At 44.4% G+C, this 116,458-nt stretch overlaps 8 protein-coding genes, 1 long non-coding RNA gene and 1 pseudogene across 21 annotated transcripts; 5 read left to right on the top strand and 5 right to left on the bottom strand.

Annotated features, from left to right (window-relative positions):
* Window positions 1-6,236: 6,236 nt before the first annotated feature.
* On the bottom strand, window positions 6,237-10,870 carry LOC100836525 (organic cation/carnitine transporter 7). 2 transcript variants are annotated; one of them, XM_003562030.4, is made up of 6 exons: window positions 10,710-10,870; window positions 9,148-9,446; window positions 8,650-8,887; window positions 8,030-8,567; window positions 7,744-7,946; window positions 6,237-6,756 (listed from the first exon to the last, which is right to left on the bottom strand). In XM_003562030.4, exons 1-6 carry the CDS (start codon window positions 10,743-10,745, stop codon window positions 6,547-6,549), a joined length of 1,524 nt encoding a protein of 507 aa, XP_003562078.1. In that variant the 5' UTR covers window positions 10,746-10,870; the 3' UTR covers window positions 6,237-6,546. The 2 variants fall into 2 exon arrangements, with proteins under 2 accessions (XP_003562078.1, XP_024318816.1); XM_024463048.1 differs by lacking the exon at window positions 10,710-10,870 and having other exon boundaries at window positions 8,650-8,780; window positions 9,148-9,292.
* Window positions 10,871-19,801: 8,931 nt separating this feature from the next.
* LOC100839578 (leucine-rich repeat extensin-like protein 6) lies at window positions 19,802-21,497 on the top strand. 2 transcript variants are annotated; one of them, XM_010234009.3, is made up of 2 exons: window positions 19,802-21,058; window positions 21,158-21,497. In XM_010234009.3, exon 1 carries the CDS (start codon window positions 19,891-19,893, stop codon window positions 21,046-21,048), a length of 1,158 nt encoding a protein of 385 aa, XP_010232311.1. In that variant the 5' UTR covers window positions 19,802-19,890; the 3' UTR covers window positions 21,049-21,058; window positions 21,158-21,497. The 2 variants fall into 2 exon arrangements, with proteins under 2 accessions (XP_010232311.1, XP_003562088.1); XM_003562040.4 differs by having other exon boundaries at window positions 19,803-21,064.
* Window positions 21,498-25,843: 4,346 nt separating this feature from the next.
* LOC100829437 (receptor-like serine/threonine-protein kinase SD1-8) lies at window positions 25,844-30,218 on the bottom strand. Its single transcript, XM_003559603.4, has 6 exons — window positions 28,814-30,218; window positions 27,433-27,794; window positions 27,123-27,333; window positions 26,803-27,040; window positions 26,539-26,689; window positions 25,844-26,441 (listed from the first exon to the last, which is right to left on the bottom strand). The coding sequence occupies exons 1-6, from the start codon at window positions 30,162-30,164 to the stop codon at window positions 26,133-26,135; spliced, it is 2,622 nt and encodes an 873-aa protein (XP_003559651.3). The 5' UTR covers window positions 30,165-30,218; the 3' UTR covers window positions 25,844-26,132.
* Window positions 30,219-40,818: 10,600 nt separating this feature from the next.
* LOC100846273 (serine/threonine-protein kinase Nek1) lies at window positions 40,819-46,322 on the top strand. 9 transcript variants are annotated; one of them, XM_014896667.2, is made up of 15 exons: window positions 40,819-41,100; window positions 41,890-42,009; window positions 42,126-42,192; window positions 42,489-42,554; window positions 42,794-42,840; window positions 42,936-42,981; window positions 43,067-43,147; window positions 43,234-43,276; window positions 43,364-43,413; window positions 43,489-43,570; window positions 43,659-43,708; window positions 44,013-44,086; window positions 44,166-44,235; window positions 44,368-44,805; window positions 45,208-46,322. In XM_014896667.2, exons 2-15 carry the CDS (start codon window positions 41,924-41,926, stop codon window positions 45,757-45,759), a joined length of 1,752 nt encoding a protein of 583 aa, XP_014752153.1. In that variant the 5' UTR covers window positions 40,819-41,100; window positions 41,890-41,923; the 3' UTR covers window positions 45,760-46,322. The 9 variants fall into 9 exon arrangements, with proteins under 9 accessions (XP_014752153.1, XP_014752154.1, XP_014752149.1 ...); XM_014896668.2 differs by having other exon boundaries at window positions 41,901-42,009; XM_014896663.2 differs by having other exon boundaries at window positions 40,820-41,100; window positions 41,189-42,009.
* A 703-nt stretch (window positions 46,323-47,025) lies between these two features.
* LOC100830058 (serine carboxypeptidase-like 40) lies at window positions 47,026-51,859 on the top strand. Of its 2 annotated transcripts, XM_003559604.2 has the most exons (8): window positions 47,028-47,548; window positions 47,688-47,795; window positions 47,933-48,207; window positions 50,220-50,486; window positions 50,588-50,694; window positions 50,785-50,871; window positions 50,955-51,060; window positions 51,143-51,859. In XM_003559604.2, exons 1-8 carry the CDS (start codon window positions 47,140-47,142, stop codon window positions 51,299-51,301), a joined length of 1,518 nt encoding a protein of 505 aa, XP_003559652.1. In that variant the 5' UTR covers window positions 47,028-47,139; the 3' UTR covers window positions 51,302-51,859. The 2 variants fall into 2 exon arrangements, with proteins under 2 accessions (XP_024318843.1, XP_003559652.1); XM_024463075.1 differs by lacking the exon at window positions 50,220-50,486 and having other exon boundaries at window positions 47,026-47,548.
* Window positions 51,860-53,549: 1,690 nt separating this feature from the next.
* Window positions 53,550-55,815, bottom strand: LOC100825074 (protein IQ-DOMAIN 14). Its single transcript, XM_003562075.4, has 3 exons — window positions 55,108-55,815; window positions 54,768-55,007; window positions 53,550-54,674 (listed from the first exon to the last, which is right to left on the bottom strand). The coding sequence occupies exons 1-3, from the start codon at window positions 55,537-55,539 to the stop codon at window positions 53,955-53,957; spliced, it is 1,392 nt and encodes a 463-aa protein (XP_003562123.1). The 5' UTR covers window positions 55,540-55,815; the 3' UTR covers window positions 53,550-53,954.
* Window positions 55,816-60,762: 4,947 nt separating this feature from the next.
* LOC112272405 lies at window positions 60,763-62,573 on the bottom strand. The gene is made up of 2 exons (XR_002966168.1): window positions 61,343-62,573; window positions 60,763-61,233 (listed from the first exon to the last, which is right to left on the bottom strand). It is a non-coding gene; the product is annotated as an uncharacterized LOC112272405 (long non-coding RNA).
* An 18,638-nt stretch (window positions 62,574-81,211) lies between these two features.
* On the top strand, window positions 81,212-87,499 carry LOC100828163 (VAN3-binding protein). Of its 2 annotated transcripts, XM_014896671.2 has the most exons (8): window positions 81,212-81,704; window positions 82,565-82,675; window positions 85,659-85,810; window positions 85,844-86,052; window positions 86,130-86,390; window positions 86,475-86,524; window positions 86,606-86,663; window positions 86,743-87,499. In XM_014896671.2, the coding sequence occupies exons 1-8, from the start codon at window positions 81,414-81,416 to the stop codon at window positions 86,949-86,951; spliced, it is 1,341 nt and encodes a 446-aa protein (XP_014752157.1). In that variant the 5' UTR covers window positions 81,212-81,413; the 3' UTR covers window positions 86,952-87,499. The 2 variants fall into 2 exon arrangements, with proteins under 2 accessions (XP_014752157.1, XP_003562131.1); XM_003562083.4 differs by having other exon boundaries at window positions 85,659-86,052.
* A 15,625-nt stretch (window positions 87,500-103,124) lies between these two features.
* On the top strand, window positions 103,125-105,793 carry LOC112272406 (annotated as a pseudogene).
* Window positions 105,794-106,609: 816 nt separating this feature from the next.
* LOC100830365 (cytosolic endo-beta-N-acetylglucosaminidase 1) lies at window positions 106,610-111,324 on the bottom strand. The gene is made up of 11 exons (XM_003559605.4): window positions 110,812-111,324; window positions 110,562-110,699; window positions 110,243-110,352; window positions 110,041-110,152; window positions 109,852-109,959; window positions 109,327-109,439; window positions 109,179-109,260; window positions 108,580-108,660; window positions 108,081-108,136; window positions 107,688-107,823; window positions 106,610-107,458 (listed from the first exon to the last, which is right to left on the bottom strand). Exons 1-11 carry the CDS (start codon window positions 111,268-111,270, stop codon window positions 106,730-106,732), a joined length of 2,124 nt encoding a protein of 707 aa, XP_003559653.1. The 5' UTR covers window positions 111,271-111,324; the 3' UTR covers window positions 106,610-106,729.
* Between the last annotated feature and the right edge of the window lie 5,134 nt (window positions 111,325-116,458).

Consider the following 116,458-nt stretch of genomic DNA (forward strand, 5'->3'; position numbering starts at 1 on the left):
CAGGTTCAACTTCAGGAAAGCAAGCCGTGTGGTCGACGTAACATGGAGGCAGACGCCAGGTCGCCGTCGACTGGAGGCACCGCCGCGCAGGGGCATCACCATGGCCGTCCGGCCGCCAATGCATGGGGCCCGCGCCGCCGGGACACCGTTCTATGCAGGCACTGCCTTGGCTGACGCGTCTTCCTCCAACGATGGCCACTTTCCCCTCCGGCCTCCTATGCTGCAACAGGTAGCGGCGACGGCAAGGAAGGTGGTGCGGGAGGAGGCCAGCAGGCGGCGGCAGCCGAGGCACACGGTGCGGAGGCGGATGGGGATGCGGCTGAGGAGGATTTAGGTGGACGGATCGGGGCAGGACTGCAGGAGGCAGCGGCGACCTAGAGGAAGACGGAGGGAGAAAACGCGACGGGGAGGCCTAGGGATTGGGGCCAGCGGGTCTGGCGGACGAAAAAAAGGGTGGAAACACGTTGGGCGAGGGAGTTTGACAGGCGACGAAAACACGTGGTGAAAGAAACGGTTCGTATTTTTTAGATAGGTATAGATATGGGGAAGCTGACCTTTGCTCCGGTCAATCGGTCGTGGACTAGGGCCACGGCCGGCCTGCAGATAAACGGGCTCAGCACGGCTTGGGCCCAGGTACATTTATAAATGGGCTGTGCTGTGCTGACATGCTTTGCTGGATGTTCAGGCAATGCACAAGCCAATTTCTTATAATAATACCTTAAAATTTTCAGAAAATTCTAAAAAAACGAAAAATGCACCAAGTGCTTTATGGGAATTAATTTAGTGGTTTTAATTTAGCGAAACGGTCGCGGTGCACTGGTCCCAGGCGCTGTGCGTGCTGGGCAGCCTGGGCTGCTGTGGCGGACGAGGAGATGGGCCACGGGAGAGGGAAGGCTCAAGGGAAAAGAAAAGAAAGAGAGGAGGGGAAGGCCCATGGGAAAAGAGAAGATGGGCTGGGAGAATAGATATACTGCAAAAAAAGAAAAGTGATAAACATGCCGTACCGTGCCGGCCCGCGGGCTTAATGTCAAGGGCTCGAGGCCCAGGCACGGCCCAGACAGGTTGCGGGCTGGCACCGCCCGGTCCATCACGCATCAAGCCGGCCGTGCCGGCAGGCGTTTTTAAGTGCACGGCCCAAGTGGCCAGTTATAGACGTGGTCGTGCCAAATAATAGTGCTGCAACATATTTAGATGCCGTCGTGCTCCTAACGGATGGTGGCGTTCCAAAAAAGTTTTCAATTTTTTTGAGATAAATTGAGTGACTTCGCAAGATATGTATCCACAATGCCATAAAAGTTCAAATCTACATTCATTATACACACGGATAAACAAAAAGGACAAATATAAACATGAATAGTGTAAGAATTTTGTCTTTTGTGTTTTATCTTTTTCGATCCATTGACATCTGGATTTGTCTTTTTTTCTCTCTCCGCACATAATGAATTTGGATTTTAAACTTTGTGGGACTGTAAACACATATCTTATGAATTCACCCGATTTTTCTTAAAAAATTAAAAACTTTTCAGCGGTGCTGCCATGTGTTAGTAGTGAGGTAGCACCTAAAGGGGTGGGGGTGGTAGTACATGATATTTTGTTGTCGTGGTGCGTCTCTTTTCTTCTAGTATTTGTTGGCGTATGTCATTCAAATAAAATGATTATGGATTGTATGAACTAAAATAATACTATATACATTCTTAAATATAAGATTTTAGTTTATCGTAAGTCAAATTTCTTAAAATGTGATGAATTTTATAGAAATATATTAATATCTATAATATCAAATATCTATTTTAAAGTATCATGATCGTTTAATAAAATTAATTTAGAGTTATAAATGTTGTCAAACTTTAATAAGTTTGACTTCCTAAGTTACTTCCTAACTTCCGAAATTCTCAAACTTTAACAAAGATATTGTCGTAGCACGGGGCCTTGACACCGGGGATGCGCGGGCACCCCCTTTTTGGTTCGGCAGTGGGCGATAGGGATCGCTCCGGCGATCGCCGGCGGGGCCGATGCGAAGCGCGTCAACGCACGATGAACACGAACGCGCGTTTTACCCAGGTTCGGGCCACCCGGAGGTGTAAAACCCTACGTCCTGCTTGTCTGAGCTTTTATTGACAGAAGAATAAGTGCTTACAGGTTGCGGGGGAGCCTCCGGGGCTCTCTTTTTGGCTAATTGCCCTTTGCTATTTTGGGCTATCGCTAATAGTGGACTGCGTGCTGGTCCAACCTCCAAACCCCCTTTGACCGTTGGCGGGGGTCCTCCTTTTATAGCCAAGGGGATACCACAGGTGTCACGGTGCATGGTTTACAAGTGGCGGGCAGTGAGCTCGGGCAGCTCTTCCTCGGTGTGCTGGCATACATGCAAGAACACTAGCCCTGTAGCTAGGGGTCTAAAGGCCTAAAAACTACTCTTGAGCGGTCACTGTTTGCTTGGCTTGATGGGAAATCCCCTTTCTGTCGGTTCATTAAATGCACCGTGCGCCTCACTCCTTGTCCTGACGGACCCTGCGCACAGGGTGCCTGCCGCGTGCCCACGTGGCGTCGCTATTCTGCTTGCTCAGTCCCGCTCTCGCAACGGAAACCTGCGCCCGGGAACGCCCCTCCCAGCAAGTAGCTTCCCGGGAGGCGCCCAGGCGGAAATTCTCCCCCGAAGCCCCGCTAGCCTTGCCGGGCCGGTAGCTTGCCGGGCAGCTCGTACACTGCCGCCCGGGGTGTGATCCTCCCGGGGAGCAAGCGAGGCGACCCACGCGTCGTGCAGCGGTGGTACCTCGGGTGCCACTGGTGCGACAAATATATTTCCTTTAAATAACATTTTTTAGTCCATAGTAACACAATGGGTATTATGCTAGTTTATTACACATATTGTGTTCTCTATTGAATTTTGTCGTATGGGAACGTATGAGGCGAAAGCTCCTATTTAGAGAAAACTTGAGAACTTTGAATCCTACCCACCAAATGTTACATAAACGGATGAGATGAGACGTGGAACATCTAATCAATTAAATGTATTTTGGAAAAAAAAACTTAGACCTATAATCTCTGGTTTTCTCTCATAAAATGTGTTGAAATATTGAAAGTTTTCACTGGACGGAGGTTTTCACCTAATACATCGCCTTATTTTTTTTATGAAATATATTTTGGTAGAGTTTCCTCTTTATCGAACATTTTGGTAGGTTACAACCAAGGTTTGAAGAATAGTTATTTGTTTACTGTAAATTGTCGATGCAGAATCACAATCATATTAGAGCAAGAGAGCTTCCATTTTTTTTAAGTACTCCCCCGTTCCTAAATATAAGATGTGATAAGTTTTATCGTAATTCATAATTCAAATATTTTAAAGATTGATATGTTTATAAAAAAATGAACTAACATCTATAACTATAAATTAGTTTAATTAAATTCCATCATAATCTCTAGTATACTACTCCCTCCATTTCACAAAGGTTGGCATATTTTGTTTCCTTAAGACAAGGCTTTGACCAAGAATTACACTCTTAATATGTAACATATATGATAAAAAATCATGATTATTAGAAAGAACTTTTAAAGACGAATCTATTGATATAAATTTCATGTATATAAAAACACATATTAATAGAGTTATCATTTGTCAAAGCCTTGTCTTAACGAAACAAAATACGTCAATCTTTGTGAAATGGGGGGAGTATGAAGATACAGATCATGCCAGATTTAATAAAATTAATTTGGAATTCTTTTGTATAAATATGGCCAAAATTTGAAAGAAATTTGATTTAGGATAAAATTGAAACATTTTATACATGAAAACGGAGATAGAAATTTGATTGGGCTTTAGCGGCATGGCAGCGGTCAAATCTAACTCTTCTTCTATATCCCCATTGTTGGAGCATGGTCTATCAAACTTATCTTCTTAGCCCAAACCCACTTATCGTCATCCTGTCTTCTTTTGTCTCCTTGCCACGAGATTTCGTAGCACAGGATCGAATTTGTGTTCCACTGGTATAAACGAGTACGTAAGCCTCTTTCTTGGGTTTCACCGTTTCAGTGGCTTGAGTTAATCACCTCGATTCGATGCTGAGCAAGCGAGTAGCAGCGTCCATAGGCGGAGCCAGCGATTTGGCAGAGCCTGGGCACGACAAAAGCTAAACCAAAATTTCATAGTTTATCAGTCCCAAATAACAGTTCATAGTACGAAAATATAAGCGGTAATGTTGACATTTTGACAAAAAAAATTCCACGACAATGCCAATTAGATCATATTAATAGTCATAAACGCAAAATGAGATAACAAACAAGCCGCTAGCTAACAATCCGTCATAAACTTCCAAGTCGACAACAAAAGTCCAAAATCAACCGCACATCAACGAGGCCATGAGAGAATCTAGAGAGAAAAAAAGGATAAGTAAATCATAGTATCCAAATATGAAGTATTAAATACATTGGAATTGATAAAATAAAACTTACCCATGAGATGCTAATTAGGCCTTGGCAAAAGTCCTCTACGAAACCTCATGGCTTGAAACCGCTTAACGATAAGGTTATCATCTAGTTGTTTAAAAATTTCTCGCTCGGTGTAACATATCATCAAATCATTGAACCACTCATTAGCCATCTTGTTGCACAACTTAGACTTGATAATCTACATAGCCGAGAAAGCCCTTTCAACCGATGACGTTGACACCGGCAATAATAAAGCCAACTCAATCAGTTTGTAGACCAATGGGAAAACCAAATGCTTCTCAGTTTCTACCATCTTTATAACCAAACTTTCGAGATCAGTCAATGAAGAGAATGCAGCATGCCTTCTTACATGAAGAATTTAAGTCTCAAGTTGATCTCTAATAGTTGCACGATCATCATTAGAGAAATCAACACGGTAAATTTCAGCTAGGCTAGCAAGCTTGTCAACATCAAATATAGAGAAGAAATTCTTTGGAGTAAGCCATGAGAAGCTCACTATTATCTCCGAAGATTCTTCATTAAAGCGATGATTCGTCTCCATGCATATCTTATCAATGGCAACATAGAAGATCTCAATTCGATAAAAATGAAGATTAGTGTAAGTCATCCCATAAGCCTCGAACGACCCCGAACCGGTATTCTTTCTTTCATATTGGGAACCGGAATACCTTTGGCTCGACAAAAGTGTTGAACTTCATAAAAAAAAAGCCCTCCCAACCACCTTCTCTCATAGAGGCCAACCGGACTTTGACATCATGAACTAGTTCTATGGCATTAACAATATTGATATTTTTTCTTTGTAGCACTTGTGAAAGCTCATTTGTGATAGCTAACCACTTTATCATAAGATGCAAGACGAAAGTAAATTTGAAGCTCTCCATTAGTTCTATCAAACCTGCAGCTTGAGATGGTCCGTGCCCTTCATCATTGACCTCACGTAGGACGAATATTACTGATTTCCACATTTGACTCAACCGAAACAAAGTTGTATAATGTGGACCCCATCTGATATCCCAGGATTTAACTAGATTTGTTTGTTGATTCAAACCCCTTCTACTAAATATCTCACCTTTTTCGAACTCATCTAAAATATTTTGACGAGTTTGCTCTGTCAATATATCCCTCCTCTTGGAGGTGAGAAACTGAGGATCGTCGAGGCAGGGTTACACAGCAACCGCACGCCTCGTGCCATCAACCCCAGCTAGCATCATCGCTCGTATCGACAGATGCAATTACTTGCACAAACACGCTAGCACGCATAATTCCATCTTGGGCACATCACTGCATACATAAGCTGCTCGTGTTGCCAACAGCCCTCTGACGTAACTTCCATTACTATAGTACAACGGAGGTAATTGACGGACAAGACAGGATATGCCACCAGAGTCAAAATATGCTGGAGATGGGCAAGATGTGGCCCGGTGGCCCCACTGAAAACGATTGCGTATCCAAATTTTCGTCTCATGCCGCTATGTAAGAGATATTTTGGGTTTTATTAATACCAGTTGCGGCTGAAAACTGATTGCCAAACTATTTCAGATAAGACATGTGCAGAAATACTTTCTTATGTCCCATGTCATGTTCGATCTGTTTTATACAGATGTACGGAGTATCATATTGAAAGAAAGAAATATCTTTTTTTGAAGGGTAAGAAAGAAATAGTATCAGGTTTGATCTTTCGCTGATGCTGAACAGTACGTCCTTCGTCTTTACGTAGAAAACAAGAGATAGTACGTTTTCAGAGGGGAAAGGAGAACTTCACTAAGTAGATTTTCCATGAAAGCCCGTTGGCATATCTCAAGGTGGAATATATTTATTAATGAGAGCAACATTTCCAAGTCCCAATTTAACTTTGAAGAAGGTATTGGTGAACCGCAAGGTGTTGATACTTTGATACATAATCCCTTTCGAAGAATCAATATACTTTACAGTCTACCAGGAGTGAGGAATTTAAAAACAGTGTCCAATAACTTCCGAAACCCCAAAATAAATCTCGAGGAATCTTCATCTTCATATCCACTAAAATGCTAGTACATCCATAACGATGTGCACATAACATTCAAGTGTACCCGCATGATAAATTTTGCGAGTGCACCATGGCCGTTAGTTCATTTCACGGCCCTTGGTCTCTACAGGGAAGAGCATGCAAGCAACTGCAGCAAGGCATAACACCACCTCAAACACGATGATGGCTTCCACTTGATGGCAGCTTCTCAGCATCCCAACGGCTACAAGGGGGCAGACAATCCCGCCGATTCTACCAATGGCAGTAGCAATTCCAACACCAGTCGAGCGTACTGAAGTTGGATATACCTAAAAATATAGGAAAATGAATTAGTTCACAGAAAATACTCTGCCCCGACTAAATATCTTCCAAAACTTCAAATTGCTTCAATTTGCATCTCTGTCATAACATTCAAGCATCCTCACGTAAGAAAATCAATTGACCAAGCATAGTTAAGACCCTAAGATGGGCAGAGCACATCATATAACTAAGATGGCTTATCGTCAGCAGGATGGCGGTTTTGTTCACATGAGTGTATCATGAAGATACTAATGTGCTTGAAGATTCCAACTGGTCATTAGTTAATATACATCATTTAGGATACAAATAGGACATTGGAAGAAAAATGCCACAGTGATGCAAGGGGAAAGCTTAACCGGCATTGATGGATTTTGAAGACCCTTCATGGTTTCATACTAGTACGATGACTACAGTTAGGATTTTTTATTTCTGTTCTCAAGACATCAATGGAAACCAATCTGATGCTAGTGTTCTCAAATTTCGGTCAAAGTTCTGGGGTAAACACATTGTAAAGTGAATAATAAACTCAAAATTTGTGAATGCAATTTAATGAAACTGAGAAGTGGATGATACTTGTGTGCCCGTGCTTATTTTATTAGTTCGCAAGCCTTCCATAGGTCAGAAGGACTCTTCTCTGATGTAACTCGATACAAAGAGAATCACAATTGATCACGGTATCACAGGGTAAGAACAAAACATCATACTGCATTATGTCTAAAAAGAAGGAAGCAGTGTGCTTTATCTGTATTAAGTTCTTGGACAACAGATTACACCTACCATCATTATGAACTGTGATGCAGACCTCTAAAAGTCACTGAATACTGAAGAAGCAAAACTACTATTTGGATAAGCTGGCCACATGGATGGATATAATATCAGAATAGCAACTCATAGGCATACCAGATGGTATTTTCAAACATATTAAATTCAGCATGTGATGATAAACAAGATACTGAAAACACTTTTACTGTGTGCCATGAAAAGTTGATACAAACCTCTGGGGCATATAAGCATAGAACTGTGAAGCTACCCATGGCACAAGCACGGGCACCGAATAAAAAGACAGTTGTCAATAGCTCATTCTGATGAAGCACAAGTGGTCCAAGGAAACAGCAGCAGATGAACATCAAGCACCACATTGTCGCTTTTCGGCCAACCCATTCAACAAGAACAGCAGACACAATTAGACCAGGAACCTCTGATAGAGCATAAGAGCAATGTGTTAGTGACAAATTCCATAACCAGTTACATTGGGTAAAGAAACAGACAACTGTATGCTACCTGCAAAACTAGTAATAAATGTATCTTTGTAAAGGTTGGCATCATTTTCACTCTTCACATGTCTCATCCCAGATGCACAGCTTCTATTTGCATCGCTCAGTTGTGAGGTCAGCAAGACTAGACCATAATAAGCAAAGGAATTTGCATAGAAAACAAACCAAAGAAGAAGAGTTGATCTGCGCAATTTTCGTGACAATAGACTGCGTAATGCAGCAACACTACCAGATTTGGAGCTCATGGCATCATCATCATCTGTGCATTCCTTCTCTCTGACTGGAAGAAGATGATCTGTCTCAGAGGAAGCAGCATGATGATCAACTTTGGTTTCTTCTCGCTGGTATGTGAGAATTCCAGGAGGAAGAGCTGATTGGTTTGCCTTAGCCATTCTCTCCAGTACAAGCGTTGCATCAGACATTCTATTTTGTACACAAAGATAGCGTGGAGACTCGGGTGTAATTCCAAAGAAAGGAAGCAAGAGAAAGCATGGAAGGGCGGTCAATGCTAGCAACCACCTCCAACTCAGTGCAGTTACGACAACCTGCAATAGGAAATACTTCTTATTTTGTAAAAACAGTAAACATAAATCAGATTAGAAAATTGCAAATGTATCAGTCTGATACCCATGCAAGTGAAGCCTCCAATACTGTGCCAATTGTCCAAAAAAAGGAAAAAACCATCATCCAAGTGCCACGATTTTGTGCAGGGACAAACTCCAAAAACCAAGATGAAAACACATGCCCACCACCCACTCCTACGCCAACGAGAAATCGAAGAGCCATCAAGCATAAATAGTTAGGAGACAAAGCACTCAGGAAACCCATTCCAGTAGTAAACAGAGTTGAAAACAGTAAACCAGTCCTGAAACAACAAAAATACAAGGCTTGTTCAGGGGTTAATTTGGTATACTGTTACAATTATAAACCCTTGTGTCAGATCATATGAATGTTATCTTACAAATCCAAAACAGCACCAAAATGGCATAATTGTATGTCAAGAGTATGAATATCAAATTTACGTAACAAAGTCAGCATGGTTATAGTGATAACATTCTCAAGAACAGAAAAAAGGTTGTACCCGAAAACTGCAACATCAAAGTGCTTGAAAGAACAAATCCTTACCTTCGCCCATATTTGTCGGAAACAAAACCCCAACCACATGCTCCTATCAACATGCCAAAAAACACTACACTTGATAGTAGGCTCTCATCCTGGGCAGAGATTTTCCATTCCTCCCGCACCAGTGGTCCAACAAATGACAATAGCATGACCTCCATGGCTTCTGCAACCCAACCCATGCCTGCATAAACAAGAACAAGTGCTTGGAATTTCCCAAATCCCATGGCTGAAAGAGCGTCATCCGTGGTGTATGTTTCCATGCTAGCAGCGTTGTCCATTGATGTAGCAATGCACAGGCCAGTCTGTAACAAACTTTCTGTTAGGTAAGTTTTGCTTGTCTCAAACTCTAGCTGGAAATAGAGCAAAAGTAATAGGTACATACTTAGAGATGCTAAAATCATAAGTGTGATTTACTTCTTATATGTAGATGAATCTGAAAGTAAGTTTTCCCCTAGAGCTCATTTTTGCACTTTAAAACATACATAAATGGATCCAGGCAAGGACAACAGCACAGTTCAGGTGCTACCATGATAAGAGGAATTGCATGCTGGAACTAGTCATTTTCTGTCACCCTACTCGCGTTTAGTTCTGCAAGCAATGGCATGTTGGACTAGCCTAGACACACTGGATGTTATATCAATGACAAGCACAGACGACAGATGAATAACTAGGTGTAAAAGGCATTCAATAGTTCCAATATGATGATCCTGTGTTGCATTTTAATGAAGGGGATCGGCTGGGACAAATAAACAATGGGGCCAGACCTATTGTCTTAAGTCAGGACTCAAGGAGCAGGTGAGAAGTTAAACTGTCTGGAAAAGATTACGAGATTTTGACAAGACCTAACTGTCTAAATCTGCGTAGGGACTGTTTACTTGTTTAGTACTTCAGTTTCCTACTTTGATACTTTGTTTGGTGTTTCTTCTTATCTTGGTTCTCTTCGCATCTTTTGGAGTAGATCTTGACTCTTTCCTGCTTTAATCTACATACCAGTACACAAGAAGCAAAGAAAATATCTAAAGATAATGATCAACCCATTCTTTCGACAGCCTCTCAACATCCTGTAGACCTTTCTCTTGGATTGAAGCGTTCTTTCTCAAAAAACACGGCTTTGAACAAATCCAAAAATATTACAGTACAGTAGTATCAGATAAGAAACTTTGCCCTGGATCTGTTTACTTTTTTTTTTAAGATAATGTGGATCTGTTTACTCTAGGCAACAGATTATTACCAAACCACCGTCCAGGACCTTATTGACATAACACCTGAAATGGATCACAACGAACTCGCCGCAGGTTGTTCAACCACAGGACCTGATACCCGGAAGGCCAGAACTTAATCTGGAGCCTGGAGAAAAATAATGCCTTCTCCAAGTATGAACCCTACATCTCGATGGCTCCAAGCACAGTACTGCAGGATGGTTGCTACCGGACACCAAAGAGATGACGCGCAAACCACACACCACGAGAAGAAAAGCGCGCACCCTCAGATTAAGAGGCAAAGCTTCGACGATCCAGGGCGAGAACGTAAAGCAGAGGGGGAAAAAAAGGTAAAGAGGAGCGAACCGTGGGGGGTGGATTATCCTCGGAGGAAAGCAGCATCAGCAACCAAGGGGAGAAGAACCAACCAGGAGCCCAGGAGGACGGGGAAGGGAAGGAACATGCGGATTAGGTTTATTTATTGAGAGGGGAAGAAAGAACTGATTGGCGACTAAAATGGCGAAAGGGAGAGGAGAAGGAACAAGCAATGGCCCAAGAGCCATGACGGCGACATTATGCGACGCGTGGCAACGGGGCAATTTGGTTGGATCTTCCAAGTGGGCGCCAGGGATTTTGGATCATTTTCGGTCATGATTTATGATGCCAACTGGTGGGGAATTTGCGGGGACCCGTCGGCCCGAACGACCGAGCCACTGCCACCTGGGCGTGCGACGCGTGTGTTAAGCCAACAGCGACCAATTTGCCAATATCCTCGTGATTTCTGTTTCCGAAAATAAGCAGCCACGTGATTTCTGCCGGCAGACAAGGGAAGTTGAGGTTGTCAATTCCGCTTCCAATTCGAAAGAAACAACCTGTATGGTTTATGGTTGTCTGATTTGTAAAACTGTTATCGTTGAGATTGTTTAGAGCAACGACAGTAACAATAGCCAGATGATGGTTATAATCCTCTTATAGTCAATTTTAACCGCTAGCATGTATAATAGTTAATTATAAAGAATATATAATAGTTAATTATAAAGATGTAAATAGAATTTTATTAAAACCTGACACGCATTTCTTTCCTACGAATAGCCTAGCAACTCGTGCAGCAGCCGGCTATTATCTTACAGCCTGCCTGCTCTTCTCTCTCCTCCAACTAAGTGCAAATATAATATTTAAATTCTTGTAACCAACTTATAACCCACTATTGTTCTTGCTCCTAAAGGTACATTTCCTCCCGTTATGGAGCAACTAGGAGAGACCAATCACAAATTTTTGTAGTTGACGAATACGTCAGTCCAACTGAAAGAACATCGTCAAGTAATTTCAGGCAAATGCGAGCACTCATTCCAAATTTAGAACTTAAATTTGGACGGATTGGTTACGACAAAAAAAACCAAACCTCCTCCTGAGTCTTGGAATGATTTTGTTTCATGTTTTACTATTATGCATTTAAATAATCTCTGATGCCAATTTGATCATGCATGATTCAAACCGGCAAAATACTGCGGTAGTAATTATTGGGTGGGCGGTGCTCCTCCAGTTGTGAGGAAAGCTTAACCCAGTTATGAGAAAAGCTCAACGAACTCTGCTCGATCAAAGTTGACGGATCAGCCAAAAACCTATATTGGAAGACTTCGACACGCTGTGTGTTTTTTTAGAGGAAATTTGACACGCGGTTGAGCGGCAGATCGAGAAGCAAGTAGCAGGAGCAGCGAGCAGGGACGGTCCAGGCTGGGGGATGCAGCGGCTGCCAGATCTGCTGGCACTGCTGCTAGGTTTTTTTTTTTTTTTTTTTGAGAGGACAGCACTGCTGCTAGGTGAGAAAGTGGCTGGCTTAACTGGGGATGCTTAGCCCAGGCGGCGCTATCAGCGGCCTATTAACTTGGCCCCAAGGCGCTGGAAAGACTAGGCGGGCTTCTGGATTTTGCAAAGGCGCGAGCCGTGCGCTGATGCGGCCCAGGCGGGAATTTCTAACATATCCTTAAAAAAACACCCTCAGGAAATATATTTCCCAGGAAACAAACTAAGAAAAAGAACGAAGTTGCCGCCGGACATCGAGGGATGAGCTAGGGCATTTAAAATGGTTGGTTGACAAGACTGCCTTATCTAACATGTTTCACGTCATTTAAAAAAACAATAAAACAGGGGCGGAGGGAGAGGGGGGCCAGCAGGGGCCAAGGCCCGGGCCATGAAAAAGAAATTTAGTATGATCTGGGATTACTTTTACCTAAATTTGTGCATTTTATAGTTATGGCCCCCATCAATATTCACACACAAAAACAATAACCATAGGAAAATCTGCTCTTTGACGAACTGACTTCTAACTTCTCATATTCTATGCCAAAAGCTAGCCGAAAAGCATACGAGAGGAGGCAGCCTACACTCGTCCCTGGAACCGGCCGGTCCCCAACCATTCCTCCCCCAACTATCTACATGCGCCTGGGCTTCTCGACTTCTTCTCTAAATTTCCTTCCAATTTTGTCCTTTTAGTCGGCCCTCCCTATCAAAATTTCCTGCCTCCGCCCCTGCAACAAAACATGTTGTACAATGAGTTATCTCTTAGTGTTATATCCTAGATTAATGCTTAGATGAATAAAATTAACTAAATGTCAAGAAAAGGTGATACCTAGTACAATAAGAAATTTACTTTATCTTTGTTTTATCATTGTCATTAAGAGATCATCTCTTAATCAAGAGAAGGCTTGTGCCTTTTTTTCATTCCTCTCTCTTACATGTCAGATTTTATCCTATGTGGCATCACTAAGAAAAGGTTGACGTCACCCCATTGTACACGCCCTTAGAGTTTAGGCACGAGGTCTGGCCACCGCAATGAATCTCGGATGCCTCATGGACGTAGAAGATTTTACTAATATGATTTATGTGTTTCTTATGTTGGAGGCTGCGGCGTTGTTGGCAATAAAGTTATTATAGTTTTTCATCTTCTATGGCGGCCAATGAAAATTTCTTTCCGCTGGTCCGATGTATCCGATCTTTCGAATTTTAGATTCGTATCTTCGCAGAATCTTTCATATGATTATGATGAGTTTTTATTAGTGTGTCATGTTGCTTTTATTGGCATGATCTTTTGTGTATTTGGAGACCTTCTCTGGTGTTGTAATGAAGATCTTGTGATTACGCTGCACGTACCTTTAGGGGATTATTCCTGGCCCTGTTCAACGTTGATGGATTTCCATCTTTTAGAATGAGCGACTCGTTGTGCTTTCTGAAACACTCAAAGGGACTCAAGTTCGTGCATTTCTTAGCGACGGTTTTGCTGTTCCAGTCGGATTACAATCTCTTTACTAAAACCTTGGTGGTACTTCATATTTCAAAGATTGCCACCACAAATTTTTTTTTTTGGAAAAACTTCAATGTAATCCATAGTTATAGGATTTACTTTGTAGTTTTTTGGATCTAGGATCGAAAACACTATACGTTAATACATGTATGCATTTCTTAGAAACAATGGATTCACATCGTCCGGACAAGCCACACGTTACCTTGGTGTGACAATTTAGAAGAAAGAAGCAATTCGCGAGTCAATTTTCAAAATGCTTTTATGAAATCTAGTATACTCTCTCTGTGTTTGATAAATGTTGGCACACTTTTGAACTATAAAGCGGAGAGAGTATGTCCGGACAAGCCAGGTCGTCGTTCGAACAGACTAGATTTTCTCCGGAAAATAAAAAACATCTAGTCATTTATTTGATGAACCCCATTAGAGCATTATACTTATATCTAAAAAATCACGACATTTATATCTGTATATTGTCACTATAACTAAATGAAGCGAAGTCACTGAAAAACTAAGACACACTGGACTACGGCTTAATGGGATTGATAGAATACTCATATCAACAAGATATTTTTTTTTCGGTAGCCCATCTGAAAGGAACCTCAAAGTTAAGTGTGTTTGGCTGAGAGCAATTTGAGGATGGGTGACCGACCGGGAAGTTTCTCCCGGTAGCGCATGAGTGAGGACAAAGTGCGCTGGAAAAACATGTGCTGGTCTGTGGGACCAGTCTTTAAGCTTAGAGAGCTGCCAGGAGTGACGTTGGGGCATTACAGATTGGTATCAGAGCCGACCCTAGCGGTTACCGACATGTGCGGGTCAGGTGGCACGGGACGCATACGCATATGGGTGTGTGCCATGAGGGGACGATCTGACTTGGGCATGTGACTGACGAGGATGTTAGGTCCTTTGAGGAGGCGTGTGTGTGACACACTGGCCTACGACTTAATAGGATTGATATAATACTCATATCAATAAGGTATACATTCTTTTCCAGTAGCCCATATTTGAAAGGAACCTCAAAGTTAAGCGTGCTTGGCTGAGAACAATTTAATAATGGGTGACCGACCGAAAAGTTTCTCACGGAAGTAGGGGTAAGCAAAGAAGTTTTAGAGAGAGAGGCAAGAAAATGAAGGAAAGCTAGGTAGTCCCGGGCAATTGGTCAGAGAATCTAACGTTTAATAGAGTAATGTCATGTAACTATGTGAGAAGTTTTTAAAGATGATTAAAGACTTTCCCATGAAACTGTATGTCGTTGAAAATCCGAAGTTGTTTGGGGAGGATAGGCTATACAGACACATGCTTCAAAGCTCCCGGGAGTAATGTACGTTTGACCTGATGAAGTCGATCAATCACAACTGTGTGCTGAACTGTCCGTGGTTAGCTCCATGGGGCTTGTGTTTTGGAAGTCGTCCATTTTCGAAAACAGTCTCTCTCTAGAGTCTAGAGAGATTGCCACTATCAAAATTACGCGCTGCTCTCTTACATGCGTGTCATATATGTCCCTTCAGCTACAGTTAACAAGGACTCGTCGCTTGTGAATCTACCTATCCTAATCCAGTATGTATCCTGGACCACACCAATGGAGTATTTGATGGATCCACGCAGCTGTTGAATCCTGACGTTTGGTTTCCATTGAGGCATTGGCCATTGGCTGTTGCTCCGACGGTTATATACTATCTGCTTGACCAGATTAAGGGCGCCATTCCAGTTGCATGTGGCGATCTTTCGATCTTATCCTGGTCAGATCGATCTCTGATCCTGGTCAATTCCTCATGGCAAATCAAGCCAGTCACTTGCTCCGATCTCTAAGATATGTCCTGAAACGATCAGATTTCTGACCTTTCCAGCATGAATATATGTTATCAAAAGATCTTATGCATTGGTGACCTTTCTTGTCTGCACGATGCTAGATCGATGAATTAATGGATGGGATCGTCTTCCAGAATAGAATAAGAAGATCGATGGATGGATGCCATTGGATATCCACCGTCTACCAAACGGATTGAGCGCGGCAAAATTTCTCCACTGGGTTTCTTTGTCTGCAATTAAGACGAGAACATGAAAGCTCAGTACAATCAACTACAGTCCTGCTAGCTACCTAGCTAGCCGGCCTTGTTGTGTTGAAAGCTTCAATATTTGTTACCAAGTGGAATCTAATCCAACAAAAGAGCCCGACAAGTTTTTAATGACAAATAACTATCGTTGTGTCTCGAAAAAAAGTGTACAAGCTGTGTCGTCGACAAGTGTGAATATTAACCTTCTTACGTTAATCAGTAATAACCGATCGAGGGGCGCAAAAGGAGCCAGTAAAGATTCACCTAAAACCGCATTTGCAGTGAGAAGACCTGGCAATGCAAATCCAATCCCACCTGCTGCTGCATTTTCCCTCACCTACCAGATTGAAGGAAATGGCTGAGAGTGGAATCCGGTCATGTGGCATGTTCTCCCTCTCATGTTCCTTGTTCTCCAAGAATAAATTTCACTTTGTATCCCAAAATTACTCAGCGAATTACACCTCGTACGTACGGTGAACTTTCTTTATTTTCTTTACTGTTGACTACCACGCAGTGTGAGAAGTAAAAGCCCACCAGACGAGTGAGTGCGCGAGACAAGAGACCCTACCACGCGCGCTCTGGGTACCGCGTTCTGAAGCTTAAGCCTGACCTCACCGTGATCTTTTTAATTGGGATGTCGAGACGACGACAGGGGATGGAGACCGGAGCCGTGACCTCTCACCCTACAAAAGCCACCCCTTTCTTTTGTGTAGTGCTGCTAGAATATATCAGCTGTCTTAGTTCGCCTTACAAACTGCCTTACTGCTAGGGATCAGATTAATTGTCCTAGTGTACATGCACTTATTCATGCGTCGATCCAAAAGCTTGTACTCCTTAGTTTAAGTAGCGGAGCGAGCACTAGCTGCCTGTACCATAGACTGAGTTATGATGAACATGATTACTACAATTTTTTTTAGGAAAATGATTACTACATTTTGAGGTAGTTACAACTAACGGCCCATAACCCATCTCAGGTACTCACTCCGATCCATAATAAGTATCGAGGATTTAGTATAAAATTATACTAACTTTGTATCAGATCCACGACATTTATTATGGATCGGAGGGAGTAGTAATCAACGTCGTATGGTTTGCAAGTGCTTCACATTAGTATGTGAGTGTCCGAGCCTGCACATTTTCACTTGGAATGGTCTGCACGATGATACATCCCGATGCTGCATACGTTTCACTAAGAATTCTCATTTCATTCAATAAATGCTTGATAATTAATCAAGAGCAAGGTACACTCAGTTGAGTAGATTATGCCATTATTTGTTCATCTCATAAGAGAGCGATCGACACTTTAAATGTCAACTTTAGATCTTAGCATGGGAAAGTTGTGATACTCTACAACACTAGATAGTCACGATAATATATAATAAAAAAGACGACTGGTTTTTAGGTGCGGGGCGAAGCTGAATCCAAGCTCAATCGCCCGTCCTAATGACTAATTGTTTTCGTATTAGGAATGACGACTTCATTATGATAACTAGCGGGGCGACTCGCACAGATTGCGCGGCTAGATTTCTATTCTGCAATAATGCTTTTATAGTTTTTTTAATAGTTTTGATCTGTATATGCAAAGATGTATTGTATTTGGAATACTTCAATTTTTTTTTTGGAATATCCTGTTTGTTATTTTTTTAATCTAAAAATATATATACAGATCATCTGATGATAAGACCGAATATTTTGAATGCTTAGATTAGTTTGAATTCATAACTATGCGTATATTATAGATAAGATATACATTGCATGTTTTAGCATTAGAATTTTGTTATTAACATTGTGTGCATACCAAAGAGTTATCTTGTACGTGTAACATGTGTTTTTGCTGCATTTAATTATCTTTTTTGCATACGAAAGAGTTATCTGGAATTCTTTTATTTTGTTTGAGAAACATGGTACAGACGCTTCACATTAGTGTTATATTATACATTACGTAGTTATGACATGTTTTACCGAGGGATTAGGTCACGTACCAGCATCCAATACGGTCAGCCCGGCTACGAGTGACACGTATTTTGCATGTATCCCTCGATATATTTTATATATTTGTAGAAAGTATTTAATTTTCCTATAGGACTGATAGAGTTTTCCGATTCATTCTTCACCCAGCATTGACGCATCTGTCTCCGCCTCTTTGATTCTCATCGTCATTCGGCGGCTCCAGCCTCCTGGCCTTCCTTTGTTGACGATTGATGCCTTTCATCTATCAGCCGCAGCTCGCCTGTTGCATTCTAAACAAAATTTAGGCATCAATAATAGCACGGAATTTCGTATTTTAAAAGAATAATTCACCAAGGGGACTTATCGATTCTTCTCATCCATCACCTACCTAGTGTTGCACGGGACTGGTCTATTATCCTCATTACTCACCTGCCGCTTTCGCCTCTGCAATTCCGTCGCCGCCACTCGCCGACCGTCTGACAGCATTGTCGTCGTCTCTTGGCTTCCCCTAGTTGTCTCCTGTCAGCCTTCGGTCGCCTCGTCTTCTCCTCCGTTTCTCCACTCTCCGACTGCCGAGGCCACCCGGCATCTCCAGGCTCCGCACCCTTGCACGTTCGGGAGCAGCTTATCGGCCTGCCCATGCCTCGTCTTCTCCTCCATTCCTCCACTCACCGACTGCAGAGGCCACCCGGCATCTCTTCTCCTCCATTACTCCTCTCACCGACTGCGGAGGCCGCCCGGCATCTCCCGGCTCCGCACCCATGCACATTCAGGAGCAGCTTATCGACCTGCCCAAGGAGGGCTAGCTCGGAGTAGCGTTGTGCCATGTGACACGTGGTGATCATTGAGTTTGACTGTACGCACCATGCATCGCGTGCGCGTGAATTGGCTAGCTAGCTAGCTAGATCTAGCTAGTTTTTTTATCGATGCATACAACTCTTTATCAAAATTGCACTCGGATTGGATTGAAGCATGACCTATCGCTCCTGATGCTCACAGCTGACGGAGATAGGCTCGGCGGCTGCGCCACGTCGCTCCACCTGACTGTCTCCTCCAGTCAGCGCTTAGATCAGTAGTTGCAGGCCCTGATCTGCATGCCGTCCTCCCGCGCGTTGTCTCTGGCGGGCGCGGTGCAAAGTTGTCCGTGCAGAGGGCGCAGAACACGCGGCCGATGTGGTGGCAGTTTTGGGTCGTACAATTGGCTAGTCTGGCCTTTTTATTTTGGATCGTGATGCTCTTTGCCTACGCTGGTTCAGTTTGGATTCCAATTTCCTCTTATCCAATTGATTTATCTAGACCCAATTTCCTCTTAGGCTTCGTTTGGACGTAGATATTCGATGATTTGGCATTGAATTCGGCTGAATACCAAATTACCAATTCATGGACATGTATATATCTTCATGATTAATTATCACTTCAAAATAATTAGTACTAATAAAAATATTCCTGATTGTCAATTTGTCATGCATAATGTTCAAAGCAACATAAAACTTAACAACACCTGCAAATTGAACCATTGGTTGGATTAGAAACCACATAGAACTGACAGAAGAATGGTGGTGCTGCTGCCGTATAGAGGGAGAGGTGCAGGGAGGAGAAGATGTGGTGCCTGGCATCAACGTGGTCCAAAGAAAAGGGAATGGAGGGGCTGCCGTGGGGAAGGAGATGGGGATGGAGGTGGGCAGCATCGCAGGTCGGGATGGAGGTGGCCGGCGGTTGGTGGCGGGATGGAGGCGCTGTGGATGGAGGACGGCGGCGGCGCGGGTTAGAGGCGGAGGGGATGGAGGAAGGGATGCAGTGGGGATGTAGATGAGTAGCAGGCATCTGGATCGAGATGGGCGGTGGCTCTCGTCGGAGGGACGGAGGAGGGCAGTGGCAATCGCGCTAGCGAGAAAACTCCTGTTAAATTGGTGTCTCCGTGTTGGATACCTATGCGGATCCCAGGCTTTTCGTATCCATACAGATCAAATCTCATGATCGTTTTATTTTCATATCTTAGATCTAATAAATTTTGACCATGCGATAATTCGCAAAATTTAGTCCGTAGAATTTCTGCTATTTTAATTAGATATTAGATTAAGTCAACATCCATGATGGCCAAGCATTATGATCATCTCCCTCCAACCCCCACTCAGGAACCAGTATATATAACCACCTACAAATCCAGGACTATACCAAAGAAGTACACACATTCGATCCATCTGCCAAGATCCTAACTAAGAGCAGTACTGTACCCCAAAAACCCATGGCAAAAATGTCACCCCTCTCGCAGCCAAGACCGTCTCTCCAACTCGTCCTGATCCTGCTGTCCCTCGTCGTCCTTCCATGCCTCCCCCAACCCCTCCCGTCCCCTTCGCCCTCCCCGGCGCCACCGTCGCTGCCGCTCTCGCCGTTCAACGAGCGTCTGGAAGCGGCGTACGTGGCGTTCCAGGCGTGGAAGCACGCCATCGTGGAGGACCCCAAGAACCTGACGGTCGACTGGTGCGGCCCCTTCGTGTGCAACTACACGGGCGTCTTCTGCGCGCCGGCTCCCGACGACCCCTGCATCCTGACCGTGGCCGGCGTGGACCTCAACCACGGCCGCCTGGCCGGCTCCCTGACCGACCACCTGGGCCTCCTGGCCGACGTGGCCGTGCTCCACCTCAACTCCAACCGCTTCCACGGCACGCTGCCGGCGTCCATGCAGCACATGCGGCTCCTCTACGAGCTGGACGTCAGCAACAACCTCCTGTCCGGCGCCTTCCCGTCCTTCCTCACCTCGCTCCCTTCCCTCAAGTACCTCGACCTACGGTTCAACGACTTCGACGGCCAGCTCCCAGACGCCGTCTTCGGCAGGGAGCTCAGCCTCGACGCGCTCTTCGCCAACGACAACCGCTTCAACGTGTCGCTGGTCTCCGGGAGCCTCACCAACTCCACGGCGTCCGTCATCGTGCTCGCCAACACGAAGCTCGCTGGTTGCCTGCCGCCAAGCATCGGCGACATGGCCGACACGCTCGTGGAGCTCATCCTGCTCAACACCAGCATCAGCTCCTGCATCCCGCCGGAGATCGGCAAGCTCAAGAAGCTCAAGGTGCTGGACCTTAGCCGCAACGACCTCGCCGGGGAGCTGCCGGAGAGCATCGGCGACATGGAGAGCCTGGAGGTGATCAACGTCGGGTATAACTTGCTGTCGGGTCAGGTGCCGGAGAGCATCTGCTTGCTGCCAAGGCTCAAGAACCTGACACTCGTGGGGAACTACTTCTGCGAGGAGCCCGTATCCTGCCTCCACATCCCACGGCGGGACGACCGGATGAACTGCATCCCCGACTGGCCGCACCAGCGCCCGCACGAGGAATGTATCGCCTTCGAGCATCGCCCGCCCGTGCACTGCGCCGCCGACGGCTGCATTCTGCCGACGTTGTGAATTGAAAGCGGTATACGTACGTGCGACTACTATTTTTTTTTACCAACGTACGTGCGATCGACTACTTTGGTTGTACATGACAAAAGTACTTCTTTTATGCTGCATGCAGGCAGGGTCTAGGAGGAATGGACGACGATTGGTAGCCATTGCATCATCGAATATTGGTTGCTAAAACACAAAGTTAATTAGTTTCGATTATTGACTTGTGTCGTCGGTGCGTGTGCGTGTGTTTGGTGACTAAAAGTGTGATAAGAATGTTCCAAGAAGTGTCCTTTTTTAGGTTTGGCTTTATTCTTTTTCATAGTCTTTTCTCGCAGGAAACTTTTTCCGAGTCTTTTGTTATCTGCACGCGGATCGAGACGCAACAGCTAATGTGCCAACATAATTTTCACATGTAATTGTGGCTAGAACAAAGAATTCAATAAGAGCTAGCGGTGCTACACTTCTTACTTAAAAGTAAAAAAAGCAGACCCTACTTTATGTGCTGACTTGGATGGCACAACCAACATGCACGGAGTCACTACTACTTCCTCCGATCCTAAATTGTTGTCGAAATATTACATGTATCTAGACGCTTTTAAGAATAGATACATTTATATTTGGACAAATGTGAGTCAAGAATTTAGAATCAGAGAAAGTAAGTACAGAGTCTAGAAGCCAGATGGTTTTTTCTCAGTAGCAAAGCTTGCACAAGAGATATCGTTCGTCGACACAATTCTTCCTAAGCTCCACATTCGTCATTATTTTATATGTATCTCATTAGTCATTACCGTATCAAGTGATAGAACTTAACATACTCCCTCCGTCCTAAAATAAGTGACGTGGAATTGTATAGATTCTTGTACGTACAAATCCACGTCACTTATTTTGGAACGGAGAGAGGATTATGAACCCGGCCTCCACGTATAAGCCGTATACAATACAATCACAACTCACAAACAGTACGTGCAAAATTATTACATGGATGAAGCAATAAAAACTTTAAGGATGCATGTCCTAATTGAAGACTAGACCACCACCTATGTTGGGTAAATAACTATTTGAATTTGACCACTTGCTCCAACAGCCTGCACTGAGTGAGAGGGGTGGTGCACATTTTTTTTCTACTAGGCCCTCCTCTTTTTTTTAGCGAATTTCCGCAGTTGGATCATCATTCAGTTTTCAAACAGGAAAAAACTTCTAAAGCGGTGGTGGCTATAATTATAGGCGACAATGTACATAATACTATAGTTGCATAACTAATGGATAAGACGCTTCTATAACACATACTCCTACTTCAATTTGTGGATTACTCCTACTTAAATTTGTGGATATAGTACATTGTAACAAGATCTTCATGTCGAAGAGATCATTAATTTCTTGAAAAGCTCCAAGATTAATGCCACTTTAACTAAGGGCTAGCTCCTAGCTTTGTCTTTAGATGACTAAAATCGATCGGTTGGGGCAGAGATACTGAAAATGAATTAAAAATCGTGCAGTGTATATATTAACACATACTCAAAAGGGCTTCACAAATTATATCTTTGGAACATAATAAAATATTCAATCTTCTAGTGAAGGAAGATGAGCTATAGCTGATATTTTTTTAGCACTTCATGGTACATCCTAAGGAAGATGAGCCATACTTCAAGGCGCCTTATCTAAATGTACGTAGCCAGATGCATGCATCTCTTTTATGTTGACAGGGGACTGCAATCTCTCTCTCTCTCTCTCTCTCAACCAATTTTTTTTTCCCAGTTTGATGCCTATGGCTCAACTAGAAAAGTTAAAAAGAAGTAAAGAATGGAAGAGGCTAGGCATACAAGTGCACGCATCCATCAACCGAAGATCCCAGCTAGCCGGAAAAACAGAAGTGGTGGCATATCGATTCACACTGAGAATATGAATAACCCACTCAATTGCTAAACTAGAACCTTGACACTAATGGTTATTCAAAAACTAACATATCAATGATATGCTAGGCGAAAGAAATGCTAAAGGGCCAATATTTTTAAAGCAAATTTTGCATGGTCGTTGGTGATAGCGGCGGCGAGGCCTCCTCCAACCTAGGTGGTTCTTGTTGTGGGAGATGGCACACGGTGGCCTTTGATGAGCGGTGCTCCAACAGCGGGAGGTGGCATGGCCGCGTGCTCCTGAAATCACCAAGGTGGTGGCTAGGAGCACAAGTGCTTGGCTCCGTTGGGGCTGAGCAGATGGCCCTCCTCAGAGGCGGCTGGCCCAACAATGGCTGGGTCAGGCTGCCTTCATCTGTGTCCCTTTCTCTTCTTGAAGCGGGAATCACCTGTGGTGTAGTAACAATTGATTGTTGTGTGGACAATGGCATAATCCTAACTTAATCTTGACATTTTCTCCCATAACACGATTAGGCTTGGAGCCTTCTCAGCGTCTGGAGCCGCCTAGCATGAGTGTAGGGTGGGCCAGTAGAAAGGGTTTTGATGAACAAATATGCGCTTTCTCTAGGTGAAAACCCATGATCTCGCCTCTCTAGCTATAATTAAGTTAATTAGGTGCAAATGAATATGAATGGAAATACGTGGATCATGGGCTTCAATTCTAATGTAAAAAAATAGGAATAATTAATATGGCTGAGAAGATATAAATTCAGGGGTTGTTTATATGTCCTGTTCGATCAATTGTTGGTGATCAATTAGCAAAAAAATTATTAAGAAGAATATCAATTAAGAAATTCTAAAGTAACGCTGTAATATTAGGATATCGATTGTGCGAGTGATTGTAGGTCACAAAACAGTTAATATATCTATAGATATCCCGAGCGACCATCTCCAGTCGGTTGCATCCAGTACCAAAAGGCTCCCGGATATGCACAGGAAGCAGGAAAGCCCGCAGTCCAATCCAATGAGTAGCTCTGAAGACGACCTGCAAAAAATGTGGAACTCTGGTTCTATTAAAAACAACATCATTTCTCCAGTTCCAAAAAATGTAGCACTAGCAGGTGGTAGTTATATCTATATTTATACTTTTAGTTTATCCAAACAGAAGAGTTAGATTTTCTCCTAGCAATTAAGTTATGCATGCATATACATTAATGACGTGGGAGAGAAGATAATAAATTAACTCAAAATGATTTGAGATTTGGCCTCATATTTTTAGATGAGGGAATATAAACTAATCTATTAAGAGATCTTTTACGGTGCGGACAAACTTTGTTAAACTTTGGTGAGTAATTAAGAATTCCTTGAGAATTATCATGTGTTTTTTTATTTTATGATGTGATGTAAGATCTACTCTTAAAGATCAATATCTAGTCTACTTGGATTATGAGAAAAAAAAATAAGCGGACACATACGGAGCAAACGTTCACTCACTAGTCATTTGGCACGATGCGTGAAGTTGTCACCCTCGCAGAACTAAAGTTAACAATCCTCACAAATTAAAGTTGCCATCTTCACGTAACTAAAGTTGCCATTTGCACACAGGGGAAGTTGTCATAGAACACATGACGCGATCGCAGCCACGCTCTTCCGGATTGGACGATCAGCAGAGCATTCGGTCTAGGAGAAGAAAGAGCGAATGTTTGCTCTTATAAATTCCGAAAACTTACCAGATCTATCTCACCAGCATTTCATACAACAACCAAGATATGTCTAAATTAAATGAGAACGTATACTAAAAGGGGATATGTGTATAAGATAAATGGGGAACATGTATCCTAACAGGATGTGTCTAAATTAAATTGGAACGTATCCTAGCCAGGTACTACATCTATCATTGTTTTTAACAAATGTGGAAAATAAATGAGACCATATCCTAGTTAGGACTACTTTCATCATTTTCAATAAATGCACCGATGAGCCCATGAGACTTCAGACGCTGGCCATAGATAATCTCCAAGGTCGCACACCGCCTATATATAGCATCTGATTGACTCAGAAGTCCTGCACAATCATAGATGTATCAGAAACACACAAACCTAGCATCAGCAACATCTTTCACAAGAAGATGGCTAGTGCAAGTAAGATAGTAGCGGTGTTCTGCCTCCTAGTCCTCGTGGCTCTCTCTTCTTGCTCTCAGCATGCACGAGCAGATGATGAAGCCACTAAGGAAAAGAACGAGGTGATGGAATACTGCAAAAGGTACATTAGGAAAAACTTGAGTGACCCTCACCCGGGCTATCACAGGAAATGCTGCCAAGTACTGAGAGAATAAAGGAATGTTCATGCCATCTGTGAGAAATTTACGGCCGCAGATTTGCAAGAGATCAGTCTAGCCAAGTTTGCTACTGTCACGCATGAGTGCGGCCACGGACTGACGCCGGGGACTACCTGTGCAGGTTTGTTGATGCTATTGTGTTTTTCACTTGTACTCAGCATTTTATTACTGCCATTAATTGCTTTTTTTTTGGTGTGGCTATTTCTAAGTCGCTTGATATTTAAGAAATGAGTCTTAATATCAATCGACGTTTTCGAACTGTTGGATTAAGATCTGAGGGTCATCCACATTTTCTCATCTCTCACTTGCTATCGTTGGATTACAATCCAGTGGCTAACATGTCGATTGATCTCTAACTAAAAAATAGGCGACCGCTCGCTAGCAAAACCGTTTTTTTTTAACCTTGATGACCCAAATATTTTAACGGAAACTTTGTATCAATTGCAGGTTACACTGTTCCACCTCCACATCACGAGCACCCGCCACCACCTCCATCTGGACACTCGGTGTAAGATCCGGTCTGATGGAGAAAAAAGCGAATAAAGGAAGCAGTGCTGCAATATGAATGTTCCCTTATTAATTATGTCATCTGTGTAATTTACCTTTACTTGCCTGATGCAAGCAATAAAACAAAGAACATTTTCCCGTTCCACTCGGTTATATATGCAGATATAGTACTGCCAGTAACCACCTCGAAAGATCTAGCTAAGAAAGAAATAAAACGATGTGGCTAGCTCCACTAGAATGCTCTGTGCAAACTGCAAAACGGCTTATCTCAGACCAGCACAAGACCTCATCTCTCTGATGACACAAGGCATATAATTTTGGTCCTAACTTCTAATTCCTAAGTCAAAAATAAAAAATAAAAATGGGTGCAGTTCTAACGACAGCTACGGCACAAAAAATGTCAACCGCTATCGACCCTCCACAATAGTTACAGTAAAACTGCTTGCGCTGTTTGACCGGCTGACCTCCATCTCCATGTCCTCGCTGCCGTGGTTCCTCCCCGTGCTGAACGCCGGTTCACATGGCTCTGGCAGCTCCGCGTTCTCGCTGCCTAGCATCATGGTCACCGCCGACATGGCCGGTCTATGCCTCGGCTGCTCCTGCACGCACAGCAGACCGATCTGTATGCATCTCACCACTTCCGTCACGTTCGACGTCTCAGCGATCGACTGATCCAGGAACTCCAAGTTCCGACCTTCCTTCCACAACCTCCATGCCTGAAACAACCATAGATCAAGCATGCATGCTCGTTACTAATAAGCCTATGTGGAAGATGCATGATGCGATTGTAGAAGCACTATTCATCATGCTTACATATCTCAGGAGGTTGAGGTCCAGCTCGCTGTGGTAGAACCCTCTGTTTTTCTTGCCACTGACGATCTCTAGTACTAGGACACCGAAGCTGAAGACATCCGACTTGGTGGAGAAGACTCCATCCATTGCATATTCAGGAGACATGTATCCACTGCAATCACCACGAGATGTAAGTAAAGATCATAATGCCTGGAATATATATATATTGATGTGTAAAGATCATATAAAACATGTGGAATGAATGGTAAGAAACTGTGAACTCACTATGTTCCAACTATTTTCTTGGTGTGTGCAGCAGTCTGGTCAGTTCCGAATATTCTCGCGACACCGAAATCAGATATTTTGGGGTTCATGTCTTTGTCGAGCAGGATGTTGCTTGCCTTAAGATCCCTGTGGATGATCCTTAGGACCGAATCTTGGTGAAGGTACAGTATTCCCCGCGCAATCCCGTTGACGATACTGAACCTCTTTTCCCAGTTTAACAGCGATTGCTTCTCTTCATCTGAACAATGAGGATTAGATGTCAACACTAGCAACGGAAAAATTATGTCTGACAGTGTGTCGTTAAAATGGTAACGACTTACTGAAAAGGAAGTTGTTGAGGCTACTGTTGTGCATGTACTCGTACACTAGCATCCTTTCTGAACCATCGATGCAGCAACCAAGAAGCCTGACAAGATTTCTATGCTGAAGCCTTGCTATCAATTTTACTTCGTTCTTGAACTCTCGAAGCCCTTGCATCGATCTACGCGAAAGCCTCTTCACAGCAATGTCTTTCCCCGAATCAAGCTTCCCCTGCAAAGTATTACCGTCGATACAAAAATACTCATCAGATAAAAATTCACATTTTCAAAATTCAGAATCCTCAAACTACTAAACATCATGTGTTATTACCATGTAAACAGGACCAAATCCTCCTTGGCCAATCTTGTTAGCGTCGGAGAAACTGTCGGTGGCAGCTTGGATCGTATCTACATCGAACGATGGTAGATCTAAATCCTGGTGATTTCCCTGACCAGGGGGATGCAAGGAGGTGTCCTGACCATCATCAGTAGATGCAGCAATCTGGTTTCTTCGTCTGAACGGAGTACTCTGCCCGTTGTTCAATGGTATCTGGATCGCCTTGCTCTGCTTCTTCACTTTGACGACACAGATGAAAATTCCAGCTAGGAGTAACAACATGGCGACAGCCGATGGAACAATGATCTTGACGAACTTCGTCGTCTGCGATTGCTCCGAGACAGCGATGTTGGCGGCTGCAAAATCCAGATGAAAATTCTTATGTGAGCTTGCCAATCCATTACCTAACTTAATGAAAGCGCAAGTAATTTACAGTGTTAATGGAAAGGCCAAGGTCAACTTTGGATCCAATTGTTTGACCAAAATATGAACAGGAGGAAAGTAGGATGACATTCGGTGGTAATGTCGTACTTTCCTTCTGCATAACTGTGCAATTGTCAGCACCTAATTAATTTCAAACGTTATCAAGTTGCGTAAAAAAAGTTGCGTTTCTTTATTTCTTCATGATCTTGCTGTTATCTTGCATATTAGTATTGCATATATGATGTTTTCCACTTAGGATAATGGAGTCCATCTGTGTTGCATGTCAAATAGAGAAAATGATTGCAGTTATGTTAAGTAGAGTACTGAGAAATTGCCTTAATTTGTTTCCACAGTGAGCACCCATGTCGTCCTTCGACCTACCACTAGCTTATTTAGTTTTTTTTTTGGAAAAGAAGGCAAAGCCTCCTGATCTCTGTATTCCCGGATGCACACACCATGTTTTTATTAAAAAGGATACCACATATGATCTGACACTAGCTGTGATTTAACAAATAGGTTTGGTGTTTTGGCTTTTGACTTTCGGATTCAGCTAGTGAGAAAGCAGTCAAAGCACCGGGAGAAAACTTTGAACGTGCATTGCTCAAACATTTGGACTTGATGTCTATCTATATGTACGCACTTGGCTTGACGTCTTCCACGGGAACTTTAGTTCCATCATGTCCATGTGATTGTGACGCAAACAGAAACAAAGCATTTACAGAGATAGCAAAGTTTTAACTGAATGTAAAATGCAGCAGCAGCAAATGATCAGTTCTTTTGTAGAAAAAAAAAGATTCTGTTCTGAACATGTACCATGTAAGAACAGAATGAAAGAGGAAAGAAATGCTAATATTTCAAAAAGCGATTGAAATTTCATCAAACGGCTCATCATCCTAAATAAACATCTGCAAAAAAATTGACAATACCAAAGCTAGACAGCAAGAAAGCTTACGCAGATCCGACGCAGCAAGGCGGACGAAGAGATCCTGCCCTCCATTCTCAAACTGCCGCATATCAAGCAGATCGCCGGTCCACATGAAGCACCCCTTGCCCCCCGGCGTGCTGACATTGGCGTTGGCGTAAGCCCGGCACGCGCAGTCGCCGAGGCACCTTTCCCGGCACTCCTCGAGGCTCAGCGTCCTGTCCACCGTCGCGTTCGCCGACTCCGGCAGCTTCATGTTGCTCAACGCCTCGAACCCATCGCCGCCGGCGCCGGCGCCGGAACTGCAGTTGATCTCCGTTTGCCTGGCGCAGCCGCCGGACCCGTCCCTGAGCGCCCACTCCTTGGGGAACCTGGGCCGGAATCCTGCGGTGCATCCGCACATGGGCGGCGAGTGGGCCACGCTGCAGACCCCGTACGGCCCGCAGGCCCGGTAACCGTCGCACTCGTCCATGGGGTAGGACCAGAAGACGCTCCAGGAGCGGGTCATGTCGATCCACATGAGCCGCTGGATCTGCCCCGAGCAGTTCATCACGAACCGGGTCAGCACCTTGCTGCGGCCGTCCACCTCGTACATGTAGTACGCCTCTTCCCCCGGCGCCGACACGAAGCGGAAGCTGAGGAGGCCGTTGGACTTGAGGTTGGGCACGCCCGTGAACTGGTACCCGTTCCAGGGCCCGCTGCCGTAGGTCCGGGCGGACCACCGGTAGAGGAAGAGCTCGGGCGAGCCCCGCGGGTCGAGCCGGAACGTGTACTCCCCGGGGGACGACGGGTCCTCGGCGCCGCGCCACGAGCTCATGCGCCGGTCCAGCCCCGTCCGGAAGTCGATGCCGAGCTTCATCCCCGGGAGCAGCGTGTCCGTCGGGTAGTCGAAGCTCTGCCACGCCACGGCGCCTGAACCGGCGAAGCTTAGAACCAGGTTGCCGGTGTCGAGGAGCTGGGCCGTGGGGCTGCGCGGGACGACGTCCGATGAGAGCACGGCGGGCGAGACCCACACGATCCTGCTGCTGCCATGTTGCGAGTCGACGATGACTAGGCTAGTCCCGTTGCCGTCGATCTTGAGCGTGGCGGAGTCCGGCGGGCCGAGCACCGGGTTCTCACGGTTGGCCACCCACACCACGGTGTGCGCCGGGATGTTGTTGTACCATATGCCCAGGTACGTCCTTCCCGTGCCGGCAGGGTCTGGAGTGAAGAACCCGAGCGCAAACGTGCCACCGGATGACACAAGCGTGTGGTTGCCCGCGAGCGGCGGCGTCGCCGGCGTGATCGTGTCGCCGCTGGAGATGGCGGCGGCCTGCGACGATGGGAGTAGCACAAGGAGGATGGCCAAAGGCACATCAAGACGGCAAGGTCGTCGCATCATACCGTATTGTTTGTGGCGAATTTTTGGAACTGACCGCGAGGAGGGGTGCGACTCTGGTTTTGATGGAACGCGCGCGCGCCCCTTTTTTCAGTTCAACGAGTCCGTGTTTCTTTTCTGGTACGCTGCGCGGTTCAGGTTCTAAAACGGTGACTGACTTCTTGCTCCTGGCCTGGCTGGGTCGCACTTGCAAGCACTTTTTGGCCCAGTGGACCGTTTGTTGGATCAGATTGTGTGTTTGTTGTCCACCGTCTCCAGGGATTTGGTTCCCATCCCACCGCGTGTTCGATTTTCTAAACAAGGATAGGCAATGTGCCAATGGGGCATTCCGCAATCGCTTGCGTCAGTCATGTGTTCCTCGTGCTAAATTATGCCACTGCAACGTATCAGTGCGTCATGAGTCACCACTTAATTTATATTCCATCCGTCCCAAAATAACTAATGTGGATTTACTCAGTGGATAATTTATACCCATATTAAGTAATGAAATATTACATCTATCTAGACGTTTTTTGGTATATATCATCCATATTTGGACAAATTTGAGTCATTTAATATGTGATTGAGGAAGTATAAGAAGCCGTAACTTTATCCTAACTAAAAAATTTAAAGTTTGACAAAATTTATTAAAAAGTTGCAAAAATTAGTGTCATTTTAACAACTTTGTACTAAATCTTCAACACTTATTATGAATCGGAGTGAGTAGTAAACAGAGACATGACATGTAATAAGAAGAATGTCAGCTTTATGTTATTTTCATTTGGCATTTAATTTGTATACTTTTTGTAGTCCTTCAACGCAGATGACAGGAGAGCTAAAAAATAAAACATTCTTCGACGTGTGATAAGTGTTTCAGTTATATGACAATATCAAAACAGGAGTTGGATTGACCCAAACAAATAGCTAACATAAGAGACATGTATCTCTTCTTTTCTCATTAATTATATGCCATCTGGACAGAACGTTGACCGTGGACTTTTGAACCACGGCTCCATGTAGAGCATTTTCAGCAAGGCCTCTAAATAGGGCATTTATTCCGTTTTTAGGGGTTGAGGCTAAAAAAACGTCTTCAACAAGGTCTCTAATTGGGCCCCTAGAATACCCCCTCAAGCCCTCATTCCCAGGGGCTCCCAAGGGAGGCCCCTATCTCGTGCCACGTCAGCCCAGCGCCTCTTTTCTCTTTCAATCTCTGTCCCACATCCTTGCTGGCCGCTGCCTCCTCCCGTGCGCCCGGCCCACAACAACGGCGCCACCTACCTCCACCGGCGCCGTCTCCCGCGCGCCTCCATGCGTGCAGCCGATTTTCCCCGCCCATCTCCTTCTCCCGCCGCACCGCCCCCATCTCTCTTCCCGTCGCTGGCCTCGCCCCCGCCGCCGCCCCCATCTCCTCTTCCCATCGTGCTCCTATCTCCTTTCGCAGCGTAGCCCATGTCCTCCCCTCGCCGAGCCGCGTGCCCATCTCCGCCGCCCCTGGCCGCTTCCGCCGATGCCACTTGCCGCGCTATCTCTGCCTCCCAAGGCCGTGCCCGCTGCATCCCCGCCTCCGCGTCCCCGCCGTCCTGTGACCGTGCACCGCGCAGTCCTGCCGCCACCGCCCAGCGACTTCGCCACTGGCCTGTCCGGCCGCTGCTCCACAGACTCATGAGGAAGAAAGGGTCGGAGAAGGAAGGGAAAAAAAAGAAAAAAAATACATTAAAACACAAGTCAGTGACATGTAGGTCCCATATGTCATAAAGCATACAGGGGCCGTGGAATAAGGGCCACTGCTAAAGATCTTTGTTTTTTTCTGGACCCTAAAATTTGAGGGAAGCCCCTAAAGGCTGTTTAGGAGCCTTATTCTAGGGGCTTCCGTTGAAGATGCTCTAAGGGTGGATTCTTAGCTCCATGAAGCTAAATCCTCACTCAAATGCTATTTAGACATTCCTTTCCTATTTTTGTTTCGCACAACCTAAGTTGTCATTTTTTGGGGCCCAAATTTGTATGTTCACACATCATCCTATAAGGATCCTCTACTGTTTGTTTTCAGATTTTTTTTACAACCTTCAAACACACATTTGATATTTCAAAATAAAAGGGTACATGCACCTCGGCACCAGAGAACCAAAAATCCCTCCTTTTTAAAAAGAAAACCAAAAAAATTGGCATCAGAGATGCCCAAATGCTCGTACATTGGATTCCATTGGACTGTTCCCTCCATGTGAGACCTGCCTAATTATATCCCTGTCTGAGATATTGAGACCCTTCGATCAGTACTGCATCCAACCCTGTCTACCATATGAACCAACATTTGTACGCATAAGAATACCGATTGCCTTTTGTAGTGATCATCAAGTGCGTTTCCATCGATCGTTATGGCCATGCTGCCAAAGTCCGGTCTCGAGGTCATCTTTTTTCGACCATGAGTTTTTTTTAGATCAAAAGGGCTCACCCCTGTTTCATTCATCATTATGACAAACGAAACACAAATGTTCATCTGCCTCAGCAGCAAGTGTTCAGTAATTAGGTAATTTCGATGAATATTTAATAAAAAACAATGTGTAAAACACGTAACATATTATATCATGCAAACTAGACAAATTAAATAGCAACGCACAGCAATAAAACTCATCTAATTTCACGGCATGAATAATAGAACTACTAATCAAAATAAAAAAGAAAGAGCAAATTACGTACGGTGTTGTACTCCTTTTTTGTGTTTGTTAGTTGAGGTCGGTGACGAGTCCGGCGGCGTCGATGTTCACGCCGGCAGCAACAGCAGCCTTGACTACCTCCTGGGCAGCGGCAACGCCTGTGCAGCAGCAGTTGCGTGGGCTTGGAATTGGGTAGCTTGCTGCTGCTGAGCTAGAGCGGCAGCCTGAGCCGCGGGATCTCCGAGGTCGTCGGCCATTGGTGATGAAGATGCCGACGAAACAGGGACGTGAAGAAGCGAGTAGTCGCGTGAGAACGCTCCCCAAAAACCTTATCGACCGTGTCCCAGGCAGGATCTCGAAGGTCGGGGTTCCGGAGGCCTACTCTCCCGGCGATCTGTGCACGCGGTCGACGGGATGGAGTAGCAGTTGGCGGCGAGCAGCGAGATTGGATCTTGGGCGTGACGGCTAGGGTAGTGGCGTGGTACGTCCGGAGGCCGCGGTCGTCTTATTATATAGGCACGCAGGCGGACTTCGGTTCGGTTTAGGAAACCAAAACCGACTCCGCAATTATCGGGATTTGTTACGCGTCCGCAACGGATTCCGGCTGCCAAAAAGATAAGCACGACCCTGCCCCGCACCGACCCAGCACGGCTCGAACTCGAACTCGATCCACGAAACGAGGCGCGCGCACGCGTCGTGAGGAGGAGGAGGAGCGCGCGTGGGGATTTCCCTTGCTCACTTGCTCAAGAGGTGAGAACCAACATACCTTATATATTGGTCCAACTCCCCTTAAACTAGCAACGTGGGACTATTCCCACTTTCTCATCCCACTTCATGAATGGGCTTTTGAGATTTTCCAGGAATTAATTTCAGATTGGGCCTTGGGCCTAACTCAAAATTCCAACAATCCCCCACAATAGCTCATAAACACATAAAATTGCCATTGATCCAAAACTCTGTTTTTGATATACCAGCGTTTTAGTGGAGACCGGTTAAGGTTGAACATTCACCTAAACAAATAGCTTCACTCATGCACAACTGAACAATGGACAAATCTTGAATTGTCAGTTTTATGTGTTAGAGCTTCACTAAATTGTTGTGTGGTACTGGGCTGCCGAATGCTACCCCGCGGTGTGGAGCATATAAGTCATTATCCAGGCCTTTTCATGAGCTTACTAGAGACCACCCAAATCTTATAGATTGCGACCAACAGTCAGGCTCATATAGGTGTGTTCTTTAGAGACTACTCTGTAGGACAGTATTTTCCTTGCAAATTAATGCAACGCGTTAGAACACATTAAGTTAAACAACCTGCCATACAGTACACGAGAGTAATGCATCGTCAACGGAGTGAGATAAAGAATGTACACTCTCCTCAATTATCCAATGACTTATTTCCCAGGTCCTAATTCACGGGATCTCCGATCACATATGTTGGTTTACCGCCATGGTAATTTATGTGGGTCGCAACCCCATCTCTCTTAATGCAGATTTTATCATATTCCTTGATAAACCCTTTGTAAAGGGATCTGCCAGATTTTTAGCCGTTGGGATATATCCCAATGCTATTATTCAGGAATTTCTCATTGCTCTGACAGATTTCAGACGTCTCCTGACGTGTCTTGATGATTTCATGTTATCTTTAAAACTGTTCACTTTGACTATCACAGTTTGATTGTCACGGTTCAAAAGAATCGTGGGTATTGGTTTTTCAACAATCGGCAAGTCCATCAAGAGCTCACGAAGCCAGTCGGCTTCAACCGTGGATGTATCTAATGCTGAAAGTTCTGCTTCTATTGTTGATCTGGTTAAGATCGTTTGCTTGCAAGACTTTCATGAAATAGCGCCCCCTCCGAGTGTGAACATATCCACTCGTGGCCTTTAGCTCATCAACATCAGATATCCAGTTTGAATCACTATAACCCTCAAGTACCTTGGGGTACCCAGTATAGTATATACCATAGCTCATTGTGCATTTTAGATAGCGCATGACCCTCTCGAGTGCACTCCAATGATCATCTCCCGGATTCTTATTGAACCGACTTAGTTTGCTCACAGCAAAAGAGATGTCAGGTCTAGTTGCGCTAGCCAAATACATGAGCGAACCAATAATCTGAGAATATCTCCGTTGGTCTCTTCCAATTCTGTGATTCTTTCAAAGCAGAACGCTTGGATCATAAAGAGTTGGAGAAGGTTTATAATCAGCATAGCCGAAACGACTCAAGATCTTTTCCACATAGTGAGATTGTAACAAAGTGATCTCACCATTGTCGCCTCTCACGAGCTTGATGTTCAGAATAACATCAGCTACACCAAGGTCTTTCATGTCAAAGCACTTCGACAAGAAAGTCTTAACCTTTTCAATCACTTTGAGGTTAGTCCCAAATATTAGTATGTCATCGACATACAAACAAAGTATAACTTCCTAACCCCCACCATGGCGGTAGTATACACATTTGTCAGCTTCGTTTACAACAAAACCGACAGATGTTAAAGTTTTGTCAAACTTCTCGATACCATTGCTTAGGAGCTTATTTCAGGCCATATAGAGACTTTAATAACTTACACATTTTGCTTTCATGGCCTTTTATTACAAATCCATCTGGCTGGTTCATGTAAATTTCCTCGTCCAACTCTCCGTTAAGGAAAGCTGTCTTAACGTCCATTTGATGGACGATCAGACCATATGAGGCAGCCAGTGATAGTAATATTCTGATTGTGGTCAATCGAGATATAGGTGAGTAAGTATCAAAGAAATCTTCACCTTCATTCTGGGTAAAACCTTTGGCCACAAGCCGCGCCTTGTACTTCTCAATAGTAACATCGGGCCTAAGCTTTTTCTTGAATATCCACTTGCATCCTACAGGTTTGCACCCGTACGGACGGTCAATGACCTCCCAAGTACCATTAGCCATGATAGAATCCATCTTACTACGAATGGTTCTTTCCAATAGTCTGCATCCGGAGATGCAAAGGCCTCATTAATGGTTTTAGGGGTGTCATCCACAAGGTACACAATGAAATCATCACCAAAGGATTTAGCAATCCTTTGTCGCTTACCCCTAATAGGGGCTTCATTGTCATACTCCTCAAGAATCTCATCAAGTGTTTGTTCAAGAATTTCCACTGGGATGGCGGGTTCAGGAGCTACACTATGATCCTGATGTTCCTTTGAACTGACGGGTTCAACAGCTACATCATGATACTCTCTAGATGTGCTATGCATATCTCTCATGGAAAATATGTCCTCAAAGAATGTAGCATCGCTGGACTCCATAATTGTACCGACGCTCATGTCAGCTACTCCAGGATTTACAACCAAAAATTTATAGCCAACACAACGAAGTGCGTAGCCAAGAAAGACACAATCAACAATTTTTGGTCCAAACTTACGTTTCTTGGTAATTGGCACATTGATTTTCACCAAACAACTCCAAGTCCGTAAGTAAGAAAGTGTGAGTCTCTTCTTTTCCCATATCTCGTATGGGGTGACTTCTTTATCTTTTGTGGGAACACGATTTAGGACATGACACGAAGTCAATAGCGCCTCCCCCCACCATATCTTGGATAAACCAGCAGTGTCTAACATGGCGTTGACCAAGTCAGTCAGCGTGCGGTTTTTTCTCTCAGCAACCCCGTTTGACTGGGCGAATAGGGAGGCATCCTCTCATGGACTATGCCATATTCCTCACAAAATGAATTAAACTCACTGGAGAAATATTCTCCACCGCGGTCAGACCGCAAACGTTTAATTTTCTTCTCAAGTTGATTCTCGACTTTAGCTTTATAGATCTTAAAATAATGCAATGCTTCATCATTTGATTTTAATAAATACACATAACAGAATCTAGTCGCATCATCAATGAAAGTCATAAAGTAACATTTTCCACATTTGGTTAATACACCGTTCATCTCACAAAGATCAGAATGTATGAGCTCTAACGGTGCTAGGTTCCTCTTCTCAGCAGCCTTGTGAGGCTTGTGAGGCTGCTCCGCTTGCACGCAAACTTGGTACTTCGAACCTTTAGCCACAGTGATTTTAGGGATTAAACTCAGATTTGCTAATCGCGTCATGCAACCAAAATTAATGTGACAAAGTCGTGAATGCCAAACATTAGACTCATTATTAATAGAATTGACGCTGTTCACGATCTTATTACAAAAATCCGAAAGGGATAAGCGGAACAAGCCTCCGCACTCATAACCTTTACCAATAAATCGTCCATACTTAGACACAATAACTTTATTGGATTCAAACACTAACTTAAATCCGTCCTTGCAAAGGAGGGATCCACTAACAAGATTCTTCTGAATGGAGGGCACATGCTGCACGTTTCTCAGCTGCACGATCTTTCCCGAAGTAAACTTCAGATCCACCATGCCAACACCATGAACAGAAGCATGGGCGCCGTTCCCCATCGTCACTAAGGAGCTGATGGCCTGATATGAAGAAAACAAGAAAATATCAGCACATACATGAATAGTTGCACATGTATCGACCCACCAATCGGTGGACTGACATACAGAAAATACAGTAAATAAAGTACCATACCCGCCTGCATCTTCATTGTTGCCAATGGTCAAATTAGCAAACTTTTGCCGAATCTGTCCTTTTTTGCGCTCCTTGCAGTTACTCGCCCAGTGGCCGAGTCCTCCGCACACAAAGCAAGGATCCTTGTCCTTGTTGCCTCCTTTCTTCTTCTTCTTGAAAGTGGTAGTGTTGTTTGGACCAGCATTGTTGAATGCATTTTCCTTTCCCTTATTGTTACTATTGTTGTGGTTGTTCCTCTGAACCATGTTGGCAGTGGACGTACCCTCTTGTGTGTTGCCTTTGGAGCCAGCATCTTTTGCTCTCGCCTTCTTCTCAACATCAAGAGTCCCAATCAGGTTCTCCACAGAGATTTCTTATCTCTTGTATTTTAGTGAAGTAGCAAAGTTTCTCCACGAGGGAGGAAGCTTGGCGATGATGCCCGCGACGACAAACTTGTCGGGTAGTGGACACTTGAATTGCTCAAGTTCCTTAGTCATAGTCAGTAACTCATGAGTTTGTTCCACTACAGATCGGTTTGCAACCATTTTATAGTCAAAGAACTGCTCCATGACATACAGCTCACTGCCAGCGTCAGATGCGCCAAACTTAGCATCGGGCGCATCCCACAACTCTTTGGCATCCTGATAGTGCAGATAAGCACCAACGAGCTTATCTCCCAGCACACTACAGATTGCACCAACGACTATAACACAAGCCTCAACATACAACTGCTGAGGCGCAATCGTTTGATTCTTCCCGTGTTGTACCGCCCACCATGCGCCCATAGCCACGAGCCACATATGACATTTATACTGCCACCTCTTAACGTACAGTCCAGTAAACACAGGTGGTTTCAATGCGACAACAAATTGAGACATCGAAAATTGCCTACACGAATAAGGTTTTTGGATTGTTGAGTAATTAGGTAATTTCGATGAATATTTAATCCAGAAAAACAATGTGTAAAACATGTAGCATATTATATCATGCAAACTAGACAAATTAAATAGCAACGCACAGCAATAAAACTCATCTAATTTCACGGCATGAATAATAGAACTACTAATCAAAATCAACAAGAAAGAGCAGATTACGTACGGTGCTGTACTCTTTTCTTGTGTTTGTTTGTTGAGGTCGGTGACGAGTCCGGCGGCGTCGATGTTGACGCTGGCAGCAGCAGCAGCCTTGACTAACTCCTGGGCAGCGGGCAGCGCTTGCGCTTGCACCTGTGCAGCAGCAGTTGCGTGGGCTTGGAGTTGGGCAGCCTGCTGCTGCTGAGCTAGAGTGGCAGCCTGAGCCGCGGGATCTCCGAGGTCGTCGGCCATTGGTGATGAAGATGCCGACGAAACAGGGACGTGAAGAAGCGAGCAGTCGCGTGAGAACGCTCCCCAAAAACCTTATCAACCGTCTCCCGGGCAGGATCTCGAAGGTCGGGGTTCTGGAGACCTGCTCTCCCGGTGATCTGTGCACGCAGTCGACGGGATGGAGTAGCAGTTGGCGGGGAACAGTGAGATTGGATCGTGGGCGTGACGGCTAGGGTTGTGGCGTGGTACGTCCGGAGGCCACGGTCGTCTTATTATATAGGCATGCAGGCGGATTTCTGTTCGGTTTAGAAAATCAAAACCGACTCCGCAATTATCGGAATTTGTTACGCGTCCGCAACGGATTCTGACTGCCAAAAAGATAAGCACGACCCCGCCCAGACCCGGCACGGCTCGAACTCGATCCACGAAACGCGGCGCGCGTCGAGGCGAGCGGAGGAGGAGGAGGGGCGCGCGTGGGGATTTTCTTTACTCACTTGCTCAAGAGGTGAGAACTAATATACCTTATATATTGGTCAAACTCTTTCTAAACTAGCAAGGTGGGGCTATTCCCACTTCCTCATCCCCTCCATGAATGGATTTTGAGATTTTTTAAGAATTAATTTCAGATTGGGCATTGGGCCTAACCCAAAATTCTAACGGGAAGCGCAGGTTTCGACCATGAGTTGTTTGACAGCAGAGACAGGAGGCATGACCCGACACCAACCTCACCCCAAATTTTCAACGTATCTTGGCTGGCAAATTAGCCAGAGTCTCGTCACAATAATATTGCACGGGCCAATTCAACCGACGGGCAACATAATATTGCACGGGCCATGCAACCGACGGGCAACGAAATATTGCACGGACCTGGCAACCGACGGGCAACAGTCTCATCTGCTCTATCTGCACAGTGCTTTAGTTGTTTTACCGTAGAAGCGAAGTTCAAGTGCAGAAGTCCGGAAGCAAAGTTTAACGTGTGGTCCGACGAGCGAAGCTTATTAGGGCCTGTATTGGGGCGCCTCTCACAACAAATGAACCAGCTCAAAGCCTCAAAGTAAATAAATAGTAGTACTACAAGTATTTCCCTCTCTCTTTCTGGGGTTCTTTCCACAGCATGATGATGACATTCTTTCGGTACGTGCATTGCGAAGTACCGTAAATTCGGTGAATTCTTAAACTCCTTCCGATTCATATTAATTGTCTCAAATTTATCCAAATATGGATGTATTTATGCCTAAAAAGCGTCTGGATACATGTAATGTTCTGACAATTAATATGGATCGGAGGGAGTAAAAAAAATACGTTGTTTCTCTTATAGGTCTACAATGATAACAATATTGCTATATTTAAGTTGCCTGATTTTTAGTTAGGGATAAGTTAATTCCCCAGCCATTATATATGATTTGTGCTTCAAGATTTAAAATCGTTGATGAAAAAAAGGGTCAAATGAGATCTACTCACTCCGATCATAAATTGTTGTCGTTATTTTAGTTCAATTTATGATCGGAGGAGTACTATCTAATCCAACATCTCTGATTCGTCAATTTAGATTTAAACCTTTTCCTTAAAAATCAGACAATTTAGATATATGCACACACCCTAATGATAAAGTATCTACAATTTTCCATGCAGCAACCAAAGATTTGCAATGATACATTTTCACTATTGTTATGTTTTCGAAATCCCACGAAGTGCTCTTATGCCCCATATGAAACAAGAAAAGGTGAAAAAAAAATTATGGTTCGAACCATAAAAAAAGACAATGTGCAAATTTCAACTTCCAGGTAGGCCATACCAGTTATTAGACTGAAAAAAATAGATAATGAAAGTTTTCTAGGTGAACAGCGCCTTTTTGTTTCTGAATATTTGTTTGATTCTTTTTGTGATGGATGGTATGTAATATACTTTTGCTTTTAATCCAGATATCAGTGGCAATTCATGTTTGTTTTGAAAAATAAAAGTTTTTATTGATTCTACACCGAAATACATACAACCACCAAACAAAATAAAAGAGAAATAAATATCTCTAAGCAGCCCCAAACCGTAGAGCTACCACGGTGGCTAAAAATATCGGTTACTAAGATCCTAATAATTAAAAAAAATCAGGAATCAAGAAAAAACATGTTCTATTCATCCCCGCGTTTCCCTCGATCCAAACACGCTGATTTGACCTTGCTGTCAAAAAGAAACACACGCTGATTTGACCTCACCGTCAGCGCTCATGCTCTCCCATCGCTATCGTCTTCACTCCTGCGGTGTCTTTCTCTCCCCAGAATTCCTTCCCCCCTGGCATCCACCGTTTCTCCTTGGCTCTATTCGTTCGAGGGCTCAAAAGTACGTCATCGGCAAGTTTGAACCGCCCCCTTTCTCTCTCTGTTTAACCCTCGCCCCCTTCTTTGTCTCGCTATCAAACTCCCCCCTCCTCCACCTCCATAACTGATCAAATGCGGCAAGATCTGCAACTGTGAGTTCAGGTAATCTCGCCCCCTACATCCCCGTTGCTTGCACCCTCGATTCTTTATTCTCTTCTGGTAATCTCGTCTCCTCCCTCCCCATTGCTAGCATTGGTTCGGGTCGGGAAGCTGTTTTGATCTCCGAGGAGGCTCCCCAAACGGTTTTTACGAGATCAGAGTTGGCATTTGGAGTTTCCAAGCTTGAACCTTATCCGATTGGATTTATTTATTTTTTAGTCTGTATTTTCATTTTCCTTTCATGATCGATAGTTTAGGTTTCTTATGGATTTCCTGTAGTGTTCTTGGTTTGCTCTTCGTACTAGACTATTATTAGGTGCTCGTATTGGATTTTTGCAGAATTGTCTCTGCTCTTAGCGGATGAACATATGAGTTGTGACGAGTTTTCTGGGTAGGCATTAGGCGTTTCTTCTTTCAAATAAGCGATCAAGTTTTTTGGGCTTTGAGTTGGCTGCTTTGGATTTGGAGCACCAGGAAGCTTTGTCTTACCAGTGTATTTTGTTTTACACGCATAATTTGTTTACACGTTTTGGTGTGTTTTTTGGGTTGGCATTTGGGTTCAGACTCCGGAGCTCCATTTTTGTTTCTCTTTTTTTTTGGAGAAAAAAGGCAGTGTCAGCCTTGCCTGCTAGTTTATCGCAAAGCGCATTGCATTCCCGTCACATGTTACTATTTTCTTTGTTTTGTTCTGCTAGTCATTTGCTGCTGTCCGCAATTATGACGCAACGCCATCTACAGCGAAGATGTGTCGGCACTGGAACAACGAGAGTTAAATCTGTTGATGTCTTATAGTTTCTCTTCAGAAAAACTGCCAAGTACCAGAGCCATGGATCGATATGAGGTATTGGAACAGATCGGCAAAGGAGCATTTGGTTCTGCTCTGCTTGTCAGACACAAAGTGGAGAAGAAGAAGTGAGACTAGCACTACATCTTATATCCATTTTCTTGGAAACAAAGGCAGCAGATTCACTTTTTGATATCAGTATCTTTCACCTATTTTGATCATTTGAGGTATCTGAACCGTGCAGGTATGTGTTGAAAAAGATCCGGCTTGCCAGGCAAACAGACCGCACTCGCCGGTCTGCCCACCAGGAGGTACGCAACTTTTGCAGGTCTGCTTTGCAATGATACTTTCGTATCAATTTGTGCCAAGTTGTATGATTCCACGCACAGTGTCTCATTCACCAAGAATGTCTTGTGCAAGTCTACTCTTCATACACATTTATTAGATTTACCAGGGTTTGGTTTCTCAAATAACCAGTGTCTTTGTCATCATGATGTTGCTTAGTGTCTTTTTTCTCCTGGAGATGTGAACTGGTCTGAACTAAATTAGATATCTTATATTCTGTATGATTATGATGTTACTTATGTACATTGAAACATGATCACAGATGCAGCTCATTGCAAAAGTGAGGAATCCATTCATTGTGGAGTACAAGGATTCATGGGTGGAGAAGGTTAGTTGGAGTAAACAGCAAAAGATCTAATGTAAGACGTAGATGACGCCACACTGTTTGCTATGATCACTAATTTTCTGTGGCATTATGCGGAATGATATTAGAATCTTGAAATTTTCAACTAGGAGTTTGAAAACTGGCATAATAATTTCCTCAGCCTATTAGCAAAATTATGGCCCTAGTTAATTAACAGTATAAAACATGAGTTAAGTTAACATTAATTTTGTATCTAATTTCAGGGCTGTCACATTTGCATCGTTATTGGGTACTGTGAGGAAGGAGACATGTATGTATCTCCCTGAGGTGAAATTTGATGTTTGTTGTCCCCTTGTTGAACTTGTCAAAATATTTTTATCACCAACATGATCTTTGTTTGTTCAGGGCTGAAGCTATTAAAAGAGCTAATGGCACCCATTTCTCTGAAGAGGTCTGATCCTGGCTTTATTTTCTTGAGCATTTATCTTTTTTCTTGGTACCAAGACATGCACAGCAACTTTTCTCTCATTTCGCAGAAGGTTTGCAAGTGGCTCGTGCAGCTTCTGATCGCCCTTGACTATTTGCATGCAAATCACATTCTTCACCGTGATGTGAAGGTCAGTAATATTAGTATGTTTTAATAGCACATCTACAACATGGAAATATGTTTGCTGATGCTGCTCTTTTATCTGAAATGTTTCAGTGCTCCAATATTTTTCTTACAAGGAATCAAAGTATAAGACTTGGTATGTCACTTCACTTATAAGTACATGCTTCCTAGCAAGTTAGATAATTTTTTGATGGAGTGTAATTTCCATATTGAACTCATGCAGGTGACTTTGGGCTTGCAAAAATATTGACTGCTGGTGATCTGGCATCCTCTGTTAGTTCTCGAACATTTCATCTGTCCTGTACACATCCATTATATCGGTAATGACAACTTATGCTCCTGATGCAGGTGGTAGGGACACCAAGTTATATGTGCCCAGAACTTCTTGCTGATATACCTTATGGTGCAAAATCTGATATTTGGTCACTAGGTAATTCACCATTCAAACTTAACAAATCTTGTGAACACACTAACAGATCTATGCGTCAGATTGTAATGTTTACATCACTATGTTTCAGGATGTAGTATATATGAAATGACTGCTCTCAGAGCTGCATTTAGAGCTTTTGTAAGTTCTGATATAGCTTTTATTAACTGCTTATTTAATCAGGTTACGAATTTGAGCAGGTTGAGTTGTGAACTAATAAATTACTTCTTACATGCTTTGAATTTTCTGGTTGTCCTCTGTTTTAGTTCGCTAGCTTAGTAGCTTCTCCCCTGCAGCTGTTTCTACTTGTCATGTATTTTTTTATTAGCCAATTGACCCATTTAAGTGCAGTTTACTCTCAGCAAAATTTAAAAGATATATTTAAACTGCTTATGGAACCCTTAAGCTAATTTGACCACATATGATGTCATCATTTTTATGGTAGGATATGCAAGCTCTTATCAATAAGATCACCAAGTCAAATGTATCACCATTGCCAACAATATATTCCAGTCCATTGTGAGTTTCTAGAGTCACACTTTGACTTCCGTTGTTTCTTAATTTCACTCTTGACTTCAGTGGAGCACGTTTCTCATAGGTTTATTCCCTCATGCAGTAGGGGGCTTGTTAAGAGCATGCTACGAAAAAGTCCAGATCACAGGCCAAGTGTAATTTCTCAATAGCCCTCTTGTATGCATGTTATAATTACTTATTAAGTACTCCCTCCGATCCATAATAAGTGTCTTGGATTTAGTACAAAGTTCCTCAAGTAAGGATCTTTGCATCATTGTTTTGTGCAGGCAGCTGAGTTACTCAAGCATCCGTATCTCCAACCTTATGTGCTTCAAATCCATTTGAAATCTTCTCCTGCTCGCAATATATTCCCACCAAACCACTTTCGAAGTTATGAGGTTAAGAAAATGACTATTCCCACTGAGTCTGTGTGGAGAAGCAATGGCAGGAGGAACTCTTTGGGCAATGAGAGGATTGTCACCATCAGCAAACCTTGTCCTGTCAGGAATTCTATCAGCTCCTTTCGCAGTGTCAAGAGTTACACAACTACCCAGAGTGTCAAGGAGTTATCTGTTGATGACAGTCATGTTGAGGAGATGAGTAGTAAAAACTTAACCACGAAGACCTCAAGTATCATGAAGACTCCCCAGAGTACTACAGTCAAGACAATAACAACTCAGCTGGAACCTCCAAAAGGATCTTACAACAGAACTGAATCGAGAGAGGTATTGTACATTAACCATGTCCTAATTTCTAAATGTTGTTCACTATTAGAAGCACTGGAGAAAATCGCATTTAAATTTGAAACCTTAAAGCATGTGCTGAATGCTGTTACACAACTTGCGTAGTGCTTATAATTTACCACTGAGGTCTTATAATTTACTGTTCGTGACCACCTTCTGGCTGAACCTGGATGGTCAGAATAATGGTTCAATAAACTGCTAGATGTATTATTTAACCCATTTGAATGTATCATGTTACTATCTCATGTTAAACTCCCTGTATGCTTTCAATACTAATTTACTTGGTCATAACTCATAACTATTTCTAAGGGAGACAGTTGCAGATTTATTATATTTTTTTTTAGAAACAAGATTTATTATTATTTTTATTTTTCCTTTTTGCAGTTCCTTTCAAGAAAACCGGTCAGCAGAAGTTCTCGTCGGGCCGGCAGGGTATCCCTTCCATTGCCAATGTACGAAACACCCGGCCACAACACTAGGATGCTGAATCGACTAAATTCCCCTGACGTCTCAGTGAATTCACCTCGAATTGACAGAATGGCTGAATTCCCACTGGCTTCATCTGATGAGCCATTGTTCAAAATCTGCAAACCGTCTTCTGCTCTTGGCTCGCCCCCTGCCACACCACAGTTCGTCAACCAGTCAGTTACCGAGAAGTGCACTGTAGGAGACAGCCGGAGCGACTCTTCACACCATGGTGCCACCACTACCTCAAGCAGGGGCTCCTCGGAGTCCAGGGAGCGGCAGTTTGACATGTCGTCGTACCAGCAGCGTGCCGAGGCCCTGGTGGGCGTACTTGAGTTTAGCGCACAGCTGTTGCAGCAGGAGAGATACGAGGAGCTGGGGATCTTGCTGAAGCCTTTTGGCCCAGAGAATGTGTCCCCCAGGGAGACAGCCATCTGGCTCGCCAAGAGCTTCAAGGAGACAGGGTTGTAGTAGCTTCCTCGTTTATGCAGAGGCCGGGGCTTCCATCCCTTTTCGAAAAAAAAGTAGCTTTCTCAGTTACTCACCTTGCATAGTTAGATATGACGGAAATCAGTTTTGCGACTTGGTAACTGCAATGTTGTTGAGGTTGCTGTTGGGATTGAACACCATCTTAGTGTTAACCCAGCTTTAGAATTAAAGGTACGTTACCTTCAGTTTCTCTCTAGACCCCCAATATCAACTAGCAGTAGATTTGTAAGCCTGAGCCGGAAAGTATAACTAGTAAAATCTTAAGCAATGTGACCATCTAATGCTTCAGAGGTAATTTGGCCTTCTAGACCAGAGAAGTTTTCTTTAACCTTTCTCATGTTATAGCACTGGTCATTTGGCCTTCTAGACGAGAGATTTTGTAGCATCCTATATTTTCTCTGGTTAATCCATCATGTATGTTTAGTAATTCCTCCGTCCCAAAATAACTGACTTTGTTTTGGGATTGAACACCATCTTATACAAATCCACGTCACTTATTTTGGGACGGAGAGAGTATATAATATTAATGTGTTGCCATATACCTATAAGATACTGTATTAGTCAGTAGATCAATGTTTTGTTTCATCTGAGCTAATGAATGTGTATACATGAAAATCACCACATGATCTGCATGAGTCGCCTAGACTTCCATTTGGCAGTCGCATATACGTGCATTCAAATGAAAATTTCCTCGCTGACGTATATCTCGCCAACGCAAAAACGTTGGGGCACACAGTACACGCCACAAGTTGCCATGGGTTACCTCCCAAACCATTTGTTGCCATATACCTATAAGATACTGTATTAGTCAGTAGATCAATGTTTTGTTTCATCTGAGCTAATGAATGTGTATACATGAAAATCATCACATGATCTGCATGAGTCGCCCAGACTTCCATTTGGCAGTCGCATATACGTGCATTCAAATAAAAATTTCCTCGCTGACGTATATCTCGCCAACGCAAAAACGTTGGGGCACACAGTACACGCCACAAGTTGCCATGGGTTACCTCCCAAACCATTTGTTGTATACAAGAGTAGTGCGCATAAAGAACTGGTAAGAAAACACTGCACTACAAGCAGAAGTAACTGCTTAATCATGCGTTCGCTCTCAATAGCCGGCTGCATGTAAATTCAACCAGATCATTGGGCCTATTTCATCAATCAAAACAGCAGCAAAAACAAGCTGTGGTCCTCCCAAGCTAGGTTCGAGTATATACTCCTTCAAACATACAATCATTGTACAGCTGCAAAGCCAGCAAAACATGCAGGGAAAAACCCAAACTTCCTTGACTCAAAGTGCGCCTATATAAACTCTGTTCAGTGATATCCGACCTCAGACAAGAAACCGTCTCATCAAAGATGAAGAACTTTTCTCTCTACTCTCAGCTGCTTCTCGTGTGTGTGGCGGCCGCAGCACTGCGCGCCAATGCCTCCCACTCCCACTCCTACTCCCAGGAGGCTCGCCTGAAAGAGTTCATCTCGTCGAGAAGGACCAGCAATAGTAGCAGCGACGCGTTTAGAGTCCGTAATATAGCCGACAGGGTTGCCGTCAGTCTGAGCGCAGAGAGCTCTGCCTCGGAGTACCAGAGTTCCATGAAGGCGGCCGACAAGATCACGGCATTGCTCGGGCAGCCGGAAGGCGTCGACTTCAACCAGTACAGTGGGTATGTGACCGTCGACGAGGTGAACGGCCGCGCGCTCTTCTACTACCTCACCGAATCGCCTTCAGGTGCCTCCGAGAAGCCACTCGTCTTGTGGCTCAACGGAGGTAAGAATGAGTAATCTCTTGTATCAATTTCAGTACATCATGGGTAGTAATGCGTAGAGTTAATTGCATGTTTTGCAAGTTACTTTTATTTCACGAGTTGTTGATCGTGCTATTTATGCATGTACGAATCTATCCACAGGTCCAGGATGCTCATCGCTCGCCTTCGGAGCAATGCAAGAGCTCGGCCCGTTCCGCATAACCCAGGACAACAAAACGCTAACCAGAAACATGAACGCCTGGAACAACGGTAGACCTAGCTATGACTTGTAGTACCCATTAATCTTCCCTTTTTAGGCCTACCTTAATTAGCACATTTGATGGGTTAGTGGATATATGTGGCACCAACAGTAAACTAATTTGATTTACTTGTGAAAATAATGGCAGTGGCTAATGTGATCTTCCTCGACTCACCCGCCGGTGTGGGATTCTCCTACTCGAACACGTCCTCAGACTATGATCTTAACGGAGACGAAAGAACCGCGGACGACACGTTTGTCTTCCTCGTCAACTGGCTCGAGAGGTTCCCGGAGTATAAAGACCGCGCCTTCTACATCTCCGGGGAGAGCTATGCCGGGCACTACGTGCCAGAGCTCGCAGCCACCATCCTATTCCACAACACATACCACAACAGAACCATCATAAGCCTCAAGGGCATCCTGGTACGTCGGACTAGAAACTACTACCTCTGTTCCGAAACATAATATGTTCTAGCTTTGTTCTAAGAAAATATTTTAAAGTTTAACCAAATTTGTATGAAAATTTAGTACGAACATCTACATCATGGACTAATTATATTAGGACACTAATACGGCGCGACGGTTGCGCGTTAGTGGTCGGACGCGTACGCCTGGCAAAAGCAACATGCAGCAACATGGGTGCATGCATGCATGCAGTACTACGGCACATACGGGAGCTGGCAATAGCAATCGATGCAGTGTGCACATAGTGTGCATGCGCACGGATGATAAAAGTAGCATGCAAGATAAATACGCAAAAGATCGTAACATTCAAAATGTTTTAACTCTTAAACCATGAACTCGATTTACGATCTGTCTTCACGGTTAATTTTTTTCTCGACGAGATCTTCGAAATTATATCCCATGTTGGTATGTTCAGAAAACTTTTTTTTGTCTTAAAAGTTGCCGTCTAATAATACATGAAGTTGCCACCCTATTATTAACAAATTACCATGTGACAACTTTATACAAAATATTGTGACGACTTGTGAATCAAAGGTACCGTCCGATAATATGTAAAGTCAACATTTGATAATATATGAACTTGCCATCCTATTGGTAATATATTACCGTATGGCAACTTGTGTATCAAAGGTACCGTTCGATAATGTGTAAAGTCACCGCCTGATAATATATGAACTTGCCACCTTATTAGAAACATATTACCCTATGGTGACTTATGTATCAAAATTACCATCCGATAATGTGTAAAGTCACCACTTGTTGCCGTCTAATAATACATGAAGTTGCCACCTTATTATGAACAAATTACCACGTGACAATTTTATACAAAATACTGTGGTGATTTGTGAATCAAAGGTACCGTCCGATAATATGTAAAGTCACCACTTGATATGAACTTGTCATCCTATTGGTAACATATTACCGTGTGGCAACTTGTGTATCAAAGGTACTGTCTGATAATGTGTAAAGTCACCACATGATAATATATGAATTTACCACCTATTAGTAACATATTACCCTGTGACTTGTATATCAAAGTTATCATACGATAATGTGTAAAGTCAGCGCCTGATAATATATGAACTTGCCACCCTTTTAGTAACATATTACCGTGTGGCAATTTTATATAAAATACGGTGACAATTTGTTTACCAAAGGTACCATCCGATAATATGTAAAAAAACCACCCAATAATATATGAAGTTGCCACCCTATTAATAATAAATTGCCATGTCATAACATCATATAAAATAGGGTGACGATTTGTGCATCAAAATTACCATCCGATAAGATGCAAAGTTGTCACCTAATAATATATAAAATAATATTGTGTTTCTAATACATTAGCACATGGTAACTTTTCTGAAACAAGTGTGGTAACTTGTGCATTACCGTATGGTAACAAAAAAATCAAAATAAATTTTCGACAAAACATATCTGAGAGAGATCTAATATTAAAGCTCTCGCCGATACGAAGTCAACAGTGAAAACGGACTATGAATCGGACAAACGGTTCAACGTACAAAACATTTTGAGTGGTCAAAACAACGACATGCAAAGAGCATGCATGCAAACATGAGTGAATGCATGCGATCAATTCCCCATTAGCAAAATAAAATAAAAATGCATGCATTCATTCAGGACACAGCGCAGCGGCAGCAGGCAGCATGCTAGCGCGCGTCGCGCCACCGAACTATAGCGTGAACGTACGCGCGATATAAATTCCGATTATATTATAAAAGTAATTTAGAGTTTGAGATGTTCTACAGACTCGGTCAAATTTTAAGAAATTTGACTTAGAACAAAACTATGACCTCGCAACCCATCTCTGCATTTGTGCACGAGGCTGCTTCCAGGATTCGATCCCGTAACCTCATGGTCACAAGGCAACAGCTCTGCAGCTACGCCAATGCTCCCCTTCTATTAAAGATGGTATAAGGAAGGGCTAAAAAATCTCGTTTCTCTTGAAGGTTGGAAATGCGTATCTTGACATAAACAGGAATATCATGGGAACACTTGACTTCTTTTGGACCCACGGGGTGATGTCGGACGAGGTCTACGCAAATATCACCAGGAACTGCGACATCGACATCTTGGGTCGCAGTAATACATTTGAAGAGACGGTGACGGCATGCGTCGCTTTGGATGCATTCGACCCAGGCCAAATCGATGCCTACAACATATACGCTCCAGTTTGCATTCACGCACCCAACAGAATGTATTATCCCAGTGGCTATGTAAGAAACTAAGATACTTCTTAAGAAATACTTTGGCAAGAATTCTCACTTCCACAAAAGCTAGACATGCTCTGAATTGCTAACTTTTTTTCCTGTTGCAGTTACCTGGGTATGATCCATGCAGTCCTTATGCTGCCTATGGCTACCTCAACAATTCGGCGGTGCAACACGCTTTCCATGCTAGAACGACAAAGTGGGGAAACTGCGCGTAAGATCCTCGAATTGCACGCGAATATAGCAGTAATTGGTTAACCTTCCGCCTTGTTTTTCATCCACGGAACTCATGTGATGTTGGTAGGAACTTGCACTGGAAAGATTCACCGATGTCCATGATCCCAACCCTCCGATTTTTAATCGAGAGCAAGCTTCCCGTTTGGTTATTCAGGTGACATATCCTGACTCAACTCATATTCCCAGACACATTAATGGGCATTTGTAGTATTAAAAAACTTTGCCTGCATTTTTCAGTGGTGATTTCGATGCCGTGTGCCCACTTGCGGCGACGAGGTTTACTATCCAAGATCTGGGGCTCCCTATCACCACTGCATGGCGCCCATGGACAGCAAAGGAGGAGGCAAGTTCCTATTGTGTCGAAACATTATTTCATCCAAAATGATTCTTCACACCTCAAAACTTATGGCTTTACACGGATACAGGTGGGAGGGTATGTTCAGCAGTATGCTGGGGGGTTCACGTTTCTGTCCGTGAGAGGAGCTGGCCATATGGTTCCATCGTCTCAGCCTGAGAGAGTGTTGATAATGTTGAGCTCTTTCTTGAAAGGGATACTCCCGCCTTACATCGAAGAGCAGCAGTAGCAGTGTTTCATGATGCACAGGTACAATAAAATCCATAGATCAGAAATCGATCTTCTTGCCAAACTTGATAACAGATGTCATGGTGTTGATGGAGGTGCACTTACAGTTCCCAAAGGTGCATGCTCCTACAAGTGGTCACAGATTTCTTTTAAATAAATATAGAGTGAATTCCATTCTCCACCCATTGTTTGTAAATTTATGAAGATGTATGTTGAACATGTGTACATGTTTGGTTGCAGCTGGGCTTGTAATTAGCGGAGGGTTATGTATTTGAGTCGAACATGTGTAACCATGGCCTAACATATAAACCGTGGGGTAGCCAAACTAGACTAGACAAAAGCTGGTTATAGGTTAGACACAAGATCACGAGGGGACACTCCGCCACCCGTGGCATGATTCCCAGACCAGCTGTGCAGCGTGGTGGTCTGTTGTGCCGATGGCCTCAGTACGTGAGCTTTGTCATCTATTGTACTATGTTGAGGAGCACCCGTAGTCATGCACCGGGTAGTAGGCGGGATCGTCGAACCTCATTAACGAATCTTGGTGTCGTTGTTGTCATTGCTTGTCTTTGTATGATCGATGTGCACCTCAGACGATAATAAGTGATATTAGAGCAAGGTTTGGAGCTTGCAGGTGTCAGATCTATAGGTGTTGTCGCCGGAAGAGGTGATCAATTTGTTCTATGGTATGTCAAGCGATCGAGAGCAACGCGGAAGGGCCCGTTTCCCCTGCTTGTTCCATATCGTGTTGTGTCGGATCGCGGATCTCAAACACTGAGAATTCAAAGTAGGCAGCTGGTAGGAACCCGAGTAGCGTTGGGAGTCGAAGTCCTTAGACTCAATACTCTAGTAAGGTAAAGAGGCTAGCAAGTTCTTACAGCCCCAAGGTTCACCCCAACCACAACATAACCAAATTAAATTCGTCAAGTGCTGGGACCCCCATCTCTGACAAGCCCAATGCTACGTTTGGTCTCTGACAAGCCAATGCTAGGTCGGGTAAGTAGGTATATCCTCCATGCCCTCGACAGTTTGGGAGAGTTGGGGAAAACTTAGTTGGGCAGTTCGTTGGTGTCAGTTGTTAGGAGGCACTTGGCTCCTTACCCCCGACTACTCAGGCGAGTTGAGAAACTCGGTGCGGTTAGTGGACTTTGAGAATGAGACTCCCAAGCTTCTGGTTACTCGTGCAAGTTGAAAAACTCGGTGGGGTAGTCTGTTGTTCTCTGGTATAAAACGTTTAGAAACTCACCACTATTCGAGCGAGTTGAAATAACTTGACATGATACTCTTCTACTCATCCGTAAAAAAAATGGCCCCCAACTACTTAGGCGAGTATATATTCTAGAAAAAAACTACTTAGGCCAGTTGAAAAACTCGGTGGCATAATCATTGTCTTTTGTTAATAAAACATTTCAAATCAATTGCGAATCAAAAAGATGGTTTGAGCATCAAAATATCTTAAATATTTGAACTCGAACTTTATGTTTTTTATGTGTGCTTAGCAGACGCTGCTTGGGTGACGTCGGCAAGGATTCTCTGCAGTAAGTCACCTGACTTTGTGTGTCTGACGCGCGGGCCAGACAGCCATGAGACCCACAAGTCAGCCACACAAAGTCATGTGACTTAAAGTCAGACAATCCACGCCGGGGTGACGTACGGCACACCCACTGACGTGCGGGACCGGTCCCACGTGTCAGTGACTGTTGAGTCACGCACCGTACGTCACCGAAGCATCATCTGCGCTTAGCAGTTCTGTCTTTTTCTTTTTGCGAGTAGTTTTCTCTTTTCTTTATGTCTGCTCCAACAAAAAAACTGAAATCTCATTCATCCAACTGATAACTGCCTTGTGTGACCAAACAATCGGAAAAACATGCAAATCATGATGCAGAGCAGCACGTTGCAGGCGACGACAAGCGCGCAGACTTGTGCTCCATACAATATCCGATAAATTAATTACATAGTGCATCAATCGATATAGATATAGAGGCCGGAATTGGGAAGGAAAAGAAAAAACTGGACTTTAATGCAACGTAGTGGCAAACTTGTAATGCATGAGTAGTGGCAAGGTCACGGCCGAGTTTGAGCTCCCACTCTCAAATATAGAAGATGCACTGTTCTTGGTGTATGTTGTTGTCTCAAAATGGCCTCTGCTATTATTCCTTGAAGTCTTAGAATGTGCGGTGTCAGTAACCCAGTATTCAGTATTCTGTAGCAACGAGACACCGGAACTAAAAACACTATGGTTTCCTTTAATGAAACCGGAGGGCAGCCTCTCTTTTTTAAACAGAGAAAAAAGAAACACACCAGAACTTGTTTCGGCTGGAGCTTCTCCGTTTCAGTCTGCAACGGCTATGACTTGACAGTCGAGAGATCGGAACAACGAAACACTGTCTGCCATCACGCGAGAAACCCCGTACAAAAACACTCGAAAATGCATGTTCTTGGCACGCAGAAAAACCAAAATGTCATCAGATCCTAGGAAGAAAGTCCAGTCCACACATGGAAATCAAGCTCAGCATCTTCTACTGTCAACTAGCTAGAGAGAGTCACACAAACTAGAGTAGCCCGATATTACTAGCTAGTAGTAGTACAACTCGTTGACACACTAGCACTTGTTCTGCCTGATTCGATCAGAAAGAGATCTTGTGTACCATGCATCAGGCGACGCCGGCATTGTTAGCGGCGACCGACCAGCTGCTGTACATGCTCGTGGCTGCGGTTCTCATGGTGCTGGTGGAGCCGCACTCGCTGTCGTGGAGCGACGCGCTGGACATGTCCAGCCTCACGCCCCACGGGCACGCGCTCGCCGCCTGCGACTGGCACCGCTGCACGCGCACGCCGCCGCCCTTGGGCGACGCCAGCCCACGCAATGGCCCCTCTAGAGACGCCCTGCGCCTGCCGCCGCTGCCGCTGGGCTGCCGCTCCCACGACGACGGCGGCGCGTCGGGCGCGGACGACACCGACGCGCGCTGCCTCGGCGCGCTCTGCGACCGCGCCTTGGCGCGCGACGACTGCGTGTTGGCCATGTAGCTGGGGAACAGGAGCGGGTGGTCCGAGGCCACGCCGGAGCCGTGGCTGCTCTGCTGCGGCTTGCAGGACGCGTCGGAGGCCTGGTAGTAGTAGTGGTGGTACGGGCTGGTCCGCGCGGTGGAGAATGAGAAGTCCTCGTACCTGCCGCTGTACGACCGCCCGCTCGCGTCGGTCAGCGCGGACGGTGTCGGCGACACCTTCTGGTACAGCTCGGCCTTGGACGGCGTGCGGCAGAGCGGCGTCGCGTAGCAGCTGCTCCGCCGGGACGTCGTCCTCGGCGTGCAGTGGGCGTCGCCCAGGCCCACCCCGTTGTCCACCTCCACGATCTTGATGTTCTCCTCCGTCTCCTACATTTCATTTCCCGACCAAATCAGCTAGTAGTTCCTCCCTAACTTTCATGCATTGTTTGTGGGCACGAATTTGTAGGCTTGATTAATTACCTGTTGTTGGCGGAAACGTGGGTGGTGCGGCGAGCGGCGCGTGGGCGTCATGCGTGGCGTGCGGATGGGCGGCTTCTCGTCGTCGAGGAGCCGGAGACGAGCCGTGCGCGCCCTGTTCTGGGCGGCCACGAGCGCCTGCATGCAGCGCAGGGTGTTGCTGGCCTGGCTCCGCACCAGGTGGCCGCGCACCAGGGCCTGCAGCTTCACCAGCCCCCTCAGCGCGCACAGCGCCTTCCTCGCCTGGGCGCGTCAATCCCGAGAGAAACGAACAACAATCAAGTCTCTCAGAACAGAGTATGTACTACATACAACTGTGCCTCACGCGGATGGAGAAACTCACCAGGTACGATCTGAAGACGGACTGAATCTTGATCGCCGCGGCCTCCTCAATGCCGATGACGGTGCGCTTCGACCCCGGCGCGGACGCGGCGTAGCGGACCACGGCGGCGGCAGCCTGCTTGGCAGCCACCGCGGCCTCGGCCGCCGCGGCCGTAGCGATGGCCACCGCGACGGCGTGCTGGTCCGGGTCCACCGCACGCGGCTCCAGGAACGCGAGCTGGCCGGCTGCCGACGACGCGGGCCTCCGGAAGCTCCATCTCCTCTTCTCCTTGGCCCCCGGCGTCGACCCCGGCGTCAGCGCCTGCCCTGCCGCCCGAGGCACGAACTGCGGCGTCTCCTCAGGCCCGGCCTTGTTGTTGTCCCTGCTGTGCTCCTTCCCCTTGTCCTTCTTGCCCGGCAGCAAGCTTCGGAGCCACCTGCCCGCCTTCCCCATCGATCTGCAGCGCCGGGGCAGAGGAGCTGTTAGTCAGCAGCTTCTAGCACCGCTGCGCGATCTTGCAGCTGCATTGCAGCAGTAGAAGGAACCGACGATCCGCCCCTTCCGGCATGTGCCTCTCTCTGCTACGTGTGCCTTGTGCCGTTGTGCGATCGATCTGCCACTGTGACGTGCAGGGAGACGGGAATATATTTAAGCACGCCACCATGTGCGGCACAACGCTAGCTGTGCAGCGCATTGCTCTGGCAGCCCGGGCTCTGCCTCTGCGCACCTGTAATAACTACTAGCCCACAGGCACAGCGTCAACCGTACTACACCGGAAATTCTTGGAGCGTACGTACATGGCGCGTTTATTGTTCGTTTCTAGCAGCGGCATCCGCGTTTATTTCCGCGCGTAGTGGACAGGAATTTTGGGGCAGCGCCGTAGTGTCCTGTTTTGTGCTGCCGACGCGCGCGTCTCCGGTGCTATCCGGAAAAATTTGGGGGGTACGCGGAGCGGAGACCCTGCAGCCACTGTCAGTCATTGCCTCATAGAGGCATATAGAGCCGTTTGGTCTTGGGACTCTTGGGAAAGACAATACTTTGATTGCCCAACTCTTCAGATAAACTGTACGAGCAAGGATCGCAACTTGTTCTGAAAGCAATCCTGCAAATCTTTTAATGGAGTTATTATGTTTTGTTGCCTGTATTAAGTTTTACACTATTTACTTCAAAGACTGGGAAGTAATCCGGCCTTTAGCTAACATCGACTGTATATCATGCTCTCCTTTTATTTTTACTACAACGGCCTGAATCGCATAATCTTTGTTCTACTGAATCGGATGACATGATGACCGGATGATGATAATGATAGGTTTGACCGGTGTAATTTATTGTAAGGAAGATCGGGCCGTGTCCTAAGCTAGTCAAAGCTCTTGCATGTGGTGACTGGAGTACTGATTAGAAACAGAGTAAGCACAAAAGGTAACTATTTAGAAACCTAGCAACTTGCGGTTCGCACATGGCACACCTCATCTTCGACGTCTGAATCAACCTTTTTAACTCAGCTAAGCAAGCTTTCTAGGCACATGATCCGATGCCAACTACGCATCGCTTTCGCAAACGTACTCACTACTGTTAGCATTTGTTCCACAGCTGCCGTGCTCCTCGGCTTTGAAAAGAAGAAATAGTACGTTCCAGACCGGCCGATCGCCACTACTATACGGTGCAGCGACCTGCTACATTTTACCGACTCGCCTGTGTGGGGGCAACGGACAGCGTGGGTTTAATGTGCTAGCCTGGACCTCTGGCATCTCGTGCATGGTAGATCAGGGGGACAGGAAATCCATTTAATCTAGGCATTCTTCATCAAAGTTCAAACTCTAGGGTTTGAAGTTTGAACGTTGCTTTGCCGCTAAACGGTATGGGGGAAATACAGGAGAGGGACCATTCGTACGGATCTCACACTAAATTGGGCATTTGGCAAGTTTTGAGCAGGCCTGGCTCTCATTATCTGAACTTAAAATTCGATGCTCGCCCCTTGTGTTTGGCTCGGATGTGTTCTGAGTCTTCACTGCTGAGCTATGAACTATGATTAGAATATTATTTCTTTTGGAGGAATAGCATATTTTTCAAGTGGTACTGCGATAGAATCGCGGTGATTGGGATCCGTATCTGACATCACAGACATATAAATATGCTCACCAAACTGGCTGCAAGCACTGTCGATTGTAGACGATATGGTTTAGGCAAATTGAAAAATGGACGCAGTAGCTTGCAGAGCAGTGAGCACGTGCTGTCTGGATCTCATGCATTACAAAAAAAATGGCCAATTGGCTTGTCATGATTATCCACTGGATAAGGAATTTTGCTGGATTAAGTACCTTGTAGTGCACATCTAGAATGGCATAGCCGCATAGTTAGGTTTAATTAATCCATGTTTATATTTCCCTTTAGACAACAGCACATTGGTTTGAATTCTTGCAGCAATGGCCATAATATATTGATTGAATTATCCTACCTCTACAATTGATTTTTCTGATGGTTGATTTTTGTGGGGCAATTGTTACTCCCTTTTTCCATAATTCATGTCGTTGTTTTAGGTCAAATTTGTACTAAAATAATGACAAGAATTATGAGACGAAGGGAGTACTTCATAGTAAAAGAAATTGACATCCAATCCTCCTCACTCGGCAAGAATGCCCTCTCCTAATAATATAGAAGCGATGAACGCCTGCCCTTCTACCCACTGACGCCAGCTTATCCTACCTCCCCATCTCTCGATGACCATCAAATTCCTATTTCGCTGCCCGTCCCTACTCGTAGGGATGCAAGCAGGATCCCGCTTAATTGAATTTCTAGTTCAAAAAAAAAGATCAAAATTTTAACTAGAAGATTTAGAGACTGGCCTAGAAACGGGATTTATGTTTGATCTTGTTCGCATCCCTACCGACCCTCTTCGCAAAAATCTGACCCACCCACTTGCCAGTCACAACCAGTGGTATTGCAATTACCCATTGACGATCCCTCTAAGTGGGACCAACCGAAGGAGGAAAACGGTGACCTTGTTTGTCGATGATGATTGCAACATGGTAGGCGTGTTGAGTGCTCCTTGCGGCCTCGTGAAAGGCGGTTCGGAGTGCAGCAATGCTAGTTGGTCTTCAAATCCCTGACGTGTTTTGGCGATTGTTTGGCATAGTGAGAGGATCGAGATGTTGACTAGAGGGGGGGGGTGAATAGGCAACTACAAATTTTCACTTACTTTTAGCAATTTAGGCACAACGGAATATAAAGGTTTTCTAAATGCAACTAAGTGAAACAACCTATACGATGCAATATAATCAATCAACAAGAACAAACACAAAGTAATTAAGCTCGGGTAAAGAAGTAACCGAAGGGCTCGAAGGAGACACGGATTTTTCCCGATATTCACTTCTTTGGGAGGAAGCTAGTCACCGTTGGAGGGGTGAGGGAACCACGAGAGGTATCCCTAATAGCCGTGAGAGGGCACACCCAATCTTCTTGAGCCTCCAACACCAAAGTAGGAGCTCAATCACTAAGTGGTTGGCCTTGAGGTGGCCACCGGATCTTCACAAACTTCACGGGGCAAATCCACAGAGAATAGATGCTCCCGAGGTGACTCCAACCGTCTAGGAGTCCCCACAACTCCAAGAGTAACAAATCAAGTGATGAACTCCAAGAGGGACGAATCCCTTTGGTGGAAGTGTAGATCTAGGGCTCCTGTCTCTTTTCCCTCAAAGGATTGATTCGATTTGAGCAAGGGAATGGGAGCTATTTGAGCTTTTGAGCTTTGGGCAACAATGGAGAAGCTTGGGATTAGGCTCAGCTCGTGTGGGGAAGAAGACGCCCACGAAGAAGAAGGGTGGGACCTATTTAAAGGTCCACCCAGAAATCTGCCCGTTGGTGCTGAAGTGCACTGCCCGGAATTCACCCAGAACCTCCGGACGGTGCACTGTAGCGAGGCTCCACGTGGGCTCCGGACGAGGCTTGTACAGCCCGGATTCCGAGTGGCTTCCGGAGGAGCCTCCGGGTGAGTCCAGAAACTACTGGACCCATCCGGAGGTACTCCCGGAGGACCGTCCGGATTCCGGCCAGCACAGATCCCATCCGGAGGACGCCCGGAAGCTCCGGCAGGCTTCCGGCCTTCACATAAACAACACAAAGGATATATTTCAATAGGAATTATGTTTGGAATTGAACTAGACATTGTTGTGGCTGTTTGAAGGGGTAAGTATATGGATTAGGGATGTGTAAAGGAGACGTAAATCCAATTGAAGTTCATCACATGATCCCCCTTAATAGTACGGCTTTCTTATGACTCAAAGAAGGTAAAATAACACAAATTTAAATGTACCGTTTTCTTCATCCTTTATCCTTGTAGCCAATACACCACATATATGCTTTGATGATCTTGTCAACTTAAAACCTGTTCACTCACTTAGCACACATGGTTAAGAAACTACACATGATGTCATTTACACCAAAACCCACTTAGGGGACAAGATGTCCTTTCACATAGGACGGAGCGAATTCTCTGCGACTATTGTGACAAGGGCTGCGTTGGTGGATATCTGTTGTGAATCGAAGTCACTGGCTCGAGGAGTGATGTGTATATAATGATGACACTTGTGGTTAAACCCGACGGTGGTGTTTTTCGTGGTGGTGTGTGTGGAGCAGACATGGTAGCCAAATGACGCATTCGGTTGTGTTGTAATGGTTTTTGTTCGGTTTCCGTTAATTAACTGGGTTTGTAAACTCCTTCTTGGTTAATGAGAGGAGGCGACCATTTCGAGAAAAGCAGGTATACGAAAACAAAGTCACCAAGCAGAGGAAGGGTAATTGGAATTTGGTAAAGAAAAGTTGTGACAAAATAGAAAATAGTCAATCATCAATTAGCATATCTAGGAAACATGAGATAGCATTGCAAGTATGAGTGGATATTATTGCGGATGTTTGGTACTTGATGTGGGTGGATGCTTGACGCATAGTACTCCTAGTTTGCAACAAGGATGCTGCACAGATCATTGTCAGTAGCAATGTGCTAATATGACACTTGGCTTATCCTTTCTCCCTTTGTCAACTTTACAGAAGAGCGTTCAGCGGATCACGTGGAGGATACCTTGCAGGGTTGGTCATCCCAAGAACTTTCCGGGCAACAAGCAGAGCAGAGCGAAAAAAGATTGATGGATTATTCTGTGTCAGCGCAGGTACCTGCAAAGGGAAGTCTTCCTAAACCTTTGGGGTGCACTGTGTTAACGTAGCAATAAAAGGCCCATTTTTTTCATCGCAAGGAAGAAGCCAATGACATCGTGTACTCTACGAGATGATGGTTCGTAGGGACCATCGTGGTGGTGGCCGTCAGAGAAAGGATGGTCAAATTTGCCAGTTGATGGTTGCTTATTTGACAGAGGGAGACTGGTGCAGCACTGTTGCTGAACACCACCACCTCACTTGAAGTTGAGAACAAAGTCATGCACAACACACGGGCAATCTGACTAGGCTTAGCAAGAGTGTGATAGTAAAAGCATGGATTCGAAGATGCATACAAGCACTATTACCATAGGATATCGTCGTATATTAATCTTGTATACCAACTATTTCTCTCAAACGAAAGGAAAATAGGATGGCGACGAATTAGTTATGTAAATTGCAAGAGTGTGACCTACACGACCAAAAAGAAAACTCAACTTGGTCGAAGGTCTAAACTAAATGCAATTTGGCTGCAGCAGGAACTTAACCCTCCATATATGAACAGAAGTACTGTTACAGAAAACCTTCTTCCAAACAAAATAAAAGAAAACACAGTGTTGGGCCAGATGGAAATCCACCGAGGAGACAGCCTGCTTCAGGGACACAACATCTGCTTCAACAACTGTTATGTGCAGGTTCTTTTTAGGGGATTGTTCTGGGCAGGGAAGCAGACAAGCAGTTAGCCGCCTCCTCTGGGTCTGGGAGTAGTATACCAGCCCAGTTTAGCACCTGAGCCATGCATACCTCCTCCTCCTTCCACTTCTTCTTCTTCTTCTTCTTCTTCTTCTTCTTTTGACACGACCCCCTCCTTGCATTGGCCCAACACGTGGATGCGGACGGGGAAGCTGTTCCCGGGCCCGCAATCGAATCGGAGCGTGCGGCGAGCGCGGCCCTGTCTCTCCGCGTCGTGAAGACATGCGGCTCCTCGACTTGGGCCGGGACCTGCAAGAGGCCCCTCGCGCTGGTCAGACTGCCGGAGCATCGGCGGCGGCACGCGCTTCCGTGCAGATTAATCGTTTGATTACCCATGTCACAGGCCATCTTCTTTTACCTTCTCTCTCGCACTGATCCCTCAACAGTCAACTCCCATGTCGTTGAGTGTCTTCTCACGTTGGCTGGATTAGGATAGCCCATCAATTGGTGCTGCTCAGGTTAGCCTCTCGAGGGCCACGAGGAGGAGTTGGTCGGAGGAAGCGGCGGCCGACGGCCATGAATCCGTGAGGAGTGAGTTGGGAAGAAGAAGGCGTGGGCCGAAAAAAAACGACAACCAATTAATCTCGGCCGTTAAATTACAAGGAAGCAGCGATCACTGCTTAAAAAACGGGTATCGGTAATGGTCACAAAAACACATTACTAACGGTCCTGGCGCCTGCTGCTAACTTCACGGTCGGACCACCTGTTACTGACGATGCCTATCAGATGCCTATCAGTGACGGGCGGAGTACCCGTTGCGCGCTCCCATCAGTGACGGGCACACATGTATGACCGACACTAATAGTTTTTCATTCAACACCAAATCACAAATTAAACATATTAATCAACGTCTCACAAATTAAACATATTAATCAACGTCTCACAAATCAAACAAATTCAAATATCTCCGTTCGTAGATCCAGAATAGGGATTAACATACACTTGAAAAGAAAAGATTCACTGAAAAACAGAACGAGATGAACTCGTGGAAGTCGACGTCTTCGGGGTCGATCTGCCGAGAGCTCCCTGACCATCTCCTCCGCGAGCTCCGATGGCAGGCGCGCTACTGAGGTAGCCGGACGAAGAGGGCCCGTGGCCAGATCCGCCGTGAGCTCCTGACCATCTCCTCCGCGAGCTCCTTGAATAGAAAAGAGAGGTGCCAGAGGGAAATAGAGAGATTGGGGGCCGACCTGAAGATACTTCGGGCTTGCTCCTGCAGCATAGAGAGATTGGGGACGGGGGAGGCCGGATCCAGCCCAGGTGGAGGCGCGTGGAGGCGGGCGTGGCGGTGGCCGGCGCAGACGGCGCGAAGCAGGGAGGAGGGCGTGCCAGATCTTGCTCCAGTGGTCGGCCGGAGGGGCCCTCGTCTTCAAGGGAGGGCGGCACTAGGGGAGGAACCGGCGCCGGCGAGGCAGGGAGGACGCCGCGCAGCTCCTCCTTGCCGTCCTTGCCGACGGCGAGGAAGGGATGACCTGCTCCAGGGAGGAAAGAAGAGAGAGTTTGGGGGAGAGGAGAGTGTTCGGGTGGGAGAGAGAGAGAGAAAGAGCCTGGCGGCTGCGGCAGGGAGGAGAGAGTTCGGGCGTGGGAGTTGGCTAGGGTTTCCGTTATATAGGAAATGGTTGGGCCGAGAGTTGCATGTAAGCCCAATAGTCCATTAGTGGCGGGCAAAATTGTAAAACCCGTTACTAATGCCTAATTTTTTTGTTTATTCATTTGTGTTTCTCATGTCTCTTGAAAAATTTCAACCTAGCTTAATGGCTGTGGTCTAAAATAAGTTCTAATATTCTTTTGCATGGCAAGATGCACCTTGGTATAAAAAATGGATACATCGTCTTGAACTATGGGAACATAAATAGCAGTCACTTTGGTCATTTATCTTGAAAGCCATAAACAATCGTAATTCATAGTCTATTTTGTGAATGATTTTTTTGTGCTTCATAGTTCAATTTTGAATTACTTTTGGGAAATGACTAGAAACAAGTTATACTTTGTGTGAAAATTGAATAGGTGGCATTTGGAACCATATTAAGTGTACTTGCTTCACAAAATACCCCCTTTTTGTATTTGGCAAATGGAAAATCATTTTTTACAACCAGAAAATTGTAAAACTTTTTTCAATATGTTTTGTCATGACAATACGCGCATTTGTTCAAAAAATGGATACATTATCATGAACTATGGCATAGAAATGAACAAAACTTTGGTCATTTGGCTTAAAACGTAAAGTTCAAATATGAGAAATAACAAATTTGTACTACATAGTTCATTTCCAATTGTTACCATCTGATATTATTGTTCCACTATGTTAAGCAAGAAAAAATAAGAATTCACCAAAAAAAATCACATTTTTTTTATGAATTAGTTATGATTTTTTCAATCTTCAAAGGTCTCCAGGGTTCATCAGTGGTGGGCATAGATTCAAAGCCCGCCACTGATGTGTGTTTTTGTGAAATTTTGTTATTTTTCACATTGAACCATGAGTGACGTGCTTCCGGCCCCCGTTACTGATGATTGTTCATTAGTGACGAGTCCTGCTCGACCGTCACTGATGAGGAGTCATCAGTGACGGGTGTACCGCGCTCGTCATTGATGACCACTCATCAGTGACGGGCCTGTCACTGAGGTCTCGTCACATATGCACTGTTTTGTAGTAGTGGATGGGAGTACGCGAAATAAACAGGCGAGCCGCATTCCTGCGACCTTCCATGCCAGCTAGACCCGACAGGTGGGTCCGCCTTGTCAACTTCAGGCTTAGATGCTAGCGAGCGAGCGGTTAAGTAAATCTGATGGGTTTTAGTAACAAAAACGTAGACTGATACCAATGTGAAACACTAGCCTGTAATGTGACGGTTTTCTGTAATTTACTCATTAAAAAAATGTTTTGTGCAACATAAAACCTTTAAATCATCGATCTAATCGATTAAAACAAGGAAACCCTCCCTAGTCACTAATCATGTTTGTCTCCTCGTTGATTTATTAGAATATGACAACATTATCGTTATATAACACACACACACTCTGCTGATCCCTGCCGATATCATGCCTAGTAAGTGTGGGTAAAATCAATCATTTATTTGTGCCTTCGAAATGTTATTATCCGTACTTTAAAGTATTATAAATTCTGTATTTGCGCTTTTTTTCAGATTTTATATTAGTCACACTTGGGATGAATACACGTTGTTATTATATATTCAAAGCATCCAATTAACAATGAGATGATGTGCTTTTATTTCTTGAACGTATTTCATGTTAATAAATTAGTACTCACGTGCAAGACACAAATCCACGTGCCCGATTACTGTGAACTGAAAGTTGCCTGTTACATTTCTTCAAAATATTGCGGAAAAAAAAACATTTTTCCTCACAATAAACCTGTAGGATCGTGATTGGGCTTGGCCCGTAACTGAGCGCTCCCGCCTCCCAGGACCGCAGCTCAATTGCTGGGCTGACCAATGGAGTAGATTGAAACTTGTATAGTAGAAACTTCATGGGCTGAGCTACGTGGGCCGGTGATTCTATTGGGGGAGAGACAGAGGGAGGGAGACAGTGTGTTCGCTAAAGCGCACAATAGAGAGACCACGGGCCGGCTAGCTAGGGAGGGTGAACGCCGCTTTGTCATCTTGGTGTCGGCTGGTACCAACTCCCCAGTTTAGCTAGGTAGCTGCCCGTACTTCACTAGGCAGGTTTGTCCTGGAAGAAGTTTGGAAGTATACCAATATTGACTGGTCAACCCGCTCTCTCAGTCACGTGATTTTGTTTCCTTCATTTTTCACTCATCTGTCACATCCGCCCCTCTATCTCATACATCTTGTAAGTATTTACAGAAAGAATCGTATTGTCATTTCTTAGTGTCTCTGTTTTTGTTTGTATGACCATATTGCATAACCGTATATCCGTGCTTCCACTTTAAGGGTCGAAGCCGGACACACCGGATAGTCGTATGATTCGGTCACTGGTGGTTACTTTCGGCCTCGCTGAATCAGTGACGCTCATCTTTACAGCGCAGCTGCTACATGAGTCTATTTTTACCGCGAGGCAGATTTCACATGCAAGCGCAGCTTTACAGCACGCGCACATACACACACACGACACGATACATGCTTGGCAAAATAGCAAATGTGCAGCAGCCAAAGTTCCCCAGCACCGGGGACGATTGACGTAGCGTCCACACAGGCCCATCATCATGAGGTTAAGCTCCAGCCACATGGCTTCATGCAGAAAACGGAAGCCCCAGCGTCAAAACGGGCAGGGCATGCGACTATGCGAGACGACACGACAAGGAGGCCCAGGAGCCGTCTCTCTCGCGCTCCCCGCTTTATCGGGATCTCCTCCGGCTGCTGCCTCTCCGGCCCGAGTTCAGTCCTGAAATTCCAGGTGCGTACGTATGCATCCAATCCGCGCAGACTGCGGTCGCCGCTTTGATCAGATCGGTCGATTTACTGAATTCTCTCGTCTGCAAAGTTGCAGGGCGAGCAGTCAGCAGAATCACAGTAGCAGTCGTTAGCCTTTCTGGGACACCGTGCCGCCGGGTCACGTCCACGCCACGGTGGGCGCCGCCGCGGCCATGCCTGCATTTACCTTTTCTCGATTTCTATCTTTCTAATTCTCTTTTGTTGAGAGGATGTACACGTACGCCAGCCATTACTAGCATATATATCCTCTTCTGAAAACTAAGCCCTACGCGCAGATATAAAGAAGTTAAGCAAAGGCCTCGACGAAATTCAAGGCAGGTAGTACAGATAAATGCCCATGTCATGCAGGTGACTAATTAATTAAGCACACATGCATGCAATATTTAGGTTCAACTGCAAATTGAATCTTCATCGGCCGGAAGCTAGAAGTGATAAAATCGTTGTCTCTCGGCAAAATCGATCATCTGCATACAAATTTGTGTGTGCGTCATGCGCACTACTATCAACTTTTCTTCTTCCTTTTTCCTTGTTTCCTGCGACGGATGGTTTTATTTTCTAATAATTTTTTTTGTGCATGCCACAATATTTCATATGGCTGCATGCATCGTCGGCACGAGTTACACCTATTTCATGTGCATTACAACTATTTATTCGATTGATTATGTCAAATCTCACGTGTTCCCAGAGGATGTATTTTTCCAAAAGGATTTTCTTACAGTAACAGAAAAAAAAAGGGAGTTAGCTCTAGGATTATTTTCTGCCATGTATGATGTTTGTTCTTTGATCTTCTACTTAGGTTTCATCCCACCCCAATGGGGATTAGCAAAATTATAAATCAATTTCCTTTAATTTCCTGCCAATCCCACCTCAAACCCCACCTAACCGAATGGGCCTTTAATGGGAAACATAGAAAGGCGAGGTCGCAGTACATTTGATCTAATAGCGTGCAAACCATTTTTTTTCATGTTTCCTTCCTATCGAAATTGAACACCGTGTGGATACAGATTTAGGTACATAAATGAATACGGAGTACTCAGAAGCGGCCATGGTACGGTAGAAGAGAAAAAATACATTAATGAACGTATATTATGCGCATAAAAGTGCCACAAAAACAATACATCGTGATTTATGACAAGAACTAGTCAATGAAACAAAAGAATAGCATGTTGAACTCGTGAGCAAAACATGTGAAATACAACAAAAACGATATGCAAATTTACATGTTTCAATACTCTGCCTTGCCTGCGTATGCGGCTTTCTTTGGAGCTAGGCCATGAAGGTTTGCCTTGGGCTGATGATGTTTGGTGTTCTAGAGCTCTGAGTAGATGCCAATTCTTCATGTGGTTGGCGGTGAGGGGGCGATGCTGGACGGCGGACAGGCTCGGTCGTCGTTGAGGCACCTCTTTGCAGTCAGGCGCTGAAGTACCACCTTTTGCTTGGCTATGTCACATCCAGGCAGGGTTGGTGATCTTGGGTCTTTGGAGGAAGATCGAGTGGACGCCAAGTCAGCACGATAGGTTGGCCGAGTGTTGGTCTACCTTGTTGGTGGCTATAGCTTAAAGGAGCGAAGAAATGATCTCTACACTGGAATCACGTTAATCTCGTAGTGCATTTGGAAGCATAGAAATGCGGTGGTTTTCGACGGATTGGTGAGCGTGAACCGGATTCTTCACATGATTAGGCAGGATGGGATACGTGGAAGAGTGCGGGTTTGTTCAAAGAGTCAAGTTTTAGTGAGCTGTCATGTGGAGTTGAACCGTGAAACTTGGGTGAGGAGTTGTATTTAGGAATTTTAATCGTGTCGCGGTCACTCTTCAATATATGATATGCCGTCGTGGTATATCTATAAGAAAAAAAACATGTTTCAAGACTAAACCTGACGAGAACACACTAGAAGGTTGTAAGATCCATAATAAAACACTACTAGCTAGTAGACTAGTAGAGAAATCCGCAATATCTCACTCATGTAAGGTAAAACATTCATATGTCGCAATTTATAAGTAGGATAACCATATTTTGAAGTGTCGGATAATATGCTATTCAGAAAACCCGAGCTATCATTCAAACCCGATATCAAGAAAATCCGGCTCTGCTATGTAGGATACTGCAGATACCGTTTCCTGACCAGCAAATTCAGAATTGGAAATCCGGATGTTGTCTTAACATATCCTATATCACTGATTCGCAAGATGCTTAATTCTCCTAACCGTTTCACCCTTAGAAACACATCTCTCTCTCTCTCTCGTCACAAAGGTAGCGGTGAACAGTAGAGCAGAAGGACGACGTCACTGTTAACGTTTGTAGCGTGCACTGCATTAAAAACATCATGTAGGTAGGTACTTTCATTTTAACTGTAGTGGCAGTTCCTCGTATAGCATTCTACTGTACAGATTGTATCGCGGGCTGGCATTGGATTCGATCCACCGCACATCCCCCTCCTTTCCAAATCAAAGTGCCTAGTTACTATTCTCGCAAAAAAAAAAGTGCTTAGTTACTAGCTATTCAGCGTATAAACACGCAATGTATATGCATATAGACGTTCATTACTAGTTGTAGTACTGCACGTCTGCACACCAATTCGATAGCGACGCGGCAGCCCCCACGACCGTCGGATCGGAATGCGACGCCCAACTGCATTTGTCCGACTCGCAATGGATGAAGCGTCGGAATTATGTATACTTACGATCCGCGTAGAGCCCGTTTATTAGCTAACTATAGCGCGCGGTTACATGGCATTTCGATCAGATAACTGACTGAACTAGCTAGGCACCTAATTACGATTCGTAACACTGTGTACTCCGCCTATTTCAGCAGTACTAATTGTTGCTCTGAAGCTATTCCAGCAGTTGAAGCTCTAGCTAGCAAGCGACATATCTGACCAACGAACATGCATGCATGTACTCCTATATCTGTTTCGACCGCAACGGAATTAATCAAGAATAAGACCGGCTACATTGACCTTGACGATCTATGGCTAGAGCTAATCATTGCATTATTTGCAGATGCACGCACGCACCGCCAGGAAGAAAGGGACGTTTTATTTCTATTACTGTAGAAGTACTCCCTCTAATCCTAAATTATTGTCGAAATATTATACGTATCTAGAAACCTTTTAAAAATAGATACATTTATATTTGGACAAATTTGAGACAAGAATTTAGAATCGGAGAAAGTAATATATATTGATGTACAGGTCATATAGTGTACTCGAGATATCAATTATGTCTTGGGCAATCAACAAAACTCCATGGGAGAAAAAGAAAACTGTAAAATACGTAATACATCCGTCTACTCTAATATATTCGTGCTAGCTGGTAAGCAGGTTTCAATCATCATTTAGGCTCAGTTGGGCATTGCTGAAATTATTTTATAATATGTTGTGGAAAAATATACACAAAAGTAGAAAAAAGTTGGTTAGCCAACACGAAAATAGTGAAAAGCGGGAGAGAAAAACGGGGTCACGAGAATCCACCGCAATGCCAAATGCAGTCTTGACTAAGCAACAAAGAAACGAAGCCGATTTTTGTGGACATGTGTCTAAATCAACATATTGTAGTACCATGTTTTTTGGGATAAAGTTACAAACATTTAAATGTAAAAAAATTCATGAAGGGTGTTGCATATGGACATGGGTCTATATTACCGAAGCAAAGCTAAAAAGAAAATCAAACTTTCCTAGACACATCTGTTCCAGACAGTACACAGATCAGACAATACCAAAGAAAATGGGGAAAGAAAATTAATATTCTAATCTGTTATTATCATGCAGATAGCAGAGGATACCAGACATATCCATTCCATCCACGACTAAATTCCACTGACGCATAATGGGGAAGTAGCGAGAAGGTGCTGGATAATTCCATGATGGCGATGAGGAGGAGAGATAGAGCCAAGGTCGGACGCCATGATTTGAGAGGTGGCACTCCCGCGGTTGCTAGCTAAGCTGCCCCCCCCAGCTCCTCTCTGTATCAAAAACCACTCTCCATCTCGTTTTATTTTGGGAGTCCTCTCTTATTTGATCCCTGTATGTGATGCGCTTTTGGCAACCTCCACCGTACGTGCAAGCTCCAATTTCTAGCTAGTGGAAAGATGATATCACACATGGACATACGGTGTACTTCCTCAGTACAAATAAAAAATGTATTAAAACAGCGACAAGGATTATGAAACAGAGAGAGTATCTCCAAAGCAACAGTGATCATTTTCTTTTCAAATTCTAGTGAGGGTGGGGTTGTCAGTTTACTATTGGAGCAGTGGGAAGCTGGGAAATAATGCCAGTTATTTGCCCCCTGAGATGTTGACAACGACCGGCGTTGGCGTGACAGTATTATAGGAGAAGCAAAAATCGCTATCGCCTGCCATTCAGCTGTTGATCGGAGCGGCCTTGTGACCTACTCTCTCTGACTCTAAATTCTTGACTTAAATTTGTCCAAATATGAATATATCTATTCTTAAAAAACGTCTAGATACGTGTAATATTTTGACAACAATTTAGGATCGGAGGGAGTATATTTGTGTGTTGCATGATTTTAAGTTCACTGTATGTCCACCTTTTGTGGTACATTTTCCATGCTTTTTTTAGCTCAATTTCCATTAGCTTTCAATGGTTCAAGACTAGTGCTTTATGTTTGTTTTTGCAGAAAGGTTCAAAACTTAAGCGCCAATAAACTCAAGAGATCGCAAGTGATTAAATAGGAAATGCGACGCTGCTGCTTTTCGTCAAATCAAATAGGGATGACACTGTTTTACATGCGAGACAGAGGAACCAGCTTTCAGAGGCTCCTGCGTCCTGACAGGCTGACACAGTTTGTAAGCAGGGCAGCTGTTAATTCCACATGTATTAGCGTGGTAGTCCGTGGCCAGGCCAACCTTGATGGGCATCTCCAAGAAAAAGAAAGGGACTGTGTAGGGCTATGGCAACTGAGAAATATTATTCCTCGGTCGATCATTTTTCTCATCTAGTACGTCATATTTTTTTCCCTTGGTGCTGCCACGAAAACAAAACAAAGTTTTCTTGATGCAGTTTTCCGCCGATTCATTTTCTCGTCACAGTGCACAGTCACTCTGCTACATTTTTCTTAACGTACGTGTAAAAATTTACGGTTGCAACATGCAACGGAAAAAATTGTAGGTGCAAGACAAAATTACATTTGCAAACCCATGCAACGGTAGTACGTCATTTTTTTTCCCTTGGTGCTGCCATGAAAACAGAACAAAGTTCCCTTGGTGCAGTTTTCCGCCGATTCATTTTCTCATCACAGTGCACGGGCACTCTGCTACATTTTTCTCAGCGCACGTGTAAAACTTTACGGTTGCAACATGCAACGGAAAAAATTGCAGGTGCAAGACAAAATTACATTTGCAAACCCATGCAACGGGAAAAAAAATACGGGTGTGACCTCAAATTACAGTTGCAATGTCCATGCAACGGGAAAATTTAGGGCAGTGATTTCAAAAATTACAATTGCAATCTCCATGCAACGGAAAAATTACAGTTCCCTTCAAAAAAAACTACAGTTGCAACCTCCATGCAATGGGAAACATTACGGGTGTCATTTTCAAAAATAACAGTTGCAATCACCATATATAATTTGTGCAAATGTGAAATTGAGAGTGTGCATAAAAAAAATAGACCTACATGATTTATAAAGAAAACACATATTGTGTGCAATATTAAATTAGCATACAAAAAAAAAGCATGCATAATGAAAAACAAAGGAAAGTCAACGGAAACAAAAAAAACACGAAACAAAAAGAAGAAGAAAAAATCGGGTGCAAGACAAAATTACATTTGCAAACCCATGCAACGGGAAAAAAAATACGGGTGTGACCTCAAATTACAGTTGCAATGTCCATGCAACGGGAAAATTTAGGGGAGTGATTTCAAAAATTACAGTTGCAATCTCCATGCAACGGAAAAAATTACAGTTCCCTTCAAAAAAAAAAAACTACAGTAGCAACCTCCATGCAATGGGAAACATTACGGGTGTCATTTTCAAAAACAACAGTTGCAATCACCATATATAATTTGTGCAAATGTGAAATTGAGAGTATGCATAAAAAAATAGACCTACATGATTTATAAAGAAAACACATATTGTGTGCAATATTAAATTAGCATACAAAAAAAAGAATGCATAATGAAAAACAAAGGAAAGTCAACGGAAACAAAAAAAACACGAAACAAAAAGAAGAAGAAAAAATCAGAATATGGGCTGCTGAGGACTTGAACCTGCGACCTATGCAACCAGCGAATGGCACTGACCAAAAAGCTAACCAACCAATTGTGTCTATGCTGAGCTATTCCCTTATTTATTCAAAGCTACTTCCGCACAAATTTCGGCACAAATCTTAACTCCTGATCTAATGGTCCATGTCGTCGACTGAGAAATACAAATTCTCAGGCGACTGAGACCTAGGAAATCCGAAAAAGGAAACGGACACGCATGGGCACAGGCGCAGCAGCTGTTGACGACTCCCTCCCTCCCTTGCCCGGTTGCCTCGCTTTGCCGCTGCCATAGCCCCATAGATGATAGATCTTCCTGTTCGTCGGAACTACCAAACCAACATATAACTACGTACACTCACAAACAAACATGTACTCCTACTTGCCGATCTGCCTATCTGGAGTGACCGCGACCGGAGAGCTATCTCACTCTCTTTCTCTCCAGGCCTTGGGGTGCAGTGCTCTGGGCCTCTGGCCATGCCATGACCTTGGCCCCCTTCTTTTGGGCTTCTAAACCAGTTTTTAGGTCCCAGACAGCTCAAACCCAAAAGAAGGGAAAACTTCTCTTCCGCTCTTCCTGGCAGCCGCTCTAAATTGTAGTGCAAACTCAGCTGTGGGAAGAAACTGGTCTGGAGCAGCTTCCTGAGCTTCTCCCCCGCGTTTTTATAGGATTGCCCCAATGGCACACCGTAATAACGGACAAAATGCCACCGCCCCGGAAAAATGCCCCCCAGACCCAACCCCGAGCCCACGAAGGCCCTCACCCCGTCCCCTTCGCTCGTCTCTCCCATCTACAGCGCGCCGCCCCCTCTCCCCCTCTCTTGGTCAGCCGCCGCCCTCCCTGTCTCCTCCGGAACCGACGCCCTCCTCATCTCCCCCGGACCGCCCGCCCCCATAACCTGCCGGATCTGCCGCCGCCACCCCCACTCGAGGATCCGCCGCTGCCTCCCCGATCTTGCCGGATCCGTCTACGCCTACCCACTCGAGCTCCAACTTCTCCAAGACCACGTCGCCCTGCCATTGAGCTCCATGACCATGTCGCTGCGCAGTGGCCGCCGCCACCGCAGCATTTCATCGCCTCTCCACTCGAGCTCTAGCGCCCCCCGACACATCGATCTCCCCGGACGCGCCGCCCTCCCCAATCTTGCCAGATCCGCCGCCGAGTTCTGGAGCCTTGCACCGCCGATGACGCCCAGCCCATCCCTTTCTGCTCTCAGATCTTCGTGGTCGTCAGTTGCCATCCCGATCTCCGGCGTCATCGCCTCTCCCAAGAATCTCAGAGAATTTTGATTGATTATTTTTGGTTGGATCAAACATTCTTGATTGTTTATTTTTTCAGAGAATTATGAACTGAAATTTCGGTTGGATCGAACATTTTTCATCGATTGATTTTTGTTCGGAGAATTGGTAACTGGGCTTTTGGTTTGATGGAACAATGCTTTGCTGTTAAACGGAGTCAAAGGGCGTTGTGGACTCTTCATGCGCTAATAAGATAACAAGTTGAAGTTACAGAAGCTGAAAAGAAGGCAACGTTGTTTTCTGAGAGCTTCCATGGACAGCAGCTTTGCTTAGAAATTCAGCTCAAACCGGCTTATAAAGAAGCTTAAGCTGAAAAGAAGGGCCCTTGGTGGCTATGATGGCCAAGGGATTCGAATGTCAAGAGACGGAATTAGAGCGAATCATTGTGCCTGCCCTCCCGGTGGACGGCGACGTGATGCTGTCATTCTGCAGCTTTGCTCTGGACTGCTGGACGTCCCGTCTCCCGAATCGAGAGCTGTCCACGGCGCAGCACAGTAGAGAAAAAGAAGAGCACAGTGTAACGTCTGCTTCTTGCTGTGCTCTGTGTGTGTGTGGCTCTTCTTCTAAACTCACTGTTAATTAATTTCGGTACATCCTCTCTTTAAGCAGGAAATAAGGATATTTTTGTCCAGCAACAACCACAAAACTAAAGAAGTATACATTTGAGAGCAACGACAAGAATTCAGTATCAGAGGGAGTATTTGTTTCCTCGACTGATAATATCAGACTTAATTTTTTTAAAGGAAGTTCAAACACTTTTGGTTGCTCCATCGACCTCAAAGTGGTCAGCTTAGAGCGGTTTTGCACGTCACTCGCCACGTGGGCATCCAACGGGAACACGCAATGATGTTGTATCCCATATGTTCTCGCGGTACTCGCCTCCCAGTTCGTTAGAAGAAACGTGGGTTCAAGCTGTAGATTTTGGGCATTGGTGACCCCAAGGAGGATAAGAGGGCTTTGGAGACCCCGGAGAAGGAAGGAGTAGGCAATGAGCGAGAGAAGGAAGTGAAACTAAACACTTGGTTGGTTAATCGCATGGAAAAACGGCTGAGTGAGAGAAGGATGTGTCTGAGTTTGATAACTGAGGAGCGAAATATCTATACGAGAAAAAAAACATGGGACCAAATAGTATATTCTTCTATATAAGTTAGAGGACGTAAAACATAATAATTTCTTAATTAAACATTGTTAATAACTCGTGTAATCTCTGTTAATATATAAATTACAAATTTATCCCCTTTAGGTGGCTTTGTGATCCATAACAATAAGTTTTTCTTTACTCTGTTTGCTTTTGCCATGGCTGCTTCTGATTCATGGCATGTGTCAAGGAGATCTCTCTTTCTTTATTTCCTTCTTTATTTTCCAAAGTCAACAAATTTAGACTTGCTACATGCCATGTGTGGTTTTCTCTGTTCTCTGTGATGCGGTTTAGTCAAACCTATTACCGATCAAACAGAGCTCCATCACACCAAACAGAAGCGCAGGTACACGGGATTAGTGATGATGGTGAGGGAGACCCGAGAACACTAGTCCTAATTAAGTGCACATGCGTGCGTGCATGGATTAGCTAGGAGTATTTTTCTTTGGATTGAGGGAGATTGACAAGGAAGGCGAATTGAATGCGCTCACATGCCACAACAGCTATAGTTCGCTCTTGCCTATTCAACACGCAAGGTTGATATGTCGGCGCGGCGGGCATCCGGTGGTGTCTGCTTCTCTTGCCCAGACTACGGAGCTAGGTTGGCCATCATCCATCATCGCACGAAGCCCCCGACTCGACGACCCGATCGATCGATCACAGTTAGCTAATGAACCTAAACAGTACACTCCGTTATTGTCACGACTCAAATTTCTTAAAGTTTGATTAAGTTCTATCATGACTAATATAATAGGAAAAACCTCTCAGGTGAGGCTTCGCCAGAAACGGATCTGACAGACGAACCCACCTCCTAAGAGGAACTCTTTCTTCCTCCTCTCGTCTCTCCTGCGCCACCTATTCCTCCTCGCGCCCCCGCGGCCAGCTTCCCATCGAGCCGCCACAACCTCGCACCGCGCCGCCGACTTTGGTGCCGCCGGCTCCTTTCCCCGGCCGGATCTGGCCGCTCGAGCCTCGCCGCCGCCTGAGCCGAAGGCTCCTCGCCGAGTAAGTTTTCTTTTCTTTTTTTCAAAAATGAAAAGTTGAAAATAAAAAGATTAAAAATGAAAAGTTGGAAAATAAAAACCTTAATACTTTCGAATAAAAAGTAAAAGTTCAAAAGATAAAAAAGTTCATAGAATTAAAAGTCGGTAAACAAAAAATGAAAAGTTTCCAAAAATGGAAAAACAATTTAATTCTGCCAGCCCTTTTTTGGGCTGTCAGAATTCGTCCGCCACTTTGGTTCTGGGCGGATGTCCGCCAATCAATCACTCCCAATATAATAACCGAACATATATTATAAAACCAATTTAAAGTTGTAGATGTTTGATATATTTTCTTCAAATTTGGGTTAAACCTGACTTATACCAAAATTTAAACATCTTATATTTAGGAAAGAATGAAGAAAATAGTACTCCCTCTGTTCCTAATTAATTGGTGCCGGACATTTTGCGAAATCCCTTGCTATTTCCCGAAATCAACCTGCAGTCCACGTTCTACCAGCACTTTTGGAAAAAAAAACCTTGTAGTTTTTCGAAATCAACACGCAGTCCACGTTCAATTAAAGATGTGTATTGCATGTTTATTTCGTAAATCAATAAGATTTTTTTTCATAATGGCTGGCGCCAATTAACCGGGAATGGAAGGAGTACCTAGCATTGCACAGTACAAGAACTAATCGCAACATTGGTAGCGGCGGTACCATGAGGAAAAAGCAGAATTAAGCTCGGGGTGATTTATGCAGATGCTACATACTACCAGTGAGGTCGTGCATCTGTGCCCCCGATCGAAACATTCTCCCGATCGTGCTATTAATGGCAGCTAAGCTCGATCCATTTATAATGGAAAATTTCATGAGGACCCGTGCATGCTAGCTGCCTAGCCGATCGATAGTGTGGAGTACTTACACGCTAATTTATACGTATTTACTATAAGTAGGAGTGTACGGTGGTAGGTACGTAATGGATTAAACCCATCAATGGACCTGCACGGCAGATTCATGTGTCCTATATCTCACCCACACAGTATAGTGTTACAGGGCCGACAAGCGCCATTTAAAGCTTACGTGCGTGGAGTACATGGTATATTAATTTGACATTTTTGCGTGGTGAAGAAAACATGCAGTTTTAAGTATTCATGCATGTGCATGGCTAGCAATCGATCTATCGGCCGGGTAGCGGTTAATATTTTACTACTACTGAACAAGCATGCATGAATATACATCTTTCTTCTTGGACCTGCTCCGGTCTCCGGTCCCTGGCCCTCTCCTGGGCAGCAGACTGCGTAAACTGCAGACTGTCATCCCTACACACGCATGGTCCAACACATTTGGGGATCACACCATCACCATGACCATGCAAACACAGAGTTACTCCAACCCTTTTAATACAGGCATGAAGGACGTCAATGTCTCTACGTACGCAAAGCATTAATGAACCATCTAGCTGCGTACGTACGTGTTTGTGGCCATGCATGCATATTGGCAAGTGGCAACCGGTACTCTCTCTCTGGAAAATCTAACACAAAAATTATTGGGAATCGTTATGCTTGATGCGCGATCGATGGACGTACGTACGGCGAAGCGATTATAGCGCCAGAATTCGGTTGAAATTCATGCATATCTGTATCTGCACGAATGAGAAGTACTAGCCAGGCAGGTAGTTGTGAACATTGGCATGTGCGCCGACCGGTCGATCAACCAGCTGTTTTCATCTGGTGACTAGAATGATCTAGAAATAGTAACGTGTGCATCTGCCTATCTTTGGGCTGGATACAATAGATGATCTAGAAACGTAATGTACGATATCGCCTAGGTATACCATTGATGTAAGGGGAAGGGAGTCAAAACTTGCACGCATACATACATCATACATGCATGCTTGCAAAGGTAGGTTTATGTAGCTACTAGACAACTGCGTAATCTATCCGCGTTCGTACCTTCGTGGTACTTACTTGATCATCATACTGTGCAACAAACTACTGTAGTATGATCTGCGTATGCATGTAGTTAACGAGACATGTCAAGTAAAAAAGATACCACTGAAAGGTGGTGCGCTAGCTAGCTCCTGCAACGACAGTTCCATGTTACCCTGGAGCCGTAGTAGTACGCACATTGCCAATCCATGCGAGGAGCAGTGAGGCAGTGTAGCTACTGTGGCTTACTGGGAGTGTGGGGCCGTGGGTGCAGGAGACGTTGACGTGCGATACCAATGGCCATCAACGAACGGCCATAACTCATACGTACTGGAGTACGTACTATATCATCTGGAGTCGTGAATTGAAGGAGCCATGCCAGTACCCCCGCAGCGGGAAGCCCTGCACACGACACGCCGGGCATTGGCAAGCTGCAGGCCAAGCAGGCTGGCTTGGCTACCTAGCTAGCGTCTCCCAGCAAAGGCGACCATGTCCACTCACGCACGGCAGCCACAGCCCCAGAGGAACCAGCGGAAACCAAAGCTTGGGGCTGGTTGACCACGTTGATCGAGAGGAGCCCGGGGACAGGCCCAGTGGCAGTATGACACGATTGATTGGCTCATGCAGCTCCTCCTCTCTTGGCGGTGACCGTGGCTTCAGGCTTCTGGACGTAGCAATAAAAACGCCCTTCCTTCTAGCCTAGGCTCTAGCTAGAGTTGCCGCACCACAGCCTATCTGTCCGCGCCTACGCTGGGGTTCGGTAGCTGTGGATTTGTACTGTGGAACTGCTGCGGGACGTACACCAGGGGGGTCTGGCCACCTCGAGTGCATGCACTGGGTTTGGCGAGTAAAGAAAGGGAGAGAAAATTTGGGGCACCGTCTTATCTGGGTATAGTACCTGTATCGTTGTATGCGTACGCCGTCGACCCACAGGATGAACCGCATTCAATTTTGCCGTGTAGAAGTATTAGCCCTGTACGTGTACGTACGTCGCTCCTCAGGTAGATATACCTGTCGCGCGTACGTATAACCATATTATGCTCCCAAAGGGCCAGGCCAGGCCAGGCCGGATCACCAACGTCACTGTTTAATTCCCGGAGCACTGCGTGTATCTCGTCGGTTTCTGTACTGGACTAGTATATCGGATCCACGTGTGCCAGCTAGCCCTTCCCTCTTTCTGTACTGGAGTATATCGGATCGATGATATATATCGATGGTTGGTTTGGCCTTGTCAGTCGTCTCTCATGTGGATTCTGCTATTTTCTTCCGCGTATTAATCATGCAGTAGGTAGCTTGTGCTTGTTATTAGGCAGAGCAAGTTGGCAGAACACATAACATGAAGCCTTCTGGGACGTACAAGCTCTAATAATGGCAGAGAAATTTCCTCGTATCTACCAAGGCAGCATACATATACATATACATATACATATACATATACATATACATATACATATACATATACATATACATGTCAGTCTCTTTTCTTTTTCCATATTGATATGATTCTCATTCGACTAGAGAATTTCCGAGTTGTCCCAATCATCGTCAAGTATTTAAGTCGAAAAGGTTGCAGGAGTGCGATTTCAGAGATAGTTTTACCTGGATAGCTAGCTAGACAAACCGCCTCGCCGTAAAATAATTATAATTGGCAACCGTTGGATATATCAGCCGAGAGCAATCAAGGGGCGTCCGTGCAACCGCAAGCTCTAGCGGGCCGTACGTGGAGGGAACGACCATGCACAGCAGGCTTCGCCATGCTTGTCTCCGAGCTAGACCGATCGATAGAGACCGCACTCTACTCTGCCAGCGCCCAGCTAGCTAGCTAGCTCCCCCAGAACGCAACAGCGACCCTTTGTCTTTTCCGGCCCGGCCCCGAGACCGCTGGCTCGCCCTCGCGACCAGCGCGATACCGATCGGGATGGGGGGGCTTCTTCCGTGTGCCGCCATTGCCTGCTCCGCGGCACTGTTACGCGGATCTCGTGAGCTCATGCATGCTCTGCAGTAGTACAGATCGACCGGGCGGACTGCACGCCACGCCCATAGGCTGCTTTTACTTTGGGACTTCGGGCATCCGCTGCCGGCCTCCGGCGGGGCCCCAAGCACAGTGCATGGCTAGCAGGCAGCTAGGTGCGGGCAGGGGCACCGGAGCGTCGAGGAAGCAACGGCCGCCTCTTGCGGGGGCTCACGAGTCGCGACTTGTTACCGCTGCAACAACAAGAGCAGATCGAGAATGATTGGATGGATCGATCTCGCCTGGCGCGCCAACTTGGTGTGCTGCATGCGGCGCGTGGTGTCGGGTCCATGGCGTTACGTACAGTGAGAGCCGGCCGATGGATCGACATCCGGAGCATGGCATTGGGCAACGTGGCATGGGCGCAGGGCGACGGATATCGACCATCGGAGACAGGGTCACGAGGCATATATCTCTCTATACGTACGTTTGCACGTACAGCCAGGTCGCATCCTCTCCGTACGTACCCAAGGTGGACTAGATCGACGTACTGTACAACCTGTACGTGTGTGGCGTGTACGTCTAGTTAAGCACACGGGGGCTAATAATGAAGGCATGATCGATCCAGATCTTTTTTGTGTGGATCTAATTAATCAGCAGTTCGCATGCAGGAAATCAACATTATTTTCGCGACAAAAAAGGAAAAACGCGCATGGAACGTACCGTTCGATTTCAGTACAATATGTGAAAAATTAATCTTACGGCTAGCTAGCGAATTACTACTAGTCGAGTTGATTCCGTTCTCCTTTAGCGTGTCAGGTTAGGCCAGAAATTCAGCCAGCAGGGTCACGAATTGAACGACCGGGTTCCTTGGAAACTCCTGTATACGCGCAGTAGTACGTACCCTTTGGGTGTTTGGCCAAATCGCTGTATACCGAAGGCGTCAACGACTCGAGGACCCTGCATCATTCTGCAGTTCTCGTTACGTCGCTACAGGTTCACTCCGCTCCTCCACTTCCACTCGAGTATAACTCTAGTAAGGTGGGGGCCACATGGATGCCCATCCAGTACTAGTGTTGTCACGCCGTGGCCGTGTACAGCGACAAGCTAGCATTTATACAACACGCTGCCATCAGCGCGGTACTCGCAACAGTAACGCACGCATGCGCTTCTTTGTTAGCTGGAGACGACCAGAGTTTCGCGCTGGTAATGGCAATAATAAGAGGATGCACCACTGGCAGTGATCAGTGGCATGGCAAGACACGCAAAAAGACAGGGAGTGGTGACATGGTAAGGCTCGATCGGCTAGGAATAGAAAAAAGGAAAACGTTGCAAACCATTTTTGTTCCCGATCGACAGACACGTGGTTCCACAAGGAGCGGACGAGAGCGTGCAGCTCCTACGTGTGGGTCGTGTGGTGTGGTCCGTGGACGACGTGCACTTGCAGATCAGCGTGAGCTAAAAATGAAACGGCCTCCAGCAAATCAACATGGCTATTTCTGGAGGAGGCACAAGACACAATTTAGAGGGAAATGTAATTAAAATCCAAGAGTCTATTTTTCTTGGCGGTAATGTGCAACATATTTTCAAGAGTCCATTTTTTTCGTGGGTAACGTGCAACATATTTCCAAGAGCCTAGTGTATTTTAGCATAAATGCATTAGCTGAAATCATTTTCTGGTCACGGACCACACGCCCGGTCTATCCGACGAGCATCATGTGTGGGCCATACCCGCTCTTCGCCCCCCTCTCTCCCACTCCCTTACCTCTTCCTCTCGTCCTCTCTCTTGTCGTTCTCTCTCCCCACGTTGACCGGCAAAGAAAGAAGGAGCGAGGTGTGAAATACAGGCGGAAAAGAGACAACCACCAAATAATAGAAATGATCGAACAAAGTCATACATACAATTGTGCAGTACATAATATGGAACTGTACATTATAGCGGCCGAGCACGCAAATTCTCTGACTTTGGCCTTGCAACTTATGCTCACTGACATGTGGACCTCACACGTCAGTGACCCAAAGCAAGGGAATCCCTCCCAACCAAGTAAGTACATGGATAAGTAAGTAAATGGATATTAGCATTACGTGCAAATCATGATCAAACCCCATCCTTGTATTTCGGCAGCACCAATGCAACAAAATCAACCACGCAGATTTGCTTTGCACCTCCGTCGTTTGTTGACTACACCTTGGTTCACTGAGCTCGGTCTGGTCCCGGGCACCGAAAGCGAGAGGTGGCGAGCGAGAGGCGCGGTTGGGCGTCTTCTCTATAAAACCAACCATCCCAGAACCACCACCACCTCCACTTCCTCCGTGCGCCCGCTCTCTCCCCGTCCGTCCCCAGCAGCATTCGCAAAACGCAAACGAACGAACGCCCCCGAAGCCAGTAGTCACGCACCCGACTCACACACACACACACACTCCCCTCGCGCACTCACAACACTCTCTTACCGCCCAGCCGTGCCCCTGGCCCACCGCCGCAGCGCCGCCTGCATGGACGGCCACCCCAGGGCCCGCCTCGCCGGCGCCGGCGGCGATCTCCGCCCGCCGGAGCCGCCGCTCGACCCGCTCGAGTTCCTCTCCCGATCCTGGAGCGCCTCCTCCGTCGACGTCCCGCGCGCGCGTCCTGGGGCCCCGCCGCCGCTGCCGGCCCTCGCCGGGCCCATCGCCGAGGACGCCGCCTGCGAGCTCGACGACGGGGGCGCCGCCACCGCGGGGAGCTCCTTCTCCTTCGCATCCGCAGCCACCTCGCAGTTCATCATGGAGCGGATCCTGGCGCAGTCGGTGAGCCCTGCCTTCCTTCCGTTCCGTTTCGGTTCCTCCTCCTCTGTTTCCCTCCTTCCTCTCTCGAAAATCCAAACCTTCTGTTAAAAACTCACGATCCGCTTACAAAATTGTTTTGTTAGACACTCCAGTTCAGTTGGTAACCGGAGAGTTCTGTGTGGCCTGGGGGCATCTTGGCCTCGCTCTTTTTGTTTTTTCTTCAACGATTAACAAAAAGGCATGTGGTTTGGTCGTTTTTTATTGGGGATTTCGATTCCCCAATTTCATTTTCCCATCTGCATTCTACGGAGAATCGTTTCGTAATTTTTCAGAGACCTTTCTGCAGGGGGCTGGTTACTCTGTTATGTGCGTTTCTCTGTTGTGAGTTCGTGGTTTCTTTCTCTCCCAGTCTCCTGTGAACCCCGTCAGAGGCTTCTTGGCGTACGTTCCAGTACAAAATCCAGCCTCTTTGATTAGAAGTAATTAATTGTCCTTAATTGATCTTATTACCCTCACGAGTCGGTTTCCTTCTCTGATCGTGCTCAAACTCATTTTCTTCGTTTCCCCTTTGACCCCATGTTTCGACAAGGAGAAACGGCCAAAGGCGAGATTTTTCTCTCAGGGGCAATTAGAAGAGGAAAAATGTAATCCTCATCTTTTTCTATCTAACCACCCACTTCGGTCCTAGTAGCTTTTTTTCTACTCGCTTAATGTCCAGGGCAAACATTTATCACCAAACACCAATTTCTCTCTTCTTGAAATTATTCAATTTTTTGGGTTTATCATGGAAAGGAAACCAAAGCTGGATGTTTTTGTTTTACCCTTTTCTCAGTTATCACAAGTTAAAGTAAATCGATCCTGTGTTGCAATTTTGGCTGCAGGAAGTGGCGCCCCTCACATCCGGCCGGCTCTCGCATAGCAGCGGCCCTCTGACCGGCGGCGGTTCCCTCACCGACAGCCCGCCGGTCTCGCCGGAGATTGATGACTCGCAGGTTCATTTCTTGTCACCTTTTGCACTGGTACTAGTTTCTAGACCCTGTTCTTTCGCCTGTGGAGTAGTACTGTAATACTACTAGTGTTGGTACTGGTCGTTGCAGTACTTGCCTGCAATTTTTAATTCTAGACAAGAACTAGCCTGCAGGTTTGTGGTTCACTAATTGTGCTAATTTCGAGTACTGCTATTAGATGTTCTTAATTGCTTTAATAATCATGGAAGATACAAGAACCAAGGCCATGCTTTCACTTCCTGACTAGTGGGACACACTGTTTGATGTGTGAGATTCTTTAGACCTTCAAAAGCCCCCAAAAGAAATTGTAGTCGTGTGCATGACTAATGGTCGTGTGCTTGTTTTGTGGAAAATCGTCCTTTCTGTGCTCCACAACTTCTAAATTCAAACTAAATAAATAATAAAACGACAAAGCTTTTGTGTAACTTTTTTTTGTTTGCTAGTTCAGTTGTCCTTGCTACGATACTATTATACTACGTTTCTCTAAGGCAAATTTCTTCTTTTTGCCTAGTTTTGTTTGGCTATGCTATGCTTTTGATTTGTATTTATACAAGCCATGAGTGTTTTTGTTCAGCTGCTCGTTTAAGTGACAGAAGGTGCATACATTAATATTCCTCCGTGCGCCCAAGTAAATACTTATGCCTAGATTCAGGTGTTAAATTTTTCCAAGTTAAATATATAATACGTCGTTTTGCTTCTCAGCGACTGAGAAATAATTATTTTGAAGTCAATGTTAACAATTGTTTGACCAATTACTGAGATCCGTGTAAGATTTAAGGGATGAGAAAATATTTAAGGGATGAGAAAATTTTAGTCGGATGGCTAAGATTGAAATAACTAATCTAAGTCTATCAAGAAATAGATACTCCTACATAGTAAACGACTCTCAACAAATTTCAAGAGGACGGTCGAGGTTAGAAGTGTCATTTGCCCAAGGCAAAAACTGCAAGAAGGTGTGGCCTGTGGGACACTGAGAGTGCCTGGGACAAAGAGACCAGCCTTGCAGCCTTCCCTGTGCTCAAAATTTTCTTTAGAGAGAGAGAACAAAAAAACAAAGGAACAGAGAGAACCCCTTTCTCTCATTCCAATAAAACACCTGGCTTCTAACCCTTCTCTTTTTCCCCACATCTTTTGTTTTGCCCAGTCTCTTTCGCTTTCTCTCTCTTAAGAGTTTGCGATCTCGGCGTCCATTGTGCAATGTTCTCCCATAGCCATGACTTTTTTCCATTTCCACCCCGCCGACACCCCCTGTATTCCAGTTTGATGCCTGTAGCCGTTCACATGTAGGATCCTATACATCTCCATCCTCCTTTAAACAAAAAAAAAGAAATACATCTTCATCTTGGATGGAGCTGCACAATGATATCTTCGGCCATTTGAGCACCACATTTTGCAAATCTAGACAAGATGTAATATGCTTTGTGTTGTTCACGTGCATGTGCATATAATGAAATAGTGTGATGGTATATGACTATAAATTTGTACGCATGCGTGAGAAATTGCTTGGGCTCTTCTTGGTTGTGGAAAGCATCCTCTTCCAAAATGTAGGATCCTGTTGTCCATCTGTAAAAAAAGTTTTAAATTCTTTTGCTCTTGTTCTTCACCTTGTTTTCACATTTCTTGTACTACCTTGTTCTCTTTTTTCACGGTAGTAGTGGTTAAGTGTCACTTCAGTAGCGTGCTCACACCTCGCAACAGTAGTTCCTTTGCTTGCATTTCCCCTTCTGTTCTTTCAGTATTCCACCTTTGCAATGTTTTTTTATTTTGCCAACACGGTATGGCGCTACAATAATGTGCTTGGATATCTAGAGACAGAGAGATCATTCATACAGACAGACCAGCCTATAAATTGGTTGGTCTCACCTGACAAATTATTAATTGTAATCTGGAAAGAATCTTTCTTAAAATATTCCTCGAGCCATTTATTTAGCTCCTTATAAAGCAATCTGAAATACCCCAAAGATTCAACTGTTCCATGGCTGATGGTTCTCTGAGTTTTTGGTTCAAGGGAAAAGAAGTCCAAGAATGCCCCACACTGCTGCTGTACCACATGCCCCCAACCCCAAGAGAGACAAGTCTTATGAGAGGTCAAGGTCAAAGATCTGATTAGGATAGGCAAGCCGTACAAAGGGGCACTTTGGCCATTCCAGCGTGGCTAATCACAGTTGCCCTAACTCCTCCCTTGCACTGCTTTTTTTTTTCTTTCCTAGAATGGATTTTGCTGTTCGCTTGGTGTGTGTTAATGAAGCTCGATTCCGGGTACCGTTTCTCAGTGCGCAGTCTGGAGTCTGGTCTGCTGCTTGTGCAAGCAAAACACTGTACATGTCCAGTCTGCCCATGTCACCCTCCATGCACCCGTTTCTCTCTCTGGGTAAAAAGTACCAGCAGGCTTGCAGGCATGCAGTCCTTGCCTTTAGCTTGGTTTGCTCGCTTTTCTGCATCATGAGGCTAGCTGTGACTTTTTGGTCCCTAATCAAGTGTTATTCCTCCAGCTTTCTAATCTAATGTAATCATACATTCTTTTATCTGATCTAGGACCAATGTTGCCCTCGCTGCTTCATGATTGTGTCGATTATCTTCTGTCATTATACATTATTTACTGGTGTATGCAGCAGCATATGGACGCTTTAGCTCAACACTTCGACTTATATTCCGTGCTACAAATAAACATTGTGCAAACACAGTGGTTGTACTGTCATCGAGTCTTGAATAATTATCAGTACTATGAGTTAAGGACCCACAGAGAAATTAGTATTTTCCTCGTCCTATCACTTCAAGTTAAAGGACTTGTCCCTGTTGCAATTATTTATGCCATTTATGGAAATGGATTTATCACCTGACCGATAAGTTTGTTTGATCTATAATATTGGCCAGAGAACTAGAAATTGATTATTGAAAATATTAATTAGAATAATTAGAAACACCCTTCTGTGTTCTTTACTAATCGGACCATCTGAAAACTATGCAGTACTGTAGAGCAGCGGGCACACCGAAGCCACAGGCATACCGAGGCGGCAGCAAGACAGTTGGCCGGTGGCTCAAGGACAGGAAGGAGAAGAAGAAAGAGGAGACACGAGCACACAATGCACAGGTCCATGCTGCTGTTTCAGTTGCAGCGGTGGCTGCAGCGGTTGCAGCCGTGGCAGCTGCCACGGCTGCAGCCTCAGGATCTGGCAAGGATGATCGTGCAGCTCGCACCGACATGGCTATGGCTTCCGCAGCAACACTTGTTGCTGCACAATGTGTTGAGGCCGCTGAGTCCATGGGAGCTGAGCGTGAGCATTTGGAGGCAGTTGTTAGCTCAGCAGTGAATGTCAGGACTCCTGGAGACATTGTCACGGTCACAGCTGCTGCCGCTACTGGTTTGTCATTTCCACCAGATGTGATAACTATTTATTAATTGTGAACTAAATAATCATGTAAGTGTTTGTTGTTGCAGCATTGAGAGGTGCAGCCACATTGAGGGCAAGGGCTTTGAAGGAAGTGTGGAACATAGCGGCAGTGATCCCAGTAGAGAAGGGGACGATGGGAGGAGGTGGCCACCATCACAAGCAGAGTGTGCACAAACAGCATCACAAGTTGGAGAGCAACGATAGTAGCGTTAGCGACCTTTCGCTCGATGAGGAAAACAATTTCCTGGGCATTTGCAGTCAGGAATTTCTTGTTCGCGGCACTGAGCTTCTCAAGCGCACACGGAAAGGTGCTGTTTGGTGATATTTTTGATTCATGATATGTTAAAGGCACAGGTACTGATGTTGCTGTTTCATAATCATTTCATTTGCAGGTGCACTGCACTGGAAGGTTGTATCAGTCTACATCAACCGGTTGGGCCTGGTAAAAGCTTGCGTTCTTGAATTCTATTGAACTTTTGTGGTAATCTAGACTTTTTGCTTAGTTATCATGGCATGTTTGCAGGTTGCTCTCAAAATGAAGAGCCGGCATGTTGCTGGGACAATCACCAAGAAGAAGAAAAGTAAGTAGCAAACAATCATGGCACTGGAAACATCCCATTATCCTTCCATGGCACCTAGGTCTGATCCTTGTCACTGCAGATGTGGTGATAGATGTGTGCAAGGACGTTGCAGCATGGCCAGGCCGACACCTGCTGGAGGATGGTGAGCACCGCCGTTACTTTGGCCTTAAGACGGCTGATCACCGAGTAATCGAGTTCGAGTGCACCAGCCAGAGGGACTACGAGTTGTGGACCAAGGGCGTAGCGCGCCTCCTCAGCATTGCCGGTGAGCGGAAGCGCCTCCTGTGAGTAGCCCTCCTGCGGCAACCAGCCGGCTCAGGGCTGCGCTGGGTTGGCCCTAGCCATCTGTTTGCTAGGCTGTAGATGTGAAGTGAGGGCAACAAAACAGCGTGGGTGATGAGGTGTGCCTTTTGTCCCAGAAGAAGTATGTAGCTAGTGCTCCTGTTGTTGTTAGGGCAGGAATTCAATTAAAGGGGACGTGTTTATGTGCTTCTGGGGAATGCAACGCATGGGTTTCCATCCCTCATAGCAGCTCATAGCCTCATAGCAAGAAAAGAAGGGGAGGAGAGTGAGGTTCTTTCTTTGCTCTATTTCCTTCGTTTTATTTCTGTTCTGTTCTGTCTCCTGTAAGTTTTGTTTCTTTTTTTCTTTCTCATCCGGGGTGTGGCCTATACAGTCATATCTATCTGGAGCTGTGGCTAGCTGGAAAAGGATAAATGCGTTGTTCTGTTATTATTTAGTATAAAGCATCTGTTTATGCCATTTCCGGTTGCATGTGCTTGGTAGAACATCTCAGTTTTCCTTGTTTTTAATGGGGATTCCGTGAGCTTGTTTGATTACTATTCTTATTTCATTTTCTTGAAAACACTTGTGGTTGAGTCAGATGAGACTACGAGTTACATAGTTTGATGTAATTAGCTGCTTGCACAGGCGGGAAGATTTGATATATGTTAGTTGTGGTCGGTACCTCTTGATTGAACCTTAACTACTCTCTACTACTTCCACAGGAGGGAAGGATTGATATATGTTAATCTTAGTTGGTATCTCTTGATTGGCCCTTAAGCCACTGTTAGTTCTGCAAAAGAATTCACAGCGGTGAAGCTTCAGTTTAGAATCTTTGACTGGAGCAAAAGCCTTCAAACATCATCTTCCCCTCTTGCCTAGCTCTGAGGTTAGGGCCCAGTAAAGCTGTTGCCTCATGAATTCCATGGGGCCCTCTCTAATCTAGATGCAAGATGCTTTCTTGGTGAAGACTGCACTCATTCTTTTGTCTCCCTGAGTTCCGATCACATTTTCTTCAAGTTCCAACTGCAGGAAGATGCAACATGCAACGGAGGTGATTCATTCAGGACCACCTAAACCTTTAAGAAATGCAGATCATTTTCATTTTTGGTTCAGAAGGCCACATGATTTGAGCCACAAAAAGTACTAATTTGCAGGACGTTCAATGCTTTTTTGTCCCGTGTTTGAGATGATCTTATTCCCTGTGGACTACAACTCCTGCATATTCTGAAACAGTCTCTGCACTCCAGCGGCTTTCACGTGTAATCATCTCAAGCTTCATCTTAACTTCAGAGTTTACGCTCCTGACGTCGTGAAGCTGCTCAATTAGAGCAGCACGTGAGCTTAATTACCAGGGAGGGACACATTCTTGAAGTTGGTGAGCTAAAGAACTTTAAAAATTTCTCGGCAGCTTTGCGAAACGCAAGGGGGATTGCCGTATCCAATGCCACGCTCAGCATATATCAGCAACCTCGACCTGATCGGATCGATCGATCGGATGTAAAAGGAGAAGCATCTCTCGTCTCTTTGACAGGAAGAGGAAAAGAAGAGCTCAACAATGATCACCAACACCTCGAAGACCTTGGTTGCCGCGACGAGAATCTTGCTGCTTTTGCTGTGAGGAGAAGTAAAGAAGTAAAACTCGTATGTAAAGAAGAGCCTTTGCTGGGCTTCTTGTGATCCAGGAGACAGTGGAAAGATGGATAGGATTGCAGTGAAAGGTGATGTTTGGAGTGGTAATTTCTTTTTCGAAATTCAGACGAGGGAGAGGGGGGGTGTCGATTCAGGTCATCGCTTAGATGCCCCAGTGAGACGGTGCTCTTTTGGCAAAACTGAACCTAATTGGACACGAGAGATCGAACCCGCAAAGCAAAGCCTTTGTGTAACATCTGACGTGACATGACGCGGTCAGTGATCAAGGATAAATTATGTTCCTCATTGCCAAACCATACGGTGCCACCCCAACTATCTGCCCCCACGATAGTTACCGACGGATCAAGATCGAACGGTAGCCAAAAATCGTTCGGTTTCGGAAGGATGGCTCGCTGATGGGACAATTTTCCTAGCCCTGCGGCCTGCACTGCTCCTGCACGGTTCCTAGTCTGATCATGTCGTGTGGCCCACCGTGGTGTCAGGCGTCCTTACTTCCTACTCGGTAGTGGGAGGAGATATTTCTTTCTCCTTGCTTCATTTCGTTCCAAGCTTTCTCTCTCTCACTCGGTTTGTTCTTCTTCCAGCAGATCCATCTCTAACTCGCATCTCCATCTCCGACTCTTTCTTCCTCCATTCATCTCGTTTCTGCCATTCTTGTGCTTCGTCCGACCTTTTTTCGCAGGACCATTTTCTTTTGTGAGGAGACCATTTGAATTCTTTTGTACATTCTTGTTGTGTTCTTGACTTCTTTTAGTATTGTACTCAGTCTTTCCTTCTTGTTTACGTCCGAGGTCTCTCGTTCTAGGGTTCTACAGCTTCGCACTGTCCTTACTTCCTGGACGATGTAGATTTGACAGGTACTTCGATTTGCAGTATCCGCCTTTTACAGTCCTTCTTCGATCTGTTCAAAATCTTTGTTCCGCACTATGTACCACTCACACTTCTCATTTCATGTTACAGGATTTCAATATTCTGCACTCGGGTGTTCCTTTTTCCCAAACCAAACGATGAGTCTTTCCAAGGTACATAAACTTCTTATTTCTTCTAATATAGTAAAACTACTCTCATCTAGGTTTATGTACTCTTGATTCCTAATCATCTAGGTTTATGTACTCTTGATTCCTAATATAGGTTTATGTACTCTTGATTCCTAATCATCGATTTTCGTCCCATCATGTTTATGTACTCTTCGTACCAAATAATAACCTTGTACCTCTTCATAAGTGGGAAAACTTTATTCTCTTTGCTTGTTATGATTCTTGTACCTTCCAATGTAACCGTATCATGTACTTCAAATTTGCTTGCCAATATAATTTATCTCAAACTTGCGGTCCAATGCTTACCTTCTGTACCTCTGATGTACTTACGACTGCAATTGATTATTTCTGTTCTACTATCATTCTTGTGCTTTCCAATCTAATTCATTGTTCCGCATAATTACTTAACCATGTTTATATATGTACCTCACATCTTCTCGTTGTACCTGCCAATTACTTAACCTGCCCATAGCCAACATGAAATCTTGTCGTTCTACCCTTTGTTACCTTATGCACCTTTTATGATTGATTATGACGTATTAATACTGTCCTTACTTACAGTATGTACCTTATGTACATCCTGTAATTATGCGGCTCCATGGCAATCACGTTTGTTCCACACTTTTGGTTCCAATCATGTACCAGTACTAGTTACTTCCAACCATGCTTTTAACTCAGCTCCCTATTTCTTTTCCATTCTTTCTTTTAATAAAGATCTATATGTCATTTCTTCTACCTTATGTACCTCCTTTTTATTCTACATATGGTTACAGTGGTATCATCTACTTCATGTACCTTCTCATGATGTCCATCATAACATAATGTTTCGCATGTACTCTCCATCATCATGTATCATCATGTACTTCATCTATTCGAAACATTCTCCCAATTAACACGATTTTGTTTTTTTTTCCTAGCTCAAAGGGCATCTTAGTACTGAAGACGTAACACAGTATGATAGCAATGAAGAAAGTCAAACTTCTTCAACTACCAAGTCCGCAACATCAAGGACATCCGCAAAGACTCTTTACTGGATCATCAAGAAATTCAATCCTATCAAGAGACAATTGGTCAAGGAAAAAGGTTTTGGAGGCTTACTTGAACTGTCTCTATGGAATTCAATTAGTCGTATCTTCAGTACTTGGCTTCTCGGCCAAGTTGATTGCATAGACTTCGCAATTGCGGACATCGTGATGTACTAGGATCAGAAACTCAAACTTGGATGCTGCAATGGCTTACATACGCGAACAAGCTAGTATATCTGTGAGCAAGATCAGCCTAAAAGATGCTGAGAATATAGTCCTTATGGAGTTGTCAGAAAACAGCACAAGATTACAGAAGGATTCATTCAAGATGGCATTTGTTATCATTGCCATGGTCATCTCCTGTCGCCTTCAACAAAGTACGATCACGTCAACATTGATTTCATCGGTGCTTTGCGTTGTACCGAGGAGATTGGTCAATACAGCTGGTGTGCATATGTTCTCAAAGGTATCATTGAGGCAACTCAGAAAGTACAAGCCGGCTTATCCATGAACAAAGTCGTTTCCAACATATTTGGTTGTCATATATTTCTGCAGGTACATAAAATAAGTTCTGTAACCCCCACATGACTGCTTAATTATCTTATGTATTAATGATATATCGTTTCATTCTCAGATACACTATCTAGATAATCTGTTACTTGGACCACTGCAACCTCGAAAGAACATCTACCCTCGTATGGTGGCTTTCCCCACTGAAGTACTTAACAAACTCATATTAGCTGACACTAAGCCTGGAGGGGGTTATGGAGCCAACCAGGTAACTTGTTCATCTTGTCATTGTTCATGTACTCTTTTTTGCTTCTTGTACCCTTGTAACTCATCATAAGTACGTCCAATGTAACCGTCTCATGTACTTCAAATTTTCTTGCCAAATTTAATTTATCTCAAATTTGCGGTCCAATGCTTACCTTCTGTACCTCTTATGTACTTACGACTGTTCCTGCTTTACCAAACTATAATTCATTATTTTCTGTTGTACTATCGTTCTTGTGCTTTCCAATCTACTACTGTTCCTCGTTAGTACTTAACCATGATTTTGTTCCGGGTACTTACCACCGTACCCTTTGTTACCTTATGTACCTCCTGTTATTATGCGGCTCTGTGGCAATCATGTTTGTTCCTGGTACTTACCACTGTACCCTTTGTTACCCGATGGCATGTGAACGACTAGCAACAATAAGCTATGATGCAATGGCATGAACATATACACCATATATGCACAAAGCAACAAAGCAAGCTATTGAACGAGCAAAGAACATTCATATATTACGCATATGCAAGAACAAGCAACTAGCAACGTATACCACTAGCAAACAAGATGCTAACCATGGCAAAATAATAACAAGGCATGATTATTCATGTAGCTATGACAATGGTAACAAACTTGATATACCATGCATAAAGTAACTATATAAACTATATATATATAATAATAAGGGAACCAGCATGTGAGATATCAAATAGTAATTGAAGCATAACTAAACCATGATCATACATCGAATAATAAGCATCATACATGTATTGAACAATCAAGCAAACTAAACCATGACTAGCAAGTGTGCACGTGCACGCATGTCCTAGAATGTAAAATATGTCTGATAAATATGCAATGCATAATCATAGTCTCCATATGCATGTTATAGAACAAGAAATCTTCGCAAGAAAATAGACGATTAGCGATTTGATGAGGCAAATAAAACTTTTCATGCCGAACTCCATCCTGTTAGTGGGCGTTATGATCTCTCTGTCGCATCATAGGAGGTTTGTGATGCGTGTTTGTGCCCAGCAGGGAAGTAAAACCGAGGGAAACAACAACATAAGTGGTTATGGATGATGATCCGAAGAGGGGGGCAGGGGGGGGGGGTTACTATGGTCTAGGACTCGGAGGTGGCACCAGGATTGGAAGTAGGGATCTGTTGTCGGAAGGGGATGCGCGGTGCACTCATGGTAGAATGTGTTTATTTCTCATGGTATGTTTACATGGAGCATGTTGTGTTTTGTTAAACCAGCAATGGACAGGTAGATGTGATCAATGCTTCTAACAAGTTTCCTGTTTGATTATCATACGCAATCGGGAATTATGGTTCATGGCACAAAGTGTGTAAAAACCATTGTTTCCGCTCCTTCGGTGGTATTTGAATCAAAGAAAACCCAGATTATTGTTTCGTTTGAACTGATTTTGGTAGTACAAGTTAAGCGTTCTTCCGTTTGGTGAATAAATTTAGAGGAAATTTTAGTGAACAAATTTAGGACATTTCACCGATCGCTGAAGTTGATACTCTGTTGTTGGCATCTTGGCATCACTGGCTGGTTTCGTTAGGAACAAAGATTCGTTGCAATTGGCATGGGTAAATGCACAAAGCAAGTCTAAAAATATATTTACAAACAAAAGGCTACATGATTCATTCAAAAAGAAGAAATATGAATCATGGCATAAAAAGTAGTGTTCCTTTCGTTTTTGTGACATCTATTTCAGGCTGTAGTGCTCCAAAACAATAAGGGAAACAAAGTTTGAGAAATACTGAACACATAACACACAGAAGTTCAGAAAGAGAGAAAGAAATATCGCAAAAGGAACTTTTGATTGATGTATTGCTCACTGACAAGCTCCAGCACCTCCTCCTCCTCCTCACCCTTCTACTGTTTGGAAAAAAGGAACATCAGCTCTTGTAACAGAAGTTCAGAAAGAGAGAAAGATATTCCTACTGTGTAGCCAGGAAATACAAAAGGCTAAAAGGTTTTCCTGGTAAAAACATATAATACAAAATCATGCTTTAGAAGGAACAAAGTGTGAGCTAACTATTATTGTGCATTACATTTGACGAAGTGATGCAACGATTACCACAACCCAAACTAATAGCCACAATCCTTCCCAAAAGAAAAGTAGCCACTGAAGGAGACAAAGGAGAATAGTCCTCTACCCAAATGGAATAGTATGAAATGTAGAGAAATGAAACATTGTCAGCTTTACTAACTTGGAAAGTCACACAAAACTGTGGGTCTAGTACACACTAACATTAGGCGACATATATTTCTATGTTTTTCTCAACTTCATCATCACTAAATAATTTTCTGCACACACTAGTAGTCATAGGGTACAACAGTTGCATTAATGATCAGAGACAAAAGAGTCCACATAATACAGCCGAAGCAATGCAGTTGAGTGAAGCATGGGGAACCATCTAATTTTCACACAAGGTGACATTATCTTGTGAAGCAAAAGCGTATAGGGCCCTGAGCCAAGAAACAACACAAAGCTAATTCAGCACCAGGAGGACCAAGGACATAAATTAATGAATCAATCAAAAATATGAAGCTGAATATTAGTACATACAGAGAGCTACCTCGCTGCCAACACTATCCATATTGAGCGAGGAAAAGGGGAAATTTCTGATTAAAGCCAAAAACATCCAGCACATCAAGATACTATAATTACATATTTATTTAGGTTTGAAAAAACATCAAGTGGAACATGAGTTTCCTCTTACTGGCAGTAGCTCATTTGAAAGGCATAATGATACAAAAGGACATTGGACTTGTATGTATTGCACTGGGCAGATAGTTCTAGGAAGATTGGGTTAATAAGAAACCATTGACCAACCAAATCTGTAGTTCTAGGAAGATTTACGCACAAAAGGGCATCTTAATCGCTTGTTTGAGGCACACAACACACTGTTAAAGGTGTTGTTTGAATAATTTACTCGTTTCAAATTTCTTGTCCACCTCTGCCCAACGTGTCATGATCTGGTTATTTGAACTTTTGATGGATTGAAAAGGAGGGGGAATGTAGAATAAGAAAATGAGGGAGGATGTACCTCCAATTAAAATGGGAGTACATAACCTTGAGAAGATAGGTCTAAATGTCTATTTATCTTGTCCACCTGGTTCCAACTTTTTCCGGTACTTGAGTAAGTCAGGCAATTGAGTATATCATCAATCTATTATTTCAACGGAATCCTACATAAAAAAACTCAGTATATAACTTGAAGTTGGAGTAGATTGTACACTCCACTAGTTTCAAATGCACAGGTTCAATTCAGATATCTACCATTTTGTTTAATCCACCCAGATTCCAAATCACATTCACATCAGATTCGTGAACGGCACAATGTGAACAGCAAATTATATCGCCTCCTTTTGCAATTCCAGAAAAAGCCCAAGCTCCAGCAAAAGTATTTCGTCTATTTAAACCTGTCGTACGTCGAGAAAATGGAGCATAAAAAGGTTCGTAGAATGGCAAAAACCAAACGAAACCGAATCAAGATTCTTCCATCTTCCCTATTCTGGTCAGAAACACAAACCGGGGCTGCAGAGCCGGCGGCGAGAGGGGCGCGAGGCGGTGGAGGCGCGATACCTGCGAGAGGCGGCGGCAAGAGGCTCGCAAGGTTGTGGCGGCGCGATGCGGTGGTGGCGTCGCAGGAGGAGTGAGGGGTGTGTGTGTGTGTGTGTGGGTGGGGGGGGGGGCAGCCGCGTGAGGGCGGCGGCGTGCTCGGGCGGGCGGCGCGCGCGATTGGTTAGGTGTGTACGTCACGTGAGTTGGCTTGATCGGTTAGCTGGGTAATACGGAGTAGTTCTTTCTCTGAGCTGGTAAAACTTTTCATTCCATTGTATATATAACAGTTATTCATTCCGTCACAAATTAATGGATTTGTATAAATTATTACACAAGTTCACGAGGGTTAATTTAGGACGGAGGGAGTACTCATTTAAGAGAAGGTGGACTCATTCACGTGGGTTAATTTAGGACGGAAGGAGTACTCATTAGATGGCGTGGTGGGAAATGCCTCTGCCAAAATGCAAAGGAGGTATGGGTTTCCGTGATGTGTTTTGCTTTAATTTGGCTCTTTTGGCAAAGCAATGTTGGCGCCTTATCTCCAATGAAGATTCCATATGTGTAAAAGTTTTGCGAACAAAGTACTACCCTGATGGTAATATCTTGGATGTGCCTCTCAAGAAGGGGGCATCCTATTCTTGGCAAAGTATATGGGCTGGAATTCAAACTTTTAAATGTGGATTTATTTGGCGTGTTGGAGATGAAGGGAAGATCAATGTATGGACAGATCCATGGATTCCTAGCAGCCCGACTAGGCGTGTTGTTTCTCCACGTGGTCAAACGGTCATAACGAAAGTGAGTGATCTCATTGATCCGATCTCAGGAACGTGGGATTTTGTTCTGGTGCATGATGTGTTTCTGTCCATTGACGCGCAACACATTTTGAAGATTCCCACTGCCAGAACACATGTACAGGATTTTGTGGCATGGCACTTTAATAAAGCAGGATTGTTTTCGGTTCGTTCCGCATACCATGTTGAGTGGGATCATCAACATGGAGAGAAACTTAGAAGAACACATGGTATGGTGCTGTGCAGACACATCCAATTTAGAGTAATTTATGGAGATTAAAAGTGCCTTTAAAGGTCAAGATATTCGGATGGAAAGCTCTATATAATACAATTCCCTGCTTAGCTACTTTGGCTAACAAACACGTTCCTATTAGTGCTCAATGGCTAGTTTGTCCTACTGAAGTTGAGGACCTGCGTCATGTTTTGTTCTCATGCTTGAGAGCAAAAGCTGTTTGGGAACGGCTAGGTATTTGGGACTTGATTGTTCATAGCTCTTGTGTTGACCATGCAGGCTCAGCCATTCTGGAGGACCTTCTGGGAGGCGACCAGTCGAATAAGATTTATATGAACCCATTATTGAATGGAGAATTGGTAGCTGTGGCATGCTGGTACATTTGGTGGGAGAGGTGGCAAGTTCGAAAAGGTGAACCTGTCCAGGTGCCTCCCTGTTTTGCCATGGCAATTCAAGCTTTGACTATTAATTATGTTCGGTCTTATTCAAAATCAAGCGGCATCAAACGCCATGGCTGGAAGCGCCCGCCTCAAGGTATGCAGAAATTGAATATTGATGTTTCGTTTGATTATGATCTAGAAGATGGTGCAACGGGCGTGGTGATCCGTGATGCTGATGGTGGTTTTGTGGGAGCAACAAATAGCTATTTACCTGTGGTCTATGATGCTCCTACGGCAGAAGCTATGGCTTTATTGAGAGGAATCCATTTTGCTCAAAGTCTTGGATGCTCCAATCTTCTTATCCAGTTGGACTGTGTCGAAGTGATACAGGAGATGACGAGCGACCAATGGCCTTCCTCTTCGGCGACGGCCATTTATGTTGATTGTTTGGAAGCGCTGAAGGCTTTTGATAGGATCATCATCGAACACTGCCTGAGGGAAGCTAATATTGTGGCTCACGAACTAGCTAGATCGGGTAAGATTGATCCACCGGATGTATGGCTGGACAATCCCCCTAGTTTCATCGTTCCTTTTCTTGTCGATGATGTAACTTTGATTTAATTCGTAATAAAGCTTGCCGTGATGGCATTTCCTCAAAAAAAAAAGAGAAGATGGACTATAGAACTAGACGGGTCATCAAATCAGAACTGCTAAGGCATAAGAACATCATGCGCTAACTTATCCGCAATTGAGTTTGCCTCCCTGTTGCGGCGCTCAAAGCCAACCTTGTTAAACTCCTTAGCAAGGGTCAGACATTCATCTGTCGCCGCCGCCGCAGTTCTTCTCGAGATGCCTTGCTTCATAGCTTGGACAAGATCCATGTTGTCACAATTAACGATTAGCCGCGTACAACCCAATTGCCCAGCCACTGAAGACCATGAAGAAGTCCCCACGCTTAAGCAGTAATCACATCAGCCACATTTGCCAGGATATGACTTGCCGTGGCTACGAATAGGCCCTTTGAATCTCTGATCACAGCCCCGGTTGCCCCTGTATCGTGATTTGTTGAAAAGGCTGCATCAGTGTTAAGTTTGACCATACCGCTAGCAGGTCTGTGCCATCCGTGTGTCTCGAAGCTGCCCCTTTGCTATAAGATTTTACAAAGCTAGCAGTTAACGCCGGGATTGAGTTGGCTGATCGTTTCGGTTCTTGAATCTGTTCTCCCTTAACAATTTGTCGGTTCACATGTGACAACAAAATTTTCCCTCTTCTGGTAATAATTTTGCATGTAGGATTCTGGGGTATCCAAGGGTCCTCCCAAATGTTGACCTTCGTGCCATCTCCTATCCGCCAGATGCTCCCCTTTTTTCAAGGTTTGCACCCCTGCCATAATACTTTGCCAAGTAAAGGAAGCTCCTTTCTTTAATTTTGCCGAGAGTAAATCAGAGTCAGGATAATACTTCGCCTTCAAAATTGTCGCACACAGGGAATCATGACTGTCAATGAATCTCCAAGCTTGTTTAGCCAGCATTGCTAAATTGAAACAATGAATATCTCTAAAGCCCATGCCCCCTTGCTCCTTCGGAACACCCAATTTCCACCATGCCATTCAGTGCATTTCCTCATAGTCCAAGCACATCTGGTGTTCTACTCATAGATCGTCTTTTGCATTTGCTTGTTGTAGTCCAATTTGGTCACCATCGAATCAGGATTTGACAAAAATAAGGAAATTGACCATTGATGTAAGCCTCTTTTATGGGGCTAGAAATCTTGAAAGGATGGCATATCAGGTAGGGTGGCAGTGTTTGGTCTACATCATGTAGTTTTTTTTCCTGTATATCAGCTGGAGATTGTGCTCTGACAGATCAATGGACCGGTGAGTGAGGCTATGTTCAGCTATTGTTATGTTATTGCCGTTTCGATGTGCTTCCTTGTGTCTTATATTTTATTTTTGTGTATTGCAGAATACTTTTCAAGGGTGAAGAAGGTTGCAAACTTGCCAGTTTGGCTTCCAATGGTTCCTTTATGGATACATCTAATTGGAAAATATTGTCATGGAATGTTAGGGGTTTAAACTCTGCTAAGAAATGGCCCCACATTGCTAGAAAATTTGAGGAAAGTGGTTGCATCATTATCTGCTTCCAGGAGACCAAAAAGGAGAACTTTGATCTCAACTTCATCCACAACCTTTGCCCAAGAAGATTCAATATTAAATTTCTCTTCCTCCCATCGGTGGGTAGTTCAGGAGGGCTCCTGATGATATGGAATGGTACATTGTTTCAAGGAGAGCTCCTCTTTCAGAATGACTTCTCCATGTCTGTTAACTTTACTTGCCTCTCATCAGGCAAAGAATGGATCCTTTCTAATATCTATGGCCCCTGTGACAATGAGAAAAATCCAAATTCTTGGAATGGCTCAAAGGCATTGATGTTTCAGATTAGGCTGACTGGCTTGTTGTGGGGGATTTGAATTTCAATCGCTCTCCAGATGATCGAAATTCCCCAGCTGGCAACATAAACGACATGATGCAATTCAATGAAGCTATTATCCAGCTGGGATGGGTAGAACTCCCTATCAAAGGAAGGAAATTTACATGGAGTAATATGCAACAGTCACCACTTTTGGAAAAACTTGACCGGTGCTTCACATCACTTAATTGGACCATCTGCTATCCAAATACGGAGGCTTACCCTCTAGCTAAAACTACCTCGGATCATGTGCCCTATGTAATTAAAATTGGTATCAAAATACCTAAATCATAGATTTCCCGTTTTGAGAATACTTGGATGTCAAAAGCTGGTTTTGATCAAATTGTTATGAACACTTGGCAGCAACACAAACACATCACTGATTGTGCCAAAAGGATCACTGCCAGGTTCAAGACGTTAAGATACTCCATGAGAAAATGGATCAAGATCCAATCGGATATCGAATCTATAATTGAGGATCTAAATGCTCTCATCTTTCTCCTGGATGGCATAGAAGATTCAAGAGGTTTATCTGATGAAGAAATGATTCTCAGGAGTAAGTGCAAAGATATGATCTCATTAAAGTTGAATGAGCAAAAGACATTCTGGAAGCAAATGGGCAAAATCAAATGGTCAAGCTGGGGGACGAAAACAACAAAGTTATTCCATTCTCTGGCCATCATACAACATAGAAGAAATAAATTTACATGTGTGAAAAGGGATGATGGATCACTTGAATTTGAGCATGAAGGAAAAGCTGCTCTTTTCTAGTATGCATTCAAAGATAGACTGGATAAATCTGAAGGCCACATGGATGATATGGACTTTCAAGAATTTCTCACCCATCACCATGACGTCTCATTCCTGGAGACTTCATTTACAACTGAAGAAATTGACCAAATGGTTAAGAACTTTCCATCCAATAAATCACCAAGGCCAGATGGATTCAATACAGACTTTATCAAGCTAGAGATGGTGGAATACAATCAAGGAAGATTTTTATGAATTCTGCTTTCAATTCCGCAGCGGAAATATTTCACTATCTAGCATCAACAGCTGCTTCATTGCCCTAATTTCCAAGAATGATAATGCAGAATCTGTCAACGAATTCAGGCCTATCTCACTCCTTAATTGCACACTGAAGATCATTACAAAGTTATTGGCCAATAGACTTCAAAGGGTGATCTGATAAATTGTCCATAAGAACCAATATGGTTTCATCAAATCCAGAACTATCCAAGGCTGCCTTGCTTGGGCTTATGAATATCTGAATGCTTGTCAGAAATCCAAAGAGGAAATCATTCTGCTTAATGGACTTTGAAAAGACATTTGACATGGTGGAGCATGGAGCGGACATGAATATGCTCCATCACATGAGCTTTCATAAAAAATGGTGCAATTGGATTAACATGATTCTTTTCACTGGCACATCACAAGTTCTTCTCAATGGGGTTCCTGGAAAAAGTCATCCACTGTAAAAAGGGGCTTAGACAAGGAGATCCATTTTCACCCTTGCTATTTGTTATGATGGCTGACATTCTACAATCTTGCATAAACCTGGCACTTCATCAAAATCTTTTGAGCCAGCCTATCCAAATGGCATCAGATACAAATTTCCCTATTATCCAATATGCTGATGACACCCTCATCATTATGAAAGAAGACTTTCCACAAATGTAATGCATAAAGATATTCTTCATAAATTCCATAGATCTACTAGTTTAAAGGTCAACTTCCACAAATCAAATTTGATTCCCTTAAACATTGACCATACCCATGCCCATAACCTGGATGAATTCCTGGGATGTAAACTTGGTTCCGTCCCCTTGGTACTAGTAAGCCCAAGATTCAAGATTACCTGTCATTGATCAAAAGAGTGGAAAATAGGCTCACTTGCTTCTCCAATATGCTCACATACGGGGGTAAACTACAGCTGGTTAATTCAGTTTTGTCTGCCCTGCCATCATTTTACATGAGTACCTTCCTCCTCCACAAAGTGGTCATCGAGCAGACTGACAAATTCAAGAGACACTGCCTCCCTAGAGGCCAAGACCTTACTAAAAAGAACCCACCTCTTGTTGCCTGGGAGATGGTTTGTAGACCAAAGGATGAAGGTGGACTAGGTGTCATCAACATCAGCCTTCAGAACAAAGCCCTGCTTATGAAAAATCTGCACAAATTCTATAACAGACTGGATATGCCATGGGTTCACTTCGTCTGGGAGAAACACTACCACACATGTCTTCCTCCTCAAAAATTGACTGCTGCATCTTTCCGGTGGATGGAAATCCTGAAGCTTGTTGACACTCATAAGCAACTATCTATCACCAAGGTTAACAATGGGGCCTTCACCATCTTTTGGAAGGACAAATGGCAAGATGCACCCCTGGAAACCAGATGGCCCCACCTTTACTTATTTGCCAGGGATAAGGAGGCCACTGTCCAGGACTTTCCTTAATGAGAACAAGGAGACACTCTTTTATCTCCCACTCTCCTTCACTGCTTATGATCAATTCACCCAGCTCATGGAACTCTTTGAAAAATGTCACACAACCTGGTGGCCATGACTCTTGGGCATACATATGGCATAAAGATTTCCTCATCCCTGCACAAGCATACAAAGCCCAAATTAATCATCTGGAATTGCCCCCTGACTTTGGATGGCTTTGGGGATCCTGCTGTCAACTAAAGCACAAATTCTTCTTTTGGATGCTACTCATCAACCGTCTCAACACAAGAGCTATGTGCAAAAGAGAATATTTCAACTGCCATCATATGGTTGTGTCTTATGTGGGGTGCCACATCTAGAAACCAAAGACCACTTATTCTTCCGTTGCCCATTTGCCAAAGCTTGCTGATCCTACCTCTGTGATAATTTCACTCCATTGCCAAATGTGCATTCAAACGTGGAACAGCTCAAAAACAAACTCAAGGTACCTTTCTTTATGGAGATAATCACTTTGGGAGCTTGGAGCATTTTGAAAGTTCGAAATGACTTCATCTTTAACCAACGAACTCCCAACCTCTACAGATGCAGACAAATATTCAAAGAAGAGATGAATCTGGTCTTCCACAGAGCAAGAAGAAAGAAATACTCCAATTTGGCCTCATGGCTCACTAGATTCAGATAGTTTTCTTTTTACCATGTACGATTACTCTTTATTTAATATATAACTGTAGGCATTTTGCCTACATCCTTTAAAACCCTCAAAAAAGGATGAAGAAGGTTGTAATCCTTCATCGGACTAATCAATTGTGGACATAAACAGATGTCAGTTTTCATTTCTAAATACCGAAACTGATATGGGTTGTCAAGCGATGTTTGTTCATTTCTCAGAATTGTTTTTCTGCATTAGATCTCCCCTTAAGTCTGCTATTTTCAACACCATAACCTGCTAACAATAGTATAGGATCATTTTAAAATTGTTGTATATGAAGCTACATATAGATCTTGTGGGACATACTTTTATTGCTCTGGGCTTGTGGTTGATACTCTACAATTGATGTGGCATTCAGTCTACCGGTGCCATCATTGTTTTGAATTGGAAATCTACATGAGGTTGTGTGTTCATACTTCTAAACTTCCTGGCTTGGTTCTCCTGCAGCAACCTACGGGGTATCATCTAGTGTTGGCAACGGAAAAGGCTCGGCACTGCACAAAATCCTATGTTGAAAGATTCGTTCCACAAACTACCAACAGAATCATGAATCTTGACGTGCCCTTTACTGGCCCAGATATTCCTGAGCCATACATCTAGTTCACGAGATAACTATGCGAGACTCCGCCGCAGGACTAGGGTCATCATGACCCAGTGACCGGAAAAGCGTAGATAAGAGCAAGTCCGGGAGAGCCCCTAAATTTGAGCCCCCAAATCCTTACATGAGGTGTCGTTATAAAAGATTCCCTCCTCAAATTTGCTTTCTCTCCAGCAGACTTTCTAAATCACACCCCCTATAATTTATTCATCTCTTTCAACTTTTTGAGGGGAGAGAGAGAGAGATATTTCAATGTAATAGTTGGGATGGGGATTTCCCATCTGGCTCTTCAATTTGGGGGCTCTAGAAAATTTGGGGGCACCTAAGTTTGGGGAGTGGGATAGGGGCTTTGATAGGCCTGTTTTTTTCACCAAAACTCTTAAATTTGACTATACCGGGTGAGATGGGGGGACTGCTGGGTGGCAGTAGGTCCTCCGATTGGGCGATCCAAAATCGAATCCCTTTCGATTCGTCGTACCTAAGATGGACTAGGTGCTGAACAAGGTGGGGAGCTATTGGTTTAGCAAGAAGGCCAGCAAGCAGATCCACTCCATCAGCGACGACCTCAATGTACCTACGCACTAGAATCCTTCCGAATTTCCTGGCATATACATTGGTTGATCTCTCCGTGTACGCTGGCTCCGGTTTCTTAGTCCATGATCTGCCTTTCCAGTAGGAAGGTTTCGGTTGTTTAGCCGCTAGAGTGAAGGGACTAAACTTATTTCAAAATTATTCGCTTGGCTTTGCCATGGGATATGAAATGTCCAGGATGATGGATTGTGCATGTGGGGGTGGGCCGTGGGCGGGTGTTGACTTGCTACATCGGTTGGGCCATGTCACATGGGATCAAGATGATTTTGGTGATTCTCCCAAACCACGATTTCTGATTTGTACTGGAGTACATAGGTTGGGCCATCTCAAAGCTGAGCATGAGCTGGAAACACAAACCAGCTTCTAGGTTCAAAGCCTTGAAAACTGACATGGTTCAGAAGTTTGACTTCAGGAACAATCCATCAAAGCCTTGAAAAGCCATACTATTATCTTTCCTACACCAGCAACAAAAGTAATGACATGAGAAGTGAATATATCTAACAAATATTACCTAGGAACATGTGTCAGGCTGTATTTTTGATGGAGCTTCCTACCAAATACATTTCCTGTCCGAATTAGATGCTTCTATTGTTATTTGCTTTTTATGTTCTAGAAAACATATGCAGTTCTTGCTTCTAACAGAACATTATTTACATGTGTGAAGTGTGAACCCAGTCGGTCTATTCCAGCATTGGTGGTGGAGCTAAATGGATGGTGAACAAAATCAAAGGTATGCCATGTTTATTGTATATTCTCTAATAATAGCAAACTGTGTTGTACCCCCTCCGTTCCTAAATATAAGAAGTCCTAAGTCAAACATCTTCGAGTTTAACCATGTTTATAGAAAAATGTAATAAGATCTATAATATCAAATGAGTATAGTATGAAAATATATACAATAACAGATTTAATAAAACTAATTTGGAGTTCTAGATCTTGGTAGATTTTTGGATAAACTTGGTTAAACTTGGAAAAGTTTGACTTAGGACAAAGTCAGGACTTATATTTAGCAACGGAGGTAGTAGCAAATATTTGTATCACCTGATAAACAAATGCACCATCTTTTCAAAGAATAAACGATAACAATTTTTCATATCTTTTTGAGTAAATTTCAAGAAACCACGGTTCTTGGGACAGACTTCTCACGGAACCACACTTTTCTGAAATTTGCTCGCAAAAGCACACATCTTGTGGCTAATTGTCTCAACTTACCCAAAACTGATGTTTAAGCCATTTTGACGGTTTTCCTTACATGTGGGGCCCGCTGTAAGTTGCCACATCGGACGCAAACCCAACCCGACCCGTTAACCCGGACACACTTTCAACTCTTTTTTCCAACTGTATGGTTTGTTTCTTTGATTAAAAAGATACTTACAATGGGCCCCACATTTAAGGAAAACTGTCAAAATGACTTAAACATCAGTTTTGGGTAAGTTGAGACAATCAGCCCGAAGAAGTGTGGTTTTGCGAGCAAATTACCGAAAATTGTGACTCCGTGAGAAGCCTGCCCTAAGAAGTGTGGTTCCTTGAAATTTACTCAATCTTTTCGATACTTTGATCTGTTTTTTTATCGACAAGGTTTTGACCAGTGAACCAGTAATTCCTTCCTTGGAAATATCCACTTATATTTCTTAAATCCTCTACCTAATAGTCTAGTACGTAGTTCATGCTTGTTCCCATTTTGCCATAACCTGAAATGTGGGGTATGAATTTAGTTGCATTGCCTATGTGTTCCTTAATATCGAAGTCATCCTGAACTCCGTGATCAACTTATGTCCTCATTGCAAACCTAGTTGTTTTGCATTATTTCTTTGCTATAAATAGTCAATTGGTCATTACGCTTCAATTTCAGGTGACATATTGCTCAATTAGAAGTTTCATTAGTGCTCAAGTTGACATACGTCGCATCCATGCAAACTAATGCTTAGTGAGTATCCATTTGCACCATGACTTGTGAGGAAGATGTGTAAGATGGTACACGACAGATCACCATGAGGATTGTGTTGATGGTCTTACTCCAGCTCCCGACCATTATAGGCAAAAGCTGTTTTGTTACTCTCTGTTGATCTGACCATCTTGTAACAATCCTTGTCATTCATATGCAAAGCTTTTGCATGTTCTCTACAAAAGGCCGAAATCCCGAAGTCTACTGATCTTTTTCCTCTTCAATAATACTAATGATTTCTGAACTGAATACAACGTGTTTTGATCTTAGGGAAGCTGCAGAAAGCATTGCCAGATCTTCTCAAAGAATATGACATGCCAGCAGGCCTCTTCCCACGGGATACAACCAATTACGAGTTCAATCAAGAGACAAAGAATCTGACAGTAGGTACAAGGACTCATCAGTTGTGCGGTTCTTCACCTGTGTGACCGGCTACCTAGAGAAGGGAAAGATTTCTGACATCGAAGGCATGAAGACCAAGGTGCTTGTATGGACCAAGGTGACCTCCATCAAGACAGAGGGCTCAAAACTCCATTTCACTGCCGGCATGAAGAAGACCCGTAGTCGTGATGCACACAATGTCATCAGGGATGGTATCATCATAGACAAGTTCTAGAGCATACTTTGCCTGACAAATGCGATGTACTCCCTCCGATCCTAATTGTTGTCGAAATATTACATGTATCTAGACGCTTTTTAAGAATATGTACATCTATATTTAGACAAATTTGAGTCAAAAATTTAGGATCAGAGGGAGTAATTATTTAGATGATGCTCCCGCTGCTAGTGCTAGATTATACCAAAACCGATTGTGCTATCAAGGGTGTTCCCAAAGAATTCCGTACATGACTTTGTCTGTATCTTCAAAATATATTGCTTTTGTTTTTGTGATTGTGACTATTCTATCGATCTGGAAGGTGTCAGGATGCCAAGATGTTCTTGCAGATTATGTTCTTGCAGATTTTTAATTCTGAGAGAGTTAACATGAGTTAAGGTCTGATTGTTGGTAAATACATTTTTTTTGGAAGTTGGTAAATACAGCTGATTTGGTGGAATCATCAGTTTCTAGAACGATGCTGTTTGCAACTTACAAGATAACATAGCGTAAGACCTGAAACTTGCATTGCAGCCCAAATTGGTTCTTTCTTTCATTCTGAAGACGTGTCGAGTCAGAACAGTATTTTTCTGAGTCAAACAATGAGAATGCATTTCAAAGATTTTTCAGATTTTTTTTAAGTAGAGGATTCTACAACTAGGACAAGTAAATTTGTTAAATCAAAATGCATCTCAAAGAGGCTTTCACATTTTCTATATGCCGAAGATTTTAGCTTATGTTCATGAAGTATCAACGTTATGATAAGCAACGTGGTAGAAGCAAGGGGGATATTGATAACTAGAAATTCTTCTAAACAAATAGGGTCACGACAGCTCCTCATGGATATGATTGATTTATTCCTCTTCTTATTTCCGTCAAGGTATAACATGAAATATTCTTCAGCTTATTTGGTGAAAGAGTAATGTGATGAAGTTACATAGTACAAGTATATCAATGTTAAGCAACAACTGGCACTAAAAAGAACTTTGGACATTCCTCAAGTTCTTGGTTACTGCCATCACACCCACATGCTTGAACGATGAACTTCAGGATAGTGACTTCATCAGGAACCTGGAGGTCTGACACATAGAAGGCTTCGACACTTGCAACTCCCATAAAACTTCTGGAAGCCTTAGCAATTGAATCTGTAGTCAACTTCTCCACATATATATTGTACTTCGTGAATGTTGCTGGATGGCTGGTTTTGAGCTTCCAGCTAATTTTCAGACTTACAAGCTTAGACGCATTACTATTCGACCATGAGATGTGCTCTCCTTCTATTTCCCATGACTCTAATGGAGGGAAGGGCATGGTTTCATCAATATCTTGAATACTTATGTGGCCTAGTGATGCTTGATAAGCCGACAATATATTTGCATCTGCTTCTAAGCTTCCATCTTCCTCTGTTTCTGGATTGATATTGCCAGAAGTTCCCAATGTGCAGACAATGTTGATTCCAGTCATTGTGTAGCTGGCACAGGATTGGACAGTTGCTTGGTAGAGGACCCAATTTTGGTTATCTAGAGCTCGTGCCTTAACGGATTGAACATATGTGCTGTATATGTGATTCTTTTTCTTTCTATGGAATGTTGCTATGTTCTCTGCAATAAGAACGGAAGTATTCCCCTTGTTTCTCGATGACAAGTCCAGGGACAATCCTACGACGCAGTTTGTGTCAGCTTTGACCTGAATCAATCACCAGAAGGAAACCATATAATTTTGCTGAAAGAACAGGGCTTACTAACGCGGAAAAACAGTAATGTGAGAATGGACATACTTTTCCTAGTCATGCAGGGATCTGGTGTCAATGTTGGTACCCAAAAACATTTCTACAGTGCATTTCCAAACATGAAATGACTGCTAGATGATCAATTGGAAGATAGTTCATGAAATAAAAAATGGAAACCTTTCTCACCGAATAAAACAAATGTAAAGGTCCATCTTCCATGGAAATACTTGCTTCAAAAAGCTGCTCTGAGAAAATAGTGTTCTGGTTGAGACCTCCTTTGACAGTCACACAACCCCCTCCACTGTACTGCCCATCCTTGAAACTACACATCAATTGGAGAAAAATTTGTTACCAATTGGAAAAGACTGTAGAAGCTATAATATTAAATATAGAAGGAAAAAAAAGCTGTCTGATAAAATGCATAATGGAATAAAAAGTTCAATTAGCACAAGAAAATAACCAACAGCCAGCCCGCTTGTCCAGAAAAGTACCATGTTTTTTGGAGTCTTAGAGCAAGAGATGGAATGTTCACAAGTATATAATGCACCATAATTATATATAATCTTATGGCGAGCTTACTTGATAGATGTTATAAGTGGTGGATGAACTTCATCTCCAGTGTACTTAAGCATAGGCTGATAAAACAGGGGTGATCATCACATGTTAATTCAGGGCACTTTAACCGTTTTTAGTAACAAATCATATATATAGAAAGAGAGGAGCAGGAAACAAAATTGTCCTGATCTTGAGCATATCAGTCAGGTAGGAACTTTCGAACCACGCAAGACAGCATGTTCTGGTGCTTCTCAGATACAGCAGTTTGTGTCAACTGTCAAGGTGCATAGAGTATATGAACAATGTTACACGGGTTGGGAAGTGCACTGAGCTGTGTCTCCCTTTTTCGCCCCCCCCCCTCCCCACCCCTCCTCTTTCTTCCTTTCTGGCTTGTGGCTGTAATCAACTTTTCTCCTATCTAATGCAATACAGCGAGATGGAAAGCTTTCGCGTTTTCTTGAAAAATGAACAATATTACGCAGAAGACATGATCCAACAGGACCTGTTGTTGGCAGCATAATACCTGAAAACTTTGGCAAGAAATATTGTTCCATGGATCTCTGGAGACTTGTAGACCCTCGGAAGATACCTGATAACCACGACCCTGGGTGAAACCATAAGTTTAAATGTCATATAAAGAGCTTCCGACATTTGTATAAATAAACTGCAACTTCGAAGAGATGGTGTGAAGGAAAAGATTACTATTCATTAGTTATGCTTGGCGTTACCACTATCACATTTCAAATCATTGCATATTGTGCTCATACTAAAGAGATACTGTATTTGGCAATGCAAAATGTAAGCAAATATCAGAAACATGCTGCTAAACATGCATAATTGAAGATATGAGCAGTCGAGCAGTTTAGTAGTAGTTAGTACTGAACATGTCGAGGTTTAAATTATTAACTAGATATTTATTTTGAAAAGTTAGCATGGAGAATCATGGCAACGGTATTCCTGGGTTTATTATAGTTTTTTTAAACAGCTTCAACATCATATGGCATGCCCAAGCTGCACTATCATTATTTAGATTCATGTACATGTATGTATTGAGTTCTGCACCCAATATAACAAGAACAATGCTCATACAATTGGTGCCAGTAATAATGACTGGGTATCTACCTGATCGAAATCTGAGTAGAAAGGTAACCGTTTTGGATAGCTCTGAAGAACACCCCATGATTTTTCAACAAGGTCCCACCAACTGCACCATTTCGTGGTGAATAATTTCAAAGAAGTATATTTGAAGCAAGCTAGCACTATATATTACCGATTTTGTGCACTCTGAAAGTCCGGTGGTTGCTTAGTTTCATATATCCATCCAGGAGCAAATATGGCAGTTGAGATATCATCTTTTTTAAGTAGATCAAGGGCAACATTTGTCTAGCAAAACAGATAATTAAGCCGTTAATGCATAATAAATAAGGTCAGAACATTCAACCAGAAAGAAATTAGAAAGGATGATCTACTGCACTATGGTCGTAGTCATGCAATGTTGTATATTCGGCGTCTATTAAACTAGAGTATGGTAAGGTAACAAGCCTGGTAAAATATTCGAGAATTAGCATATCCATCTAATTAACCTCAGTATATGCAAGACAAATGTTGAGTTACAGTCAAATACCTTACTAATATATCCCCACCAAAAAAAACTTACTAATATAGGTGTCAGTTTCGAAGCAGAGTACTGATCGAAAGGCATGCTATATTTTGCATTAAAACTGCAAGTGTATTTTTTCTTGGTAATAATTGACCATCATGTGTTGGCCAAAAAAAAAGGGGTGTTTTCACATACATTCCATTGCCCACCACCATAACTATTTCGGCCGAAAACATCAATACCCATGTACACATCATACTTCCTTTCACCAGCAACTGCAGCGGAATCTTGTGGATAGTTTTCCTAGGAAAATCATCCCAATTTTATCAGGTCATTATTTAAATAAAATTGCAGGGGACCAAAAGCAAATAAGAGGGTGGTTACCTTCCAAGTATAATTGACAAATAAACCATCACACAAATCAAAGAATGGTTTGTTATACTCATTGAGCTTATTCTGCCAGTTGAGGTGGCCATTCACGGTGACTGCATCATACCTGTAGAGGCAAGTCAAAGACACCAAATAGTCCATCAAACAAGCTTCATAACTAAAATCAACATCATGCTTACCACACGATAGGAAATACCATATGACTAAAGATCCAGGAACAGCAGCATGCATTCTGTCGGTTAGATGATTGACAAACTCTTTCAAGTTATCGATGAACTGAATGTCGAGTTTAACCTCAATATTGATCTGAAAGATAATTCAGTATCAGCAACAGGTATATTGCGAAGAACGGCAACATGAGAAAAAAAATCTCCTGACCGAACAAATTACACCACCGTCTTTCTCGAATGCCGTTTGCATAGAGATCATGTTGTTAAAAAGTGCATTAACTTTTCATTAAGAAGTACCATATTACTTTAGTACCCAAAATTACAAGATAGCGTGAAAAGGATTACCAGCCAGCCATCAAAGCCTAAGGTAGCAGCCAGCTCTTGGAGCCTCTCAGCATACATCTGCGCAGAATCCTGTGTTGCAAACATTTCTCTGCAGATTTCTGCACCTTTATCCCACTCTGCGATGAACGTTCCCAAAACCTTCCCTCAAAATCCGGCAAATTAGCAAAATTACACGTCAACTCGAGCAAAGTCAAGAAGCAGGAAGAAGGCAACATCTTGGGTGGATGAAAGAAAATGAAGGTGGGCGCACCTTGACGCCGTGGAGGTGCGCGGTGTTGGTCCAACATGGCGGCGGAAGAGTGACCAGGTAGTGGGAGAAGTAGACGAAGATATCCATGAGGTGCCAATGCCAGAGCGCGTAGGCATCGGGGTTGGCTCCGCCCTGCGGCGCCGCGTCGTCGCGGTATCCGCCCTGCATGTCGTGGCACACCAGGACGCGCCGCCGCGGGGGGAGAGGAGCCCCTGGGGAGGGGAGCGGTGTGGAGGCGCGGTTGAAGGGGAGGTGGAAGTTGGAGGCATCGGAGAGGTACGAGCGAGAGGCAAGCGCAGCGAGCTCGGTGATGGGGTAGGAGATGGGAGGCGCCGGCTTGGAAGCATCGAACGGAGGCTCCCAAGGACGCCGGTCGTCTTCGGACACGGGACCTTCGTTGTCGGAGGAGGAGATCATGGTGCGGAGGCGCCGTAGGAAGCGGCGCAGAGTGAAGGGCATTAGCTCCGGCGTTGACCGGCGGCGCAGAGAGTTTAGGGCTCATTTTTTCTTTTTGAGGGGGTAAAGTTTAGGGCTCTTTTTTCTTTTCTTTTTTGAGTGGGTAAAGTTTAGGCCTCATTTGGTTGCTCCAAAAATATCCCTCCAGGATCCCGGCCTGTTCCTGGCCGAAATATCCACGGGCCAATCTCGTCCAGGGGCGTCTGGAAGCCCACGGCCCACCCAACAAGGAAATTTGGGCCCCATCCAGGAGTTTTTCCCGGGGAAACGGTCCACGTCAACTTGATTTGCTTTGGAGAAGCGTTTCCCTCACCTCCGGCTGCCGTCTTAGCGTTGCGAGGTGGGGGAGCCTCGGTCCTCCTAAAACTATTGTTTGCATATTTTAATTGTTTGGCAATCGGCGATGTAATGGCGGAGATTCTGTTTCTTCCTTTGTTGTGGTGGTGTCTCAACGGGCGTTCCTACGGAGGCAGAGATTTTTAATCCCCATGGGTTTAGTGCACCCGATGATAAGGGGTGGCCCGATCTTCTCAGAGAGCAACGTGGGTAACTTGTACGATTCTACAAATCTCCCGGTTGTTCACCCGTCGCGCCGCACGACGAACTTGCAACCCAATGAAAATTCGCAACACCACACACTGCGCAGTAGTCCGCCGACCACAAGCGATTTCGCAATCTTCCAATTCCCAGCGGAACGACAGATTACGCTCGAATTTTCAGAAAATAAACACTCTATCGAAACCAATACGGTGTAGGTAAAATTCCTGATCGAAATAAAGAGCAATTATATGCTTTCAGATGAATACTTGGAGCAATTCAACAAAAAAGTTCTGAATAAACTAAAACGTGGTCTAACCCTAACCTTAGGCGTACCCCTTGTATATATATAGGCGAGGGGCAGCCCAAACATGCAAACGGACTTAGACTCAGACTCAAACTAGATTCGACTCAAACTCATACAACCAGTCCGAATAGGACTTGGCTTAAACAAGGACTCGCAGGTCCGGGCACCCCTTAGACGTGTCGGACTCGTCATAGGCTGTCCTGGTGCGCCTCATACTCGTACTCAACTTGTGGTGGGCAGATCATTCTTGTCGTTGGCTGCCCTTGCACACAAGTTGTTCTTCTAGCGATTTGTATCCTCCATCTTCATTTGTGGTGCCGCCTGCCTCCCTCTCCTCCCTCGCGCATATCTTTATGTTGGATAACAACACATGATGATCCTTGCACGCGGCCTCCTCTCCTCCATGCTCCACGGCTGCCTCGGCCTCAAACCTGATTACACAAAGATACAAAGACTTAGGAAGTATAAAATTCTCATCAATATAAACATTAGGTGCAGATAGGAGTGAGTTCACATTTTGTTCTAATAACTTGGCACGTGCTCGTGGAATTGGTCCAATGCATAGATCATTGGGTTTATCTTGAACAGCAAGATCATCATTACGCAAAGATGACAAAGGACTAGGGATGCCCTCATCATCCTCCCCCTCTTCAAAAGGCCTCGACCTCGACGCTCCAAGGTATTCTCCATCATATGGCGTCAAATCAGCAACATTGAACGAATTACTCATGCCAAACTTGTCGGTTGGAAGATCTATCTTGTAAGCATTATCATTGATCTTGGCAAGCACCTTGTATGATCCATCTCCTCGTGGCGGCAACTTACACTTACGTTGTTCAGGAAATCTGTCCTTGCGAAAATGAACCCATACCGGATCGTTGGGCTGAAAGAGCACTTCTTTTCGCTTCGTATTGACACGTGAAGCATTGTACTTGCCATTCTTCTCTTTTGACTCCATTATTAAAACATCATAGCATCTAGTTGGGTGACCATCAAGTAACTCTTGGATATATTTTGGACCCGTGAGAATGGATGTATTCATTGGAATTTTGGTTTTCTTGGAGAGTAGGTATAATGCCGGAAAAACTAAAAACATCATTTCCTCTTCTTCTTCCTCCTCATCAGAATCAGAAATATCCATTTCCAAATAACTCATAAAGGCCTAAATGACAAAATAGTACACCAATAAGAGGCTAGTATAAGAGCAACCATACCGCAGCAGCATACCAGGAGCAACACAAGTAGCAATAAAATTAGACAAACATGATAGAAGGAGAGGAACCATACAACAATTATCTATTACTAATATAGGAGATGCAATACAAGCACAGAGAATGTACTAAAATTGGACAAGTAGAAGGCCAACTAGTTTACACCTAGTTAACAGGAATCGATTCCCAACCATATTTTTCTGCAAGCACTTACACGTAGTACTTTAGGAATGTTAAAAAGATCATTTGTTTCATCCAATTTCATGTTCCTAGTGTTAGAAGGCTATCTTGCTTTGCTGCTACATCTGGATATAAAACGATAAAAAGATCAACACGATGGGCAACACTCTTTGACAGTGTTAGAAAGCTACCAATTTTGTGCAAGCACCTAGATCTACATTTGGATAAGGATAATATAATCTATCATATCATGTCTGATTACAAAGAGAGCAAAGGTAGTATAATATAATCCAAGTATACATGCTTGAAATAACCTCCATTCACGTCATTGATCTTATGGGTAACTACTAACAAATGCAGGTAAAAAAAAATATGTGGGACTAGTACATCTTGCTTGATTGGAGAATATCTGAAGATGTGTGGTGTAGGCAACAGTGGTTGGACATTGGTAATCTTTGCCGGTAGAAAAAGAGACAAGTGCAGGATGGGAAGATGTATGTCCTTCTTGCCACCGGAGGAGAGCAAGGGCCTTGGGGATTCGGTGGCAGAGAGTCCGAGCGGCAGCGTGGTCTCTGGAGAGCTGGTTCCCGTCGACGTTGAAGCCTCGCGTCTGGCAGAGGCGCCGGAAGCCTTGCGTCTCCTCACCGCCACCTCCTGAGGTTTCGTGTTGCCTCGCCGCCGCCGCTGCCGACGCCCCCTCGGGGTCTCCAGTTGACGGATCCCACCTCGCCTCGCTGCCGCTGCCGCCTCCTCGGGGTCTCCAGTCGACGGATCCCGCCTCGCCTCGCGCTGGCGGCGGGTTTCTAAGGTTCTCGCACTCCACAGTTGCCCCTCTCCTCGCTTCTTTCTGATCATGATGAAGAAATTTTTCCGGGCCTCCTTAGGTCTGTAACAGTTTCCGTCATTTCGGGCCGAAACCGGGAGAAAAAAGAAATGACAACGACGAACCAATCGCGATTTTGAGCTTCGGTGGTATTTTTTGTGGCCTCCGTAATTTACACGGGTATACAGGCCGAAAATGACGATCCAATCAGGCCCCGCTTGGAAGCTTTGCAAAAAATTTCACCCCTAAATGCATACAGGAGTAAATTTCTGGGCACCAATGAAACCGCTGTAATTTAATTTCCATATAATAGTGGTCTTTGGAATCGACAGAACAACAGAAATTGCGCCCTGGAGAGAAAACGACAGAGCTAGCAAGGGATCGATAAAAGAATCAAAAAGTTTGATGATCATCGCCTGATTGCTTGGAGAAGTGCCCGCGCTGCCGCATCATCTCCAGGAGCAGCTTCCTTCGGTGAGTAGGCCTTCTTCTAGCACCAGCCGGAGTTGCGCAGGTCCCCACGGCGGCAGCAGGCAGGGAGGAGCGTCGGGCGAGGCTCCGACAGACCGGCAAGATGGGATTGAAGGACTGGACGCTAGCCAGGCTCCACCCGACTAACCCGCTGGTGGTCGACGGCTCAACGGGTGCACACGGTGTGCGGCGACGGCAGGAGTCACGAGCAGAGGAGAGCCAAACGGAGATGGGGTACCAGACGCCCGCCGCCTCCTCGTGCCTGCTCGAGTCACCCGCCGACGACGCGAAGATCCCTCTCCGCTCACCGGTGGGCGGCTGCTAGGGTTCTTCCGACAACGGCACCGCCGTCCGCCCCATCTCTTCCAGGCGATTTTGTTTTCGGGCCTCCTCAGCTCCGTGTTCCTTTCCACGTGTAATGGGATGTTTCTGAGCGTAAAAGAAAACAGAAACGACGATCCAATCGCGTTTTTCGCCATTCGTCTGGAAAGTTTCCAGGCCCGACTAATACCCTGGTATTGGGCCTGAAAACGACGTTCCAAGCAGGCCCAAGGTAGTGGCAAGCAGCAAGCATAATCTAACCTTTATTGTCCCTCAAGACACATCATGTACCAGCTGAACCATCTTCCAGTCTGAACGAACCATCCACACTAAGATTCAGAACTCCATTTGCGGCGGCACCCATTTCTTCTTCTCTTTCACATCAATGGAGGCCCTCGTGGAGATCAGGCCGTTACAACTTGGCATCACCTGCTTCCCTTTCAAGAGGTCCACCTGAGGATTTTACTTAATGAGGATTACGAACTCAACATAGCTGGTAAGGAACCTTCTAGAATCTTCCACGGGCTGGGCTGGTTTCGAGTGAGTCATCTCATTATGCACATGCTAGGCCCTCCATGCAATCATGAGGACAAGAACTCTAGCTAGCTTGATCGGGGAGACGTTCGATGAGGCCAAGAAGCCATTCTCTTCTTGGTTCAGCCATTTCCTCAATTTTTAGGAGGTTCCAGTCTTTACTCATGACTTGCCATAAGGCTCGCGCATGCGGGCAGCGGATGAGGGCATGAAAGGTGTCTTCGTCCTCTTTTGAGCATATAGGACATGAGGAAGGAGTTTAAACCTGTCTCCTACGCAGGCTCATTTGTGTCGCAAGAGCATCAGTAGCCACTTTCCAAGCAAAAAATGCGGACCTTGTGTGATACGGGAATTTTTCACAGGATTTTCCAAGCAGATATGTCACCGGTTGGGGTAGTACTCGATGCACACTTTCTGCTATAACCTCCTTCATCTCAAGTTGATAAGCACTTTTGACGCAGTAAATTCCACTCTTTTCTAGGTGCCAGGCCACAAAATCCTGCTCATTGTGTTTTGAGGTGCGAATCTTAAGAATCTCTGTCTGACCAATCGGTAAGATGGTCCTTGAGCTTGGTGGTGTCCCAATTTCCTGGGTGATTTAGGAGGTCAGCCAGCCAATTCAACTGGCTTCTTCCTTTTTGAGTGATTGGACGGAGGGAGCTATCTCTTCGTAGCCTTGGGTCATGCCAGATGCAGATTTTTGCTCCATTGCCGACTAGCCATATTGCAGCTTTTTTGAATAATTCAAGCCCGTCCACGCCAGGCACTCCATCACTCCTACGGGGCGCAACATACGGCCCTGTCAGT

The sequence above is a fragment of the Brachypodium distachyon genome, chromosome 1 (assembly GCF_000005505.3).
Source record: "Brachypodium distachyon strain Bd21 chromosome 1, Brachypodium_distachyon_v3.0, whole genome shotgun sequence".
Classification (NCBI taxonomy): domain Eukaryota; kingdom Viridiplantae; phylum Streptophyta; class Magnoliopsida; order Poales; family Poaceae; genus Brachypodium; species Brachypodium distachyon.

What these genes read in the sequence shown, in the direction of transcription:
- LOC100836525 (XM_003562030.4), bottom strand. Translation starts at nt 10,745, where the DNA reads ATGCTGCTTTCCTCCGAGGATAATCCACCCCCCACG. An exon ending in AGGATAATCCACCCCCCACG is followed by an intron (nt 9,447 to 10,709) that starts GTTCGCTCCTCT and finishes AGTTTGTTACAG; the next exon opens with ACTGGCCTGTGCATTGCTAC. An exon ending in TCCGACAAATATGGGCGAAG is followed by an intron (nt 8,888 to 9,147) that starts GTAAGGATTTGT and finishes TTGTTGTTTCAG; the next exon opens with GACTGGTTTACTGTTTTCAA.
- LOC100839578 (XM_010234009.3), top strand. Translation starts at nt 19,891, where the DNA reads ATGGCAAAAATGTCACCCCTCTCGCAGCCAAGACCGTCTCTCCAACTC.
- LOC100829437 (XM_003559603.4), bottom strand. Translation starts at nt 30,164, where the DNA reads ATGATGCGACGACCTTGCCGTCTTGATGTGCCTTTGGCCATCCTCCTT. An exon ending in GATTTGGTCCTGTTTACATG is followed by an intron (nt 27,334 to 27,432) that starts GTAATAACACAT and finishes AATACTTTGCAG; the next exon opens with GGGAAGCTTGATTCGGGGAA. An exon ending in AAGAAAATAGTTGGAACATA is followed by an intron (nt 26,690 to 26,802) that starts GTGAGTTCACAG and finishes TGGTGATTGCAG; the next exon opens with TGGATACATGTCTCCTGAAT.
- LOC100846273 (XM_014896662.2), top strand. Translation starts at nt 41,879, where the DNA reads ATGTCTTATAGTTTCTCTTCAGAAAAACTGCCAAGTACCAGAGCCATG. An exon ending in ACAATATATTCCAGTCCATT is followed by an intron (nt 44,087 to 44,165) that starts GTGAGTTTCTAG and finishes CGTTTCTCATAG; the next exon opens with GTTTATTCCCTCATGCAGTA. An exon ending in GTCCAGATCACAGGCCAAGT is followed by an intron (nt 44,236 to 44,367) that starts GTAATTTCTCAA and finishes TGTTTTGTGCAG; the next exon opens with GCAGCTGAGTTACTCAAGCA.
- LOC100830058 (XM_003559604.2), top strand. Translation starts at nt 47,140, where the DNA reads ATGAAGAACTTTTCTCTCTACTCTCAGCTGCTTCTCGTGTGTGTGGCG. An exon ending in TAAGCCTCAAGGGCATCCTG is followed by an intron (nt 48,208 to 50,219) that starts GTACGTCGGACT and finishes TTTCTCTTGAAG; the next exon opens with GTTGGAAATGCGTATCTTGA. An exon ending in TGTATTATCCCAGTGGCTAT is followed by an intron (nt 50,487 to 50,587) that starts GTAAGAAACTAA and finishes TTCCTGTTGCAG; the next exon opens with TTACCTGGGTATGATCCATG.
- LOC100825074 (XM_003562075.4), bottom strand. Translation starts at nt 55,539, where the DNA reads ATGGGGAAGGCGGGCAGGTGGCTCCGAAGCTTGCTGCCGGGCAAGAAG. An exon ending in CCGTCTTCAGATCGTACCTG is followed by an intron (nt 55,008 to 55,107) that starts GTGAGTTTCTCC and finishes TGACGCGCCCAG; the next exon opens with GCGAGGAAGGCGCTGTGCGC. An exon ending in CACGTTTCCGCCAACAACAG is followed by an intron (nt 54,675 to 54,767) that starts GTAATTAATCAA and finishes AATGAAATGTAG; the next exon opens with GAGACGGAGGAGAACATCAA.
- LOC100828163 (XM_003562083.4), top strand. Translation starts at nt 81,414, where the DNA reads ATGGACGGCCACCCCAGGGCCCGCCTCGCCGGCGCCGGCGGCGATCTC. An exon ending in AGCGGATCCTGGCGCAGTCG is followed by an intron (nt 81,705 to 82,564) that starts GTGAGCCCTGCC and finishes TTTTGGCTGCAG; the next exon opens with GAAGTGGCGCCCCTCACATC. An exon ending in CACAGCTGCTGCCGCTACTG is followed by an intron (nt 86,053 to 86,129) that starts GTTTGTCATTTC and finishes TTGTTGTTGCAG; the next exon opens with CATTGAGAGGTGCAGCCACA.
- LOC100830365 (XM_003559605.4), bottom strand. Translation starts at nt 111,270, where the DNA reads ATGCCCTTCACTCTGCGCCGCTTCCTACGGCGCCTCCGCACCATGATC. An exon ending in CGCACCTCCACGGCGTCAAG is followed by an intron (nt 110,700 to 110,811) that starts GTGCGCCCACCT and finishes TTTTGAGGGAAG; the next exon opens with GTTTTGGGAACGTTCATCGC. An exon ending in TAGGCTTTGATGGCTGGCTG is followed by an intron (nt 110,353 to 110,561) that starts GTAATCCTTTTC and finishes ATTATCTTTCAG; the next exon opens with ATCAATATTGAGGTTAAACT.